The sequence below is a fragment of the Anolis carolinensis genome, chromosome 4 (assembly GCF_035594765.1).
Source record: "Anolis carolinensis isolate JA03-04 chromosome 4, rAnoCar3.1.pri, whole genome shotgun sequence".
Classification (NCBI taxonomy): Eukaryota; Metazoa; Chordata; class Lepidosauria; order Squamata; family Dactyloidae; genus Anolis; species Anolis carolinensis.
Genome location: NC_085844.1, coordinates 182,657,040 through 182,778,935, shown reverse-complemented (window position 1 = coordinate 182,778,935; position 121,896 = coordinate 182,657,040). Strand labels below are relative to the sequence as shown.

General features: G+C 41.5%; 2 protein-coding genes and 1 long non-coding RNA gene across 5 annotated transcripts; 2 read left to right on the top strand and 1 right to left on the bottom strand.

The window, feature by feature from the left end:
- Positions 1–746: 746 nt before the first annotated feature.
- On the bottom strand, positions 747–35,095 carry pomgnt1 (protein O-linked mannose N-acetylglucosaminyltransferase 1 (beta 1,2-)). The gene is made up of 22 exons (XM_003220271.4): positions 34,881–35,095; positions 31,395–31,594; positions 20,440–20,545; positions 19,571–19,686; positions 18,808–18,873; positions 18,234–18,347; positions 15,942–16,059; positions 14,847–14,945; positions 13,637–13,764; positions 12,639–12,709; positions 12,207–12,282; positions 11,287–11,370; positions 10,400–10,441; positions 9,964–10,022; positions 9,409–9,481; positions 9,099–9,227; positions 8,691–8,816; positions 7,546–7,610; positions 5,325–5,369; positions 5,006–5,141; positions 4,522–4,631; positions 747–3,650 (listed from the first exon to the last, which is right to left on the bottom strand). The coding sequence occupies exons 2-22, from the start codon at positions 31,506–31,508 to the stop codon at positions 3,554–3,556; spliced, it is 1,974 nt and encodes a 657-aa protein (XP_003220319.2). The 5' UTR covers positions 31,509–31,594; positions 34,881–35,095; the 3' UTR covers positions 747–3,553.
- A 112-nt stretch (positions 35,096–35,207) lies between these two features.
- LOC134298379 (uncharacterized) lies at positions 35,208–39,797 on the top strand. Of its 3 annotated transcripts, XR_010005427.1 has the most exons (4): positions 35,208–35,376; positions 35,928–36,023; positions 38,667–38,764; positions 38,925–39,797. It is a non-coding gene; the product is annotated as an uncharacterized LOC134298379 (long non-coding RNA). The 3 variants fall into 3 exon arrangements; XR_010005426.1 differs by lacking the exon at positions 38,667–38,764; XR_010005425.1 differs by having other exon boundaries at positions 38,667–39,797.
- A 24,983-nt stretch (positions 39,798–64,780) lies between these two features.
- On the top strand, positions 64,781–83,601 carry lurap1 (leucine rich adaptor protein 1). The gene is made up of 2 exons (XM_003220272.4): positions 64,781–65,373; positions 79,753–83,601. Exons 1-2 carry the CDS (start codon positions 65,167–65,169, stop codon positions 80,458–80,460), a joined length of 915 nt encoding a protein of 304 aa, XP_003220320.2. The 5' UTR covers positions 64,781–65,166; the 3' UTR covers positions 80,461–83,601.
- Positions 83,602–121,896: the final 38,295 nt, after the last annotated feature.

Here is a 121,896-nt window from a genome sequence, read left to right as displayed (position 1 = left end):
ATATTAAACAGGAAGAAATACCTTTTAGTCATTTTCCTATATTTATCCGACTGCTTGCAGAAGCAGCATTTCAAGTTTGATCATAGAATCATAGAATAGTAGAGTTGGAAGAGACCTCATGGGCCATCCAGTCCAACCCCCTGCAAGAAGCAGGAAATCGTATTCAAAGCACCCCCGACAGATGGCCATCCAGCCTCTGTTTAAAAGCCTCCAAAGAAGGAGCCTCCACCACAGTCTGGGGCAGAGAGTTCCACTGCCGAACAGCTCTCACAGTCAGGAAGTTTTTCCTGATGTTCAGGTGGAATCTCCTTTCCTGTAGTTTGAAGCCATTGTTCCGCGTCCTTTTATCCCATAGACAGGGTTCACAGGATCATTTGGCTCTAAATCACTTACCTGAAATGAGGTTGTAAGAAGGAAGAGTGCAAGGGACCAAAATGACTTCATGGCTATACCCACAGATGGTGAAATGCGTAACACAGTTAGGTAACAAAATATAATCATCCATTAAATACATAGACCTTTCCATCACATGAAGGACTGAGGACCTCTAGTGGAGCCAAGGAACTGGCACCTGATTTTTCTTGTCTACAGATGTTGCTTTCAAAGAATGGCTAAATAATGATGATGGGGGAGAAATCACACTTTTGCTTAATTTTCTTTGTGGCATTCTACTGTATAATCATGAAAAGGGTATCTTCTGTTTTAAATGCCATAAGAAAAAAAAAGCTTTGCATAAGAAAAGAAGATTTGCAAGAAATTCCACCACCTTTATTTGTGGCAAATACATATACACACAAATGGATTCCAAAAAACAGTCATCCCTACTCTCTTCCTAGCTACATGCAAGATGACCTTTCAGCTCAGGAAACTATGCTCTTCTTTCCCAATGTTTATAAAAAAATAAACCTACAGGAAGATATTTTTAAAAAGATAAGAACAGGCAGGGACCAGACGGCAACATGAATCTTAGAAGTCAGCTCCTAATTATGTCTTTTGAAAAGATGGCAGAGTTGGAAGAAGTCAGTCTTTTGGACATGTGGTCATGTTTTTTGGGGATTTTGTATACTGTAGTCCAAGATAACTCTTTGAAGCTCTTGAGAACTCACAACACTATAGACCTAATATGGGATCATATTCATCCTGATGTGCTCTACAATATACACTCTGGATAAAAGAAATGACAAAAAATTGAGTAAGATTATAAGAATTCCTCAAATGCAGGACATCTGTATGTCTGGAAAATGTTACCTGATCTGAGGCAGAACTTCTCAGAAACCATTTCTCTTTTTAAAAAAAAATGTAAAGCCAAATCCAATCTAGAACTGAATTGTTTTCAGATTAACCTTGTCCTTCTCAGAACCCGATTCAACATAATTGCATTGATGGAACAGACAAAGCAGAGCATCGAACATTTTGCTTCTAAGTGTAAGGACCCACAAAAGGTTTTTGCAAGGAAAGAGTGACAGTTGACCTTCTATCACGCATTATGGAGAAGAAATTACATCTTCTCCATAATGTGTGATAAAGTCAGTGGTGTGGCCTCTGGATTTATGTGTGAAGGATGATAAACCATCTCAAGTAAAGGGGATGACATTGTTTTTTGAGTTTACAGTTGCAATGGAAACACTGATTTTATTTTTGTTTGGTAGTACCCAATCCACTCTTCAGCATAATTTATTCATACGTAAAACATATCTAAACCCATAGCCTTGTTGCAACAACCTATGAACAGGATTGGATTAAAATCATTTCCTTATGACATCCAACACAAAGTACTGGGACTGAAGCATGGAGAAAAGTCTGATCAATGTGAAGTAAAACAATTCAAAAGGGATCTTTGCTTTGGAAGAGAGTTGGCTGACCTTGGTACCTTATTTATGAAGCCTTAGTAGCTCTGTGTTGATTGTATACCGTGTTGCTTACCCCTTTGCTATTGCTAACCCACTTGTGTTCTTAAGGAGTCTAGGACACCATCAATCAATTCTGTAGGTCTAATTAATCTGGAGTTGGAGTAGAGGTCAGGAAATACAAAGTCACAAAACCAACAAAAATTACCTAATCACTAAAAAGGGGGAAGAAGAAATTGTATCAATCTAGAATCTTACTGTCTCTTAGTGGGCAGTGTCCCCTTCCTTCATTGTTCACCAAATCATTCTATGGAAATTTACATTCCAAATCCAAGGACACTCCTCGTCTCATAAGGCACAGGAAGAGGAAACTACAATTCCCCCTTTATCCCTGAATTGCCATACTTCCATCCCTCTCCATTTTATCATTCTGGAACCCAGAAGAACCCTTTTCTTAGGAAGCCACCTGTTCCAATGTCCTCAAGGATACATCCATACCTCCAGATCTTCCTTCTGAACAACAAGATTTAGTAACCTGACCCTGTAAAGAAAAGGTCTGGCTTCAATTCAATTCAGAACAGGGTCTGAATTCTGTAAGCTTCACAGGAGATGGCAGGAGTAAGCTCCCTTGCTAGCCATGACCTGATTAGCAGTACGAACAATCAGCTGTGGGTGGCCACATGTGGAACAACTGTTTTTCCTGGTCTGGGTTTTCAAGCCCAGAGAAGCCAGGTCCCAAAGTACCAAGTTGGTCAGATTAGTTCATTTAAACCTTAATGGAGCTGACAAAGCTTCCTAGGCTAAAATTTGCTTGCTCAAGGCACTTTTTGTACTTCTGCCTAAACCCCCTCCTGGCTCTTCTGATGGACAACCTACAAGCCACGTTGCAGTTGCAGCAAAGCAGCACTACCAAGCCCCACATCCAAGCCTCTACATGTGCTGCTGTCAGCCTGGAGTGCAAGAGTTTCAGTAAGAGAAGATGTCTTGGTTGGAAGTCGGAGAACCCAAGAGAAACACAAAGGCTAGAAGTTTACTTTCTTGCATGACAATCCCTACCAACTGATGGATAATCCACAGTACTAATACATGATTCCTCTTCCCAATAACACATATCAGGACCAAGCCTCCACCTCTGGATCAAAATGATTCTTCAGGTTCAGATGATGTGTCCCTGGATCACAATTTTCTCAGTTTGAATGTTGTCTCCACAGGAGTTCAACGGCTTTGATTCCCATCATAATGCCACCTTGAAAACCACCAGAAATATCATGCTGGGCAGCATCCTTTAAGAGGATTCTGGCCAACACAGAGTTTATAAATAATAATAAAAATATCCTGAAATAGCAACATGGGAAGAGCTCCTAAAGGGAACCAATCCCTTGTAAATAGCTCCTCCTCTGGCCTAATCCCCAATTTGGGGAAAGGGTGGCCAAAATTAGTAAAGCATCAGTGTTAAAAATGAGACAATCAAGTTGGTGCAGCGGCATAGAAAAATACTGAAGGAGCCTGAGACAATCTTCCCAGGGCAGCTTATCAGCACCCAGCAGGCAGTTTCAGGGCAGAAAGAGAGGCCATGTTTGTCTTGCCCTTGGTTCTCAAGTCCATTAGTGAAAACAGCACACAGATCCCACAGAACAACGTGGCTTCCAGTGCCTCTCTTCCCAGCAGGCGGTGAAGGCATAATGGACAATGCTCTAGGCTTGGCTTCACGTTTGCTCTGCTCCTGCTGGTATGGCTCCCACTGCTTCATCTTTAGCTTGAGGCTCCAAGTAAATCGGAATTACTGTAGAAGGTTTCTTAAATCTATGAGAAAAGAGGTAAGCGGCAAATCAGGGGTCTGGGATAAGTGCAACTATGTAGTACACTAAATATTCAGTCGAGTGGCAGCTTTAACAGTGCATATTAAGTAACAATACAATCCTTGTACCCATGGGAAAAATTACTCCATACCTCCTCATGAGTAACCGAAACTATGGATAATAGCAAACCCTATTGGCGGTGATGAAAATGGCCTCATCACAAGAGGCTATTGGTCTGTACCAAAATAATTGCAGAAATAGTTGTGCTGGTATATAGCGTCTGATATTACACACGCTGGTGTATAGCAATGTCCCATAAACACATTTTCATAGAATCATAGAATCGTAGAGTTGGAAGAGACCTCACGGGCCATCCAGTCCAACCCCCTGCAAGAAGCAGGAAAATCTCATTCAAAGCACCCCCAACAGATGGACATCCAGCCTCTGCTTAAAAGCCTCCAAAGGAGGAGCCTCCACCACACTCCGAGGCAGAGAGTTCCACTGCCGAACAGCTCTCACAGTGAGAAAGTTCTAGAATTTTGAACTTTCTAGAATTTTGTCAAATCTTCCACAACATTTGATTTGTTGAAAAATGTATTAACTGGCAACAACAACAACGTATTAACTGGCACTGGGAAGCAACAGAGAACTGAAATAACAGATGAATGAAAAGGCTGAACTAGCTTGGTTTGTGGGCATTAAGCCATGCCCCTTCTAGACCAACCTCATTGATCCTACTCTACAGCCAACTGATGAAAAAACTGGAGTAATATCTGGAAAGAAGATACTGCCAAGCTAGGCAGCCCTGTAGTAACACAATTGATGGACATAAGCAAGTTATATACAGGGTAGATTTCCCACTAAAGGGCACTTACGAATACGGAGAGGCAGGAACTCCTACCACCAGGAAATGGTTCTTCTTTCGGAAGAGCCGCCACAGGCCTTTGTGATTCCCACGGACATCTAGATCCCAGATGTGGAGGCACTAGAATAAAGTGGAGAAACATGACAGCAAGAAAGAATCAACCGTGTGACTGAATGCCAAAACCGTAGCAGACCACATGTGCATCCATACTATACAACGGTAACATTTGGATGCAACTTTGATTGCCTTGGCATCAGTGCACAGCTTGAAGAGGTATTTAGAGTAATCTCCTAGGATGTACTAGGCAGAGAATATGAGCAGAAAGTTTTAGTACCACATCAAATGATAAAACCCCAGGACTCCATTAGGACTGACCCATGGCATCAAAATGCTGAACTGGTATTGTGTGGATATGCCTTTGGTTTTTCCACCTTAGAACTATTGCACTCCCCTTCCAACCTATGTTAGTAGCAGGAAGCCTCTTTGGAAGTTACCTTGGCAAGCTGAGTCCAGGTAGTGAAGTCTGCCTCCTGCTCCATTTTGATGTACATCACATAGATCTTTCCTTCAGTATCAGGTACAAAAGAATCTTCACAGGGGTTCTTGCTGTGATCCAAAACCTCTGCCTCACTGTTAGTGGTGGGCAATAAAAATATATCATGGATAGAGAAAGTAAACGAATGTATATATTTGGGCTTACTATGAGGGAGCAGAGCTTTGAACAGCCTTCCTTCTGCCCTACTCTCTCCATCCCTTTTTCCAAAACTTCACCCCTAATTACCAGGAGACTTTGATTTTGTTGGAGGGAGTTACCTGAGCAGCCGATGGATTTCAATTTCATATGCATCTTTCTTTAAGCTGTATGGAAGAGACAGAAAGTCAGAGATAGAAGATATGTATACACACATACACATAGATAGATAGATAGATAGATAGATAGATAGATAGATAGATAGATAGATAGATAGATACAGAGACAGACAGACAGACAGACACACACACACACACACACACCAGGGACAAGCAATATGTGGCCTTTCAAATAATGTTGGGTTGCAAATCTTGTAATCCTTCACTATTGAAATGTGGAAAATGTGGAAGCCTATAGGTTGACCATTTTTGTATTTTGCCTTCCTGGTAGTAGTTTTATACATGAACATTCATGTCCTTATCCATTTGCCACTGTCTTTATATTATAGCCACACAAGTCATCAGATTGTTGGTTTTTTTGGCCTTATTGAAAAACTGCAATGCTGGATAGAAAGAAACGTCTAATCAAGCTACTGAGTTATTTGTTTGTTTTCTCTATATTTTTGGATGTTACAGGGAGCAGAACAAGTACAGGGGATGAATGCTAGTTTTTCATCTACCATAACAGACTGGAAATTAAAGGCCTAGATATAGCTCAATGGTTGTTCAGTTGCAGAAAGTACTATTATCTAGTTCTCCCTGGTATATACCTTGAGCAATTTCTGCTATCTGGATTCGAGCGTGTGTGTGTGTCTGTTTTTGTGCTCCTCCTGAAAACGGGAGGGTGCCCGAATGGGTGTTTTCGGCCCACAGCTGGAAAATGTGGTTAGATCCGACCCATTGATGGCAATGGGGGGGGGGCTTCAAGGGCTCCTGTTGCCATCATTTTCAGGGCTATTGGGATGAAAATGGCCACACCTGGAGGACACATCTTCCACTGCTGACCCAGCAAGTTTTATAACGTTTGGGTCATCCTCTGATTTTTAGGAATTTGCTTTATTTCTAAAAATAAAATCTCCTTTAAAAATCCCAAAAAGGTATTTCCCACTGCTGCTCCTGGAGAAGGTAACTTCTCCAGGAGCAGCAGTAGGGCACCATTCCTTCCTACCAACTGTCAAAGATGCACTTCCACATCATGCAGCCCACCACCTATTACTTTCTTTACTAATAAAAAACAACAACAGCGACTTCTTCACAAGCTTTTGCATTTCTTCTTCTCACAACATACTGGAAGAGGCCAGCAGCCCATCACCCACAAGCAAGCAAACAAACAAGTTGTATGTCCACTTATTAGAAAAACACTCTTGTATGATCCAGAAATCATTAGGTATTGGTGGTAAGTTTAGCTAGCTAGGTAGGTTTTCTGAGAATGAGGCTTTACTGTTTGCTGGAATTCCTATAATTAACTATAAACTTTTAAAATTACTACTTTGATGAAAGAGAGGATGGAGGAGAGATAAAAGAAGCTAAATACTTTAATAGAGGCTAAAGGGTGACTCAAAGCTCAGAGCCACCCTAAAAGAAAAGTACACCTACCCATAAGTTCCCAAACGCTGCAAACACCCCCCCCCCCCCCCCCCGCACTTTCCAGCTTCCAGTCCCACTAAATAAACAATCTGGAAAATCAAGGAAAATTAAGAAGATTCAATGCTAGAAGCCAAGCCAAGCCAAAAGCTAAAGCTGAGAGGGAGCGCCAAGGCAATTGGACTGAAGCACATCTCTCTAGAGCCAGGATGCAACTGAGCAATGGAGGAGGCAGTCACCCCATTAAATAGACCCAGCTTGCGTAAGACATGTCACGGCTTTCTTCTATTCTGATTAACCCAGCAGGCAGGGCTCACAGGGAAACCCCGTGTGAGCACACTGTAGCCCCTGTGCGAGGTGCGTGCTCGTGAAGGAGTAGGAGCCACGACTGGCAACCACATGGTCCGACTCTATAGAAAAAACCATAGCAGCAGGACCCTTGCCGTTATGGCTGTCTGAAGAAGCCGAAGGAAAATGGCCAAAATGAAACCATGCACCATTCTAATACCAGCACAACTATTTATACAAAAGAATTCTGCCCCGAGAGAGTGAGGACAAACATCAAGAAATAGACATGAAAATTAAAGGTACTGTATCAGTTGTGGTGAAATACTCTATATTCACACAAGTGAGAAGTGAGAGATCAAGATCAAGAGTTTGAACAAATACATTAATATTCTATTTCCTATATGTGCCTGGCTATCAGTCACAAGCACAAACGTATTATTAGAGATGTACAACATTCGCATACTGTACTCACCTCTCCACATTTTTAAGCTGTACATTGGGAACAGTGTTGAACTTGTGCTTTTTGAAATAAGCTTCCTGGAAAAATATGAAAAAGAGGAAGAACATTTTTAGAAATCAGCATTCATCTCTGGCTACAATTAATCCAAGTTTCCCTCTGCTCTTGGAGCACAGTAAGGAGAAATCTTGGGCTTATATGTAAAGGCACATATGCTTAAAGGAACAAGGCTGTAGGAAAAATATTCTTGCCACATTGGACAACAGCAGCCAAACCATTTGTTTTTGTACATAGATATGCCCACCCAAGATACAGCTTCTGGAATGTAATCATTGCACCCACCATTACTTAGTGTGTAAACTACTATTGTATTGTTTATTAAAATATTAGACTAAAGAAGCAAACAAAAATTGGAAGTAGTGAACATGATCAACCTAAGAATATATGAATTGCCTTGATGTTTCAGAGCAAGGCTATACAAACCAAGCTATACTTGGTTTGTATAGCTTGCTTTTAATTATAATTCATTGTTGCGTTTTTATTGTTTATTTAATTTTGATTGATGTGTTTTATTTTAATCCTTATGTGTTGTTATTTTATGTAATTTTTGTTGTATTTTATATGTTCTGTGTTGCACTATTGTTGCCTTGTAAGCCTCCCTGAGTCCCTTTAGGGAGATGGGGTGGGATATAAAGATGTTGTTGTTGTTGTTGTTGTTGTTGTTGTTGTTAAGCCTTGGTTCTGCTTTCTAAAGTGACTATGAGGATGCCTTTGGGTTCTCATAAACCTGCCTGTGTTCTATCTCCACAAAGCAATCTTCTAGGATATACTTTGCTTACACTGAGATTCCATTGACTTATAGGGCTTACTAATGCTCTTCTAGTTTCATGGGGAGCCGCTATGCAAAGAACATTAAAGTTTTCCTCCAGAATTAAACTGTATTTTGGGAAATATGGGGTTTGCTGAAGAGGAAGAAGAACTGAACTGAATTCTCCCACAAATGCAGTTTAGGATCTCCATGAGTAAAAATTACCCCCACCAAAGGATGTTAAAATACAAGGATTAACAAATGGAGAAAAAAGAAAGAAGGTAGTTGTGGATTCTAGGCAGAAGGGAATGTGCTGGAATCCTCTTTATTCAGACTTAGTTGCACTACTCACGTGGAAATAACCATTCATGTTGAGGCCAACAATGCCAAAGTGGTACGAACGAGATACATCTGGGATGAGGCACTCACGGCCTTTTCGTTGCTCTGGCATTCGCATCCACATGTCCCAGTCCCAGAGCTAAGGGAAAAAGAACAAACCAGAATGCAATGTATGAAGCACTTGCCCAAGAGTAAGTTGTTTCAGTCCAGTTGCTAGGGCTGCCAGCATGAAACTAACTCCCAGCATGAAACATTTGAAGTGATGGATGTATAGGGGAAAGTCAGTCTATACTTTCCCCAATCCTGTTAAAACCATGATGCCAGAAGGGATAACATGGAAGTCACTGAATGACCCACTGTTGACAGGCTGCTCCAACATTTGGCAACAGAAACATGAGAGAGAAACTGAGAGGACACTGACCTTCTCTGGTGTTGGCCATTTGGGTTCCAACTCATCTTTGTAGAGGGTCTTTCTCAGCACCCAACCTAAGCCTGGCATGGTCTCCACACGATACAAGAGTGAAGGGTCCTCAGCTGTGTGCTCATAACCCTAATTTGTACCAAAGAGAAACATTTAAGAAATCTTCCTCAAAGGAAAGCTTGCCATTAAGCCCTTCATCCTAATTTTAAGTGGCAGAGGCAGAGGGGAAACCAATCTGCTGAGTATAGAATGAGAAGGGATGAAGGGAAAGAGGGAGCTTGAGGTGAAGGCAAAGGTCATGCACACCAACCTGGTCATTCCAGGCAGAGATGCAGTACAAGCTCTCATCTTCCTCCAGCAAATAGACAGATTGGCTTAGGAAGCTAAAAGGGGAAAAAAAGAAGTAAGCCACAGAAACCTGTTCAGGCCAGCCTTCAACAAAATAGCAGAAGTGGTTCATGATTAGTGCCGTATTATGAAAAAGTAAAACACATGGAGCAAAGCCCAGTATCCACATTAATCCTAAAGAAAGCTAGGCGTATGGTCAAAAGAACATTTTATATGACCTGTGCAAATGCTTGCTTGGGTCTAAGTTTGAATAAATGCATAGTTTCTCTTTCAGAAAATATTGGTTGACTGGTTTGTTTCCTGTCCTTTAAAATTCCTTTCAACAGACTTGCCTAAGGGTACTCTTCATCACACAGTCATATTTCTTCCAATAGTCTTAACTTCTTATATCCAACTGCAGCATGTTGACCAGTTTGATCGAACAAATCAGACAGTAGAACCTGGCTAGACATTTTTGTTGGTCAGGCAAAACATGACCAGACAAAGGTTGGGTTTAAAATATGGGCTCAGCCAATACCTGAAGAAGTCAATGGAGATGTCCAGGTCTTCTTCCAATACAACAGCAAGTGTGGCATCCTACAAAAGGGTGAAGAAAAGGAGAAGAAAAGAGACCAGTGAAATTAATGAGCTCTCAGGTTTAGAGCGAGACTTTTCATGGAAACTTTAAGAATCAGATGAAATAGCTGTATTTCAGTTCAGAACTCTTATTGTCTTCAACATACATGGGAACTTCATCCCCCATACTTTCCAACATTTCTTAACTGCATTTTAAAACAGACAGGACATCACTGCACATGTTTCTTCTTGGTCCTGAACCACTATTCATCCAGCATTTTTCCTCTAGTTAAAATAGTACCAAAGGAATAACATAAAAGACCAACATCAAACTCAAGTTCTCAGAGCCTGAGAGAAAGCTGTACTGAGAATCGGGAATAAAAAAGAGCATTGCATACCGGATGCAAGTTGAATGTTGCAGTCAAACTCGCCTTGTAGTGCTGTAAGAATGGAAAATGTCATCCATTACAAAATTATTTCTCATAACGAGTTCTCATTTCTACCACGTTGGTGAGTAAGTGTTGCTACTGAATGGTTGGTTTATGTGCAAGTGTCTGTTTCCCACCTGTTTGTTCTGGCTCATGCAGAAGGGGTATAACAGTTAGATTTTGTTCCTCTTGCATTTACAATGAATCAGTGATCCTCCAGATATTGTTGGACTAGAAACCATATGAACCCGAGCAAGGACAACCAATGGCAAGGGATTATGGGAAGTGAGATGTGGACCGTAAGTTGTCCCCTTTGGAACTAAACCCACATTGGGTTAAAAGGATAAAAAGAAAACTTTATGTTTGGGTCAGAGGTTACACATAGTGGAACTGCTTCACTGTTCCTGAACATGGTTCTTTAAGGGAACTTTTATTTTTAATGGGCTCGTAGTTAAATAGTATATGGAACCCTGCATTGTGACCATTACAATATACTGACATAACGAGCTAGAAACAAAAAGTCTAAATTAATTACGTAAGGCGAGCAATACTGCTCTGCAATAGAAGCTCTTATACCAGTTATGTACTTCTACAAATGGCCAAAAAAGATAATTTCATTTGAATTTGGCATTCGTTTGCTACATGTGTGTGTATGAGTCATCCCACTTCGGTCCTCCTGAAACCTAAACACAGTTCAGATTTTTTTAAACCAGTTTCGTCATTTGAAGCTTGATGCTATAAGACTTTCAATTTTCACACTTACTGTAACAGCTTATTGTTTTTGTTCGTCTACCAACGGCTTTCAATTACATTTTAAAAGAAAGATAATGACAGATTTCCAGGAAACGTCCTCTCACCTGTGAAACTCTGGCATTTTTAATGCTGATGGGAGTATGCTGGATTCCCTTCAGGCCAAATAATTCAACCACATCCATTGGCTCCTGGAAACGACAGACAGTACTTAAGATCAATACATACATATTAGGTTGCCTTCAAAGGAGAGCATTAATAATGGACTTCAGATAGCATTAAAATAAGTGCTATCACAATGAACCCAAGGTACACCTGCTCACGGCCACTGAGAAAAAGTTCAAGTGATGACTTAAAGCAGTGGTTCTCAACCTGTGGGTTCCCAGGTATTTTGGCCTACAACTCCCAGAAATCCCAGCCAGTTTACCAACTGTTAGGATTTCTGGGAGTTGAAGGCCAAAACATCTGGGGACCCACAGGTTGAGACCCAATAGCTTAAAATGAAAGATAATTTTCTGATATTTCACATGATTGTACTTAAATGGGGGAGCAACTGAGGGGCTATACTTTTTGCCTCATGATGAGAGACATTTAATCTATTGTTAGGAACCTGGAAGATATAGAGCAAGTAACCGTCAGGGTTAGTTTAAGGTAACACTGAATCTGTTGAAGGCTGTATGTCATTAGACTGTCTCACTGGATTTGTGTTAAGGAATCTACTAGACAGAACTTAAGAGACGGTTAGTATGAGATGGAAATAAACCACAGAGTTGCAATGAAGCATGCCCATTTGGTCATCTGTCTTTCTTTGGAAGATTGGAGTCTATTTGAACTGTAGTTATGTAGTTACGAAATGTGTACTTTCTACACATTTTGTAACTAGATTAATTTTAAATGTTTTAAGTTACTCCACAGTTTTTCAGACACAAAGATGCCTGATTTTGCAGATCATAAAATTTCTACCCCTCTGAGAATAAAGGAAATTTATGAAGCACAGAAAGAGTTATCCTCCATCCTTGTGTCTTACCTCATAATATCCATCAATAAAGACAGTTATCATCTGAGGATTGACTCCTTGTGCTGAAAGAAGAGAGCGTAGCATTCTACAAGTGACAAAAGATCAACAGAATTGCTGTGAGTCACAACGCATCTAGCAACCATCTAGATTTATTAGTGTCACCATTACCAACACTCCTCTTTTTTTTTCTAAAGGGCCATCTTTAGCAAATATTTTGGCCCCCTAGCCAAACTCTCACATATATAGGGTCCCGTGAGACAATGGGCTGTCAAACTATCAAAAGTTTGGAGGTTTTTCTTGATAAAAATTATGGTTTTCCCAGAGTAATACATGGACTCTTCTTCCAAGAAAAGGTGGTCATTTCTAGTCATTTTAATTTTTTTGATGCAGGAAACATTTAACTTAGTCATGCCAATAAAGAAGACCCCTCCAAGCACTGACCTGTACAAATAGTTCGGTCTATTTCCCGCAATGACAGCAACAGGCACATCAAGAACCTTGTTGTCTTTGAGCTAAAAGTGAAAGGAAGCTCATAAGCCATTACATTCAAACCAATTTTCTATCCTTTTCTCATGTGCCTATAGTATTACTAATTTCCCATGCTTTGGAACATTCATAGGAAGAATAAAAGGAACAACTATGACCAAAAATTACCAGTACTTTTAAGCATTTTATTTATTCAGTTACACTTATATTCTCCTTTCTTACCTGCCCATCTACTCTCTATTTTATGTATCCTCTTTAACATCCCTGGGATGCAGAGGGAGGGGCTAATGGCCTAAAAATATCTTAATTTCATTTTTAATTACATGTCAGTTTTTGTCTCTCATATTTGAGGTTCTTGTAGGCTAAGTAAACAGAGAATGTGAAAGGAAGTAAGGATTATCACTCTGAAGTATAGAAATAAAGCAGGTAAGCACAAAGAAAGGCTGGACATGATGGAGGTATGCTGAGAACTGCTAGAAACTACAGTACCCAGATAAACATACAAGATATTTCCTCCCAAAATACAGGGTGCTAATGACATATTTTGGCAGTGTTGACAGGAGACATTACACTGCCTGACACAGAACAGAGAATGTCCCTTTCATCACATATTCTGGGCTAAGTTAACATAAACAGTACCCACATCAATTCTGCACATGATGCAGAAAATCCCACAAGTATCTCAATCCCATGGCAGTTAAAAGAAAAGAAGCCACGTGTTTCACATTGCAATTTGCTGCCCTTACTTGACCCCCACAAATCCACTGACTAATATAGCAGTCTAACTGTAGAGCTGGCCCTATATTTTTATAAACTTCCAAGAAAGGCTGAGATAATTCAGAGTAAAGTCGGGGTTCATCATACATTGTCCAACGGATTGAGAAATTGATAAAAGGCTTTGGGCATTCTCATCAATGGCCAACCCAGGGAAGAAGGGGGTTAAATTTACTCACTGGCTCAGGGTTGAACTCTATAGGTGTGGGGTCCTTACAGCTACAGACACTGCCATAGCCTTCCACCTTGCTACAGAACTGTTTCCTTCGTCGATTCAATTCTGTATCTGGCCAGTGGCATTCTGCATCTGTGAGTACAATTGGGAGTGAGTCATCTTGAGATATGAATGCACTTTGAAATTGATAGTCCTCTACCGCCCACATTCATACCAATGACAGGTTGTAGTGAGAAACAGACTCCCTTTATTGAACAAAGTGCCAAAGAATGGGACAGAGCAGTGAGTTTACCTATTTCATTTTGCAATACTTCCCTCAAGGTGAGAGGGAAACCGCAAACAACATTGCTATGAGGCACTGGGAAGTCTGAATGAAGAAAGCTACAGTCATAAAGGCTCTACTGAATGTGCCCCTATTCTAGACCCAACAATTTTTTGTAGCAAGCCCATCTCCGAGAACAAGACTATCTCAAATTATTTCTATTAGCCCTCATTACAAATGAAGACTTTTTGTTCTTCCTACTCCAAGCATAGAATCACAGAATTGGAAGAGACCACAAGGGCCATCCAGTCCAACCCCATTCTGCCATATAGGAACACCCAATCAAAGCATTCCGGACAGGTAGCCATTCAGTCTTTGCTTAAAAACTTCCAGAGAAGGAGACTCCATTGGAATTCTACTGCTGAACAGCTCTTACCGTCAGGAAGCTCTTCCTAATGTTTTGGTGGAATCTCTTTTTCTGTAATTTGAATCTATTGCTCTAGAGCAATAGAAAACAATCTAGCCCCCTCCTCAATGTGACATCCTTTCAGGTTCCCCAAACTCTGATACAATTGATCCTTTTTACTCAGGTTATTATGATACTCTGGTAATTACGATTAATAAATGGGTTCTAGAGCAAATCAAGCCTGGACTCTCCCTAGAAGCCACGATGACTAAATCAAGATGACTTGGTTTAAGGTGTACTTTGGTCACATCTTGCAAACTCATAATGCATTACAAAAGATAATGTTTGGGAAGATAGAAGGAAAAGCGGAAGAGCTCATTCCAGATGGATAGATTCAGTCAAGGCAACTATAGTCTTGACTCTGCAAAACCTGTACAATACTGTTGATGACAGACTTGAAGATCATGGCGTCAACTTAAGTCAAAGTTGACTTGTCAACAATTCCCAGATGTCAAGATCTCCTGGGAAGAACCAAGTATACCATACCTTCTACTGAGGTTAACTGGACTTCTGTTTTCAACAAAACTGGCTCTCCCCACGAGGAAAGCATTGGGGACTTGGCGTGTTTTTCACCAAATACTTCACCTGCAAGAGAAGATACTGCAGTTAAGGCCAAGAGACAGCTGATTACCACTCAGTATTTGTTATTGTTGTGCCCATCTCCCTAGTGATATCAGATCACCCCCCTCCCTCCTAGCCTTTATAAAGAGAGTAAAAACATGGCTGTGGGAGCAGGCCTTTGATAAATAGCGCAGTGCAATAATTCTATCTGGAAATCGTGCAATGGATAATGGAACGGCTTTAGATCTTGTCTTTGGATGACATGTCTCATATTGGAATGCATTTTAATTATGTTTTTATGTCTGTTTTAATTTTAATAATTTAATTCATTTATATGTTTTATGCCCAAGACACTGCACAGGTGCCGTTTGTAAGCCACCTTGAGTCCCTCTCGGGATAGAGAAAGGCAGGATATAAATTTTGTAAATAAATAAATAAATCAGGCAAAGTGTTACTACATGAATCCTGCTGGAGCAATCACACTCAACAATGAAGTTGAGCAGACGTTAGTATTTTCCCTCCTGGGCACCCTGCATGTCATCTTTGTGGGGCACAAATAGTATCAACAAAGCACCTCCCAAGAGTACCCAAATGCCATAGAGCAGTGGTTCTCAACCTGTGGTTCCCCAGATGTTTTGGCCTTCAACTCCCAGTAATCCTAACACTTAATCAACTGACTGGGATTTCTGGGAGTTGTAGGCAGCTGGGAACCCACAGGTTGAGAACCACTGCCATAGAATATCAGGAAAAGAAATGTATAGTAGAAGGGGAATGTTTGCAGGCATGACTTTTCTCTCTCCTGTTTTCTTTCTATTATTAACAATAGTAGAGTCCTATCTTCTGTACCCCATGTTATGCTTAAGCATACTAAAAAGGTCTGGATATTATACTATATGGAAGTGAAGACAGAGAACCCAGTGCAGAAATAAGTTTGCCTTATCATCCTTGTGTGTTTCCCATTTTAAAAGGCACCCTTCCCTGTAGCTCCCCTGGAGACTTATGCCAAGACTGAGTTCTGACCTCCTTTCTTCCCCACAAATGTCCACATGTCCCTCCAGCTGAGGGAAGCAGCATCCTGACTCCCTAGGCTCTTCAGAAGACTCTTTGCTGTGTCTTTAAGGTGGAAGGAGCCCTCATCCTGGAAAAGGAAGGAAAATAAATGCTATTACATGTTCAGGGTCACCCTTCTAGTTTTTGCAATCATCTTTTACTACATTGAGGAGCAGAAACAGCCTAAGAGAATCCTTTATTTTTGAACTCGCAACAAAGATAACAATTAAACAGCATGCAATGTTTCATTTATTAGTTCAAACAACTATATTGGATAAGATTCCAGAATTTTACAGCCTAAAAAACACATTATAGTAGCATGTCATCCACTCCAGAGTACTTAATACAGTCAGTCGGTCACTTACTGTAGTTGGCTAAAGAGCATTACAAAGTCTATACTATCTTATAATATGTAATACACTAGGACTGGGATGGGGAACTTCTGGGTCAAACAACAAATGTGCCCCTGGCCTAATTTTTATACAAGTGAAGAGGGAAAACACACAGAGAGAAATAGGGATGGGGGAACAAAGAAAGAAGTCAAGGAGAGACAGAGTAATTGAAGGAAAATGAGAAAAGCTCTTTCAAAATGCTTTGTTCAGCTTCCTAGCAAGAGTCATCCATTTCTCTGCCAGCAGCTTATAAGCAAGAGAGTGAGAGAGAAGAAAAAGGAAAGAAATGCACAAAGGGGGGTTGGGGAAAAAAGAGAAATATAATTTTCCTTGTACACTTTTGTTCCTACTCAATAAAGGCACACTGTTCCTAGCAGACTATGCTGAAAGCCTTTGTCACTGGAAAAAAAGGTTTCTCCATCTTTACATCAGAAAGTTAGTAAGGATAATTCTGCTATTAGAATCAGTTGAACTTGTTTAGATTGTAATTCCCATTGGCCTTAACCAGCAGATCCACTGCTGAGAAATTATTTATGAATTACTATATTTCTAACTAATCTACACTGAAGATGTCTAGGTAAGAGTATACATAAAATCAATATGGCCAGATTAAAACAATTCAAAACAATAAAATATTAAACTAATAGATTAAAACAGATTTAAGAGATGAGAGCAGTTTTGAAAACCCTGGACATCTCAACTGAAATAAATCAGTGAAGAACAAAGACTTTAATACATAGTCATGACTTTACTTGGCATCTAAATGAAACCAGTGTTGGCACCAAGAAGGTCTCCAAGGATAGAGCTTTCCACAATTAGGGTCACATGGCTGAGAAGACCCACACCCACATATTCACATAGTGCATCTACCTCACAAGTGAGATGCAGAGGTCCCTCCCTCCTCACTCAACAGACCTCAATCCTTGGACAGATAGGAAGCAGCAGAATGGGAGCAGCAGTCTAATAACAACGAAAGGGCCACAGGTCCCCCCGTTACTGAACTAGAGCAAGCCTTCAATGTCACTTCCTTTTTCTTCTGCTGCTGCTGCTCTAGTCTAACACTGACCCAGACAGCTATAGCAGTCAGTTGCATCCCACTGTTCATAAACATGCTTTCTTATTTGAGAAACCAAGAATTTTGGCCTGAATTCAACTGCTTTTCTCAAATACAATAGACTCATTGAATCAACTGCTGAATATGTCCACACATACAGTAGAGTCTCACTTATCCAAGCCTCGATTATCCAAGTTTCTGGATTATCCAAGCCATTTTTGTAGTCAATGTTTTCACTATATCGTGATATTTTGGTGCTAAATTCGTAACTACAGTAATTACTACACAGCATTACTGCGTATTGAATTACTTTTTCTGTCAAATTAGTTGTAAAACATGTTGTTTTGGTGCTTAATTTGTAAAATCATAACCTAATTTGATGTTTAATAGACTTTTCCTTAATCCCTCCTTATTATCCAAGATATTCGTTTATCCAAGCTTCTGCCGGCCCGTTTAGCTTGGATAAGTGAGACTCTACTGTATGTTACTTGCTCTGATTAAATGAGTCCACTTTTGCTAAGACGAGCAGCTGGATTCAGGCCTATTTTTTCCTGCTTAAGAACTTCATGAAGGGGCTTGACATTGTGATCTTTTAAAATGAAGGCTTTATATAAAATGCATAGGAAATTTGTGTCCTTAATGTAAAATGGCAAAATCATTGGGAGTATTTTATTTTTATTTATATATATATATATATATATATATATATTTTCAAACCATGGATGACTGAATTCATGGATATGGAGGGCCAACTGTATATTGCACAAGTCTTTATGAGAAAAGATAGAAGACTTAGGATTCCTGACTTCCACCTACCTTAATTGTGAAAATAAGGATTCGGCCTCTGGCTATCATGTTGAGGAAAAGGACCATGGCTTCATCCTCATGCGGTGAGTAGGTGTCAAAAACCCGCTTTGCCATCACATGGCCCTATTGAGTATTCATTCAGAGAGAGGAAAACTGCATTAGCTGTGGGTGAGCCCAGCTCGGATTCTGGAATATGTTAAAAGTAATGCAGGGGGAGTATTAAAACACACCCCAATCTAACATGATAAAAATAAACACAGAAATTAGTAAACGTAAAACGTGTATGTACGTAGCTTATGTGTGATAGAAAATCTAAGCATTTTAATGTCATTTACTTTGTTGTCTGCATGGGTAGTTGGTATCAATACTGTTTAAAACTTGCTATACTGTTACCATCATTTGTTTAGATAAGATTTGTTAAAATGTTTATTACTGGAAATGCATGCAGTAGATTATCATAACCTGGAAGATCACTGGTAACTCTAGGTATGTTAGTTCATTCCCAGCTTCTGAAGATGGAGAAGCAGAATGATTTCTTTCAGCACATAAACACTGAGGCTGCTTTCTAGTTCCAATCACTTACTGTAGCCTGATTCAACACAATCACATGGATGCCTCTGCCTTGCTCTCGTGCTTCATCTTCTAAAACCTGTAAAATGACAAAAGGGACTGCAATATTACTCAATCTCTTTAGCAATCACTATGCCTTCCAGGAACTTTCCTTCTTAGGTACCAAAGTTCTATAACCCCAAATACATTTAAAACCACATTCACAACAATCTGGTACCACTCTAAACTGCTATGGCTCAATCCTCCCGCATCCTGGGATTTTAAGGCTGGAGAGATACTGAGTATTTTATCCTAGTAGACAGCTCTAAGCATGCCTCTAAACTACAGTGCTACCAAACTACAAATTTCAGGATTCTGGAAGATGCTGTCATAACGGTTAAAGTGCCACCACACTGCTATAACTGTGCAGAGCAGATATACTCCATCCAATGGCCACATAACATTTTACCACTATCTACTTTGCTTATGGCAATAATTCAGCATGTAGCTGATACTTGCAGTTTACTTCTACTTCTTCCTCAAACACATTGGAGGCAGAGATGCAGGAACACCAAGTTAATTAAAAAACAGCTAAATGCAACTATACAACAAAAACATTTTAGGTGGAGCAGACCACACTGAACATAGTAGATTAGCATCTAAGTATACACACAGATTTACAGAGCACAAACAATCTCTTAATATCAAAAGAGTGTTTTGCTGTAGAGCAAAATGTGAGAATTTACTGTTGCCCTGCTTCTTCTATTTTTCCTTTTAACTGTAGCATATGTCCTCACCGTTGTGCCATCCACTGCCACGTAGACCTTGGAGCGGCTTGAATACACCTCTATATCCAGAACTTTCCTGTTATTAATAGGCCGGCGTGGGATCTCTGGGTTCTGCAGGCCTTCATCTGGGGTGATAGAGACAACATCATGCACTTTGACTTCTTACCAACCACCTCCAATATGAGCCTGTCTGCAAAAATTAATATTTGTGTCTCACTACTAAAGATATCACAAGATAAGGCCGTTTTTACGCCAAAATCTTGACTATGAAATTCTCTTCAGAGAGATATTAGACTGGCATTATAATTGATGATTTTTAGGTGGACAGGAAAAAAATCTATTTGATTTCTAATGATCTATAACACAAAACTAACAAGCTTTTAGTTACACTGTTTTTAGTTTTACACCTCCAGCTTTAATGGGGTTTAGTGTTTAAACTTTATTGTGTCTACCTCATTGGAAGACCTTGGTGGCCTCCAAAAGTAGGATTATGTGAGTTTTAGTCCAGTGCACATGCAGGATAACAAATTTGGAACAGTGGTCTTAATGTATGCTGCTTAAATTAGGGGAGATAATGGCTGGACATTACACCACCATAATCATTAGCAAAATCAGCATTCTAAACATAATTGTAGCAGTATGCAAACATGTGGGACCCTTTCACGCCAACAATGGCAGAATAATTTCACTTTAAGTGCCATAATTCCATCCTATGGAATCCTGGTCTGCAGAATAGGGAGGAAGATTTAGATTTCTCTCTTGTACATTAACCAAATTACAAATGACAGAATTCCATTGGCTGCAGCCAGGGCAGTTAAAGTGGAGTCACAGAGTTATAGTTATGAAACATTCTCAGTCACAGTTCTTCAGACCCTCACCATAATCCTGAGCAGACTCCTCCTCTTCATTGGCTGCTCTTCTAGTGTCCAAGATCAGCTTTATGTTCACTATGACGGTCACCAGTAAAAAGACCACAGCTCCCATCTGTAAGGAAAATATTTTCACACTGTTACACAAAAACAACGCCTTGTTAATCCCATATTCCAAGTTCTGATGTTTTGGAAGGGTGCTGCATTACATTACCAGGCAAAGATGTAGCACTGACTAAGCACCAGAACAAAACATTTCTACTATATCTGCCGCTCAGCTCCTCACAGGTGAAATGTGTTGTGTCCACTACCCTGGTTCACATCCCATTCTGGGGTGAACAATATGCAACCCTCTAGATTAGTGGTGTCCAACCTTTGGTACTTCAGGTGTTTTGGACTTCAGCTCCCAGAATTCCTCACCATTGCACAAGCTGGCCAGGGCTTCTGGGAGTTGGACTTCCAAACACCTGGAGGGCCAAAGGTTTGATGCCACTGCTCTAGATGTCACTGGACTACCACTCCCACCAATGTTAGCAGAGCCTGGAGTTAAGGAAAATGGGAGTAGGATTCCAAAAAATCTACAGAGCTACATGCTCCTCACCCCTGTCACAAATAAAGGTAGGAAGTGATAGCCCAATACATTTTGATGCCTGAAGTAAAGGACAAAATAGAACTGTTATCATTCCATGTAGAGAAGCTGATTGGATTGAGAGTTAAATCTGACTTCAACAATAGCAAGGAAAAAACAATAGCAGGAAAACATATTTGTACTGACTATAACTGTCATATCCAATTCTCTGTCACAAGTAACCAAAGCTTTTTTATATATATTCCTTAGAAATTAAGTGTTGGGATTTAGAGAGGGTTATCAGATCAGAGTCAAGTTAAAAAAGACAAGGCATTCCTTCCACTATTCCATTATGTTACTATTAACAAGCAGGCATGCAATTCCAGGGCTTAGAAATATTCATTTATTTGACTCTACCCATAGCTCCCACACTGAAATCCTTCAGTTATTTATTTCGTGTCAAAAGCACTGCATAATAAATAAGTTTAAAAGTGATAAAATAAAGGAATCACAAACAGCTAAATAGTTTTGGACCAAAAGCGGGCAACAGCGACCACATTGTCCGTAGCTTTAAACAACTCCTCCTCCGTGCATGAGGCAGGGCATTGTGGGCAAGCATACATATGAGGAGTTGTTTGTTCAGCTCCACAGTCACACAAGATGGAGGATTCTTCCAGGTAGTTCCATTTTGCCAGGTTGTCTTTTGATCTGCCCATTCCACTTCTCAGTCTATTTAGGGACTTCCAAGTTGCCCATTTGTGGTTTGGCCCTGGAGGAAGGCCCTCATGGGGGGCCATCCAGTTGGGATTGCCTGGTTTAGCTGCCCAGGGGGATGCCCTTGCTGTTGCTGGGGGAACATCAAGAGGCGTGGTGGTTCTCATGAAGCCCTTCCTTGATTTGAGTCTGGTGGGAGGAGGCTGATAGTCATGCAGTGGGTGGCTTTCACAATGTTCGACCTTATTTCTCTCACAGTTAGCAGCAACTTCCTGTCGCACGTCAGGAAGCTAGCTTATAGAGTTTATCAACAGGTGTAGGTTTAAGGCATCCTGTGATTATTCTACATGTTTCGTTCAGTGCTATGTCCACCTGCTTCGCATGGGCAGACTTGTGCCAAACAGGACAGTCATGCTCTGCAGTTGAGAAAGACAAGGACAGGGCTGATGTTCTTATTACTTGTGGGTCTGCACCCCATGCACTGCCAGTCAGTTTCCGCAGGATGTTATTGCGTGCAGGTACTTTGTGCTTGGTGTTCATGCAGTGTTTCCTATATTAGTAATCTTTCAGTTAACTTGGCTGGAGTTATTCTGTGAACTGTAGTCTTAAATAATAGTATTTTTCCAGACTCAGCACAAAAATGAACCAAGATTAGGATAACAGAGGCCTGTCACAAAGAGGCCACAAAATGGTAGCTTAAAAAAGTCAGGACACAAAGCCTGCTTATGACATTCATTGGCCTGGTTTTCCAGATGGAAGTTTCTTCAATGAATGCCAAACTGCTATGCTCCAGTCAATATATATATAAATCAGACAAATATGTCTGATAAATACATGGAGAATTTTAAACAATCACAACAGTACATCTTTGACACCACTGTTCACGTGACTACAGCCAAATTAGGCAGCGTAAAATGCAGTGTTCTGGGAAAAGATGTAGCAACATCGTACTATAGAGATCTGTGTATAGTATCAGTTGTCATTTTATAATACAACATCAGTCTGCGGCTGACATGACTTTTGGCTGGCATAAACTACAAGCTGATTTCAGGTCAGTGAAAACCAGCTGCTTGATAAAAATCTTCAGTCTCTTGTGTCTGCACAGACTGCAGTAAAATTACTTCAGGTGAAATGAGACGGTACATTTTATTACCTATGGAACAATTGTTTATATAACTCGGAGAGCAGATTTATGCATTCTAAGAAACTGCTAACATTTATACCATTTTTCTCTTCAGAAATAAAACCTTGTAAGAAGTCTCTTGAGGAACGGCATAGTGGCTTGAGTCCTGGACTAAGACTTTTGAGATCAGGGTCCGAATCCTTGATTGGCCATGGAAACCCCCTAGGTGACCTTGGACAAACCCCTTCTCAACAGACCTTGCAAAGAAAACTCCATGGTAAATTCATCTTAATGCCACCACATATTGAAAACAACATGAAGGCGCACAGTAAGAATACGTCCCTTGCTTTTACACTAACTGACTCCTTGTGGTTGTGCCAGCAATGCTAAGACTATGTTCTCTCCTCTACACCCCCCCCCCCCCCGAAAAAAACTCTCTAGGGAGAGGAGCAGTGTTTTGTTATGTTTTTGGACCACCACTTTGGGCTGTGCTAGGCCCAGGAGAGGCTTTTAAAAAATAGAAAATAATCAGAATTGATTTCCTGTTCTGAAAATGCCATCTAAGACCTTAAAATGGTGGGGAGATGTGGTCAAAATATTCTCAACACCCCAACTCCATACCTCTGCTCACTCCTGACCTAAGCACTGTTTCTCAAACTGTAGGTTAATGTTGAGGCCCTAAAATATCTGGCAAAAGTAAAGGTTTTCTGAATGTCATCTAGTGGCTGTTTTAGACATTTATATGAATCTACTGTGCAGTGTTTACAGTGGATTCTGAAAAAGATGCTTCAGCTGAACGTCATTAAAAGAACATCAGCCTGTTTAGGAAGCCTTGCAAATATTGGTTTCTTATCTGTAAATGCTTGATTTTTACACATATTTTATATACCTATATACCTGGGTTTGTTAAAAAAATTCTTGGGCAAAAAGAAGTCACAAGTGGAAAAAGTTTAAGAAGCCCTGATCGAGAACATGAGAAAACAGCTCTTCCTTTCTGAAAAAAATAAATCTTGAGGCTATTTTAATTGAAAAACAAAGCACATTGCAGCCTATATTGTTTACCTCCAACCATATATAGAAGGATGGACTTTTTTAGGTTTATGAGAAAAGAGACAGATTACTAAGGTCTTATCTCTCCATGACTCCCAGGCTGCTTTATCTTTTACAACATATCAAAGCAAACAAAAACTATTACAGGTAATAAAACTAGCAGCCACTGATAGCCTTTTCCCCTCATGGATTATCCAATACATTAATTGTCTGCAACTAGCAGGCCCAAGGATATTGTATAATGAAAATATTTGAGGGAATAGAGAAAAAGGAAGAAGTGTTACTATTAGTAATAGTATCATATAACTCCAGTTGCGAGTAAAAAACCCTAGCTGTTTTCTGAGTAACAGAACATAATTTGAAAGTGTAGAGTAACAGCTTGGGCTAGAAAAGCTTTCAGAGCTAAGCAGTATTTGTTAAACATCATTAAGTTTAAGTGGAATCTATTTGTAAAATGAATGTGCCTCGATTATGTACCACACCAGGCTGTTTCCCCATAGTAACTCAGTTCCTTGCAAATACCTAAAAGTAACTGCTTTCAACAAAACATCAGGCCTTGTATTTCAAGAGGCTAGCTAATGCAACAAAGCCAAGGCAACAATAAAACAAATAGACCAAGAAGACTTGAAACTTATTAGAGATGTGTTATTACATGCCTTCAAGTTGACCGTGATTAGTAGCAGCTCTATCCTAAGATACACTTGGCAAGAATTATTCCAAGCAGGTTTGCCATTGCTGTCCACTGAGGATGAGAGCCTGAGACTTGCCCAGTGTCACCAAATGGGTTTCCATGGCAGAGCAGGACTTCAACTCTAGTCTCTTGGAAGTCTAGTCTAAAACTCAAGCCACTGAATCACACTGGCTCTTACATTAAAGATTAACAACTATAATAAATAAATAAATAAATAAATAAATAAATAAATAAATGTGACATAAGCTTTTATCCATTGGTAGTAAGTACTATAAGATTCAGGTCCAGGTTATTTGGCAGAGACCAGAATGTGGCCCGATTGTTGTCTTTTTGGTGGCAGGCTACCTTTTATTCAAGCAGGCTTTTAAAACAATTTCTAAAACACACATCAGTGGAGCTACATGGTGTTAGTCAATTGCTCTTGACAGCTATTGATTTATTTTTAACAATATTATAACTGAATTGTTTTATACTTACATACCATTTTAATTCTATTTTAGCATTAATCTTTTGTATGCTTTTTACTACATAGTTTTCACTGTTGTGAGCTACTCTGGGTTGCAATCTTGAGAAAAAAACAGAATGCAAACTTAAGTTTTGGTGCTCTAGAAATCAGAGCATATTTAGACTATACAGAGAAGCCACTGAAATCCACAAGCATGTGGACAATTTCAACAGAAAAGACAAAACCATGAAAATAAACAAAATCTGGCTACCAGTATTTTAAAAACTCTAAAATCAGGACAGTAAATAAAGAGCAACACTAAAAAAAACATAGGAATTCCAGACAAGAAACAATCAGGGCCAGCTAACACCTCCCAACAAAGGATCCCCCCAGACAGGAAGCAGACTTTGAAGCTGAAAGGTCATTCAATGTGAATCAAGGTGGCCAATTTGCAACATTCACACTTGTCTTAGACAGACAAGAGTTCTTTAGCCCATCCTAGACATTCCAGATATATAAACCTCACTTGTCTAGTTTCCAACAGACCTTCCAACCTCTGAGGATGGCTGCCATAGATGTGGGTGAAACGTCAAGAGAATGTTTCTGGAACATGGCCATACAGCCCAGAAAACTCACAGCAACCCAGTGATTCTGGCCATGAAAGCTTTCGAAAACGCATCTTTAGTTGTCTTCCATTCAGACTAACAAAACCCACACTAACTATATGATGTATAATTCAAACACTTACGTAGTTTCCAGTTGGTTAGACCCTAGAAAATAAAAACTTTGACAAAAATATTTTAAATGATTTTTGTTCTTTCTATTGTACTTTAACATTAAGAAAGGTTTAAAGTATAATACAAACAATAAAAATCATTTAAAGTATTTTGTCAAAGTTCAAGCAACTCATGAAGTTCACTTTATTTTTTTACATTGAGTCAACAAATACTCTGTTATAGCTTTCCAGATTTCACCAAACTGCTTTATCTATTCTTCTTTCTAATATGTGGATAACTTGTCAAATGCTACAAAATATATTTTTAAAATGACACTCAGATTTCTGAGATAGAAGGGACATGCCCTTCGTTTCAGTTATCTTAGTGGGAGAAGCACTATTCCCAACCATTGTTTCTGTTACTTTATTATATTTGCAGGGAATGTCATATTGCCCTATTGTGTAAGATGGTGCTTTAATGATCAATCCTCCTAGGATATAGGAATATAGGACAATATGTGTTTCTATGGGAACCTGAACATGAAGAGCCTTGTCTGTGTGCAATTAAAGTGTCAGCTTTCCTCACAACATTGACAGCTTTGTATTAAACTTGCTATTCTGAGATATAGGATCCACATAAGATATTGAAATCTATTTGTCATGTCTTGGTATTGTATTCCAATGTCAAGTATTTTTGCAGGGAGGGAGCAGCCGCTTCTATTCTTTTCTTTTGTGAGATTCTGAATCTAAAATGCTTGAGAAATTCATGATTAGTCTCTGAGGTCATTATGTAATTTACAAACAAAATACAATTTAGAAGTTTAGGTTTGGAAAGGCATTTCTGATTCCATTCTCTTCTACAGTCTTGTTAATATATTGGACATGGGAGACTTTTAAAAGTTTGAGCAAAGTTTTTAAGAGATTAGTTACAAGGAAGGTATGGGTGGGGAAGAGGGTCTTCCCTTCCCTATGAATCAAGGAGTCAATTCAGAACCAGCCTGAGATACATGAAGATGGGATAAGGAGCATCATTTTACTTTCAGGAAAAATGCCAATTTGCTATTTTACTCCAGGTCCATAGACTCAGGCCCCTTCCACACAGATGAATAAAATCCCACATTTTCTGCTTTGAACTGGAACATATGGCAGTGTGGACTCAAATAACCTAGTTCAAAGCAGATATTGTGAGATTTTCTGCCTTGATATTCTGGGTTATATGACTGTGTGGAAGGGCCCTATTGATGCATCTACAATGTGGAATAAATGCAGTTTGACACCGCTTTAACTGTCATGGCTCATTTCTACAGAATCCTGGGAGTTGTAACTTTTCAAAGTTTTCTCTGCCAAAGAGCATTGATGCCTCACCAAACTACAGATCCTAGGATTCCACAGCATCGAGTTAAAAGTAGTGTCAAACTCCATTCATTCTACAGTGAAGAGGCACTCTGAGGTTCCACACATTGACTGGACAGCTCAAGCAAAATTGATTAAGTAGTAGTACAAAGTTCGATCAGGAGACGAGGGAGTTAAGGGTACAATTTGTCCTCTATCCCTGCTTCTGCCAGCCAGTGGATGTTACTAGCCATGCTCTGCAGATATGTACTTAGTTGGATTGATGACCCAATATTCCTCCAATAAACTCTTGATAGGAGCCCCGGTGGCAGAGTGTGTTAAAGCACTGAGCTGGAGACCGAAAGGTCCCAGGTTCAAACCCCGGAAGCAGCGTGAGCGGCCGCTGTTAGCTCCAGCTCCTGCCAACCTAGCAGTTCGAAAACATGCCAATGTGAGTAGATCAATAGGTACGGCTCTGGCGGGAAGGTAACGGCGCTCCATGCAGTCATGCCGGCCACATGACCTTGGAGGTGTCTACGGACAACGCCAGCTCTTCGGCTTAGTAATGGAGATAAGCACCAACCCCCAGAGTCAGACATGACTGGACTTAACGTCAGGGGAAAACCTTTACCTTTACCTTTTAGTGTAAAGAAATATCCTCTTTCTTATTTAATCCTCACAACAACCCTGTGAGACAGGCCAGGCAGGGGGAAAGAGGCCCAAGGTCACCCAATGAGCTTCGTGGCTCTTTGTGGGTTTCAGTCCATTTTTTTTTTTTTTGGTGTAGTTTCTTCACTACTCTTTATCATTCCCAGCCACATGCAGGCATGGACTCCTGCTTGCTTTTTTCCTTTCTCCACCTTTACTGCAGTCATTATATTATATCACCTCCAGTATCTAAGCAAGAAATTACATGAATGTGAACAGTGCTTTTCTTCCTGGAAGTGTTCATTTGTTTTCATTTCTGTCGTAATCTCCTGTTGCATAAACAGAGCTCTCCTACAAGCCATGCTACAGGGAACAGTGAGCCAATTAGTGCAGCTAAAATATATGGGGGAAATAATTAAATAGAAACATTGCAAAGAAACAGGAGGAGAATTTGTTTCAAAGAAGGCACATTCCCTTCCTTTTCCCTTTTTGTTCCACCTTGCATTTGAAACCCTTTCGAAAATATAGGCAAAAGGAGAAACTGACAGGTGGAAAGAAAATATAGACCATGTTGCAAATCCTCAAGGTTTTTTTGGTATTTGTTTTGAAAGGCATGTGCACTGTCACAGTTGATAACAGATTACTTCAATAGGCTTCACAATGTACCGTCTCTATCATAAGCACTTCTCTTCTGTTGAACATCAAGACTGAATGACTAGAAAAAGATACATTTCAGTTGAATGAGCTGCATTCATTTGCGTGGTAGTGGTGGATCAGCTATGAGATGTCTTCCCAAAGGTGGTATAATAGCTTTGCTGATTTTAGACACCAAGCAAAAATGTTTTCAATTGCAATTTTGAAATATTTTAACAAATAATAAGTATACTTCTATTTCTTAGCTGAGACTCATTCACACTACAGAACTATGGCACTTTAATTATCATGATTCCATACAACAGATTGCTGGGAACTATAGTTTAAAAGGGACACTTCAAATTCGCACCCAGAGTGCTCAAAATGTCTCGCCAGACTACAAACACCGTGATTCCAAAAGATGAAACTATAGCAATGTGTTGTTGAAGGCCTGTGTTGTCGATGGCCATACAGTCCGGAAAACTCACAGCAACCCAGAAACTACAGCAGTTAAAATAGAATCACAGAACTGCAATTGTGGAGGATGAATGAATCCCTGTTCCATGGCTATTTTTAGCTAGTTTTAACAAACTCAAAATCATGAGGACAAAAGTGCCACACCTAAGGAAACTAAGGAGAGGCTGCATTCATCCTGACAGATTGAACCTGGCAATGAAGCAAATGCAGTTGGCCCTCCACATTTGAGAATTTGACTATTGTGTATTTGATTAAAATGTTCTTCCTAAAAAATCTCTAGATTTTCCAGTGCATCTTTCTCTGGAAGTTAACTATAGACTTATACTGGAGGACCTAGAGATTTCTAGTGAGAACACCTCTCTGGATATCTCGAGGTCATCTAGTGAGAGCCTATGTTCAGCTTTCACCAGTAGTTGACCATAACATTATGATGGAAGTATCTCCAGGGACAACTGACACAAGCGCTGCAAAACTGGGGAGGAAGCGCAAACCCTACCATAAGAAGAGAAAGTATGAGTTGGGGCGACCCCCTGCCAATACCAAAATTGGCCCCCGGAGGATTCACACAGTAAGGGTATGTGGTAGAAATAAAAAATACCGTGCTCTGCATCTGGATGTTGGAAACTTCTCTTGGGGATCTGAATGCTGCACCCGTAAAACTAGAATCATTGATGTAGTGTACAATGCCTCCAACAATGAGCTGGTGCGCACAAAGACCCTGGTCAAAAACTGCATTGTTCTCATTGACAGCACACCATACCGTCAGTGGTATGAAGCCCACTATGCATTACCCCTTGGCCGCAAAAAGGGCGCCAAGCTGACATGAGGAGAAAGAAATCCTAAACAAAAAGTGTTCAAAGAAAATTCAGAAGTATGATGAGCGGAAAAAGAATGCTAAGATCAGTAGTCTTCTGGAAGAGCAGTTCCAGCAAGGAAAACTGCTTGCTTGCATTGCCTCCAGGCCTGGACAATGTGGTGGAGCAGATGGCTGCCTCCCAGAAGGCAAAGAACTCGAATTCTATCTGAGGAAGATCAAGGCCAGGAGAGGCAAATGAATGGCCACTGAAATTAATGGGCTAAATAAATATCCCAGTCTTGTTATAAAAAAAACAAACAAAAAAACAACAACAAAAACACACATTATGACAGAAGTCCAAGAAATTCCTAGATAATTCCTTATAAGTAAAAATAAATAAATAAAATAATTTCTTCACTCACAATCTTTCACTTTCATAGGTGTTCTATACCCCTAACACAGTGAATGCGGAAGGCTGACTGTACTAGCTTGCAAAGTATTTGAAATCAGGGGAAAAATAAGTTAAGATCTACAGTGTTGAGCAAGTAGGAATGCCATTTGTCCTGGAAAAATCACGATGGAAGGGAGCCAAAAATAAATCCCAGTGAGTCTAGGCAGTACAATGCAGCTTTGCTTCCAAGCAGCCCCAAGCTCAAATCCCATTTTAATCAGGACTGTTTAGCATCGATGGATAAATCTCTTGGGGCTGCAACCCTACACTCACTCACTTGAGAATAAATCCTACTGAACAAGACTTACTTCCAAGAAGACATTTACAAGGGTTGCATTATCAGTCCCCACTCACTCATCAAACATATAGACGTCTATGAGATGAAATAGGTAAGGCCCATGAAAGCGTACAAAGTCCACGGATTGGAAGTGCAGAATAGCCCTTTGTTAAATGCCTCCTCTGAAGTGCATGCAACTGGCTTGCAGTCAAGGAAACTGAGCTAAATGGACAAAACCCCTGAAACACTAGATAAATGATTCATAGATACCCATTTAGAAGAGTTGATGCATTTGTCCATGGCAGCAAAGAGATAAAAATATCCCATGGCATTTTGCTGACCCATACTTAGCATAACATGAGCTTTCATACACATGCACCCTTGTGTGAACAAAAGTTCAAGCTACAATAAATTAGCTAGCTGGCAAAGTAAAACAGGATTTCTTTTTTTAAAGAGAAACAATACAAATCATATTTGGTCCTGTAGGTCAATTACCCAACAATCATGTTTTATCTTCACCTCCTGTTCATGCTACCAGTAGATATTTTCAGTTCCTTGAGTTCAAAGGAGCCATAATTTGGTTCACAGATTCTGATCCACTTCACCAGAGCTAATGAAGGGGGTTTGACAAAGTCTCTAAAAGCTTACGGCAAATAGAAATTGTTAGCTTTTAAGAAACCATAGGATCTTTTGTTATTACTGCAAAAGGCTAATATGGCTCCTCCTCACACTGAATAACGCAGCATTGAATCCTACAGTCTTCTCTAATTCCAAACAATCATTATACTTGTGGCCCATTCACACTATTGAATAATTGTGCTATCATTCCACTTTAACTGCATTGGTGACAGTTTGTAGCTTGATGAGGCTCTATAGAGCTCTGGCTTAGAATTCTGGATACCTCTCCTAAACTGAAAGTCCTAGGACTCCATGGTTTGGAGACAATGCAGTTCAAGTGGGATAATAAAGCTATAATTTCATAGCGTAATTGAGGCCCTGGTATCATCCTGGTAACTTGAAAAGGTGGACGGGATCTGTTCTCACCTGACATAGCCTCCTAAGTGCCCTCTGGTTTGTCAGTTTGTACTTCCAGGCCAGGAACCAACTGCGCTTCTTCCATGGCTTGGCTGGTGGGTTGGGTTTCCATTCATCCATCATAATAGGCCAAAACGGACGGAAGCGGACAGCTGCAAGAACTTGCTCTCAGCATCTGTTCTTCTCTAGTTGCACACTACAAATATAACCTGGGAAGGGACAGAAAGTAGAAGGCACTGAGCTGCTGAAAGGCAGAGCTGCTCAAGACCTGTGCAAATTGCAGACGAAAAAATACAAGTGTGCACAAATACTGATATAATTTATTCTGGTTGCTGTATGTCTAAGTTAGCAAGTTGTGGTAGTCTAGAAAGAGCAGAGTGGAAAGCATTTGCAGATTCAGAGAAATGATGGAACATGGCAATGGAGGCAACTAGAGAGCCAAGGATTCTATTAATGCCCAAGGCCTACTTCGATGGTGTCCACCATACTGGCCTCTAATGTGCAAAAAAACAAGAGGTCCATGATATGGAACATCTGGTGTAGATGCTAAAGATTCTGACAACAGAACTAAGGCTATATCTGGGGATGGAGTTGTGAAATAGTCATTAAGATAAGTTTATCTTGCCTTTCTCCTCAGAAAGGTTAGCAGTAGATTAGGCCTTTGTTAAGATCTGTCAGTCATGCCCTAGTCCTCCAATTTCCTTTGAAAATTGTACTTAAGTGCATTTCTCAGAGGGGAGCCATAGCCTTTTCCACGCTCCTCAAAGCAATTTAATCCATAATAGGTTAAGAACCATTGCACAGAAAAAGAAATATGCATCATGAAAAAATGTTATGCAGTATACCCAACCTAAGAAGACTAGCCAGCCCAGTAAAGAGGCCTAAACTATCCAATTGTAAATTTCTCAGCCTGGATGATCACCTCAACAATTCAATTGGAAAGAGAATTTGTGCCAAAATTTCCCTCATTACTGCTATAAACCAGTGTTACACTCTGGCTGCCCATATGTTAACTATTATTATTACTATTATTATTAACTGGAGTTCCATCCCACCTTTCTCCCCATTGGGATTCAAGGCAGCTCACAATAGTATGACACAACCTTTAAACACAGCAAATACAAAAATGAAAAACCAATTAAATATTGTGGACATGTTTTGGACTTCATCTCCCAGAAGTCCCAACCAACTTGGCCAGGGATGAAAGCTTCTAGGAACTAAACCACACAAAAGACCAAAGTCTGAGGATCACCAATGTAGATCAGTGCTCTTCAAAGTGGTGCTTCTTAAATGATGCCAGTCTCTAGGCCATTATCTGTTGCTTCTGGAGGAGTTTTTAGGACAGAAATATGAGGCCAGTTCCTGGGGGATAAAAATAATAATTGCCTTCCTCCACATCAGATGTCCTGAGAATTGCTAGATCTAGAAAGGTGAGTGATCTGAGTCAGTATAAGGAAGTACGAGCAGATGGAAGCCACATGTGTTTGCTAGCACATAAGTCGATATAATCATCTTATCCCAAGAAGACATTTGCTGCTGTTGTTGTGCGCCTTCAAGTCATTTCAGACTTACGGCAACCCTAAGGTAATGCTATCACAGGGTTGTCTTAGCAGAATTTGCTCAGAGGAGGGTTGTCTTTGCCTTCCTCTGAGAGTTTGTGCCTTGCCCAAGGTCACCCAGTGGGTTATGAAGCCGAGGTAGCGCAATGGGTTGAACCTTTGCGCCGGCTGAACTGCTGTCCTGAAAGTTGGCAGTTTGAATAAGAGAGACAGGTTGAGCTCCTGTCTGTCAGCTCTAGCTTGCAGGGATATGAGAGAAGCCTCCCAGTGGGATGGTAACACATCTGGGCGTCCCCTGGGCAACATCTCCGTAGACAGCCAATTCTCTCACAACAGAAGCAACTTGCAGTATGTTCTCAAAACAATTCTGACATGATAAAAAAAAACCTCAGTGGGTTTCCATGTCTGAACAAGGATTTGAAGCCTGGTCTTCCTTGGTCAAAGGGTGCATCGACACTGCAGATTGAATGCAATGTATTAAAAACTCTTAACATCAGGACAATAAATAAAGAACAACACTCTCAAAACAGGGGAATTCAAAACATGAACCAATCAGGGCCAGCTAACATCTCCCAACAAATGATTCCCCCAGGCAGGAATCAGGCAGGCCTTGAAGCTGCATGGCTTTTCAATGCTAATCAAGATGATTAATTTGAACATTCACACTGACCTCCAACAGACAAGAGTTCCTTCTCCCACCCTGGATGTTATTCCACTGATATATAAACCCCACTTGCCTAGTTTCCAATAGACCTCACAAACCCCACTTGCCTAGTTTCCAATAGACCTCACAAAGATGCGTGCCATAGATGTGGGTAAAACGTCAAGCGAGAATACTCTGGAACATGGCCATACAGCCCAAAAAAATCAAAGCAACCCACTGAGTGCAATGTGTCGCCCACTTTGACTGCCATGGCTCAATGCTATGGAATCCTTGGATTTATAGAGAGGCACCAACACTCTTTTGGCAGAGACCTAAAGACCTTGTAATACTATAACTCCCATGATGCTATAGCACAGAGCCATGGCAGTTAAAGTGGCATCAAACTGCACTGATTCGACAGCATATCCCCACCCATAGTCCAACAGTGAAACCACGACTCCAGGTATTTTTCTACCCATATCTTTAAACTGGAATGGGAACCAGAAGCAATTCTGTCCTAAGCTTGTTGCTTAAGCCTATTTGGCTGGCCATATGTCCTGCATAAAGCAAAGCTTATTAAGCAAGGACTGGAATACAAATGGAAAGTGCCGAGAGTATTTGTGTCCCATCATCACCCATTTCCAGCTGCCTCCACAAGCCTCAAGGGAGAGCAACAGTATTACCTTCCTGGAACTAAATATAATTCAGGACATTTATGGGGAGGGACCCTGAGAAAGACGGAAGACTTAAATATAAATCAGGGGCAGCAAACGTGGGAATAAGATGCATCTACACCAGGCATGGGCAACCTTGGGCCCTCTGGGTGTTTTGGACTTCAACTCCCACAATTCCTAACAGCCGGCTGTTAGGAATTGTGGGAGTTGAAGTCCAAAACACCCAGAGGGCCCAAGTTTGCCCATGCCTGGTCTATACTGTAGAATTAATGCAGTTCGACACCACTTCAACTGCCAAGGCTCAATGCTACAGAATCCTGGGAGCTGTAGCTTCAGCAGCTCTTTAGCCTTCTCTGCCAAAGAGTGTTGGTGGTTCCCTACATACACAGCAACTCGCAGGATTCCAGGTAGTTAAAGCGGCGTGGAACTGCATTAATTCCACAGTGTGGAGATGGCACCTCAAACCAAACGGAAGGGAAGAGGTTAGAACTGTGACGATGCAGAGCGGACCATAGAGTCTGGAAAGGAGGGATCAAGGAGAGCTCTCCCGGCGGATTCCCTGCGGCTATCGGCTGCCTCGGCCAAAGGGAGGGAGGGAGGGAGACCCCGGTCTACTCACTGCCTGGCCAAGCGGAGAGCCCGGCTCCGTCCCGGCATCTCCTCCAAACAAGCGCCTTGATCTCTCTCTGTCCGTCTCCTTCTCCAGCCCGCAACAGGGGGGACCTTTCCTACCAGGCTGAAATTGACGTCCCTGCCTGCTTCCGGCGCGGGGAATGGAGCTAGAAGACGCCTCTTAAAGGAGACGGTCGCTCAGAAGAAGGCGCCCCGCCATTGAGAAAGAAAGGAAGGCAGGGGCAGGCATACTAGGAGCGTGATTGGCTACCCAGAATGTCAGTTGCCGCTGTGGTCCCGCCCCCTCCAGTACATCAAATCAGGAGCTCCAGAGGCAGGATCAAGGCTTTCACTTCCATAGCTCAGTGCTATGGGATGCCTGGGAGTTTTAATTTGGGGGAAGCGCTAGTACTCTTTGATAGGAAATGCTAAGGACCTTGGCTCATCTATACAGCCATTTATTCAACTCATTTATTCAGACAGTAAGAAGTTACTGGGTTGATGTGAGTTTTCCGTACTGTATGGCCATGCTCTAGAAGCATTCTAATAATATTACAATACAGTAGAGTCTCACTTATCCAACATAAACGGGCCGGCAGAACGTTGGATAAGCGAATATGTTGGGTAATAAGGAGGGATTATGGAAAAGCCTATTAAACATAAAATTAGGTTATGATTTTACAAATTAAGCACCAAAACATCATTTTATACAACAAAATTGGCAGAAAAAGTAGTTCAATATGCAGTAATGCTATGTAGTAATTACTGTATTTATGAATTTAGGACCAAAATATCACGATGTATTGAAAACATTGACTACAAAAATGCGTTGGATAATCCAGAATGTTGAATAAGTGAGACTCTACTGTATATTGATACAGTATAATATAGTAATTTATTACCAGTATTGTACTATGCTAATAATATAATATTGCATGTAAATTTAATTTGTAAGCCGCTCTGAGTCCCCTTCGGGGTAAGAAGGGCGGCATATAAATGTAGAAAATAAATAATAATAAATTCTCTCCTGACCCTTCGTTCACAACTGTGACAGGCATCCTCAGAGGTTGTGAGATATGTTGGAAACTAGGCAAGGGAGGTTAATGTCTGTGGAAGGTCCAGGGTGAGAGAAAACCCTTGTCTTCATGAGGTAAGTGTGAATGTTGAAATTGCACAGCTTGATTCACATTATAGCCTTGCAGCTTCAAAGCCTGGCAGCTTCGTGCCTGGGGGGGGGGGGTGTCTTTTGTTGGGAAATGTTAGCTGGCCCTGATTGTTTCCTGTCTGGAATTCCCCAGTTTTCAGAATGTTGTTCTTTATTTTCTGTTCTGATTTAAAATACTGGATCCAGATTTTGTTCATTTTCATGGTTTCTTCCTTTCTGTTGAAATTGTCCACATGTTTGTGAATTTCAGTGGTTTCTCTGTGTAGTCTGACATGGTGGTTGCGAGAGTGGTCCAGCATTTCTTTGTTCTCAAATAATATGCTGTGTCCAGGTTGGTTCATCAAGTGCTCTGCTATGGCTGACTTCTCTGGTTGAGTTAGGCTGCAGAGTCTTTCATGTTCCTTGATTTGTGTTTGGGCAATGCTGCATCTGGTGGTCCCTATGCAGACTTGTCCACAGCATATTATTTGAGAACACAGAAATGCTGGGCCACTCTAACAACTACCATGTCAGACTACACAGAGAAGCAATTGAAATCCACAAGCATGTGGACAATTTCAACAGAATGGAGGAAAACATGAAAATGAACAAAATCTGGCTACCAGTATTTTTTTTTTTTTTAAAAAAAACCCTCTAAAATCAGAACAGTAAATAAAGAACAACATTCTGAAAACTGAGAAATTCCAGACATGAAACAATCAGGGCCAGCTAATACCTCCAAACAGGATTCTCCCAGACAGGAAGAAGCCAGGTCTTGAGGCCACAGGGCCATTCAATGCTATTCAAGGTGATTAATTACAACATCCACACCTGCCTCCAACACACAAGAGTTCTTTTCCCCAACCTGGACCTCCCTTGCTTAGTTTCCACAACCTCTGAGGATGCCTGCTATAGATGTGGGCGAAACGTCTGGAGAGAACGCTTCTGGAACATGGCCATACAGCCCAAAAGGCTCACATCAATTGATTCACAGTGATTCCGGCCATGAAAGCCTCTGACAATACATTGTGAGGTCTGTTGGAAACTAGGCAAGGGAAATGTATGTGTCTGTGGAAGGTCCAGGATGGGAGAAAACTCTTGTCTTCATGAGGCAAGTGTGAATGTTGCAATTGGTCAGCTTGATTCTCATTGAATAGCCTTGCAGTTTCAAAGCCTGGCTGCTTCCTGCCTGGGGGGAATCCTTTGTTGAGAGGTATTAGCTGGCCCTGATTGTTTCATGTCTGGATTTCCCCTGTTTTTGAGTACTTTTCTTTATTTATTGTTCTGATTTTAAGAGTTTTTAAAAATACTGGTAGCCCGATTTTTTTCATTTTCATGGTTTCCTCCTTTCTGTTGAAATTGTCGACATGCTTGTGGATTTCAATGGTTTCTCTGTGCAGCCTGACATGGTGGTTGTTAGAGTGGTCCAGCATTTCTGTGTTCTCAAATAATATGCTATCTCCTGGTTGGTTTATCAAGTGCTCTGCTTGAAGACGTTAATTACCGTAATAAGGCAGTGTGTCCTATTAAATAGTCGCTAGTGGTCTATAGGTGTCCTGTTCTACAAACTAACATTTGAAAACAACCACAGCATACTATGACGAGCAATAAAAGCTGGTATTTTCAAAACATCTTTCTTAATTTGATTAATTTAAGATTATATGGCAGTGTAGATGGGGGCCCATGTACAACTACAACACCCATCATTCCGTACCATTGAGCCATAGCATAGGGGTGTCAAAGCCATGAGACTTTGAAACTTTATGCTTTCCACTTTGCATTTTAAGATATGAAATAAAATAAAACTACTGCCTAATTTGCTTTGCAACCTTGAGCAGAAATATAGGACCCTTCCAGACAGGTCTATATCCCATGATCTGATCCCAGGTTTTCTGTTTAACCTAGATTATCTGGCAGTGTGGACTCATACAATCCAGTTTAAAGCAGAAAACCTGGGATCAGATCCTGGGATATAGGGGCTGTCTGGAAAGGCCCATAGACTTGCCAAAGAGGTAGGGAAATAATTTTTGTCATGTCAGAAGCAAATTGAGGGTACATTTATAAAGTATTTAAAAACACAAAGTTTAAAAACTTGGCATTATACTAAATGTCCTTTGTCCGATAGCTGGCCACTTGCAGTGCCTCTGGTGTCTCTGTAAAAAGGTCCTCCATTGTGCATGTGGCAGGGCTCAGACTGTATTGTAACGGGTGGTCTGTGGTTTGCTCTTCTCCACTCTTGCATGTCATGACCCCTTCCACACAGCTGAATAAAATCCCACATTATCTGCTTTGAACTGGAATATATGGCAGTGTGGACTCGGAAAACCCAGTTCAAAGCAGATATGGTGGGGTTTTCTGCCTTGATATTCTGAATTATATGGCTATCTAGAAGGGCCCCTGCACTCCACTTTGTAGCCCCATTTCTGAAGATTGGCTCTGCCCCTCATGGTGCCTTATGGTGCCAGAGCACAGTCTGTTCAGCACTTTTCAAGTCACCCAGTCTTCTATGTGCCCAGGAGGGAGTCTCTCATTTGGTATCAGCCATGGGTTGAGGTTCTGGGTTTTAGCCTGCCACTTTTGGACTCTTGCTTGCTGAGATATTCCTGCGAGTATCTCTGTAGACCTCAGAAAGCTATTTCTTGATTTAAGGGGTTGGCCTGCTGGCTGATAACTGAACAGAGGATGGGCCGGAGATGTCAAAGCCTTGGTCCTTTCATTATTGGCTACTACTTTCTGATGGATGTCAGGTAGTGTAATACCGGCTAAATAGTTTTTTTAAAGCCCCAGACACCTTACATTATGGCAGCTTCCCTATGCGGCCAATAGTCCCCATGATGGATGGTAATAACACTTTTCCCCTGGGTGAATCTTTGTCTTTACTCTCGTGGCTTGTTCTTGGTCTTGCAGCTCTTCTGATGTCTTTGGTGGAGTATCCATTGGCTTGTAGAGCTGAGTTTAGGTGGTTCAGTTCACCTTGGAGTGATGACCGTCACCCCAGCTTTCAAATTGATTTAAAAACGCAGCGGAGAGTTCCACCGGTCACCCACCAAAAGAACGGAGCGGGACCGCAACAGACTATTATTAAAAGACCTTTTTTTCTTCATTTTCCTCTTCCCTGAACTATGTAACAAATCCCCCCAATAAAAGTAACATTTATTTTAACAATAACACTCTCTATCTGGTTATTTTGTATCTCCCTCTGACTCCTTCCTTTGCATGCAGTTTCTCTCCCTCCCGTCCTTTTAAACTCCGGTTGAGGTTTCTCTGCCATAGATTAACATGGCGGACGATACAAATTGGCTCATATCTCTATCAAAATTACCCCTAGAACGCTCCTCTTTTACTCCTAACCCTTTCTAAGGCTCCTGACTCGAAGACAACCAGCAGAACCGGAATCGGTCCAGTTTTCAGCACCTCAACAGCTGACTGTCAAACGAGATCGACGGCTCCTTTCAAGCCAAGTTACTGCCTTATCCCGGACTTTTTAAGAGATCCCTAGCCCCTTTCTGTGAATTGGGGATGGGGGGGATCGCTCTCTCGCTGGGGAGACATAGTTCTCCAAGGACCCTCGCCCTCTGCAGCTGCCAAGGGGTGCCCGGGCGGGTGCCCTCCACGTTTCATTCATACTTTTCATGATTTTATGAAGGAGAAGAACACTCTTCCCCAGACCTACCCCTGGACTTATGAAATCTTATACTTCCAAAGACTACAACCCACATGTGCCCCTTCCCATGCCATCTCTATGAATTCCTTATGAACTCTTTTTCCTCATGTATTTGTGAATTTCCATATTCTATGTACACTGTTGTATGAATTTCCATATCGGGTTCCCCAGATGTTGTGAACTTCGTCCTTATCAAATGTTTTCTATTGCTTATATCATTCATGATTCCCCTTTATGCAATGTCACCCACCTTTATGGATTCTCCTTTATTTCCTTGAAATCTATCTATCTGCCTATATGTATTTATACTCTTTGGGATCCCCGGAAAGTATGTATTCTTCCCAGCAGGGTTTATGTTCCAACTTTATTTTAATTTTCATTTTATCCCATATAATTGTCAGATCATGAAATCAAATGGGAAATATTATGACCCCAACATGAACTCTAGCCCTATGACCCAGACCTCCCTTCCCAAAAACAAAAGGATAATCTGCCACAGTTTAATCCAATCTCATTCCGATCGCATGGACAATATAGGGCGAGCCACCAAATTCCTAAAGGTGACTCGCCCCCAAGGCAAACATTATCATATCCCAGGCCAGGACGCCGCAGGAAGGCACCCTGCGGGGCCGTCAATGACGGCTCATCACCACCCATCACCACTTCCCGTCTGACACCCCAGAGACATATCTAAAATCTGTGAACGTGACAGGACCCCGGACATCCTTGATGGGTGTCATAAATTCCTTTAGAAATTGGCTGGGCCAGAATTAATCTGATATTTCCTGTCCGGTCACCTCATTGTCTCAATAGCTCCCGCCTCCTCCTCTCTGATTGGCCCGAATAGGGACAAAAAGCGGCTCCCCATTGGGCCAGCAGAGCAAGGCAGGAAACGAAAGCCCGCCTCGTTCAACCTCTCAGCCTATCCGCGATCAGATGGGCGGGGAAGCGGGGCGGGAAGTTCAAAGGGCTGTCAGACCGAAACATTGTATAAATATGGCTTTATTTGAAACATATGTTACGCTAGTAGATAGAATGATCGCTATTAGCGTCCTTTTCAGCTGAATTGCTCAATAAAAACTCCTTGGCGGATTTTCCTTCAACTTGGCGGACCTTCTTCATTTCAGGCTTCAGGTTGTATTGCGGCTTATATTCTTCTTTTGGCTTCGCCAAGGTCCGTTCCCTCAGGACCGGATCGGCTTCCTTCTAAAGGGGCCCGATCCCCCAAACGCGGTCGATAACATAATTTGGCTTTACCACGAAGGGACTTGCTTGGAAGTTCCAAAGATCAATTTCTAGGCTAAAATTCCAAGCGGCGACCTTGGTCCAGATATTCTGGAACAGGTTGGGGAGAGAAACGGCTGCAAGGAGGGCCCTCCGACCAACAATTTGACCTCATTTCACACCCAAATTTCTCTGGCAGTCCCTTTCTCTCTCTAGATCTGATTCAGGGTACTGAACAAAGGAGCCAGATAGGAGGAAGCAGATTTTTAGCTCCTCGAAGGAAAGGCGCCAACGTGAAACAGGGGACGCCCTGTAAAAATAAAAGGGAACCGGCCCCGTTGTTGAGACCCAGGTGGGCGGAGCCCTGGAGGTATTGCACTTCGGATCAGGGCTCGGTAACAAATTCCTGGTGAAACACGGGAAGATCTGGCACCCGGGGGGCGTGTGAGAACAGTCTGGCTTGTAAGATTACAGGTTCAAGGATCGCAGGGTAGGGGGACGGTTGTGTTCCCGGGGCACCTGCGGATCCCACGGACGCCAGCCATTCAGTCTTGGTGGAGGGAACTCTCGGTAGGACGAGCGGCACCTAGCCGGTTGGGTGAGTCGTTACTCCGTTAACTGTCAGGTACTGGGCAGGGGCTGAGCCAAGAATGGGTGTTTGTTCAGCACGTCTAGGGTGTCCCACCCCAGCAGACATCCCCAGGGATTCTCCATTGGGTAAGATCCTGGCCAATTGGGGTGGGCTTTGCATCGAAAAACATGGTGCAGGCCAGGTTGGGCTAACTCAGAGCACATAAGTGGCCCCTTGTGGCCCTTGAAGGGGGGACAGCTTGCCCCCCCCCCGCTTGAGTCACCGAATTCGGAGTGTTGACCTAAGGTGACTCACCATGGGGAGGGCAGGTGGTTCCAGCTTGCTTATGTTGCAATGTTCATGGCCTTAAGCCAGAGGGAGAGTGGAAGGGGAAGAGGGGGTCCAAGTCTTCCCATGCAGGGACGTGGGCTCAAAACCTACCCTCCTCAGAAGCTCCCCTCTAGACCTACTTCCCCTCCCGCCTCCACCAGAAGAGGAACTTCTGGAGACATTTGCTTACCCCCCACCTTACCAAACCCGACCCCCATCCCTTGCCTCACCTCATCCCCCGTTTTCTCCCCTGATCTGAGTCTTGCACCGACCCAGAACCCCCAAATCGACCCTTCAAGGGAACCTCTGCTTCCCGGGATCCCACTCTCCCAGACACACTCTCCCAACTCCCTGCCATTTCCCCCCCGTCTCCCCTCCGTTTCCCAGCCCTCTATTCTCTCTCAGCCCCATCTCCCCTCCGTTTCCCAACCTCCTATTCCCTCTCCACCCCTCCCCAACCGAATCCCTCTAAGCCTTTTTCCCTTCCACCCCAAAGACTTCTTCCCCCTTGCAGCCCCCCTCCCTTAATCTCTCCCTCTCTTCCTCTCGCTCGTCCTTTTTGGCCAGAGGAACAGGGGGAAAGGAGGGGCGGGGGGGGATGAGGACCCTCAGAGGAAGGAGGAATTGACTGTTCAGAGACCAAAGAACATCCATTGCCATCCTCTGTTTTATCTAAAACCTGAATATTGGGTCAATAGTTCTCCAAAGAATTATTTTCCCCTCTCTCCCTCCTTCTCAAAGCAATCTGCTTCTGAATTTCTGAGTCACAGTTCAATCCCCCTTTTTTTTTCCCCTCTTCTTTTCTGTCTGCTTTCAAAACTTTACCCAAAATCTCTAGAAACTCCCCAAAGATCCCAGAGGAACATAAATTTTTAGACTGTAAATTTGCATTTTTGTTGGTTACAATTTGCAAGTGGGACCTTTGATCTGGCATTCTTTCCAAAGCATCAGGTCACACCTTGAAATTTGCTCAAACCAAAGGATCCTGTGTCCTCAAAGACTCCTTTCCCTTTTTCTTTTTTCTTCACCCAATCCCTTTGGGCAACCCTGCAAAACCCCTCCCCTTTTTGAATCTCCCTCTCAGCCCCCCCCTTCTCTCTGGGGGATATTGTGTATCTTTGGAAAACCTTCCATCTTCAGAGACTGGCTGAGTCCTGCCTGGGGCTTCCCTGTTCTCTGAGTAGTATTCTTTGTTTGTTGCCCTGACTTTGGAGCTTTGTAAATGTGGGGAACCAAGCTTTGTTCCTCTTCCTCATGGTTTTCTTCCTTGAGCTATCCTTTCTGTTCTTTTCTCTCTCTCTCTCTTGTTTGCTATTTCTTGAATGACTGTGTATACAATGGGTTAGGGATTTTACTAACACTCTCTCAGCATAAAAGGGACCGTTGGGAATTGTAGAATGGGGATCCTGGCACCCCACATGGAAGGCACCCCACTCCGACCTGGACTACCAGGACCATCATCCGCTCCTGTGGCTATAAAGGGACTCTGAGAAACCCAGCTCAGATAAGGCGAGAGCAACCAGTGGGGTGCCATCACGGTGATGAGGCCCCCACCCACAAGCTGGCTCCAACCCCTGGCAGGGGTCGTAAGGCTGACCCTGAGCAGAAGAACATCCCCCTTCTAATGCAGGGAGGAGAGGGCGCCCCCACGAGACCAGGAGAAGGCTGGCAGGTAAGGGCGACCCCCCTCACCTGAGAAGAGGTGGCAGAGGCTAAAAGTGTGTCCCCATGGAGCCACGAACAGGACCCCCGCTGTTGGTCGCTGGGTCAGGCGCGAGTGGGGAGCCCTAACATGGCTGCAAGGGTGCCAGAGGAACCTTCAGTATTGAAAACGTCCCAAAAGGTATGAATGATTTATTTCCATTTTTTACTCCTTTTTTCTTCCTTATAAAACTAACCCTCCACACTTAGGGTCTTGGGGGAAGGGGAGTGGGGATGGGACACGTGATCTCTTTTCTTTGCTGTCTTGAGGCATTCTCTATCCCTTGGACCTCCTCCCGGGTGGAGGTGCTGGACCTGGCTGTGGACACTAGGAGGCGCCTGGTGAAGATGGCATCCCGACCTCCTCGGAGCCCTCCTGACCTCCTACACCGCTTGCAAGGTGCTGGAATCCGTGCCAGGATCCATCAAGAGTGCCCCTGAACCAGAACCAGCCCCCACCATCGGTGAGGAAGACAAAGACCTGTGGATTGCTGAGCTGGGAGACGACCTGAAGGTGTTGTTCCGGAAAACACCTCCTCAGGGCCCGCCGCCCGCAAGCTGTCCTGACCCACACCCTCCCGAGGTCCGGAGAAAGACCAAACGCCAGAGACGGAAGCACAAGACCCCCTCCGAGGACCCCTCCAAATCCCATCCCTCTAGCACCACGGGAACACCCCCATTTGGACCTACAAACATTTGACAGCTCACTTTGACAGCTGTCAAATCGGCCCTCACTTCAACCCCCCGCCCGGAAGAACTAACACCACGATTCCCCGCTGGGGAGCTGTCCAGCATGCTGAATCAGGAGCCGTGAGTTCTAATTTTCTCTCTATTTTTCTCCTTGGGAGCTGTCCAGGGTACTAACCCTAACCCTAATCCTCATTTCTTCTCTAACCCTCCCTGTCAATTCTAGCCCGGTTTTGCAAAGGTTTTCTCCTCTTTCTAGCTGTAATCCTTTTCCTTCTAATAATAAGCTGCTGCTGGTCACATTTGCCCGCTCTGTCCCAAATTTGTCGCAAAAAGAACCATTCGAACCCCTCTCAGCAGATGGCCAGGCTGCCGCTGAGAGGTTATAATGTTTATGCGGTAGGGCAGGGGCGAAATAGGCTCCGCCCATCTCGCCCCGCCCTTACCGAGTGGGGAATATGATGACCGTCACCCCAGCTTTCAAATTGATTTAAAAACGCAGCGGAGAGTTCCACCGGTCACCCACCAAAAGAACGGAGCGGGACCGCAACAGACTATTATTAAAAGACCTTTTTTTCTTCATTTTCCTCTTCCCTGAACTATGTAACAAATCCCCCCAATAAAAGTAACATTTATTTTAACAATAACACTCTCTATCTGGTTATTTTGTATCTCCCTCTGACTCCTTCCTTTGCATGCAGTTTCTCTCCCTCCCGTCCTTTTAAACTCCGGTTGAGGTTTCTCCGCCATAGATTAACATGGCGGACGATACAAATTGGCTCATATCTCTATCAAAATTACCCCTAGAACGCTCCTCTTTTAGTCCTAACCCTTTCTAAGGCTCCTGACTCGAAGACAACCAGCAGAACCGGAATCGGTCCAGTTTTCAGCACCTCAACAGCTGACTGTCAAACGAGATCGACGGCTCCTTTCAAGCCAAGTTACTGCCTTATCCCGGACTTTTAAGAGATCCCTAGCCCCTTTCTGTGAATTGGGGATGGGGGGGATCGCTCTCTCGCTGGGGAGACATAGTTCTCCAAGGACCCTCGCCCTCTGCAGCTGCCAAGGGGTGCCCGGACGGGTGCCCTCCACGTTTCATTCATACTTTTCATGATTTTATGAAGGAGAAGAACACTCTTCCCCAGACCTACCCCTGGACTTATGAAATCTTATACTTCCAAAGACTACAACCCACATGTGCCCCTTCCCATGCCATCTCTATGAATTCCTTATGAACTCTTTTTCCTCATGTATTTGTGAATTTCCATATTCTATGTACTTGGACACTCTCATGACTCACTGTTGTATGAATTTCCATATCGGGTTCCCCAGATGTTGTGAACTTCGTCCTTATCAAATGTTTTCTATTGCTTATATCATTCATGATTCCCCTTTATGCAATGTCACCCACCTTTATGGATTCTCCTTTATTTCCTTGAAATCTATCTATCTGCCTATATGTATTTATACTCTTTGGGATCCCCGGAAAGTATGTATTCTTCCCAGCAGGGTTTATGTTCCAACTTTATTTTAATTTTCATTTTATCCCATATAATTGTCAGATCATGAAATCAAATGGGAAATATTATGACCCCAACATGAACTCTAGCCCTATGACCCAGACCTCCCTTCCCAAAAACAAAAGGATAATCTGCCACAGTTTAATCCAATCTCATTCCGATCGCATGGACAATATAGGGCGAGCCACCAAATTCCTAAAGGTGACTCGCCCCCAAGGCAAACATTATCATATCCCAGGCCAGGACGCCGCAGGAAGGCACCCTGCGGGGCCGTCAATGACGGCTCATCACCACCCATCACCACTTCCCGTCTGACACCCCAGAGACATATCTAAAATCTGTGAACGTGACAGGACCCCGGACATCCTTGATGGGTGTCATAAATTCCTTTAGAAATTGGCTGGGCCAGAATTAATCTGATATTTCCTGTCCGGTCACCTCATTGTCTCAATAGCTCCCGCCTCCTCCTCTCTGATTGGCCCGAATAGGGACAAAAAGCGGCTCCCCATTGGGCCAGCAGAGCAAGGCGGGAAACGAAAGCCCGCCTCGTTCAACCTCTCAGCCTATCCGCGATCAGATGGGCGGGGAAGCGGGGCGGGAAGTTCAAAGGGCTGTCAGACCGAAACATTGTATAAATATGGCTTTATTTGAAACATATGTTACGCTAGTAGATAGAATGATCGCTATTAGCGTCCTTTTCAGCTGAATTGCTCAATAAAAACTCCTTGGCGGATTTTCCTTCAACTTGGCGGACCTTCTTCATTTCAGGCTTCAGGTTGTATTGCGGCTTATATTCTTCTTTTGGCTTCGCCAAGGTCCGTTCCCTCAGGACCGGATCGGCTTCCTTCTAAAGGGGCCCGATCCCCCAAACGCGGTCGATAACAGGAGGAAGTGCTTCTTTTTTGACCTGGGTGATGGTTGGAGTTTTTATATAGGTATCTATCCACGTGTGTAGGTTTTGAAAAACGAGCCCTGGAAACAGCAACAAAAAAGCCCACTATATGGTTCAGATTTGTGGATGACACCTTCACCATTTAGAGACATGGAGAAGAACTCAACAAGTTCCTGGACTACCTCAACAGCATCCACCTAAACATCCAATTCACCATGGAATAAGAAAATGAAGGAAAACTGCCATTTCTCGATGCCTTAGTCATCCGCAATCCAAATCGACAATTGGGCCACAGAGTTTACAAAAACCTACACACACACACACAGATAGATATCTACATAAAAACTCCAACCATTACCCAGGTCAAAAAAGAAGCACAATTAAAGCCCTGGCAGACCGTGCAAAAAGAATATGCAAACCCCACCTCCTCCAAGGTAAACTGAACCACCTACTAGCATTTAAAAACTCTAGAATCAGGAAAGTAAATAAAGAACAACATTCAGAAAACAGGGAATTCCAGACAGGAAACATTCAGGGACAGTGAACACATCCCAACAAAGGATTCCCCCAGACAGGAAGCAGCCAGGTTTTGAAGCTGCAAGGCTATTCAATGCGAATCAAGCTGGCAAATTGCACCATTCATACTTGCCTCAAGCAGACAAGAGTTCCTTCTCCCACCCTGGACATTCCACACATATATAAACCCCACTTTAGATATTTCCAACGGCCTTCACAACCTCTGAGGATGCCTGCCATAGATGTGGGTGAAACGTCAGGAGAGAATGCTTCTGGAACATAGCCATATAGCATGGAAAACTCACAGCAACCCAATATAACAAACAATTACATAAAATCAAGAGTCGGAATTATGTGAGCCTTGAAATGTTGTTGAACTAGAATTCCCAACAGTCCTAGACAACATAATCATTAGTCAAGACTGAACCATGCTGGAAACTGAAATCCAGCACCGTATAGAATACTGTTCTTGTCTGAATTGACCATGTACTGTTTGCTACTACATGCATTGCCTTTAAAACAGGTCTTGTTTTGGCATTGATTGTTGCCACTATGCGTAACCAGTAATGATTTTAAAATAATCGTTGCCTGGACAGAACCATTAGCTGTATGTGATTATGTTCCTAAAACACATACCAAATGCAGTATATTAAATTAAGAGACTCTGTAGCCCTCCAGAATGTTGTTGCATTATAATTTCCATTAGACCTACCCAGTCGTAGCAAGGGATGATGGGACTTACAGCCCAGTAATATCTGTTGGGCCACACTTTCCTCACCTCTATCGCAGACACCAGGCCATTTAAATCAAAGTATTTGCTTGTCTCTCTCTCTCTCTCTCTCTCTCTCTCTCTCTCTCTCTCTCTCTCTCTCTCTCTCTCTCCCCCCCCCCCCCCCCAATTACATTTCTTTAGCAGGGCCTGGAATGAATGAGCTAGAAATAACAATTTGATATGAATTATTTTCCCAGTTAACCTCTTGTAGCTAATTGCAATTTTATGAGAGTAAATATAATCTCTTTTGTACTATAACTTTTAATTGATAGTTATGAGACTATGGCCTCAATAAATTGTAGAGGAGGAATATTGCATGGTTTGGGGGCTGTCTTTTTATTGTGTTTTGAGCAAAAGCCTTATACACGCAGTGGACAGGAGGAGAATATATTTTGTATAAGAGCATCCAGTAGTTTCTAGCATTAACTATCTTGAAAAGAAGTAACAAGAAGTCGTTGTTTTGGTAACCTTTACGTAACAGGAATGGAAAATGTTGCTTTTTTCCATAATGAATCACAACTGTAACTATAATCAACTAAATAGGCAAAGGAATATTCTATGGTGCAGCTACACTGTAGAATTAATGCAGTTTGACACCCTTTGAACTGACATGGCTCAATACTATGGAATCATGGGAGCTGTAGTTTGGTGAGAGACAAATGTACCTTCACTTAGAGAAAAGTTGGCATCATAAACTTCATAGACTTAAGTCTATTTCAGCAAATGCATGGAGTTAGGCAAGAAATACACAGAGGTGGCTTTGAGCAATGAAATATAATGTATAACATCTGGTATTCATGGTGACCTCTAATCAGTACTGTCCCCCATGTTGTTCAACATATACATGAAGCCGCTGGGAGAGATCATCCGGAGTTTCGGGGTGCGGTGTCATCTGTACGCAGATGATGTCCAGCTCTGTCACTCCTTCCCACCTGTCACTAAGGAGGCTGTTCAGGTCCTGAACTGGTGTCTGGCCGCTGTGTCGGACTGGATGAGGGCGAACAAATTGAAATTGAATCCAGACAAGACGGAGGTCCTCTTGGTCAGTCGTAAGGCTGAACAGGGAATAGGGTTACAGCCTGTGTTGGACGGGGTCACACTCCCCCTGAAGATGCAGGTTCGCAGTCTGGGTGTGATCCTGGACTCATCGCTGAGCCTGGAGCCCCAGGTCTCGGCGGTGGCCAGGGGAGCATTTGCACAACTAAGACTTGTGCGCCAGTTGCGCCCGTTCCTTGGGAGGTCTGACTTGGCCACGATGGTCCACACTCTGGTTACATCCCATTTGGATTACTGCAACGCGCTCTACGTGGGGCTGCCTTTGAAGACGGCCCGGAAGCTCTAACTAGTACAACGGGCGGCAGCCAGATTAATAACTGGGGCGGCATACAGGGAGCCTTAAATACTTAAATTTAATTGCATCATTTTACCACTGGGAGGCAGCATGGTTGCATAGACGGGGTGACCCTGGTTCTTCAAGAAATCCACGCATCCTTCTTAAGCAAGGACAAAGGGCCCTTCCACACAGCTATATAATCCAGAATATCAAGGCAGATAATCCACAATATCCACTTTGAACTGGATTAACTGAATCCACACTGCCAGATAATCCGGTTCAAAGTAGATTTTATACAGCTGTGTGGAAGGCGCCAATGTTAAACAGCATTTTTTCCCAGTCCGGTCCCGTATGGCCCACCACAAAGGTGAGAAGAGTTTTCCTTTCCCTTTGGAAAATTTGCGCATACTCTTTTCCCTCCCAAACATCAAAATGACAGGGCTTAAAACCGATCTGAAATAAGGTGATCTCAAGTCATGCTATGTGGGAATTGTTCTTCCTTCACATGCTGTTGAACAAAGGAATTTGATATCTCCTTTTCTTTCCCTCATTATTGTGGATGATGTTCACACAAGTACGATTAAATGTCATATTGAAAAAAGAAAGGCAATTTAAATTTGATCAAACCAGCTGGTAATGAGATAGTGGAAGTAGACCTGAATATCATCCTCTTCTTACCGCTTTCTCTCTCTCTAAGGATGAACTTTTCTGTCTGTTTTGGAGGGGAAGGTTTGTATCTCTTTCATTTCACTGATTGCTAATTTACTTGTGTAGTTGTTGGTGGTGGTTTCACTTTTTGAAACCATTCTGAAAACCTTTAGATGGTTTAAATCCAACTATTTCTCTGTTTAACCACCCTCATGACAGAGTGTCCTGGTTTGGTAAATAACTTTGAGACACAGTAAGTACAGAAAATGCCCTCTCAGGTGGATTAAAGAGTTCCCATTTTTGCTCCTCTTAGCTGTTTCCCCAAGGAACACTGTAAATGCAGGTTGTCAATTATAAATAATAATAATAATAATAATAATAATAATAATAATAATAATATGGCTAACAACTGGGAGAACATATCTGATACAAAAGGATCCAGCAAAAGGAGCAACACCAGGAAACTACAGGCCAATAACGTGTCTGCCCACTCTGTTTAAACTACTGACTGGCATCATAGCTGACAGAATTCAAGACTATCTTGAAGAAAAGGAAAAAAAACATCTTGCCAGATGAACAGAAGGGCAACAAACGGAAAAGCAGGGGCACAAAAGACCAGTTATTAATTGACAAAATGATTCTGGAGAACTGTAAAAGCTGAAAAGCAAATCTTCACACGACGTGGATTGACTACAAAAAGGCTTTTGACTCACTCCTACATAGCTGGATCATCAAGTGCCTGGACACCATCGGGATTAGTAAAAACGTTGGCACCTTTATTGAAAACATGATGGAGCACTGGAAAACTGAACTGTTTGTTGGAAATGAAAGCTATGGACTTGTCAACATCAGAAGAGGAATTTTCCAGGGAGACTCCTTGTCCCCTCTGCTTTTCATTATTGCCATGATCCCTCTGTCAACAATCTTAAAAAAAAAACAAATCTCGGCTATCAAACATCTAAGAAATCTCACAAAATTTCTCATCTGATGTACATGGATGACCTGAAGCTGAAATCCAAACTCTGACACTGTCCAAATTTTTAGCACTGATATCAGCATGGAGTTTGGTTTGGACAAATGTTCGACAGTGGCACTGAAGAAGGGAAAATCATTGAAAGTGAGGGCATAAATATGCCTAATGGCCAAATAAAAGTGTCACCAGCCAGAGGCCTATAAATATCTGGGCATATTACAGCTGGACAACATCAAGCATGAACATGTGAAAACTGTGGTCAGCAAAGAATACACACAACAAGTCAGAAAAATTCTCAAAAGCAAGCTCAATGGAGGCAACACAATCAGGGCCATAAACACTTGGGCCATACCTGTCATGAGATATACTACTGGCATCATAAACTGGACACAGGCAGAACTGGATAATTTGGACAGAAAAAAAAAAGAAAACTCATGACCATTCATTATTCACTGCACCCTTGCAGTGATGTTGACTGGCTACATCTGCCTAGAAGATCTGGTGGAAGAGGACTCTTTCAAGTAAAACAAGCAGTCAAAGAAGAAGAACATATAGCAGACCTGAAAATGTGGGCAATATTTAAAAACATTTTTTAAAATGTTATCTACTTCAGTTGCTTTTTGACTTTAGCAGTTTATGGGTGTCATGCCTGGTTTTGGCCCTAAACTGTGGTTCCAGACACCTCCAAGAGCAGAACCAAAAAAAACCTTTCCCCATCCCCATGAAAACCCATCATGTGGAGTATTGTGGCTCACAAAACAGCCTTGACACAGGGACAGGTCTGCCTTGGCCAAGGCAAGGTGCTTGATAGGACTTCGCTATCCTTAATAGTAGTATAGCAGAAAATACAGTTTGAGTTTATGTTGGTGAATAAGAGTCCTCCTGTATTTGTTGTTTTGTTTTGTTATTATGTGCCATCAAGTTGGCTCTGATTTAGGATACTCTATGAGTGGGAGACCTTTAAGAAATTGGGATAGTTCTACATTGTATAATTAATGCAGTTTGACATCACTTTAACTGCCATGGCTCAATGAATTAAAATTGAGCCATGAATTATGTGCAATAAACTAAGTTATGATTTTGGTTAATGGGAGTGATAGCTCAGTGAAACATTAGCACTCTGGCAAAAAGAAGTTGTAAAACTACAAATTCCATAATTTCATAGCACTGAGCCATAGTAGTTAAAATGATGTCAAACTGCATTAATTTGATAGTATAGCTGGCTGCACCAATGGCCATAAACAACCTTGCTCAGGTCTTGCAAATTGAGGGCTACGGTGGCTTTTTTGATTGAGTGAATCTGCTTGTAATGTGGCTTCCCCTTTTCCCATTGCCTTCCTCTTTACTGGCCCCCTTCCCCAATTGTCCTGTTTTCTCACAAAGCCTGCAGTTTAGTCATTTCAGATTCAAGTGGATTCAGGCTTCATTTGCCCCCAAATGAATAAAACGTATTTACTTGTCTCCAGCAGCCTATTACAAATGAGTTGATTTTCTTCCTGTTGGCTCTCTTGACTATCTAACTTTCATTACCAGACAGAGAAATTAGGAATGCAGTGGCATGGGTGATTCTGACTTAGATATTTAATTATATTGGAGGACTTCATTACTTCATTTAGTTTCTTCATAGCTTCCCTTTCTGATGTCTTGACTACAGTTTCCATTTTGATTTATAACTGAGCCAAGATAGAGAGAATCTTTAACTACTTTGATGTCTTTATCTTCTTCCACTTTTAAGTTATGGAAATCTTCTGTGGCTGTTAAAGCCAGCTGGGAACTCTGTTTTCTTTTCCATTTCTTCTGTTCTCCTTGCCTACTCTCACCCCCATGTGTGCCTGGGTGGGCTGAAATCTCACTGGGCTTCTTGAAGCAGATTAACAATGAAATGGTTGGCTGGCTCCTCTGCCCATTGACTTGTGGTTTCTGGCTGCATTATGCAGGCTGATGTCATCGTGCAGCCAGAAGGGCAGCCCTGATGTGTTAATGGCAAGCCATTCAGAGGCCTGTAAGTGTCAAACAGAAAAGGGAGGTGGGGGCATTTAAACAGGAAGTTCCTCCATCACAAAGTATTAACAGGCTTACTGGGTCAGGCAAACAGTCGATTCAATTCACTATCTAGTCTTGACAAGAGCTAAATCTGGAAGATGTTTTTTACAAATAAATTTACCATGGACTTCCAAGGGTTCCATGCACGGACTCAGTGAACTAGGTCCCAAAATATGTTTTTCCTTCCTCCAATTTGTTATTTTGTTTTTTTCTGGTCACAGTGCATATTGAGTGAAAATTGTAGTCTTTTTTCATCTGCTCATTGTATAGACAATTTGACTATTTCTATAAAATACAATAAAACTGACATGTAAAATAATAGTGTGTATGTTTAATATTAATTATTCGGGGGGTATAATTTTTGTCAGACTCTCAAATGGGCCCATGACCCTCAAAAGGTTAAAGAACACTGTCTTGAGCAGTCCATTTATTTGGAGGCAACTCAGGGAGACTAGGGAAAGGAAATGATGTTGTCCTTGTCTTTGCAGCAATATGTGGACTAGAATGGATTTTCTTGAGAGGTCCTGCAAGATGTTTTTGTGTACCTTCAAGCTGTTTCCAGTTTATGGTACCCTTAAGGCAATCCTTAAATCCTTTTTTGCAAGGTTTGCCTTTGACTTCCTCTGAGGTGGAGAGAGTGTGATGTGGCCAAAGTTTCCTGGTGTGCTTCATTAGCTGAGTGAGGATTTGAAACTTGGTCACTATAGTCATAGTACTCAAACCACTACACAACTCTGGCTGTTACTCATGCAAAGCTTCTTAGTAATCCCATTTATTGTGCTCCAAAGTTGTAAGGAATTGCCCCTGTACCCAGTTCTGGTCCTTCACCATTGATCTGTGAGGAGTCCCTTACACTGAAAAAGCATGCAAGAGATATTATGTCGATTCCCTAAGCATCTACTATGATATGTGGAAAGTGTGGCTTGTGTGCTGGATGTCAGCTGCCAAATCCATCCCCCAAGTCCAATTTTTGTCCCCAAATGTCATCTGGTTTCACATGAACCCTGGCTGGTTTTAGGCTAAGAGATGCCCTTATTCCTAATAGGAGGTGATCTGGAAGTTGAAAAGTGTCTCTGTTAGAACTAAAAAGGCCAAGAAGAGGCAAAAGAAAGAAGAGTCCCCCAATTTTCCTAGGCACAGCTAGTGGAAACACAAGTCAGGGCCTTCCCGGTAGCTACACTCTGGAGCTCTCTGGAGCCAGAATGGCCCCCTCCTTGCTGACCTTCCAGCCACACACTTGGAACAATGGCAATGCTTCCCAAGGGATCCCGGGACTGGTAATCCAGAATGACATAATGTTTCAAAGGTCTGGTGTTTTCCCATGTTCAAATGAATGTTCTATTGCAAGTTGTTTGAAAGCAAGTTATGTCAGAATCCAGTATCAGTCTCATGTTTTCAGATCATTTATACTGAGTTGGATTTGATCATTTTGTTGCATTATATTTCACTTTTAGCCAGCTATAAAGTGACAGAGAAGTGTAATTAATAAATAAAATGAAATAGTTTAATCTCCAAGTTTATTCTCAGCCAAACAGATGACATTTTATCATTCTCGCTAGACCTGCAAGTTTTGTTCCTTGAGCAGTTAGAATATTTATGGACATTCAGTAGTATCTTGTTAACTCCATCAATTGATATTAAACATAATACTACCCGGTGGTGGGGAAGTTCCATCTCGTACTCTGAAGAAGATGGTGTCAGGTAAAGACCAGATGTTAAATGAAACAGCAGGTTTTGGTATGCCTGCTAAGCACTGGGAAGAATTTACTGAGGAAGAAATATTTCCAATTGTCATCTGGCCAGTTTTAAACTAGCTTGACTAATTTGTTGCCACCTGAATTCCTCCCCTGCTTGACTATAGCTCAGCTTTAGTGTTAATCCCTTCGGGAGGGAAGGGACCAAAGCTGGATGATGGAACACACACTTCGCATCCAGAAAGTCTTAGTTTAATCCTTGGTATCATTATATGAAGGGTTCATGTCAGAGGTGATGGTAAAAACAATTTTTCTGCTTGAAGTACTGGCAGAGCTGCAGCCAAGCATCCCAGATAGTCATTTTCTATAGAAACAAACCAGAGTCTTCTTGGATTACAAGTTTTAGAATCCCTTAGACAATATTATCAGTTGTTTTATTGTCTAGAGAATTCTCGGAGCTGTAATTCAAAAGTGACTTCTCTAAAATTTGAGACAAGCAAGTCTGTTATACATGTTAAACATTCCTTATCTGGAATTCTGAAATTCTGAATATTCTAAAATTGTCTGTACGGGTAACTGAGATAGTGATATTTTTGTTTTCTGTTGCTTCACTGTGCACACTCAAGCACACCTTATCAACAATATTGTGTATAAGACTAGCTTCAGGGTATGTATATGAGGTGTTTATGAAGCATGGATGGATTTCACTTTTAGATTTGGGTCCCATCTCCAAGATAGGTATGAATATGCAAATACAGAAATACCAAAAAAAAAAACCAAAAGATCCAAAACACTTTTACTACCATGCATTTTGGATCAGGGATACTCAGCCTGTATTAGATAGAGTCCTATGTGCCTAAATACATAAATTGGCATACCTTTCCTCCAGTAAGCAAAATTTGTTGTTAGTGGGTGCTTTTAGGACTTATGATGATGGTATTGGCTGCTTTTGTTGGCCAGATTTGTTTAGAGGTAACATCCCTTTGTTTACTTATTTATATTTATAACTTACTTTTCTCCCTGTGAGCTTCAGTTAGTGCACATGAGCCCAAAGTAATGTGCATGATACATCTCAGTTTATTTTCACAACAGCCTTCTGGGTTAGGCTGTGCTGTGACAGATTGATTGTCCATTTTATCCACTGACCTCCTTTGCTCTGTGGGAGACTTCACCATTTCCAAATTCCAGTCCTAACCAATATATCAGAAATAAATCAATAACCAATATGAAGAAATAAATCCTGTAGAACTTCCTCCTAGGCAAGCAAGAATATGATGGCTACTTTAATAGGCATTTGGAAAGGGCTATTTCTAATGGAGCCCCCGGTGGCGTAGTGGGTAAAGCCTTGCGACTTGAAGGTTGGGTTGCTGACCTGAAGGCTGCCAGGTTCGAATCCCACCCGGGGAGAGCGCAGATGAGCTCCCTCTATCAGCTCCAGCTCCATGTGGGGACATGAGAGAAGCCTCCCACAAGGATGGTAAAAACATGAAAAACATCCTGCCATCCCCTGGGCAACGTCCTTGCAGATGGCCAATTCTCTCACACCAGAAGTGACTCTGGTCGCTCTTGACACGAAAAAAAGAATTGGGATGACACTCTGAGATGAACACTGTCCATTGCCACTTGCTGTTTCTTCCCACAGGGATTACGTCAATGGCAGATTGCAGTCTGCGCTCACACACTGCAGCGCTTACTATGTGCCAGCTTCCTTCCTCTGAACACGACGCCACAAAGTTCAGTGGGCAGAAACAGACCCATTGTGAAAAAGCTGCCATTTAAAAAACATTTTCTGATTCTGGATATTGAGCCTTATGTTTTGAGGTCTGAGGATTATACCAAAGGAATGGCTTTTTTCCTCCATGTCCAGTTGATGGCTCAATCTGTTATGTCACTTGCCAAGGGAGTTGGCTTAAAACTGGTGAAATGTGACAGCTGATCCAGTTCATTGATCTGAAATCCCCTGTTGGTCTTCCTGAAGCAATTATACTGTAGACTTTGAGAAGGCTAAATTATTCAGATTCCTCAAAGAGAGACAGCAGTGTCTGAGGATAGAACCAAAGGAACGATTTCAAAGAAAGACAAAATATCAAATGACACAGAGCAAAGCTTGTTGAAAATATTCCAAGGAATGTATTGGAGCAATGTAAAACATGGGAACGGTTGTCAAAAGAACCAGCTGTTTCCACAACTGTGAGAGTGGTGCACTTGTATCCATTAATAAGGGACAAAAAGACATGTCAGTGGATTAGATTATCTGAACAAATGTAGCGTTTTTGTATCTCCTGAGATTTGTTGCAAGAAAATACATATACACTTGCAATGCTTACAGGACCTTCCAGAGAAATAAAGTTCACACACAAAGCAATATGTACAATTAAACCTCAACATTTATAAGTTTATCTTTTTCAGAGGTAGTTTTACATGGATTTGATTATATAACCTCTCTAAGTCATCTAGTGCGACTCTGTAGTTATATACAATTAACATGTGCACACTCGGTAGTCCAATGCACATATTTATGGTCACATTTCCCTAGTAGTTTGGCTTTCTGCTCAGTCCAGTGTGTCAGTCTGAAAATTATCCCCACCTCACAACTGTAGTCCTGTGTTTGTGGGCATAGAAGACATGTGGCAAGGTGCAGGTGAGATAGCTCAAGGTCAGGACCATGGAGAGCTTCCTATGGAGGAAGACTAAAAATAAGGCTGCATACCAGCCTTTGGAGGCAGCAGTGTACTACAAGCGCTGGTCTGGAGCTGACATCCTGCCAAGACTGTGGGGGAATTTCCTCTTTCCCAGAGGAAGCCTGTCTGGTAGTTCAAGGGATTGCATTCTGATTCAAGAGGCCGCCTTCTAAATCCCTGCTCTGGAACCAGGAGTGAAGATCTCACTGTCTGCTTGGTTTCTTCCTTCATGGGAGCCTTAAAACTCTTCTCTAACAGAAGAATGAAGGCCATCTAACATGATCAAGAACAAAGGAAGATTTTGGGTCTCGGCGGGGGTCATTCACCACACTAATAAAAAAAACCCCACACATTTGCAAGAAACAATCATATGCCTTGTTTCAAATAAAGTCAATGTTTACCAACCGAAAGGTTGGGTTGTCAGCTATTGGATCATTTCAGCAATCTGCAGAAACTTATCTGTGAGTGATGGGTGAACATGCAAAGCCTCTGAACATGCATGATTCAAGCAGCAGACTTTGTACTCCTTGTTTAGTTATTTGATTTATGTCTTGTCTTTATCCCTAATGGGACTCAAAATTACTTAGAACATAAGTTTATGGCAGAATAGCATCCGAACTGCTTGGCTTCACACCAGTCATCAAGCAAGCTGGCTATAGATTTTGGATTCTTCATCTGTTGAGAATTAACTGTATCTGTATGGATCTTATTGAACACTTATAACTGATCAAAAAACTGCAGAAGGGGAAGAGACATTTTGTGTTGATGACATTCATATCTTGAATTAGATATTTATGAGTGTCGATGATATTACCTGAAGTAGTTTGAAGACCTCTGACTTGGACAGCTTGGACAGAATACGAGTGGATATTGAACCAAACTTTTTCAAATACACCATACAAAGAGATTGAAGTCAATCTTAAATGCACATATATGTATAGGATTTTATTTTATTCTTACATGTATCCCCCCCCTTTTTTTAGGTTTATGTACGTGGTCCCCCCTCCTTTTTTTCCCCTCAGTCACACCCTATCCTTTTGTTGTTGCACTGGTCGATGACTATGTATATATGTATGTCTATCACAAGTCTGGCAAACACTTACAATAAAAATTATTTTTTAAAAACGACCTCTGACTTCAAGCTACTCACACTGGTCAAATAAAAATAGAGTAAAATAAATAGTCCTTCCTCCAGTGATGTAGATTCAATCTAATTTTAGATGTAGTGCCAGCTTGTGGCTTCCATAATTGTGGGATGGTGAATCTGTTCCAGGTTTTTAGACTGAGTTTTAAAGTTGCTATCAAAAGTGTTGAAATCTTTTCAAAAAATAGAAGTTCACATCCTGTTGATATGGAAACCACCAGTCACCCTGGTTTAGATGCATTTAAATCTCCAGCTGATCTGTAGCATATGACAGTTATCTCCTGCTTTTTCCAGAAGTCTGCCTATTGCATATATAAATTGGTGTATGAATAATACAGGCCTCCAAAATCTTTTATACTGTAAATTCCAGCACATTGACTATGTTGGCTTGGGCACCTGGGGAGAAGTACTCCAACTGCCTCTGAAGATCTACCTCTTATATAAATGAAAAGGTCACTATAGTAAAATTCCTATATTCACAGGAATACATTCCTGACTGGACTGTGGTTACCTGGAATTGTGGATATGGTTGAACACCATTAAACCAATGTCTTCTGATCCCAGCATGCAATAAAGTTGCACTAGAGTACCTAGTGAAGGAATTCCTCTAGAAATTTTCTAGGGTCTTCAACATGACTCACTCGTAACTGCAATATTGGAGAACCTAGAAAATTTGTAGACTGCAGAAGAAGCATTTTTCTGAAGGTGCAGGTAGGTGAAACCCTAGATATGGATTCCATGGTTAACAGAGACTTACTGTGTGTACTGGTGGGCTATGGATAAAGAATCTCCAGTCCAGACCATGTAATGCCCATTCCAGACATCCTAAGGTTACATTTAATTTCAGCAATATCTGTGTTAATGGAGCTGGCAGAGGCTGGGATTTTCCAGCAAAGTATAATTGATCTGCTATACTGTGATGACCAGATGTTTTGAGGCAATATCCCCAGCAGTCCAATGATAGTAGTAGCTGGCTGGCAACATCTGGAGGAACAAGTGGCTCATCCTCAGGCTAGAGGTTGACTCCTATCCCAAGAGAAGACAGTGATAAGTAATTCCATTTCTTTAAAAAGGGTAGAAGGTGGAACTGTTTTAAAATTATTTTTCTTCTGGAGGGAGTAGAGTTGAGTTTCTATAAGAACATTTCTTACCTTAGTTCATGAGCTTTTGCCACCTATGAAGATACCCACAACTATAATAGCATAAACACCTTCTGTTAATAATAACCTATATGTGAGAAAGCTTGTGTTGTGGTTATCTTACCTTTAGAAAAAGGACTTTCAAAGCCCACTGATATTAAACAGCATTTTCACATAAAATGAACAGTTAGCAGTCCAATGTTTGCAGGTTGAAATGTTGCTGATTGGATTATTTGAAGATTTGATTAATATGGTCTTTTCAGAAAACTGTAGTTTTCCAGTGTAATTCTATGGTCAGTTTCCATAATTGATCATATAGTTGTGTTGCAGGAGCTAGAGCAGGCATCCTGAAACTGTGGCTCCCCTGCTGTTTGGGCCTTCAACTCCCAGAATTCCTGACCGTTGAACAAGCAGGCTAGGGTTTCTGGGAGTTGAAAGCCCAATCAGCTGAAGAACTGCAGTTTGAGGGTGCCTGATCTAGAGATTTCCAGAGAGAACACTGCTCTAGGCATTCTTAGGTCCTCCAGTGTGGTTTCATGGTCAGCTTCTGGCAAATGTTGATTGTAGAGCCACACTGGAGGACCTAGAGATTCCAAGAGAGTAGTTCTCTCAGGTTTAAAAAGGAGTTTTTTTATTTGTGGTTTTTTTACTTTCATGGAGTTCTGCACTCCGAAACCCACTGAATGTGGAGGACCAACTATAGTATAAATTTCCAATATTATGACTGCTGCCTTTGTTTTTTTTTTAAATTTTAGGCACCTGTATCTGTAACAGCTTCATAGTATCCAGCAATTCAGCAAGTGCAGGTTTTTCTTGCTAACGATGAGGTGAAGTAAGGTCAGTAACTGAATTTCAGATTGACCATGCTGTTGGTCAAAGCAGAGGGTCTGTTGGACAAAGGTAATAAGCTAACAGCAAATTTGTTGAAAAGTTAACAGCAGCTGGGGAATGATTAACTTAAGTAGTTTAGTCCTTAAGGGAGGCTGGATATGAGAAATGAATTAAATCCTTGCCTTAAACCCAGTGGCTTGTGAAAGTTTCCAGGAGGACCATTATCTGAACTGAGGTTTCCTGGTAGTGTAGTAAAAGGCCTCTTTATTCTGGAGTCTAGATGAAATTTTAATACCTGGTTAGACTATTCAGTAGAGAATTTTGAATTGGAGGGCTTCATAAGAAAATTCTTTGTAACAATGGTCCCATGAAGGCTGTCAAAGTGCAAGCTGCAGTATTAATCTATCTACAGTAATTTCTTGCTGTTTTAATCTGTACCAGGATAAGGGTTTTTAAAAATCCATTCCTATATCTTGAAGCAAATACAGGACTTGGTCCATCTGCATGTAAGGTGACCAACTTGCTGAAGCTAAGCAGGTTAGGGTTTGATCAATGCCAGGAAAAATAAATGCCCTGTTGACCCCATGTACTCCAGGTGGAGTTCAGTTGTGGTTAAGGGGAAGAATGCAAATGGAAGAATAAAATAAATGTAAACAACTGATAGTATGGAAAGGAGGGAAACAACCAACATATATGGGAATGTGTGACTTTCCAGCTTGGACTGAAACTTCTGTCAGCCATAGTCAGCATAACCAATCATGAGGAACTGTGGGATTTGCAGTCTAGAAAATCTGGAAGATCACACCTTCTCTGTATCACACTTTCAAGTTCATCTTTCCTGGTGCCTTTTCACATTACGCAGTTATAGCACTATGATTCCATTTTAACTGCCTTGGCTCCATCCTATGGAAACCATTCCAATCAGGGGCTTCCTGTCAGTGACTGCTGGTAACTTTCATATCATTGAAGAAGGGAATCTACACTAGGTTTTAGACCAAATATTCTAGTGCTACACCCATATTTGTCTGGTGCTATTTTTGCCACCAGTGTTTTACTTAACCCCACAACCCTGATCAAACAAGTAAGCATTTATAATCAAAGCTATTTTACTGTCTTACATTTGTGGAAAGGTGAACAATTGTTTTCATGATTTCAGAAGTTCTATTATAACAGTCTTTGCAGAACCTTAATTGGCAGGCTCAAGATCTGTGGGCACTTTCACATCGCACAATCATAACACTATTATTTTATTTTTACTGCCATAGTCTACTCTATTCTGTGGAATCCTGGGAGTGATAGTTTTGTTGCTGTCAATGACGGTCAAGTCAACTTTGACTTATGGCAGACCCAAGAATGAGAGACCTCAAGTCACCATTATCCAAGAAGGATGTTGACAAGTTGGAAGGAGTCCAGAAAAAGACAACCAAAATGATCCAATTTTCTTGAAGCCAAGCCCAGTAAGGAATTACTTTGGGAGCCGGACATATTTAACTCTGAGGAAAGATGGCTGAGAGGGAACATGATAGTAATTGTTTACATATTTGAAAGGATGTCATAATGATCAGGGGGCAAGCTTGTTTTCTGTTGCTCTAGAGACTGGGATATGGAACAATGGATTTAAATGGAAGGAAAAGAGATTTCACTGGAATATTAGGAAGAACTTCCTGACCACAGTAGAATATGCTGCTTCGGAATGTGGTGGAATCCCTGAATCAAGTCTTGCAGATTCAGGGCCGTAGTTTCTTTGAATGACTCCATGCATCTAGATTATGGTCTTCTTCTTTTCCTACTGCCTTTGAATTTACCAAGCTTTATTGTTTTCTCTACTGCATCTGGCAATTTAAGGAGTGGCATTTAGCATTTTCAGGCACAGAGCTCACCAGAGTTTTTTAAAAAAATGCCTGGGTTCTACAGCAGTGAAAGGGGACAGTGCTATCATGTAGACTTAATCCAGACAAGACAGAAGTCCTCCTGATCAGTTGAGTGGCCGATTGGGGTATTACAATCCCCCTGAGGACACAGGTCTGCAGTCTGGGGGTTCTCCTGGACTCATTGCTGATGCTTGAGGCTCAGGTGTCGACAGTGGCCAGGAAGGCCTTTACACAGTTAAAACTTGTACACCAACTGTGACCTGACTCGAAAAGCCTGACTTGTCTACGGTGGTCCGTGTCTTAGTTACATCCAGAATGGACTACTGTAGTGCACTTTACCTGGGGCTGCCTTTGAAGATGGTTTGGAAACTGCAGTTAGTGCAAAGGTCAGCTGCCAGATTACTAACTGGGGCTAGCTATAATGACCTACCAGACTGCTATTAAAGCAGCTCCACTGGCTTCCAACAAGTTTCCAGGCTCAATTCAAGGTGCATGTTATTACCTATAAAACTTTATATGCTTTGGGTCCAACCTATCTTCAAGACTGCATCTCTTTCTATGAACTGGCGCAGGGCTTCGAGATCGGCAGGGGAGGTCCTTCTCCCGGTCCCACCACCATCTCAAACACTATTGATGGGGACAAGAGAGGAGGCCTTCTTTGTGGTGGCTCCCCGGCTCTGGAATACCTCCCAAAGGAGATTAGATTAGCCTCCACCCTTCAATCCTTCTGATCCATCCTAAAAACATGGATGCTTAAACAGGCTTTTGACCTCGAGTAGGCTGAAATGGGCCATATGCGGTTGACACTCTGGCACTTTAGTTGTGAAGTGATGGCAGCTAGTTCTATCTATGGATATTCTCTGTTTTTAAAATTGTGCTATTTTGATTTTATTAAGTATGTTGATAGGGGCTGTTTAATTTTATAATTTTATATGATATCATTTTATACTCATGTACCGCCTTATATTGTATGCTGCACCCTGGAGTGCCTTTGTGCCTGAGTTCCTTAGGGGAGATGGTGGCTGGATAGAAATAAAGTTGTTTATTATTATTATTATTGACACAACAATGTTGTATGACACAGCAAACAAGACAGACATGCTGGATTTCGTTTCACAAAACCACAAGTCGAACACTTCCCAAGTGTCTAGGACTGTGTGATGTATTTTCAGATGATGCGTGCAGATCCCAGCAGGGTGGCCTTTTGCAGTTGGCAGATCGTAATTTTGTCAATGTCTATTGTTTCCAAATGCCGGCTGAGATCTTTTGGCACAGCACCCAGTGTGCCCATCACCACCGGGCCCACCTGCACTGGTTTCTGCCAGAGTCTTTGCAGTTCAATCTTGAGGTCCTGATAGCGGCTGAGTTTTTCCTGTTGTTTTTCGTCAATGCGACTGTCACCTGGGATGGCAACATCAATTATCCAAACCTTATTCTTTTCCACAACTGTGATGTCTGGTGTGTTGTGTTCCAGAACTTTGTCAGTCTGGATTCGGAAGTCCCACAGTATCTTTGCGTGTTCATTTTCCACGATCTTTGCTGGTTTGTGATCCCACCAGTTCTTTGCTGCTGGCAGGTGGTACTTGAGGCATAAGTTCCAATGGATCATTTGGGCCACACAGTTGTGCCTCTGTTTGTAGTCTGTCTGTGCAATTTTCTTACAGCAGCTGAGGATATGATCAATGGTTTCATCGGTTTCCTTGCACAGTCTGCATTTTGGGTCATCAGCTGATTTTTCGATCTTGGCCTTAATTGCGTTTGTTCTTATGGCTTGCTCCTGGGCTGCAAGGATCAGGCCTTCTGTCTCCTTCTTCAGGGTCCCATTCGTGAGCCAGAGCCAGGTCTTCTCCTTATCAGCTTTTCCTTCAATTTTGTCAAGGCGGCGAGTACAATGAAAACACCGCGCCCAGGGCCATAGCCAGAAAAAAATGGGGGGGGGGGGAAGGGAATTGAAACTTTCTTAGCGAATCATGAAGTGTAGTTCCATAACGCAAAATAATTTAGAAATCAGGCTCCATGGATAAACTTCAGTGGATACTCAAGAAGACAGATAAACTTCAGTGGACACTCATGGGGATTTGGTTAATCCGTTAAAATTCATGAGTGAACCATTAAAAAAAAACCCTGAAAATTTATTGGGGGGGTCGAACCCCTACCCGTCCCCCGCCCCGCCCCGCCCCCGCTACAGCCCTAACCGCGCCCAATAGGGCTCTGACGTCCTGATCTGCCTGCGCTGTGGAAATACGGTAGGAGAAGCGTGCGCTTCTTGGCGGAACCTTACGGGCGCTGGGCCGCTGTCGGCGTGGCTCTTCCCTCTGCAGTGGGCGCTTCCCTGTCCCGGGCAGGTGTCGGCAGAGGCTGGAGCTGGAGCTGCGGCTGCGGCTGGGGCGGGTCTCTAGGGCCTCAGGGCGAGAGGGGAAGAGAGGACAGCCTCACACCTCCGGCTGCATTCGCCCTGCGTCGTCTTCTCCCTGGGAAGAAGAGAATCTCGCCGTGTCGCGGGTGGAGTTTCCCTCAGTGGCTGACAACCCACGCGGGTCGTGCTACCGGCCTCAAGAAGAAGGGAAAGGAGGAAGGAGAGAGACACCAAGGGCGGCTCCGAAGAGGAAAGGGGACTTTGGTAGTCGGAAATCGCCCATGAATGGCCGCGTCGGGGGCCTCGGAAGGATGGGCGAGAGAGCAAAGGAGTGACCCCCGCTTTGCCGAGGCCCAGCAGCACAGATCGCTGGACCTGAGGCTGGGGGCGCTGGGCTTTGGGGGCGCTGCCTCCTGAATTGGGGTGCGTTTCCTCTTGACGCGGGAGCCACTGGACTTTGAAGGGCAGCAAGGGTTTTCCCCTCGAGGCAGACGCCCGATTTCTTCTTCATCTTCTTTTCGTCCTCCTCCCGAGTCCTGTCTTCGTCCCACAGCTGGCGATGGAGGTCCCGGCGCCGGTGGGCTGCACGGAGGTCCCTCTGCCCCCCGACCTGAAGGAGCTGGAGAGCAAAGTGGGGCAGAGGCCCCCCGAAGGGCTGCTGCGCTGGCTGCGGGAGGACCCCACGGCGCACTTGCTCCGGAGCAGCCCCGGCCGGGGGTTGCGCCACGGCTTGGGCGAGAAGATCAAGGCTCTGAAGCTTGAGCTGGTGAGTGACACCCGGCAGGTCCCACCCTCTCCCCCCCCCCCCCCAACCCTAAGAGACCCGCTCTGGCATTTCATTCCCTCGGGAGCAGGCATGGGCAAACTTGGGCCTTCCAGGGGTTTGGACATCCTCTTTCCCAGAGGAAACCTGTCTGGTAGTTAAAGCAGGCATGGCAAACTTGGGCCTTCCAGGAGTTTTGGACTTCAACTCTCACAATTCCTAACAGCCGGTAGGCTGTTAGGAATTGTGGCAGTTGAAGTCCAAAACCCCTGGAGGCCCCAAGTTTGCCCATGCCTGAGTTCAAGGGATTGCACTCTGATTCAAGAGGCCACCTCCTAAATCCCTGCTCTGGAACCAGGAGTGAAGATCTCACTGTCTGCTTAGTTTCCTCCTTCATAGGAGCCTTAAAACTCTTCTCTAACAGAAGTATGAAGGCCATCTAACATGATCAAGAACAAATGAAGGTTTTGTGTCTGGACAGGGGTCATTCACCACACTAATAAAAAAACCCCACACACATTTGCAAGGAACAGTCATAAGCCTTGTTTCAAATAAAGACGATGTTGACCAACTAAAAGGTTGGGTTGTCAAGTATTGGATCATTTCAGCAATTTGCAGAAAGTTATCTGTGAGTGACAAGTGAACATGCAAAATCTCTTCACATGCATGATTCAAGCAGCAGACTCTGTACTAAAACACCCAGAGGGCCAAAGTTTGCCCATGCCTGCTCTGGAGTGTGGAAGGGAGAGATTCCCCTCCAAAGCACCTCCCCCCCCCCCCCCACACACACACACATTTTTCTTATTGCTAGGGTTAAATGGGTCCCACTTGACTACTTCCAGTTAGAGAACTCTAGAACTGGGAGGGTTCCCAAGAGATAATTTAGTCCAACCAACTGCTAGTGCTTCTGATTCTAGAATTCTAGAAGTGGGAATTGGGAGGATTCCCAGGAAAACATCTAGCCCAACCCCTGCTGGTGTTGCAATCTGCATCATAATGTCCTAGAACTGCAGCTGTAGAAAGAACCCCCTGAAGGATTGATACCGTTTGACACCAGTGTCAATGATGCGGAAGCATGGGAATTGTAGTTTGGTGAAGTACCAGCATTCATTGGCAGAGAAGGCTAAAGGCCTTGTCAAACCCCAGGATTCCACAGCATTCGGCCATGGTAGTGAAAGTGGTATCGTAGGGCATTAATTCAACAGTTTATTTATTTACCATATTTATCTCCTGTCCTTCTCAACCTCGAAGGGGACTCAAGGCGGCTTTAGATTTAGGCAACTACTCAATGCCTTAAACATCATACATTTAAAATAAACAGTAAATTAAAATTAATACAAATTAAACATTTAAAAACATTACAATCACTATTAAAACTATGCCATCCACAATCGTAGTTTGAGCCACTCCAGTAGTCATTGCACATATTCCTTATCCATCAATTCATCTATTGCACTGCAGTTATTCTCAGAAAGCTTGATCCCAAATACACGTGTAGATGCATCCCCCATCTACAGGTAATTTGAGATTCTGGAGTTAAGGATCTTATTCCTTCTCCTTTGCTTAGGAAACATACTTGATTGTCTTTCAGCATGGCCAGCCAACCTTGCAGAAAAACCTTACATCTCTGTTCCAAAGTCCAAATGGACAGCACTTCTGTTTATTCCCTGGATACATGTTTTTCCAGCCCAGCTCAGGTCTTGTCCCTCTCTTGCTGGCCATTATTTGCCATTTCTGCTTTGTCTCTCTTCCATTAAACTCAAGGCTGCATGAAGTTTCTTTCCCTGTCACTGGAGATTGGTACTGTAGTTAGTTCTGATATCAGGGAGATGGTGAACTCATTGCTGGATTTAGTTTGAACTTTAGCCAAGATGCTGAATTCTACCTCCCAAACAGGGTTATTTAAAAGTGGATTCAACCCACCCCACCCCCCACCCCGCCCTCAACATCAGAACCATCAGCCTCCTTTATCTTCTCAACAGCCAGGGATGTATGTCATACATGAAAATGATGAATGGCCTATGATTGGCCAGTGAGTCTCATGGCTGAGTGGGGACTCAAACCAGGGTAGGAGACTGAAGTCAGTTCCTTCTTCCCAGTTACTTTGAATGAACATTTAAAACACAGCTCAATTGTTCATTTCAGCTTCATAACTGAAGTCCTGGTTCAACACTTTTAATACATCTTTTCTGCTTTATAGTTCTATTTCTGAGAAATTCTCTGTGTTTTTTTAAACTGCCATTTCCTCTAGCATCATCATTTTTTCTCTACTCTCCATGGGATAGCCTTATTCTCCAATTGGGTCTCCTTTTCACCAAACCATTCTATTTTGGGGGCTCAATCTCCCCCTTCTCCTGAATTTATTTTCAAACTCTTCCTCTACCCAAGGTGGGTTTATAAAGCAATATTTCTGATCCACAATAGAATAGGAAAACACACAAATGAATCATACTTTTTCTCTGAAGAAAGGAAGGAAAGTTCCCCCAGTTCCCCTCCTTACATTTTTCATTCTGATTAACTAAAGCTTGATCTTCTCTTGATTGTTGTTGTTGTGTTCCTTCAAGCCCCCAGCTTAGGGAATCATAAGGTGATCCTATCATAGGGTTTTCTGGCAAGATTTGTTCAGAAGGTGTCAGGGCCGTAGCCAGAAATTTTTTTTGGGGGGGGGGGTGAAAATTTTTGGGAGGGGGGTTGAATCCCTAACCCCCTGCCCCGGCTACAGGCCTGTCAATATCTGCTTGAGATAGTGCCTGGAGGAACTCTTAATTTTTTGTGTCTCATAGACTTAGCATGGGGATTTGGTTAACCAGTTAAAATTCATGAGTAAACCAGGGTTTTTTTTTAACCTTAACAAGACCCAAACCACTATACCACACTGACTCTTCTTCTTTCTACACATGCCATCCCATTTATGTGTGTGTCTTGCATTTTTTCAATTCATCCATATCTATCTTGCTCTCAGTTTTTGAAACTCAGGCCATAATAAACCCTTTCCTCAAAGGTGCACTGCTGTCTCTTGTAATAACTAACAGATTAGCACAGTGACCAGGCTGCAGTTTGCCCTCCTAGAGAGAGGTATGGCCACCCTGCCTGCTATTCAGTTTCTTCCTGCCATGAGAGATCAACTTTTGGCTCTCAGTTTCTGAAAGAAAGAAGACATTTTATCATCCAGGCTCAGTTTCAGAGGCTGAATATGAGCCCAGGGCATTTCAGGTCTGTGTATCCATTTCTCTGTATCAATTTCATCTGCACTGCATGGACTGACACTTGATTGGAATGGGACTATTAGAAAGATTTCCATAAAAGTGAACCACAGGATTATGTTGCCTTAACGTTATCCACTAGTGGTTTCCATGTCTGTGGCTTAGTGAAGCCACTTTGGGTTTTAATGTGAACTTGAAATGAGCTGCCTAGTGTGCTGGACCTTATGCCCAAATACCCTGATCAGCTCCTGTGGACGTTTTTACCAGAAACAGATACATATTGCTGTTGTGGGTGGGCGGGTGCCTTCAAGTTGCCTATCATCTTATAGTGACCCCAGGAATGTCATAGGGCTTTCTTAGACAAGTGATCCTAACAGATAGTTTGCCATTTCCCTGAAATATATCTTACAGTCTTCATTCCAAGTGTACTATCACCAGGGCTGACCCTGCATAGCTTCCAGGGTCACACAGGATCTGTTACATTTAGGACTTTTCAACCTGTTATTATTATAGAGAAAATAAAAGGTAAGGACAGGAGAATTTTTCTCAGAGCTAGGAAAAGTCACTATTTTGGATTTCCCGAAATTCAAAGACAGCACAGTCAGAGGCACAGTTAAGGGGCATGTTTGTTGAGAGATTCTGATCACCTACAAAGTCACTTTCCCAAGTTCTGGTTCTTAGTTTAATTTCAAGGAAAACATTCACTACCCCATTCCAAACCTATATGATTTGTCCCATTCAGACAGCCATTTTAGTGTAGAATGAAGATGGGTAGAGTGGATCCATAAAGAAGCCAGCTTTCTCTGGAGGAGTCACTAAATCACTTCAGTTTTTGTGCCCAGCATTTCTTTGGCAATTGTATGCTAAACCTGCATTGACTTGTCAATTGGCACAGAACCATTTTCCAAAATGCTTTCAGTAGTGCTATTTGTTTTCTGGATCAACTCTTAGGAAACTTGATTGGTAAGTTGGCCTTTAGCAAAAAGTGGGTGGAATAATTTTCAAAAAAAATGATAACATCTTCCCTTTCTTCCCGAAGATTGTTTCCACCTCCTCTTCCTTCATTTTCTTCTCTTTTTTTGAGATGTGAGATGGGATGAGATGGTGAACAATTGTTTAAGAATGAAGGTTGCAGTCCTGCTTATAACCACCATTGAACACTGTGGAATATACTTCTTAAGAACATGAATATGATTTCATTACACAATCACTTTATGCTCTGTGTGTGTAGAGACTGAAATATAGTGGACTTGTTAAGGTGGTGAGCAACATGTTGAATATCTCATAGCTCACCTCTTATCTCAGCCATGGACACAGAAGGTGGCCCTTGGCTAACCATGTACTCTCATTGTCAGGCCCTCCTCTGCAGTTGTGCCTATTCATATTGATCTCCCTTACAATGCTGTTGTAAGGCTTATCATGACGATTTATGGGGAAGTGCCATTGTTTTTGAGCATCATCTTAAATAAATGCTAAGTGTGGTTTGCAAACCCACAAAGCAATTTTGTACATTCTTTCTTAGAATTAAGGGCCATTATTTTCAATTAAGCTTACTTGCAGGTATATAACTCTCTAAATCTGCAGCATTTTGTGGCAGCTGGAAAGGCATTTTCCACAGATAAAATTAACATATGATTCTGCAGAGGAGGGGAGAAATGTTCTCATCTGTCTCTCATTTGTATTTGTTTTTGCAAATGCAAACTTCCTTCTTCAGCAGAGATCTCAGGCATAACATATGGTGTTCAGTGCTGTTCATTTTTTGTTGTACATTTAGCTGTCATCCAGATCTTTGACTTAGATTTCAGCCTCTATGGTAGCTGGTAGTTTCCATATCAATGGGGCAGTGAATCCAGATTTGAGCTCTGTATTTAAATAATATGTTATGATGCTGAACCAAATTTGCGCAAAGTGTTCAGCACCCTGGATAGCACATTTGAAGTATGAATGCAGACCCAGAATTGATAGACTGTCCCACTAATTTGAAAGCCTCCATGGGCAACTGAAGTCTATATGTACTTACTTGGGAATAAGACATTTTAGATTTAATGGAAACTTCCAAATGGATAATATTGTGCTGTTAAGCTCTTGGGAATACATGAAACAGAAAAAAATATTGCCTTCTATCTAGTCCTTCCAGGATTTTACAAGTACACAGTGAATCCTTAACTTGATGTCCTAGTATGGCAACCAGCAGCCTTCTTCAAAGGCAGTAATGCAGTAAACAACAGGAACACAAACACTGACTTCACCAAACAATTCAGCCAATAAAATCCTTTGTGACTTTGATTTGGAACTCAACATTGAAATGGCTCATTCCCAGAAATCAACCTCATATGGAGAACAGTGAGAAATCCAGGTTTATCTTTAGATTGTTTTCCCAGGAAGAAAATAAGACTGAACAATTTCTCATCATCCACACATTAACTGGCTCTTTGCCAAAGGGATACATCTGCTGCCCAGCCTTAGCAAATTACCATTAACTTCTCTGATCTTTCTGAATGACTGAATGGTTTCAAAGATTGCATTAGGTTTTATATGCCATAGGCTTAATTTCAAATAGCAATTTCTTTTATTTACAAAGATTTTGAACAATGTGGAAGAAGAACAGTTTGGGATACATTAGGTCACAAAATACTTCTTTTGGAGACTGGGTTTCCCAGTGGTGAGCCTTAGATTGCTCTGGGCATAGTCTTGCATGCTACTACAATAAACCAAAACAAAACAAAAATAGGGGTAATCCTCCCTCCCTCTCTCCCCACAACAAATTGCCAGTGGGCAGTGCCATTCTGATTTCTGAGGCTACTGACTGGCACAAATTAGAATGGGGTTAGAATGCCACCTGTGTGTCATCAAGTTGCCTGTCAATTTATGATTTCATACATTTGAAGGGGTTTTTTAAGGCAAGGACTATGGGAGGAAAATTTTTCAGTTTTCCTCTAAAATGAAGGCTGAAATAGTTGATATAATTTGGTAATCTCTCATCCAAGTACTACTAACCAGAGCGGACCATAGTAGCTTTCCAAATCAGATCTTTAGAGTATTTAGATTATTTAGGTTGGTTTGATGCCTCCCAAAACAAGAAGAAATGTTTTATCTAGACTCTGCCCTAAAGATAGATGATCCTCTTCATAAAAATGTTAATTCTTCACTCATAACACTTCTCCATTCAGTTTACCACACCTGGATAACCACGTAGATACAGTAGAGTCTCACTTATTCAACATAAATGGGCCGGCAGAATGTTGGATAAGCGAATATGTTGGATAATAAGGAGGGATTAAGGAAAAGCCTATTAAACATCAAATTAGGTTATGATTTTACAAATTAAGCACCAAAACATCATGTTATACAACAAATTTGACAGAAAAAGCACTTCAATACATGGTAATGCTATGTAGTAATTACTGTATTTACGAATTTAACACCAAAATATCATGATGTATTGAAAACATTGTCTACAAAAATGTGTTGGATAATCCAGAACACTGGATAAGAGAGTGTTGGATAAGTGAGACTCTACTGTATTGCCAAAGGGAGGAAATATTTTAAATAGCTGGGGTTGCTGTTTTCTCTTGTTGAGAGCTGGCTTGAGTTTTCTGAAAGAAAAGTGGGGTAAACAAGTTTTAAATAAAGCAATATGGAGCAATTTTAAATCCAAATATTCTATGTACTTGAATTTTTATTTGGTAGCGGTCTCCAAGAACTAATATGGCATGGGCAACAATAGAGGAACCAGTGCCATTCCCAACTCCTCACGCACATCTTTTGATGAGTCACACTTTTAGGTTTCAGTGCAATGGAAATGAGGCCGTGCCACTTGTGGTTGGTATTTCATTTCATTTTTATCTCAATTAGGAGGTCTCTAGGGTGTGAGGAAAATAAACATCCCAATCTATTTTGCTTTTAAGCTGATTTGGTTAGTGTTTGAGGGGGGAATCACCCCCCCCCCCAATCAGCATTACGTTTTAAAAGGATTTGAGGGTTATTGGGGCTTGCCCCGGATTTTTCAAGGACTGCAAAAGGGGCTCAGCCCCTCTGAAAAACCCTAACAACCTGTGGGCAACACATCGGTTACCCCAAACTCAAGGATTTATACTGTATTTACTACTTTTACTAGAAGCACATCTACTCAGGAAGATGTCATCTATCTTTAATACCTTGATAAGTTGAGATTTTGATAGAACAAGAAAGAAAATGCTGCTTTATCCACATTAATCACTTAATAATTATTAATGTTTGTGTGAATTATTAATCATTATAATTATTAATGAGCAACTATTGGTGAATGATTATCAGAAATTAATAATTAATGATAGTTTTCGTTAATAATGATATTGTTAATTGGTACTATTATTTACCAATATTTATTATTATTGAATTGATTAGTCACTGTTTAATTATAAATACCTTTGTTATATGGTCTCCATTAATCTTTTATTAATATTTGCTCCTTCCAAATGCTTTTAGTAAAAACGGTGTGCCAAAGCATTAGTGCTGAAGAGACACCAAATAAGGACACTAGCAAGTGATCTCTGCCCTGCTATTATTCCCAAACAACATTTATTTGATTTGTGTTTTAAATATCCTGGGCCAGATGCGTACAAGATGCAAAGCAAAGATCCATAAATCATTATATTATTTGCATGCTGGGATGTCCTCCTTGGCATTTTGCTTTTCAGTGGATAATGAGACAGATACAGTAGTTACTGTGAAGAACAGAAAATTTGGCAGGTGTGTGTTTGTGCATGAGAGGAATGCTTGCAAAGCCTTGATTTACAAGATTGAAAGTGTTACTAAACACTTAATTCTGTATTCCTTCCATTTATTCAAAGGCAAGTCTGCCAGGTGCACATTAAGCTTTGCAGACCTTTTTATATTAATAGAGAATAATTGTGTTTAATGGGAATGGTTCAGAATCATAGAACAGAGATGTGTTAAGGAACAGATGTACCAATAATATTGGATAGACGTATTCTGGAAGCTGTAATCCAAAAATAAACTAAATATGGATAAGAAAAGATACCGTGTAGCACTGGCAGGGCTGTGTCTGGGGTTTCTTGAAATTGTAGTCCAGAATTAAACGTTGACACATGTGGGATGGAACAGCTGTTCTCATGCATCTCTACCTATGTACTGGCTCAATAGTTCTGCCTCATAGTCCTTTCTTGCTTAGAAGTGTGGTGTACAGGCACCAAAGGACAGGGCTTTTTAAACTGTAGCACCATGATCCCTTTAGGGGCAGACCTATTTCAGGAAAGTGGCAATAGACTAATTATTTTATTAAGATGCCGTGTTGAAATATGTGTATGTGTGTATGCATATGCTATATATGTATAGTTTGTGCCATTTTGCTGTTCTGTATCATTTATTGCATTTTGTCTTATATTTCTATTCTTTGTGCTGTTTCTCAACCATCTTGTTATGATTTTTTCAAGAGCATAAGCTGTGAAGTCAGGTTAATGCTATTATTATTATCACACAGAGTGTCCTGAGATGTGGGAGAATCACTTTTCATTACCTACTGATCCAAAGAACTCAGACTGTCACTCTCTGCAAGCCTGACCTACATCACAGGGTTGCTGTGGGGATAAGGCACGAGGAAGTACTGAGCCAGGAGGATATAAATGAAACCAGTAGCTGCTGCTGTTATCACTACACCTTATCAAATTTGTATATGAGGTAGTTTGTACTATGGGATTCCTTAGGTTAAAAGTACAAAAGGTTTTTTTTATAGAATACATCTTGAATTCATCATTCAGTGAGAAACCACACACAGTAAAATACCTGTACTTATTTGTATTGTACTTAATACCAGTATGAAATATTTTATATGGTATTGTACTTTGCATTGTCTTAATAATCCTTATAGTAGGGTGAGAGTAATGTGACTTCTACATATTGTTAAATTGCCCTATTAGCATTAAGCAATATAGTCGGGGGGGGGGGGGTAAGAACTGAAATCTATCAACATCTGGAGGAATGGCACAAATCTTACATTAATCTTGTATTGCTGACCCCATACTGAATGCAGGCATGTAGCCTGGGGGGGGGCTTGAAGGGCTTCAGCCCCCCCCCCCCCCCCGAAATTCTCAGGGTGGCCCACGAGAAGGCCTTACATTTATTATTTAAACTGTTACGTTTATTCATATCATGATCTGATCACCATGCTCAATATATCCCATATGCATGGGGGTATTGGGATAACCATACAAAAGGTTTGCTAGAGTAGACCCTCTCCCGCTCAGACTCAGCCCCCTCCCCCGAATCAAAATCCTGGCTACGGCCCTGACTGAATGTATCGTTATTTGCTTATTTGATTTCCATCCTGCTTTTCTCCCAGAACAAGAGCAAGGAAGAAAGGCTATTTACGAGACAATTGGTTCTCAACTTGTGGGTCTCCTAACATCTGGTAAACTGGCTGGGATTTCTGGGAGTTGTAGACCAAAACCTCTGAGGACCCACAGGTTGAGAACCACTGAATTAACAGGTTGCAATTCTCCTGCACAATCAAAACAAGATAGTAAAAAAGGCAAAATGTGGAAGCTACTTTGTCTTTTGTCTGTCCTACTTTTGAACAGGGACCAGAGTGTTTGATTCTGGTCTTTTTCATCTTAGGCAGCCGTTCAGATTCTCAACCTTTCAATTAGTTGGTTCAGGGCCAGACTACACATTCTGGTAGGCATTGCTGACTCACATAATTCATCTTCCCCAAAAGCAATTGCTCTCCTTTGGATAATGATTTTGGTGTGAGATGCCAGTGCCAAATCATAGTTGTGGCATGATTGTTTGGTTCTTCTTTGTTGCTGGAGGTGGGGATGAGAAACAGTGGGGAGAGGCTATATTGGAGCATTAATATCTCCTTTCCCTGTGCACTGATCTAAATTGAGTGGAGGATAGGGGTTAGGATTAGGATAAGGGAAATCTTTGGACATTCAGTAAGAAAACTCTTGTATAACACTGGGTATAACACCTTTATGTGATTGCTGGCATTGGTCCCACACAACTATGGACAGTGTGGGTGCATCTACATTGTAGAGTGTATGCATTTTAACAGAACTTTAACTCTCCTGGCTCAGTGCTGTGGAATCATGGGAGTTGTAGTCTGGTGAAGCACCAGCACTCTTTTGCAGAGAAGGCAAAGACCTCATAACATCAAAACTCACATGATTCCACTGCATTGAGCCATGGCAGGTAATGTGGTGTCAAACTGCCTTCATTTTACAATATCAAGGCACTCTGTGTTTCACCTTTTCAGAAAATTGGCAATTGCACCCCCTCTAGTTATTTGCCAGAGAATGGGGGTGAGTTGAAGCTAGACTCCTTCTAAACTGCTGATCAGAGTAATGAACAATTTCCTTAAAAGCTATGCATTAATTCCTCTCTTTAAATCAGAGTAATGTCTTGGATTTAATAAGCCACCCTGGAAAGCATTTTTGTGAGTGGAGAGTGCAGTAAAATGCTTTAATTTGTGGCAAGGAATGCTTTACAACCTAGAGGCTGTGTTTTCTTCCTAAGAATTTTCCTGAGGTTTGAGAATGATCTTCCACTGGAAAAATGCAAGGGACAGAAGGCTAAAGTGGACAAGTCCTGCTCAATATGGTCTCTTTCACACACACATATTTGCATACATTCATAACACACTCATTCTCTCTCTCTCTCTCTCTCTCTCTCTCTCTCTCTCTCTCTCACACACACACACACACACACACACACACACACACACACACACTTCCATTGGATGGAGCCATGTCAATTAAAGTGGGACCAAAGTGTTATTATTGTGTTATACAAACTCTTTCTGCAATGTAGTTTTTTGACACTTATAACAATGAAGCTGTTATAATAGCATGTTTGAGAAAGGACTACAAACAGTGGAAGCAGAAGCTCTAGAAAACAATACGGAAAGCAGTCCTCACCCTTTGCACTAAACTAGCCACCCAAGTCCAGCTGGAACATATTCATGCCATTGGCATTGGCACTACAAAGTAGACACAGTTCTTTCAAGCACACCTGCTGCTGTTTATTTGCTTTTCTTCAAAAATAGAACTATAGCTGCATGAAATAGGATCCACGTCCTGTAGACTGGCTATTTGTTCTCTGGTCTTTTCCTGATATTTAAAAAAGTCTTCCTGGACAAGTATTTCCTTAGTTCCTCCATCTGTTCATTCAGACTTCCCTTTTCTCAGATCAAGAAATCCAATTGCAACTGAAGCACAAACTGATTGGTATGTGAATGTTTGTCTGCCACTGAGCCCTTGTGTAAAAGCTTGAATTCTGCAATCTCACACCGATTGTAGAGAATTATCAACGTGTGTGTGCAAAGTTATTCTTTTCAATTCCTGTTAAGTGAGCATTCAGGTATTATGACCAGCTTTCTGTTCTAAAATCAGAATTAGATAGAGTTTTGTAATGTTATGTATATAATTTATACAAGAAACATGATTTGGCACTAAATATTTTCAACAGAATACTTTGGGGTTTATCACCTTAACATACTCAGTTTTGGTTCCCTATTGGCAGTGTGTATACAGGTCTTCCTTCAAGTTCCTTGTTGATTTAAAGCATCCCCAAGGATTTTATAGGATTTTCTTAGGCAGAGAACTCAGAGGTTGTTTTGCCAGTCCCTATCTCTGAAATATAGCCTGCTGCACCTGATATCCATTGACTGTCTCTCATTCAAGTAGGCTGACCCTAATGAACTTTCAAAATAAGATGGGATATGATTTGTTGATATGGTTCACTTTGAGATATAGATATAGATATAGATGTAGATGTAGATGTAGATGTAGATATTTATATATGCAAATTAAAGAGTAACTCTTTATGTCGCAGCTGTTGCAGGAGAAACTAGTACTACATTGGAATTTTGTATTGGAGTTCCAATTCCAATTGGAGTTTGAGCAGGGTAGTCAGACATGCATATGTGCACAGATTTTTTCCAGATGTAGATCCACAGTTTTCCCATTATTCTGAGAATCACTGGTGTTGTTTGCCACAATTATAATAAATGAAGTTGTCTTAGCTGATGGCTTTCAATTTCTCCACTTTCTAGGGATTAGTCTTCATAGGAGTGCTTTCTCTCTAAGGAAGTCATTCCCCCAGATTACCGGTCATTTTTTTACTCTGCCCTGTCTGGACTGCTTCCCTCTGTCCATGGTGCTCATATGCCTCAACAAATAGTTCATTGACATCTTGTACGTCTGGAATCATTTACCTAATTCCACAATCTTTGAATCAAGGGTGATAAATCAAACTCCTCTATAAACATTTCCCAGCTCAGATGTTCTACAAAAGGAAACCTTGGAGCTGATACATTTATACGCATAGCTGTTTGAGAACCAAAGAATTGTAAAATATGTGTTTCTTCAAAACTTTTTGCCTCGGTACACAGAAACATCTTAACTCTGCTATGCCAGTGCATGGAATTAAAAATGGTGGTGAAAGTTGCATAGTTGCAAATGATGAGCAGCAATATGCAAACAGCTCTCACGTAGAGTAGCTCTAATCGTAATTTGGAAATTGTACTGTTGGAGGCTACAGCTCTCAGATTCTGTCCCAGGTAGCACATCAAAAGAATGGTGAGTTGCTTCCTGCATAAGAGTTATATCTTCATAGGTTGACTTATGTATCTAGGAATTAGCATCTGATATTTCCATAATGTCTGTATCCAAAAGAGAACTGCTTTATGGAGGGGAGCTGGGACCAATGGATCGCTGCACAATGGGACCAAGGTACATCAGTACTTATGCACATTGTTTTTGTTGTCCATCAAGACACTGGCTAAAGCAGTGGTTCTCAACCTGAGGGTCCCCAGATGTTTTGACCTTCAACTCCCAGAAATCCTAACAGCTGGTAAACTGGCAGGGATTTCTGGGACTTGTAAGACAAAACACCTGGGGGCTCACAGGTTGAGAACCACTGGGCTAAGGGGTGCTGATGTGCATTGGTATAGCCCTGTTATGCTTCTGTGCAATTCACGAACAGTTTTCCTTAGCTCCTTTGCTATGTAGCTAATTATATATAAAGTTACATTGCAGTTGATATGGGCTTTCAGCTAACGTTTCCAACTCTGACCTCTCTGTGGTTTGGATTTACCATTATCTGGCTGCTACTAATGAATTTGCCTGCAGAGATAAAACTGCAGGATTTAATTGCAACACTTATACTCAAGATATAACCTGACTGAAAGGAAATACTTTATTCCCATTGATGCATTGATTCCTCATTACATTTTGTCTACTTTTCCCTGCCTACTAAATTGATTCATAGAAGGTCTATATAGTCCACCTTCTTAATTTCATTTGAATTCTGGAATAATTAATTGAAATAAAACCTGTTTAAAAATTCAGATGAGAAATGAAGTTACTTCTCTGTTGCGGTTGATAACTATAACTAGCAAATCTAACTTGCCAAAAAGGCAGGCAGTAGTACAACTGGGAACTGTAGAAGGGAGGGAGAGCGGGAAGAAGGGAAGGAGAAACAAAGGAACTGGGGAGTTTTGATGAATATAAAGATTTAGGTACCAAGAAGGAAAGTAGCCAAATAGTACAGAACAGTGTGACCCTAGCAAAATGAGAGCAGGGTCTTTGTGGTAATCTCAGATTGTATGTAATTTACTGGTATCCAAGAAGGCAGGGAGAGGCCATCTTATGATCAACACTTCTGTGTTTTGGAATGTTAACCACAGAAAATGAATAAAATGAGAATGTAGAAAGTGACTTCTGATTCCTTACTGTTTTCTTTGGGATGAGGTAGTGGCGGAAATAGTTCTCTACTCACATACTTGATAGTCATACCTTTCTTTTCCTTTCCATTATCTAATTTTTCCTTCTTCCCTATTTTTTCCGTGCTCCATTAAAATGTTCATCACTTTTAACTATGACAATCTGAAAGTCACTGACATCTACCAACTTGAAGGAATACTTCTTGTGAGTTGAATGATTTGATAACATTATAAATGTTTGGAAGAGATGAAAATGCACCTGGCTCTCATTGAGGGTTATCCAATGCCGGAAATCACCTCAGTCAGTCGATTTTATTACTATTATTGCTTAGTTCCATGTGGACTGTTTTGCTCAGTGTTCTGGGGAAAAAGATTCATACCAGTTTATCTCCCAGAAGGTTGTCCATTCAGTAGTTCCTGACACCTGTGTTGTTTCTCTTTCTTCTTTTTCTATAGGCCTGCCTCAGAGCAATTGATATCAAGATCCTGCAGCAACTGTTAGCAGTGAATGAGGGCATAGAGGCAGTGAAGTGGCTACTAGAGGAGAGAGGGATGCTGACCAGCCGTTGCAGCAGTCTCACCAGCAGCCAGTACAGCTTAGTAGAGAGTCAAGAGACATCTCGGCGGGGCAGTTGGAACAGCCTTCAGGATCCTAATGACAAGTTGGACAGTATATCTATTGGCAGCTATTTGGATACCCTGGCTGATGATATGGATGAATATGGACAAGGACCTTCCATAGAACCAGTCATGTCATCCACCCCAGGCAGGCCACTGGCTAGAGCTGAACTGGAAAGTTCAAAGGCTGACTTAGACAGAACTCTTCCTGCCAAGAAAGACAAAGAACAAGAGAAAAACAAACCCTACCTTGAGAGGGTCCCTAGTTTGGTTAAAAGCCAAAGTGAGCCAAAGAGACCCACTGTGCAATCGCCACCAATGGCTAATGGGCTTCAGAGTAGACAAGTTCCAGGACTGGAGCAGAGCACTGAGGCTAAATTGCCTTCATCAGCTGCAGAGCAGTCAAGCAAAGGCAGCCCAGCAGGAAAATTTTATAGGAATAGCAAAGCTGACTTGGAGAACTGCATGATCAACAGCAGGAGGCACTTGGAGTATGATGCCCACTGGCAGTGGGTTCAGTCTCAAGATGATGTGACGTTCTTGTAGCATCCAAGGCCAAGAGGTCTAGGTCAACAATGGCAAGCTGAAGGCCTCAAGGCACTAGTTGTGAGCACTGTTGGCTGTAAGCTATATGTTTCTTGCCAAAATGGTTGCCTTTGATGGCGAATACACTGGTGGACAAAAGATATGTCTACTACACAGATTGCATCAGTCCTTTTTTATATTCATCCTCCACCCAACAGCAGTCTTGTTTCAGATGAAACCCCTATTTTGGATGAACTAGTGGTCTGCTATCACTACATTTGCCAGTCTTATGCAATTTGATTAACTTCCAAATGTTCTGTGGATGCTGTGTTGTGATCATACACTGTTCACCTACATGAGAGTTGTAGGCTGCCTTGGGCATGATTACCTTAATAGCAACTGATCACAATAATAGTCATTATTGTAATCAGTGCTTCCAGAAGGAGAATGTGTTTGCCTATTCCTGTTCATATCACATGTTATTCATGACTTTGGTTTGGATGAAGGATTACTTTTTTGACACTGTGCCCCTTTTCATCAGTCCCATTATTATTCAGGATTTATATCCCTTTACTTCTGATTTCAGTCCTGGGTTTAAAGAAAGGGTGGATTACAATTAATCCAACAATGAAATATGCAAATTCAGTTGACACTGTACTCACCATGGAAAACATATTTTCAGTGGCAAGCAGACTGAGTTCCTAAGTTTGGAATTGAGGGCAGCTGGGTGAACGTGAAAGTATATGTGTGCATATGGTTATCATAGTGGCCAGAATCATATTGGTGTCTCAAGAATGTGCAAATTTCCCTATGAAAAGCAGAATTTTTATACCACTGACATGTTTAAGAATGTATCAACCAAGATGGGACTTTACCTTTTACTCATGCTTTGCACTTCCTTACTGAATGAACATGAAAATGAGAATGTTGTCCTTTAATTGTAACTTGGTCATTCTGTGGTTTATGGTCTAGAGCAGGGCTTCTTAAACTTTTTTACTTGTCATCCCTTTCTGATTGAGAAATGTTTATGCAAACCCAGCTATATAGGTGTATAAAATAGCTATAAAAATGAACATTTACCAATAACAAATCAGCATTTTTATGAAGTACAGCTGAAGCATCTTCTCCAGAGTCCACTGTAAATACTGTACAACAGATTCATGTAAATGTCTAAAAAAACCGTTAGATAATGTTCAGAATTTTTTTTACTGTTGTCAAATTTTCCAAAACCCTAACATTGCATTAAGGGAACCTCATTTGAGATCAGGGCTGACAGTTTAAGAAGCCGTGGACTAGAGCAGGAAAACTATCAGATATTTATTACAATTTATTACAATATTTATATCCCGCCCTTCTCACCCAACAGGGGACTCAGGGTGGCTTACAGATACAGATAGAGATACTCACGTTTAAATTAAGCTGTAACAAATTCTGTCAACTCATCTGAGTTTAGGAAAGAGGAATAACACACATAAAAAACAGAATTCTAGGAAAAGTGTTTTTATATATATAGTACAACCCCCTTATTGGCAAACTCAAAATCCATTGTTACATATACCCATACTCTAAAAAAAAAAAAAAAACCTTCCCGAAAGTATTTGTGGATTTCTCTAAATCCTTTAGTGTGATTCTATGGTATGCTTCCAACCCAAGTACAGTTCAAATATAGAATTTACTATTGTCTGCAATTTCAGGTATCCACAGTGTGTGTGTATGTGTGTTGAAACATACAGGACAGTATTGTCCATATAGATGAGCTATTAAGAAAGCATTTTGATTTCATGTGTTGTTCCAGGTGACCAAACCAGAGATCATATTAATTGCCTGGCTGCAATTGATGTGGTCAGTTTTAGCAGTGAACTGAGAAATCATGACTGCAGTAGGCAGAAGGAGGGAGATTTCCTTTTTTCTCATGCTATGGTCCTGAACCATCCTAGCCCCAGCTATTTCCTTCCTGGAGGAGGGATGAGTTTTACTATGAATGTGGCACATTCCTTGCAAAGCCTGACTTTCCCCTGCCACGGCTGCTGCTTGAATAATTAATCTTTAAAATTAGTCAGGTTAATTTCAATTTCTGACACATCCACTGTGGCCTTGTGTTTTCTTTTCCTGAATGTTACTTTTGTGGCCTGTTATGGTTTGCCATAATTTGTGATATGAACAATGTAATTTACCTGAAGAATGAACTTCAAAAAGTGACTTCTTTTTTTTGCAATGGTGGCTGCACTCTTTGACTCATGTCACTTTACATTTCAGTGTTGTACCAATCCTTACATCTTCTTTTATCTATGCTAACATACTGGCATGTGAGTTTTGGAGGACAAACAGTTTGCTTGTAGCAATGGTATGGGCCAGTGTGACTCATGCAAAGAGTATGTGATGTCACAAGCAATGTGACAAAGAACCAAGCTGTGCACCACATGGACGGCAAACATAACCATCTGTGTTCGCTTCCTATTGTCTCTCTGGAGATGTTCCTTGGTAGGTCTCACTATCAGGGCTATTTTTCTTCCACTGAATTGGCATCACAGCCTCAGTATTTTATTGCCAGACTTCTCCTCCTTTCCATGCACTTCATGCTTACAGTGATGGTGAATCCATTCTGAGCTTTAATCCAAACTTTAAGAAAGCTATTCCAGGTCCTAAACCTATGTTATTACATTTTCTGTTTAGCAGGAGTAGGCATGGAGACAGCACCCAGGAAATGATAGGGACAAATGAGAGGGTGCTTTGGTGGGAGGAGCAGGGAGACACCACACTCTCTAATGAGCTGGTCTTGTTGACAGAATTGTAGGTATTAGGAATAAATAGAACTTGGAAAATTGCTTTTGGAAACTATGATTTCTATAGTTCCCCTCACACTAATTAAAATGTAGTTATTTCCAAGCTCTGGGAATGGTTGGGAAATGTGAGAATTAGTACTGCATCTTTCAAGCAGAGGGATCAAATGGACATACAATACATACAATATACATAAAGCTTGTAACTAATATAGATTGTTCCTAAAGAGCCTGTCGTGATTGCCACTCCTTTTTTTGGTAGAGTTGTTCTCTTGAGACCGGTTCTTTTAAAATAACAAGTAACATGTCTCTTTAAAATACAAGATGTTCCGAGGGATAATGAGAATCATATTATGAAATAAACATTTCCAGTTGTAACTTCCATGGCATATGCTCGCTTTCCTATAGATGCATGATCATTTACAGATGGATTCTGGGATGCTTAAGCCAATGATTTATCTGGGACTTCCTTTTCATTTCTGATTCAAAGATAGTCTCCATACAACCTAAAGTCATACTGTGCTGAAATTGCATGGTTAAATCTTCACAGTTTTCACCATTTTTTTTACAATCCGACCTTCCACTCTTGCATGAAGTTCTTGCATTATTTTGCAGTCATTGTTTCTACAGTTTATAGCTGTGTGTGTGTGTGTCAGAGAGAGAGAGAGAGAGAGAGAGAGAGAGAGAGAGAGAGAGAGAGAGACTGAACAAATTCCTGTTGTCCAAGCAACTTGACTCTCTCTTCCTACCTTCCCAAATTTTATTGGCCATTTCATTGCTCACAAGTTCTGCACAGCTTGATTTCAGTTGAAATGCACATTTGTAAGATTTGCTGCCACATCCTTGTCCTACTCCTCCTCTTCTTGCTTTTCAATCAATCAATCAATCACTTTATTTCAGTTCTCTCTTCTCCCAGAGAACAGAACTCAGAATGGCTTATGGAAAAAAATGAGATAGAAGTAAAACCACAAAGAGCTAAAGTTCATTAAAGTTAAATTAAAATAATAGTATATATTATTTTATATATTTATTATTTATAATCCATATAAAACATTAAAAGCATATATTAAAAATAATACAGCACTTAAGCAGAAAATCTGTTATATAGAGAACAATCAAGTCCCAAATGCATGCTGGAAAAGAAAAGACGTGATTGGATGGTGGCAAGGTAGGGGCAGCTTAGTCCCTCTAACAAAGGACATTCTGAGTGTCAGAACCACTAATGGTAAGACTCACTTCCACATTCCTCTCAAATATGCCTGTGCAAGTGGTGAGGCTGAGGGAAGTGCCCTCCCCAAAGATCCTAGAGCTTGGGCAGGCACCTATGGATGTCTTCGGATTAGCAGTTTTCTCTGCACTAAAGCTATTTTAGTTCTATTTCAAAAATAAGAATGATTTTTACACTGAATTATTTTTACTTATACACTGGCATGTGCAAAAACATTGCATTTCTATTGTCAAAGGCTTTCATGGCCAGAATCACTGGGTTGCTGTAAGTCTTTTGGGCTGTACGGCCATGTTCCAGAAGCTTTCTCTCTTGACATTTTGCCCATATCTGTGGCAGGCATCCTCAGAGGTTGTGAGGATGCCTGCCACAGATGTGGGCAAAAAGTCAGGAGAGAAAGCTTCTGGAACATGGCCATACAACCTGAAAGACTCACAGCAACCCATTGCACTTGTACATTGGCATGTGGATTTTTTTTTTTTGCAATTCACCATATCCTTTTGAGGAAATGTATACATTGACACCCTCTGCGTATGCATGTACTCCTTCAAATTACCTGTTGACTTGTGATGATCCTGTGAAGTTCATAGAGTTTTCTTAGGCAAGGAAAAAATATTCAAAGGTGGTTTTGCCAGTTCTTTCCTCTCAAATATAGCCTACAGCACCTGCTATTCATTGATGGTTCCCCATCCAGGTACTAATAAACATTGACCCTGCTTAGCTTCCAAGATCAGACATAGTATTGGTTGCCGTTAGGGCATTTAGGACACACACACTGACCATATGCAACTGTGAGAGTGGAATATAATAATCACACATTCTTGAGAATCCCATGGTCCTAACATGTCCACCTTAACAACAAGGCCTGACCAGGACTGAATGCCATCAGGGAGCCTGTGTCAGTCTTTATGAACCACATTCCTTGGCATCAGCTTTGTGGTTCCCCTTTCTTCAAAAGTAATAGGCATTGTTCCAAAAAGTCTATCCATTTTAAGCAGTCAGTTCCTTGATTTTCCCTTGCTTTCATCTCTTCTGTGCTAAAAATATTTCCACCCACACATCCTTAGGGAAAGAAAAATGCATTCCTAGTTAAGTGAATACTGAAGCAGTGTTGGATGTTTTTCTATATGGGATGGAGCAGGATATTCCTCCCAGGAAGTTCCTAAACATCGGGAGCCTAGAAACAGAAGAAAGAGCTTTCATGGCCTTGCTTGGGAGCAAGAACAAGGTCACATCCCTCTGTGGGTGTTATGATGGTCCCATGGATTGCTAATGGGAAGGCACAGCCCTTCCTTCCTACTTTCCAGTTTGTTAAGTTAGTGCTGCAGACAACATGGAATGAATGGACCTCAGTGTTTGTCCGTAATAGGTTGTCAGTCAAATAACTTGGAAAGAAGCAGCCAGATTTCTTCAACATACTGACATGTCAGACACTGGTAGAATATAATATTTAGCAGGCACAATATCAATGCCTGATATGTTCATGTATGGATATGTGTGTGCATGTTTCTTATTCATGCCAAAATAAAAGCAACCAATTTGTGAAACCATCTGGGTCAGAAATAACTGTTCAGAGGTAGTGGGAAATGTTTGAATTCCCACCCTCTTCTTCAATTAAGAGCTCTGTGGCTAGATGAAAGTTGGGCATTTTTCAGGGTGGCGTGATGGCACATTTGTCCTGCTTTTTGAAAGTTTATTTTTGATGGGAAACTGGGGATGAGCAAGAGGGAGAGAGAGCTCTATTTCATTTCTTAAACTGGCATTAGGGTACACTTACTTTTACAGTTAAAAACTGTCACCAAGCAGATGTCCAGGATGCACGTAATTATGCCATTCTTCAGATACAAAACAGACACACATTGGAAAAGCAACCATCACACATCTGCCTCCCTCTTCCATAAAATTACTGCTGTAGGCGTTGAGTGATTTCAGCTCCCCTGAATTGCATGGTTTGGAGCCCGGAGTGCTAAGCAGCCGGATGGTGCAATGAAGCACAAATGGGTTTGAAGGCAAGGCAAGAAGAAGTCTTTCTTCTCATTGGCCTCAGAGGACATCAGTAGAGCTAGTGCTCAAAGCAGTGCAAAATACAGAGCATTTTTTCTTCACTCTGAATGCTATCCAGAATATCTACGGTGGTTCCTGATTGGTTGAGAAGCCCATTGGCTGGAGACTCTGGAGTGATTTCTGTGGCTGATTCTTTGAGTGGCAGGAAAATTAATAAACTGTCATTCACTAATTCAAAGCATCAGTCCGTCTTTTAGTCTGCCTCCCGAGAGGGGTGTGGAAAGTGGGAAAGTGCTGTGGCAACATGCAAATAAGCCCTTGATAGATTTAATGGTCCAGTCTGGATAAACACAATGGGAAGCATCCTGTGTATACAGTGGGTATTTACAATTGTCTAAACAGCTTAATGGGTGAGGTTGTCCAAAACCTATGTGCTGAACCTCATAAGCACATATCTCCATCTTTATCAATGAAAGCAGCAAATCCATGAATGAACACATAGGATTTATGAATTAAGGCAAGGGATATGAGAAAGACACGAAAAGTCCATGAAAGGGGTGGGAAATCTATTAATGGCTTACATAGAGATACAGAAAGCTTTCATCAATAGGGAGTTGGGAGCTCTCTGCCATTACCTCTTGAGCTCCCTCAGGTGTTCCATGTCACTGTAAAGCAGGCACGGGCAAACCGGCCCTCCAGGTGTTTTGTACTTCGACTCCCACAATTCCTAACAGCCAGTAGACTGTTAGGAATTGTGGGAGCTGAAGTCCAAAACACCTGAAGAGCCGAAGTTTGCCCATGCCTGCTGTAACTGGATTATTTTAATTTGAGGCATAGTTTCTTTGAGTCCAAGGTGCTGTGACACAATATTCCAATGAAATCTATAGGGCAATTATAAACGATTATGTGGTTACATTTTTCAGTGGAGCAATATCTTGCAATTAATATTTTTTGTATCATTCATATTGTTGGGGGTCTAATTTCTCAATAACACAGGCAGAAGTTTTTCAGAGTCAATGCTCTTATCATCTTGCCCTTCTTGTCATGTGGGTAGGATTGGAGTGTGCAGCAAAGCAAGGAAATGGAATGCGATTAAAGGCAAAGCAAGATCCCTAAGCTATCAATCACCAAGATGGAGGTGGGCAACTGCATGGAGGCCAGGGGCTATTTTCTAACACCCCCTGAATCACACATACCTTAAAGGTAAAGGTTTTCCCCTGACATTAATTATAGTCATATCCAACTCTGGGGGTTGGTTCTCATCTTCATTTCTAAGCTGAAGAGCTGGCGTTGTCTGTAGACACCTCCAAGGTCATGTGGCCAGCATAATAATAATAATAATAATAATAATAATAATAATAATAATAATAATAATAATAATAATAATAATAATAATAATTTTATTTTTATACCCCGCCCCATCTCCCCAAGGGGACTCGAGGCGGCTTACATGGGGCCAAGCCCAGGCAAAACAGACAATATAAAACACAACAATAAAACAAATCAATCAACAATAAAGCAAGTCATAAAACAAATAAGATCATATAAAACAAACATGCTTGATAAAATCCTGGGTTGGCTCCTAAAAAGAACTGGGCCATAAAAGTGCTAGTAGTATCAGATACAGTCGGCGAGAGGACGATACAAAACCATTATCCCATTAAAATGCTGGGGAAGGCATAAACAAAGGAGACTATGGCTGGCTAAAGGAATAAAGCATGACTTCATGGAGTGTCGTAACCTTCCTGCTGGAATGGTACCTATCATGATCTAGTCACATTTGCATGTTTTTGAACTGCCAGGTTGGCAGAAGCTGGGGCTAACAGTGAGAGCTCACCCCACTCTCCGGATCCAAACCTTAAACCTTTCTGTCAGCAAGTTCAGCATCTCAGTGGTTTAATCTGCTGCACCACCGGGGGCTCCTCACACACCCTAGTAAGCTAAAATATGTTTGTTTTTGTCTTCAGCATCTCTCAAAATGGCAACAGATCTCATAGGACCAGTAAAAGGCATGATAGACTCTCAGTCAACTGGAATTCTGACAACCAGAACCCTCTAGGAACTGACAAAACATCAAAAAAATAATACTTCAGTAAAACAGAAATACTATATTATATTAATTAAAGTCTGTTCTTTATTTGGAAGATAGATGCTTTTGAACTTTGGTGCTGAAGGAAAATCCTGAGAGTGCCTTAGACCGTAAGAAGATCCAACCAGTCCATACTCTAGGAAATAATGCCCAGCTGCTCACTCGAGGGAAGGATATTAGAGGCAAAAATGAAGTATCGGGGCAGTTTAGGGATTCTGCTAGTGTACCGACCACCCCGCTGCACTACAGTCTCCCTGCCTGAGCTAGCCGGGGTGGTCTCGGGCCTGGCTTTGGAGTCCCAACGGCTCATTGTGCTGGGGGACTTCAATGTCCATGCCGAGGCCACTCCCTCCGGTGCGGCTCAGGACTTCATGGCCGCCATGGCAACCATGGGGCTGTCCCAACTAGTATCTGGCCCTACCCACAGAGCGGGGCACACACTTGACTTGGTTTTCTGCCAGGGATGGGAGGAAGGTGGCGGTGTGGAGGAGCTCACCATCACTCAGTTGCCATGGACCGACCATCACCTGATCAGGTTTAGACTCACTGCACCCCCCAACCTCCGCAGGGGTGGAGGACCTAAAATGGTCCGCCCCAGGAGGCTTATGGATCCGGATGGCACGGCTGGTGGGGACGAGAGACAGGGCCTTCTCGGTCGTGGCTCCCCGGCTGTGGAACACCCTCCCCAGAGAAATACGACACGCCCCAACCCTTTTAGAAAAGCCCTGAAAACATGGTTATGTGCCCAGGCTTTCGAAGATTAAATGGTAAAGACGACCCCGGACTGATTTACGGCTACAGCACAAGGATTTTGGAGGAATGGATTTTAATCATATGTTTTATATTTTTATATTGTTTTAATTGTTTTATTGGATTTTCATTGCTGTTTTAATTATGTGTAGGCATTGAATTGTTGCCAATTTGTACACCACCCTGAGTCCCTTCGGGTGAGAAGGGCGGGATATAAATGTTGTAAATAAATAAATAAATAAATAAATAAATAAGTATTTTGGCCACATCATGAGAAGACAGGAAAGCTTGGAAAATATCATAATGCTGGGGAAAATGGAAGGAAAAGGGAAGAGAGGCCGACCAAGGGTGAGATGGATGGATGGTATCCTTGAAGTGACTGGCTTGACCTTGAAGGAACTGGGAGTGGCGACGGCCGACAGGAAGCTCTGGCGTGGACTGGTCCATGAGGTCACGAAGAGTTGGAAACTGTGATGACTCATGGGTCATGTAGTCCCATTCCTAGTGCTGTTGTGACTGACGAAGAGGAGAACTTGGGTTTTCCTCCATTTCAGCCAGAAAGGGAACCATTTCAGCCAGAAATTGAGCCTTTGCACCTGCAGGAGGCTTGTCTTCCAGAAATCTCCCAAACAAGCCCGGAGTCGAGTTCTCCCCCTTTTTCTCCCCCTTTTTCGCGCCGTAATTACATTCTCCAGCAGAAAGGAGTGCAACAGGCTAATCGCAGGAGTTTGAGAATAGCAGCAAAGCATTCAGATGATTAAAGCCTGTTCCCATGAGAAATTTTAGGGAGTCATACATCTGGACACAGAGATTGACTTTCGTTTCTGGTTCCCCAGAGAAGTGTTCTCTGGTGGGGAAAACAAGGCCTATTTAGGTTCCTTGCTCCCGGAGGGATCTTGCGGAGTCAATTTCGTCAGCAACTGGAGTAGTGTGTGTGGACAGCTACTCCGCTTCCAAGCCTTTGTTCCTGATTCAAGCCTTCGTTTTCCAGCCTTGTTCCTCCACGGATTTTGCCTTGCTTTCCAAGACCCAGCCTTGCCTTGTTTCCCGGATTTTGCCAAGTAAATACCACGGATCTTGTCCTTGCTCCTCGTTCCTTGCTGCCTTGTATCCAAGCCTTGTTTTTCCAAGAATCAAGTTACTTCCTAGCCTCGTTCAAGTTCATGGACTAAAAGACCTTGTCATCTCCCCTCACTTTGCCTGGCAAAGTGAGTGTTTCGGTTATTGGATTACAACTTTGGACCTTAATATTTCATATTGGACATTGCTTCTTTGGACTAATTTTGACCTTTCCTGAAAGGTCTACTCCTGGACTAATTCATACGCTTGCTTTTATTAACTTTACATATTTCTTTAATAAAGATATTAGATAGATTCTGGCCTCTGTGCATGGTTATTGGTGCTCTGCTGCCTGGGTCCTGACAGAAACGACTGTGTGAATGAAGAAGAAGAAGTTCTTTATTTGTCTTTATTTGTTTTTAATTACTGTATTTCAATATTAGTATATATCAAGTCAATACTGAATTTAGAATATGGTATAATATGTGTATAGTTTTAGGTCTATTTTTAATACTGACTCTCAGACAACCGGAAACTATATCTATCCAGCATCTATCAATCCCCATGGATGCTTATTAACTAAGAGTCTACTATATTTTCATTACATGGACTGGTTACACCCTGAGTAAGTCCACATCTATTATTATCTGAAAGCCTATCTGTTTCAGAGGAAATGTAAAGGGATTGTTACTTGGCTTAAGAAAATGGATTATACAAGGCATAACTGGATCAGACATTCTTCCATCAGGGTTTCTCTGAGACAAAGTCCCATTTGCATGACTGGACCCAAAGCCAGTGCCAGGGTATTTTTTTAAAGAACAATTATCTAGATTATTAATGGAGGGGCACATTAGGGAGCATGTCTTTCCAAAATACACTGCCAGTGGAGGCAATAGTCTAGCTAGCTGCTGTACAGAAGCCCCTTGTCTCTGGCTAATTGGATGAAAAGGAAGTGAAAGAACTCTTTTCAGCCAAAGAAAAGCAAAGGCTGGCATACTAAACACATCTATACAGCCCTCTCCAGCCCCATTTCCACTGTATTACACCAAATTTTACACCCCCTCCACCACCACTCCCCATTCAGATTTCAATCCCCCACTCTTTTTGCTTGGGATTGTCCAAGTGCCGTTTGACCAAAGCTAAGTGCTTCCGTACTTTACATTTTACATGCCCACCAACACACCCATGGATCTGTGCCACCTCTGTCTCGCCACCTGTCTCATGATTTAACTAGCAGAAGAAAAGAGGACAATTGTTTCGGCTTTGAATACATCCATTCCCTGCTTGGCTGTGTTCCTAGGGCTTAGGTCAGTGGAGCAAGTGTGCATCTATAAACAGTGCCCTGATAGAGGAAAGCTTACCAACATCACCCTTGAAACAAACAACGGCTTGGGTGCAAACAACGTATGCAGAGAGAGAGAGACATCTTCAACAGCTGCCCTACAACTGTGAATCTCCTTTTCCTGAAGAAAGGAAGACTCTATGCAGTGTGAACTTCTGGAGTGTAACTATGGGGTATGTGCATGTGTCAAAATGAGTTCACTGACCTCCACAAATAAAAATTCTGGCCCCAAATTCCAAATGCTGCAGAGAGTGAGACACATATGCCTCTTGTGTAGAACTCTTACATTTGCTGTGTTCATTTTTCTTTGGCAATTTTGTCTCCCCCTTCTCTTCAGATACCTAAACTGTTATTTCTAATTACACAACTGAAGTTTTAAATGATGGTGATGCTAGGAGTTTGGTAAATGAAGGTTTTATTTGGAGAGGGGGGACAATGTCCTCTCCTTTTCCACAGCTACTTCCTAGTGATTTTGCTTCTCCCTGCCTAGAAAAGGGGTGGAGGATGATAAGCTAATAGTCTACATTAACTATGTATAGTTGCTCCATTTGGTATTGTTCCATTTTCCAGGAGAAGACCAAAAGGGGGTACTAGACCGAGAAGGATGGTTTATTTTACAGGGGAGGGAGGTTGAAGGAGTAAAACTATTTCCCTCTGTTTTCCTGTTATATGTTTCCACTTATGTTGCCATCGTGGAAATAATTCTCATTTATGACATGGGGGAGGGAGGTAAAAGATAAAGGCTTTCCCCTGACTTTAAGTCTAATCGTGTTTGACTCTGGGGGGTTGATGCTAATCTCCATTTCTAAGCTGAAGAGCTGGCATTGTTTGTAGATACTGTAGCTCCAAGGTGATGTGGCCGGCATGACTGCATGGAGCGTGGTTACCTTCCTACTGGAGCAGTACCTATTGATCTAATCATGTTTGCATATTTTCAAACTGCAAGGTTGGCGGAAGCTCGGCCTAACAACAGGAACTCACCAGCTGCCCGGATTTGAACTGCCAACCTTTCGGTCAGCAAGTTCAGCAGCTCAGCAGTTTAACCCTCTGTGCCGCCGGGAGCTCCTTTAGGGGGAGGGATTAAGCAGTAAAAATGGGGAAAATGGTTTTCTTCCTTAAACTCCCCCCCCCCCTCCGAAATGGACTATCCTTCTCTGTCCAGCACTCCCTTTTGGCTTCCACCCAGATAATGGAACTGTACCCTCCATTTTTGCCCTAAATTGCACCACCAAATATTATGAGCTGCCATCATCTACTGTGTAATAAAACAATAAGAGCTTTGAATGCCAACAAAGAAGAAAAATAAGACAAGTGCAAAGAAGCCAGAATGGATGTCCAAAGAACTTCTAACTGAGCTAAAGCTCAAAAGTGACATGCACAAGAAGTGGAAAAGGGGAGAAATCACCAAAGAAGAATTCAAACGTATAGCCAACACCTGTAGGGAAAAGGTTCGCAAGGCTAAAGCGCAAAATGAGCTCAGGCTTGCCAGGGACATAAAAAACAACAAAAAAGGCTTTTTTGCTTACGTTGGTAGAAAAAGGAAGAAAAAGGAGGTGATAGGGCCACTGCAAGGAGAAGATGGGGTGATGGCGACAGGGGATAGGGAAAAGGCAGAACTGCTTAATGCCTTCTTTGCCTCGGTCTTCTCACAAAAAGAAAGCCATCTTCAACCTCAGCAACATGGAATGGACGAAGGATTGGGGGAAATCCATCCCCAAATAGGGAAAGAAGTTGTCCAGGAACACCTGGCCACTCTAAACGAATTCAAGTCCCCAGGCCAGATCAGCTACATCCAAGAGTATTGAAGGAACTAGCGGAAGTTATTTCAGAACCACTGGCAATTATCTTTGAGAGTTCTTGGAGAACGGGAGAAGTCCCAGCAGATTGGAGGAGGGCGAATGTGGTCCCTATCTTCAAGAAGGGAAAAAAGAACGACCCAGACAATTACCGTCCGGTCAGCCTCACATCAATACCAGGCAAGATTCTGGAAAAGATCATTAAGGAAGTGGTCTGCGAACACTTAGAAACAAATGCGGTCATTGCTAATAGTCAACACGGATTTACCAAAAACAAGTCATGCCAGACTAATCTGATCTCTTTTTTCGATAGAGTTACGAGTTGGGGCGATACAGGGAACGCTGTGGATGTAGCCTACCTGGATTTCAGTAAGGCCTTCGACAAATTCCCCCACAACCTTCTGGCAAACAAACTAGTAAAATGTGGGCTAGACAAAACTACGGTTAGGTGGATCTGTAATTGGCTAAGCGAACGAACTCAAAGGGTGCTCACCAATGCATCGTCTTCATCATGGAAAGAAGTGACAAGTGGAGTGCCGCAGGGCTCCGTCCTGGGCCCGGTTCTGTTCAACATCTTTATTAACGACTTAGACGAAGGGTTAGAAGGCACGATCATCAAGTTTGCAGACGACACAAAACTGGGAGGGATAGCTAACACTCCAGAAGACGAGCAGAATTCAAAACGATCTTGACAGACTAGAGAGATGGGCCAAAACTAACAAAATGAAGTTCAACAGGGACAAATGCAAGATACTTCACTTTGGCAGAAAAAATGGAAATCAAAGATACAGAATGGGGGACGCCTGGCTTGACAGCAGTGTGTGCGAAAAAGACCTTGGAGTCGTAGTGGACAAGTTAAACATGAGCCAACAATGTGATGCGGCAGCTAAAAAAGCCAACGGGATTCTGGCCTGCATCAATAGGGGTATAGCGTCTAGATCCAGGGAAGTCCTGCTCCCCCTCTATTCTGCCTTGGTCAGACCACACCTGGAATACTGTGTCCAATTTTGGGCACCGCAGTTGAAGGGAGATGTTGACAAGCTGGAAAGCATCCAGAGGAGGGCGACTAAAATGATTAAGGGTCTGGAGAACAAGCCCTATGAGGAGCGGCTTAAAGAGCTGGGCATGTTTAGCCTGCAGAAGAGAAGGCTGAGAGGAGACATGATAGCCATGTACAAATACGTGAAGGGAAGTCATAGGGAGGAGGGAGCAAGCTTGTTTTCTGCTGCCCTGCAGACTAGGACCCGGAACAATGGCTTCTAACTACAAGAAAGGAGATTCCACCTGAACATCAGGAAGAACTTCCTCACTGTGAGAGCTGTTCGACAGTGGAACTCTCTGCCCCGGGCCGTGGTGGAGGCTCCTTCTTTGGAGGCTTTTAAGCAAAGGCTGGATGGCCATCTGTCGGGGGTGCTTTGAATGTGATTTCCTGCTTCTTAGCAGGGGGTTGGACTGGATGGCCCATGAGGTCTCTTCCAACTCTACTATTCTATGATTCTATGATTCTATGAAATACTCTTGAACTGTACCTATTCGGCAAAAAGTGGTTGTCCCACTTTTTCAGTTGCTTTAAAAAGTCCCAGTCTTTTGCTCTGACTTTCTCTCTTTGTCTTTGACTTGCCTTGAATACTTTAGGCTGGGTTCAAAATGCAAAAGGAGGTTATGAAATCTTTCCTTTCCCAATGGGGTCTTTTTCAAGTTTTCTCTTTCATTTGGCTTTCCTAAACTGAAATTGAGGACCTTATCACATGGATGAGGTCCCGCGGGGTGATTTGCCACCCTCTATGGCAATTTGGCAGGGTTGCGGGGCATTCCCAAGCTCTGCCTCAATTACAGCAATACTTCCCCATCCCATGTGGGGAAGCATAGCCACACAGCTTTCCCCTGCACTGTCAGGATGCTTCCTCCATGGAGCCCTACCAGAAGTTGCAATTCATTGTGTGATGGCGTCTGGCGGGCACTGAGGAGGAAGCATCCTGGTAGCATGCTAGGATGCTAAATTCACCCCATGTGATGAGGCAGTCACTAACCAGCAGTTTCCACTTTTGCTTTAGAACTGGGATGAGAAGTGTGTTATGTACACAGCCCTAATACAACATGTTCTGCCCTATAACTGTTCTTGCAGAAAAAGAACTACAAATGAGCAAATGCTTCATCCAGGAGGCACCATTGACCATTCCAATACTATTTCATACATTTTTAGAACTTGAAATAAAAAGTATACCCCAATTAACAAAACCTCTGACAAAGAAGCTCCTTTTCACAAAATGTTTTAGTCTGCCAATTTCCCTTTTCCTCTGCTTTTTTACAAAATCCTTTTCTGGCCCCTTCTACACTGTCCTTATATCCCAGGATCTGATCCCAGATTATCTGTTTATCCCAAATTATATGGCTGTGGAGACTCATATAAGCCAGTTCAAAGATGATAACCTGGGATCAGGTCCTGGAATATAAAGACAATGTAGAAGGGGCCTCTATCTGCCACTTTCCCTTTCTTCTGTCAACTGTAAAGCTTTTCAGCAGCCTTAATGGCATTTAAAAGATGGAGGAGCACTGGTGTTGGGTTGCAGCAACATTCCTTCAGTAATCAATGAAGCAGCTTGAGCTGGGAAACGATTAGATTCTTCTCTAGCCAATCCCACTATAAACAATGTGTGCCTCCATATAACAGTCAAAGTAAACTGCAGCTGCCTCCAAATTCTTTTACTAAGAATATGCTCAGTAAGAAAAGGGGAGACCAGATATTCCTACCTCACCAGTTTCACTTAGCATGTTAAAAAATGTTGATCTACACATTTGACCATCAAAATTAAAATTATAAGAAGATGCTAGGGTGCTTCTATGCTGTAGAATTAATGCAGTTTGATATAATTTTATCTGTCATGATTCAGTGTTATGAAATCATGCGAGCTGTAATATTACAGTGTCCTCAACCTTCTCTGCCAAAGTGCTGGTGCTTCACTTAACTACATTTACCGTGATTCCATAGACACTGAACCATGGCAGTTATAGAGGTGTCAAACTGTATTAATTCTACAGTGTAGGTACAGCCTAGTGAATTGAAGATAAAATCCCTTGCTCCATTTTGGGGGAAAAATCCTTCAAAGTGGTATTTAAGAAGGTTCAAAATGTATTTGTTTATTTATCTGATTTGGTGTTTTATTTTATATGTGGATACTGTTAATTTTCTGTAAAAAAAATGTTGTGAAATATGCTGAACTCCTTTTTTGTGGTGCAGGAATCTATCCCTATTCTTTCATAGTTATTTGCCTCTGGTACAACATTTTCTGCTAATGAAGTGATGCCCAGGAGCACTTCTTCCTCATTAACTCCATTATTTCTGCAGATATTTTTCAAACCAGAAGTGACCTAGTTCAATGTGACCACCAAAATGAATAAGGAGCAATAGTGTCAGTGGTACAAAATGGGGTGGGCACAGTCCCTGGAATTTGTAGAGTCTTGGGTTGGGGTGAAACCAAGTTAGGCAGTGATATAACAGAGTATATTTTTGTTCCCAAAAAAGAAGGAAGATAAGGGACTAAATGAAACAAAGATCAAGCAATCGTGACATTCTGGAGACTGGGGAAGGAGGCAAGCATTCAGGCAGATGAGAAGATGAGTGGAGAAAAAAGATAAAATATTAGACCTTAAAATAATATGCAATTTTTGCCATTTAGTTTGCTGCATCCTTAATTCTCCATGACAGTGTGTGCTTTTTGCAATTAGGCAGTGGGTTATGCTGGTATGTGAATGGAATTTCAACTTCTGGTATGACCTATTTAAAGCCAATATCAATTTGCATATTTTCAGTTTGATATGCTGGCAATTGCAGTAAAAAGTTGGGGAAGTTGGGAATTCATTATCAGTGGTGTGTATCTCATATATAGGAAGTATAGGTCTGACTGGTTGTGTATGCATATGTGTCTTCAAGGCTTCCATTGACTTATGGTGATCCTATTAATTTCATAGGATTTTCTTAGGCAAGGAAAGCTCAGAGGTGGCTTTGGTAGTTTAGTTTCTACAACATCAAGTATTTGTTGGCCTGTATAATTCCTCATTTCCAATAACTCTTTAAGAATGATGTCTAACATGATCAAGATCTGTATATTATATGGTGACATTGGCTATGATTTATTACGCTACTGAGAATACTGAGTCTAATTCCAAACAACATCAAAAAGCCATGCACTCCCATTTGGTGCACAAGTCTGGGAATTAACTGCAAAAATAAGTAGGCCAGCTTTGTTTTAGGATATTGCATATACAGTAGAGTCTCTCTTATCCAACACTCACTTATCCAATGTTCTGGATTATCCAACGCAGTTTTGTAGTCAATGTTTTCAATACATCGTGATATTTTGGTGCTAAATTCGTAAATACAGTAATTACTACATAGCATTACTGTGTATTGAACTTCCTTTTCTGTCAAATTGGTTGTATAACATGATTTTTTGATGCTTAATTTGTAAAATCATAAACTAATTTGATGTTTAATAGGCTTTTCCTTAATGCCTCCTTATTATCCAACATATTCACTTATCCAACATTCTGCCGGCCCGTTTATGTTAGATAAGTGAGACTCTACTGTATTTGTATAAATCATTGCAAGAAGACATCACAATGTTCCTGAGATAGTCTCTCTGTAAGTATGTGTGTTAATATTTGAGCAGTGAATATATTGGATCACTCCAATATATTCACTGCCACAGATGTTTTTGGCCTTCAACTTCTAGTAATTCTAACATCTGGTAAACTGGCTAGGATTTCTGGGAGTTGTAGGCCAAAAACATCTGTGGATCCCAGGTTGAGAACCATTGATTTAGAGGTATTCCTTCACTCGTACATTGTTATGAACAAAAAAGGACTTTTTCAATGTAAATGAACATATGTAGATTAGAGATGTAATTTTCCAGCTCTAGTCCATATAGATTCAATATCTACAGGGAACAATTCACTTAAATTTCGGGGGAGTTTCGGGGTCCGGTGTCATCTGTACGCAGATGATGTCCAGGTCTGTCACTCCTTCCCACCTGTCACTAAGGAGGCTGTTCAGGTCCTGAACCGGTGCTTGGCCGCTGTTTCGGACTGGATGAGGGCCAACAAATTGAAATTGAATCCAGACAAGACAGAGGTCCTCCTGGTCAGTTGGAAGGCCGAACAGGGTATAGGGTTACAGCCTGTGCTGGATGGGGTCACACTCCCCCTGAAGGCGCAGGTACGCAGTCTGGGGGTGATCCTAGACTCATTGTTGAGCCTGGAGCCCCAGGTCTCAGCGGTGGCTAGGGGAGCCTTCGCACAGTTAAAACTTGTGCGCCAGCTGCGACCGTACCTTGGGAAGCCGGACTTGGCCACGGTGGTCCACACTCTCGTTACATCCCGTTTAGACTACTGCAACGTTGCCTACGTGGGGCTGCCTTTGAAGACTGTTCGGAAGCTTCAATTAGTCCAACGGGAGGCTGCCAGGTGAATAACTGGGGTGGCGTACAGGGAGCGTACCACTCCTCTGTTATGTCAGCTCCACTGGCTGCCGATTAGCTACCGAGCACAATTCAGGGTGCTGGCTTTAGCCTATAAAGCTCTAAACGGTTCCGGCCCAGCTTATCTGTCCGAACGTGTCTCCCGCTATGACCCAGCTTGAAGCTTAAGATCATCAGATGAGGCCCTGCTCACGGTCCCGTTAGCCTCACAGGTGCGGCTGGTGGGGACGAGAGACAGGGCCTTTTCAGTGGTGGCTCCCCGCCTATGGAACGCCCTCCCCATTGAAGTCAGGCAGGCTCCCTCCCTCCTATCCTTCCGTAGGAAGGTTAAAACTTGGTTATGGGGCCAGGCTTTTGAATAATAATTGGCAGCGTTAATTATTATCATGTACGTTGAACTCAATCGACAGACCCAGTTTTTTTTTGAACTGAACACGCCTACCTGTATTTTATAATGTGTTTTATGAATACTGATGTAAGTTAATAATTTTAACTGATTTATGTTGCACTGTATAATTTTTATATATGCGTTTTATTGTAAGCCGCCCTGAGTCCCCTGTTGGGTGAGAAGGGCGGGATATAAATATTGTAATAAATAAATAATAATAATAAATAAAATCAGTGATTAGCACATGAGTGATTGTCTCAGTTTAAGGGTCTGCCCATAGCTTATGGTCTTCAATCAACTAAGATAGGTCCTTAATTTCTGCTATTACAATGAAGTTTCAAAAGATGTATTCATATTTATAGAAAAAATAGTAAAGCATAATTTTGCACTGGTCCCACTGAAACCAGATAATTTATACAGAACCCTGCCTCCCAGTACAACCTCAGAAACTAAAATTCCATTAATATATAGATTCTGCTTGCTTCCATATAAACATATGGTATATAGCATTGTACTGAAAAGTGTGAGCTTAAGGTGGGCGAAGTGTAGCCCTCCAAATGTGATTGGACTTCAACTTCCAGCATCCCTCACCATTGGCTAGGCTGGCTAGGGCTGATGGGAGTTGCAGCTCAACAATATCTGGAGGGCCAAACATTAGCGAATCCTTAATAAAAGCAACTACATATCAGGAAGGTCACTTCTCACCACAGCTCCACCTTTCTTAGGTAGCTTTAGGGAGGCTGCTGTTTCTCAGTGACAGCCCTTTATGTGACAAGGGATTGTTAGAAGGATTACAAACAAGAATTTGAAGACATGAACTGTGTTCTACCAATGCTGAGTCCTGCCAGCAAAGTAGTTCCTTGAAATTTGCTCTGTGTTTTTTTTAAAAAAACCAATTAACCATCTGGATCTTATCTTCAGCCACTTCATCCAGCTTCATTATGTGCACATGAACTTTGTCAGCAATGGGGGAAGTGAGATATTTTCAGTCTCTGGACTTGAATTCCCTCTCAATGAATCTAGAGCTGCCTGCTCCATAATCTCTGACCCATATAGATACTGTCCCTTCTTACTATGATGGGTTTACATGAGGCCATCATTGACACTGAAGAATCCAGTGACTCAAAAACAAACAGGCTGCCTGGTTCTCTGTGGACAAAGGCAGGAGATAATTCAAACTGCAAAGTATGGTCCCTTCCACATAGCCATATAACCCAGAATATCAAGGCAGATAATCCACAATATTTGCTTTGAACTGGGTTAGCTGAGTCGACACTGCCATATACTCCAGTTCTATGTAGATTTTATACAGATGTGTGGAAGGGGACTATATGGAGGGAACTAGCCATCCATGCTGAATCATTAAGCTAAGACATTTTTGCACATGTGGGCATCCAAAATATCTCAACTTCTAAATAATCAATTCTTGCCCTTGTATCCATATTTTATTCATTCAAATACAGAGAACATGAACATCACTTACAAATATTGAAGCTGAGGTAGAAAAGGGCAAATGATTACTCTAATATCTATGTTTATGTTGCATTATATTAAATGCAGTATGTAGCCATACAATATGAGCCCTGCAATTTCACCTTCATTTCTGATAAAATAAGTCATTGGGAGTAATTTCCTAGGTCCTCTGGGCAATTCTATAGTATGCTACATCTTCTAAAATCTCATGCCATCTTGCAGAATGGTGTTTCATTTCTGAAGAAGGAATTAACTGGTGCAGGAAAGGATAGTGTGTGCCATGTCAAAATGTAGACAGGTTTGTTTTCTCTTGCAATTGACCTCATATTAATATAGAACTACTGTATTGTTAACAAGGTGCAAAGGCCATCACTTTAAACCAGTGGTTCCCAACCTTTTTTGACCAGGGACCACTCTGACCAGGGACCACTCTCCAACATTATTACCAAAAGGGTTACAAATCAGTTTTTGGTCAACTTTAGATTTGGTTTGGTTATTTAGGGTGGTGATTCAGAAAATTGCATTGGATAGACCACATCAGCTCTAGTTTCTGATACAGAACATATGCCATCCAATAGTCTCCATCTGCTCGCCCACAGAAAACCATATTTAATAATCTAGAGCTGATGTGGTCTATCCAATGAAATTTTCTGAATCACCACCCCAAATAACCCCAGAAACAGGCTTAGGATTTCACATTTAGTACCATTAGCAGGGCTCACCTCCTGTGGCACCCCTGACACCAATTTCCCCCGCATGTCTCACAGACATTATTTTAGGTCTTGCAGCCCACAGGTTGGGAACTACTGCTTTAAACCAAGTATTAGACCACTTAAAATACTCCCACTTGAATCCCCTCCAGACCCCTGGAAGAAACGTTAGTTGTAGGCAGGGATTAGGCTCGCAGATCCTCTTTCTCTGTGCATGACCAGGCCTCCCATCACACTATACCATTATAGCCATATGATTTCACTTTGAACTGCCATGACAACATCCTATGGAATGTGCTAGACCACAAATGACAGGATTCCACAGGATGCAGATATGATAGTTAAAGTAGAGCCATAATGCTGCAACTGTGTAATATAAAATGGATCTAGAGGCTAAGCTTATCCCATGAGGCCATAATGGTGGCTTCATTTGGGTTTCAAAGTCATATCCTGTGGTCTATATGACCAGTTGTTACCACATGCAGATGTCCCCAAGCCTCAAAAACCTGTAAAATATGGAAAGACAGTGACACAGACACACAATCAATGAGATGTGGTATTTAACAGCACACCAACAGTACTACATGCTTCTTTCTTATGTTGTGTTGGTCATTCATTCATCCCTCCTGCCCTTATCTGTGAGGAAACAGGTAAAGGCTATGGCCTCTCTTAAGAGATACTTTGTGCTTTTGAGGCCCCTTGGATTTCAGAAACATTTATTGAGGCTGATTAAGAATCTATCTTTTGATCACTTATTTTTCTAGTTTCTTGCTATCACCTAAGTTGCCCACAGAAAATATGACATGTCAAGATTTAGAGTAAGAATAGAATAGAGAACTGGAATGTCCAATTTTGACAAATCAATGGTCAACAGGTTAAACATCTATGATTACTAGATCTCTGATTCCATCTTACACACAAAAACACTTGAGCCCAGGCTCATCCTCTTGGGATCTGAATCAGGTTGAGGTCTGACCTGCTTTGCACCTGATCTGAATCAGTCAGGTTCAAATGGATTTGTTTCAGAATTCAGGGATTTGCTGCAAGCAGTTGCAAACCCTTCGCACGGAATGTCAGAGCAGCTCAACTGTTGATTAAGCAGCTGTGGAGAATTAGTTCTCTCTCTTCCTCTCCTCTGTTTGTGAAATCTCATAGGAATTATAACTATCATGCAAGACTGGCATGAAGATTAACTGAATATGATAAGTGCAAAGTACTTTGCAAAATAAGATGTGCCTAGCAAATGATAAAGAATCATGGTGTTGCCAGGTGAATTCTGTAGAAGCAAGAAAAGGGAATGAAAGCTATGCTACATACATAAATTGCCAGTTGTATTTCTCATGCTGAAATTCAGTACAGTGATAAAAAATTTAGTTTTAATGGCCAGACATCCATCTTGAATGGTTCTAGCTCTCTGCCTTCCCCTCAATTATTAAATCAAAACGGACCTTCAAATCTTGTCTTTGTGAGTTTCCTAGAGACAAGAAGATAATCTATTTGAGCCCCTCACTCTTTTTAGTTCTCCAAAGGGGTCAATAAGATAAATGCCTCAGCTAGCAATGCCTATATTTCTTCCCCAAAAAATGCATTACCCATAATCTCCCAGGTATTAATTAAGACTGGCTAGATTTCTTTTACTTGCTTTGCCTCTTTTCAGCATGTTAAGAATTTACTTGGTAATCCTTTGCAGAATTGTAAGAAGAACAAGGACAAACTCTGCCTGAGGTTTTATACCAGTGGTTCTCAACCTGTGGGTCCCCAGATGTTTTGGCCTTAACTCTCAGAAATCCTGACAGCTGGTAAAGTGGATAAGATTTCTGGGAGTCAAACACCTGGGGACTCAAAAGTTGAGAACCACCCCATTATACCTTCATGAGGAGACAGCTGTAGAAGACAGGCACCCAGAATGTAAATGCAATTCCTGTTTAATGTATCTGAGTGATGCCAATACTGACTTTTATTTAAAGTATATAAAGAATGGAAAGAAGTTAATTTGTACTTCTTCATCTGGGAAGAACAGCAGCTGTCCCCTTCTTGGCTTTCTAGAAAGTAAGCTGCTCTTTTCTCCTAACTGTCCCACAATGTCAGCTGTGAACCCATATACACTGACATACAATGCAGTTTCAGAATGTAGTTTAACTGCATTGAACTGGATTAGATGGGTCTATACTGCCATATAATGCAATTCAATGAAGTTCAACTTCATTCCAATATTGCATTATACATCAGTGTAGATGTGACCTACAAAAAGGCCAAGGAAATGCAGCTGGTGGGGATGGGGGGAAGCACGTGAAAATCCATAACTTTTCTGGTCATAAGAATTTGAAAAAAGGCTACTCAACCTGTATATCTGCTTGTCCTTAATCGCCTGTAAAACTACTGTTTTTAATACACAGTTTAAGATGGTTCTGGTGAAACAGGGATTTGTTGCTATGTGTAATTGTGCTTCTTGGTATTTGTTTTCCAAGGAGACCTTATGTTTATTTTCAGCTATGTTAACATATACATGAGTGATGCTGAGGGCAAAGCAAGAAATAGATTCCCTTTGGGATCCTTGGCCTTATCTGATCTCAAGGGGTTTTCCCCTTTCTCTTTCTTTACTGCACTGTTGGTGAAGTTGTTGCCTGCCCAACTTGGCACAGCCCCCAGAGCCATTGGCAAAGGAGCAGACAGCTGCTGAAGAAGGCAGCAAAGGCGGCTCAAAATCAACTCATTAGTCAATGGGTTTGCCATGTTTATAACATTCCCAACTCTTGCAAATACTTTGCTGTTTCCTCTGCCAAACCTTCAGGGCACAGTCTGGAAGAATGTTGGGTTGGGCCAAGAAAAAGAGAGGGTGGCAGGCAGGGGAACTAAGGAACATATATATGTTGTTGTTGTTTATTCGTTCAGTTACTTCAGACTCTTTGTGACCTCATGGACCAACACATATATAGTTATCATAAATTGCTGTCAGTGCAGTGTTCAGTTTAGGAGGGTGGGCAGTTTTTCTTACAACATGATTGGTATTGGAGCTGTTTTCATCCTCCTCTTTGAGTTTTTGCTCAAGTGCTTGCCCCACACATGAGTTTTTGTCCAGTGGAGGCAAGTAGACCAGAGGTTTTGGTCCAAAGTTCCAAAGTTTAAAAGCAGTGCTTGCCTGTCTTGCAGATAAAAATTAATACTTTGGATAATGCTTTTTAACATCTGCATTTAAACCCAGAAAACCCATTCTCACTGGATAGAGAGAAGAAGACTACTGAACTGGGCTTAGACTGATTCACTCTAGTAAATGTCATATCCAAAGCTTGTTTTGGAATTGGAGACACTGAAAGCCTTAGCCAACTTCTAATAGCTCTAATCCCAAAGCAAATTTAGGGATTAGATTATGGTAATCCAAAAAAGTAACTCTTGGCATATTTAAGGAACTTTGCCTGCTGATCAATTCTATGGAGAGTCTTACTGTTCAGTCTGAGCAAGGTTGGGGTTTTTTCTTGTTGTTGAGATAAACATCTCCCTGTTCAACATAAATGAGCCAGTGACCTTTTACATAATACATATTCTTATAAGAGTCTGTTTGCAAGCAAATGCACATATATATTGTCAGTTGTGGGAAACGAGGTTGATAGAAAAAGAGCCATTTTCAGTTTTACTTGTAATACCCATTTCGAGATGCATGGGGAGCTCCCAAGGAAAACTTCTCATGATTTGGTGTCCTTCTTTTATATTTTGCTTTATAAGAAACAAAAACTTGGCACTGCTACAGCAAGAAGCAGGAAGTGTTTCTAACAGTAAATGGTCTCCAGCAGAAAGGAGGTGGGTTCCTTACAGACGGACAGCAGGTGATATATAGTTTATATGGAATCCATTTTCCAACTCTCTTGTCAGAAGAAGAAATTTTAAATATTTTGGCCTAGTTCTGTTTGGAAACTTCGAGAGTCCTGTTGTCCAGTACTCTTCAGAATATCTCAGGTTCACTGGTAGTGTTCCGCCCTATTTTTTCCGTCATCTGAAGCACCAAGCAAGGATGTAGTCCCAACACACACTGAGTTTTTCTTCATTTTGTTTTTCCTCCAACTTGCTCCTATATTGTTATTGTATGCCTTCAAGTCATTTCCAAAATATGGCAACCCTGAGGTGGACCTATGATTGTTTGAAGTTTTTTTTTGGGGGGGGGTGTCAAAATTTGTTTAGAAGAGGCTTGCCATTGCTTTCCTCTTATGCCAAGAAAGTGTGACTTGTCCAAGATCAGTAGGTTTCATGGCTAAGCAGGGATTCAAACTCTGGTCTCTATTGTAATAATTCAGTGCTGAAACCACTACATCACATTGGGTCTTCTGTCTCCCAGGCCTGCTTTAAAGTAAAATTAGAGGCATGCTGGCTACAGGAGATGGCAAGAGAGTGGAGGAAAGGACTGGCTGAGGAATGAGGCAAATGATTCAAGAAGGTAGTTATTTCTTTTTATTCCGAAACCAGTCTTAATCTGGTGTCCTCCATATGTGTCAGACTGGGATCCCCGTAATTCAGGTCAACATAGGTATGCTGACCGGGGATGATGGACACTTTGGTTCAATGTATCTCAACAATGAAGAGATTTCCTCCATCATGGAGGAAAGAGAATTCAATAAAAAAAATAGTACAGCTCTTGTTTTGGTTGTGCAAATGTATTTTTGGACTTTCAGACAGTGGGAAGATCCTTGTGATTGTCATTACTGGTCTTTTAACAAGCATTCATGGCATGAAACAGATGGAGTCGTACTTTTCTTCCAATATTTTGATTTCTGCTCATAGACTGCATAGGGACACAAGTATATAAATATGGCAGAGAGGTTCAAACAAAGGAGGCAAGATGAAAAACACAAAAGAGCCCTTCAACCATTGCATAAAAGAAGGAATTTCAGCAAGCGCAGCTTGTCAAGCAGGTAACTAATTCCCTCTGAAATTTCTTCTTTTACACAGCTACTACTGTTGCATGTCTTACTACATCAAGAAAATGTGGTGAATTCATGAAACAGGGGTTTCTCAGTAGCAGCATAATGTTGAACATTTCACAGATGAAAATTGGAATATGTGTGGCCAAGCAGCATCAAAGTGTGGTCAACATGGCAAAAGTTATTAATGAGGAAGAACACAGACAAATTGGGAAAGGCTTCAACAGGTATTAGAGAGCAGCAAATACTGTACTATTTGGTCCTTAAAACTGGCTTTTAAAATGGGTTCACTGTGTTTTAAGGATTGTTAGCTTTTAAAATACTGTAGAGAATTTAAAATTGTGTGTGTATTTAAAGACTGGTTTTATCTTCTTGGTGTGCACTGCACAGAGAAGTAATAAATGAACTAATATTTGAGTTAAAGGTTCAAGGGCTCTCTTCTCTTTTGCCTCTGGCTTCTTGATTTCCGGCTATTGTACTTTTCTTTTCTCTCCACTGTACAGATATTATTCTACTTCACATGCCAGTAACTTGATGCTGCAGTAATCCCAGATTGTGGAAATAAAATTATAAGATTAGTTTGCTAAACCAGGATGTTTTAAGTAGATGAACAGCAGGGACCCAGGAAAACACGTTAACAAGATGGTAAAACCAAAAATGAACAATGCCTCATTCATGCTTGTCTCATACAGCATACATATGCCACACTGTTTCTTATATCCACACATCTAAGGACATCTTTCAACATCTACTTATGACCGTAGAACTATTTGCTTGGAGCTCTATAATGTGAAGGTTAATTACCTGTGCAAAGATAACAGGATTTCAATTAGACATGTTTTTCAAAACATAGGTATGGATGGATAGTGATAGATATACAAAGGCAGTGAAAAATCAGTTGTTACCATTTAATGAAAGCATAACCTACAAAATATAAAAAAATTAATTAGAGTACGACTACAAAAAGTGAAGTTATTTCTCATAATATAATTGTTTGTTATTAGGCAAAGAAAACAATTTCAAACAAATGTTAAATTAAATAATTTCTTCAGAGAATGGTGAGGAATGGATTTGAAGAGACTGAGGTGTAGGTTAGGAGAGGTAAGGAGTGGCAGCTGTATGCAAAGTAAGACAGAAGTCCTGTGCCTTTCATGGCTCAGAGAAGAGAGAATTTCAGCAAATGTGGCTTGCGTGACCTGATGAGATACCCTCTTGTCTTTTGCACGACCCCTGTGTTCTTTTGGAATTAGGGATGCATCTAATTAATGTAGTTTGACACCACTTTAATTGTCATGGTTCAATGCTATGGAATCACAAGAGTTGTAGGTTTACAAGGCGGCTAACCTTTTTGGCCAGAGTGCTGACACTTCACTAAACTACAACTCCCAGGATTTGTATTCAATAGCATTGAGCCATGGCAATTAAAGTGATGTCAAACTGCATTAATTCTACAGTGCACATGTAGTATTGCTATTCTTTTTAACTACTCTACTGGGAAGATTGCTGTGTAGTCAGGATGGGAGACCAGAAGTTGGTTTTATAATTAGGTCCCACTGTATGGTTTTTGACCCCAACACTGTACAGTTCATTTTCTCAACCTAGTATTTTAATTTTCACTGGCATTATGTCTTGATTATCAGTGATACATTATGGTTAGCATGTTTGTCATTCAATCTAAGGCAATGTAACAGTCCAGTAAGACAGTAGGATACTTTAAGGTATCCTTAAATCTGCAGCATGTCAGGGAGATTTTCCCCTTTAAGGCCAACAATGGTGCAGGTCTCTGAATACAATCTGGATGCAGAATCTTCCCATAACTCTGAGTTTTGAGGCCATTGGGTTTTAAGTATTTTAAAAAATAACTCAATTCAAAAGGTTCTGGTTTTTGAAATAATAATACTAATTTTTAAAGAGTGAAAGGGCACATGTGATACTTACAAGTCACTAAATGGTGCTGTAATCTTCAGCACTGAGTTTATCCATTCTGTTTTTAAGCCATGCACCAACACCTCATCATTAAATGCTCTACCCTGGGAAGATTTCCACTAGCTTTTTTGTCCATCTGGCAAAGTTTTCATTGTTTCAGTTTATCATGCAGCTGTGAAAAGCACAGGAGCTTCCACTCAGAAATGTTGGCTTTTTCATTGCCATCGGGATGTGAATGGCACCAGATGCCCTGAGGGTAATTTCAAAGCTACTGAGAAACACTTTCTAGGAACTGATTGAAAATAGCAGGTAGTTTGCCCTTAAGACAGATTCAGAAGAAAGCAAACCTAGCAGGGATTCTGCAAACAAGCAACATAAGGAACAATAGATTGCCTCCTCCATCTCTCTCTCATCATGATCAGTTAGCTATCCTCATTTTTAGGTCAATCCAAGGCAGCTGGAATTGTTTAAACACATCTGATAGTAATATCAGCAACATTTATGTGTTATTTTCTTTTGTAGAAGGTAATTAAAATGATTTATGGGGAGAGTAAAGTTTAAACCTTCTGTCCTTGTCCTTCTAAAAGATTTCATACAATCCCAGCTTTGGCCAGGAAAAGAAAAGCTGTGCTAGAGAAACTGGAAAGGCTACAAAATGTTTAACTTATATGCCCACTTTAAACGTTTGGCAGAATCCTAAGTGATGAAAGAAGATCCAGCTGCTCCTAAAGCAGTGTTTCTCAGGCTATATGATGTGGATAACTTGCATTGTTTCCTAAAGCCAAGAGTGCCTAAACACCCTTAAATAATGGTTCTCAACCTGTGGGTTCCCAGGTGTTTTGGCCTACAACTCCCAGAAAAACCCAGCTGTTAGGATTTCTGGGAGTTGAAGGCCAAAATATCTGGGGACCCACAGGTTGAGAACCACTGCCCTAAAAGTACCAGATTACATCTGATCACGTAAACTAAGAACACCATTTTACTGTGCTATTGTATATAATGGGACTTGAGCATCCATGGATTTTGATATCCACAGAGAGCTCTGGAATCAATTCTAGATGTATACAAAAGGCCCTCTGTATCTTGCCTTTTTGTGGGATTTCAGAGAGGCAACAAATCATGTGAAGCAATCAAAATGACAAATAGTTTCAATAGAATAAAAATACACTGAACATGACAACAAGTTAAAACAGCTTTAAAAACGACAACAATTAAACCCATGCACATGTACATTTAAAGTAACTTAAGCCCCAAAGCACCAGAAAGAAAGAAAGTTTAGCCCTCTAAGGGAATGGCTGTCCCAAATTGGATCCTGTAGCAAACCATGGGAACATTTTTTGGATTTTGCTATAGTGTGCCTTGAGGTTGTTTCTGACTTATGGTGACCCTTAGCTGATTCTATCATGGTAGTTTTTGGGGGGCTGAAACTTTGTGACCCACCCAAGGTTATCCAGCTTAGTTTTAATAGAAACTAATGCAAGGAACTAAAAGCCTGGTCTCCAGAGTTGTAGTCCAACACTCAAAATCATAGAATCATAGAGTTGGAAGAGATGTCATGGGCCATCCAGTCCAACCCCCTGCCAAGAAGCAGGAAATTGCACTCAAAGCACCCCTGACAGATGGCCATCTGGCCTCTGCTTAAAAGCCTCCAAAGAAGGAGGCTCCATCACACTCTGGAGCAGAGTTCCACTGCTGAACAGCTCTCATGGTTAGGAAGTTCTTCCTAATGTTCAGGTGGAATCTCCTTTCCTGTAGTTTGAAGCCATTGTTCCGTGTCCTAGTCTCCAGGGCAGCAGAAAGCAAGCTTACTCTCTCTTCCCTATGACTTCCTCTCACATATTTATACATGGCTATCATGTCTCCTCTCAGCCTTCTCTTCTGCAAGCTAAACATGCCCAGTTCTTTAAGCTGCTCCTCATATGACTTGTTCTCCAGACCCCTGATCATTTTGGTTGCCCTCCTCTGGACACATTCCAGCTTGTTAACATCTCCCTTAAATTGAGGTGCCCAGAATTAGACACAGTGTGATTCCAGGTGTGGTCTGACCAAGGCAGAATAGAGGGGGAGCATGACTTCCCTGGATCTAGACACTAGATTCCTATTTATGCAGGCCAAAATCCCATTCACTTTTTTAGCTGCCGCATCTCATTGCTGGCTCATGTTTAACTTGTTGTTCATGTACTGCTGTTGAACCAGGTGTCCCCCATTTTTTCTGCCTAAGTGGAGTATCTTGCATTTGTCCCTGTTGATCTTCATTTTGTTAGTTTCGGCCCATCTCTCTAATCAGTTAAGATCGTTTTGAATTCTGCTCTTGCCTTCTGGAGTATTAGCTATTCCTCCCAGTTTGGTGTCATCTGCAAACTTGAGGATTATGCCTTTTAACCCTTCATCTTCTAGATCATCAATAAAAATGTTGAACAGAACCGGGCCCAGGACAGAACTTTGCAGCACTCCACTCGTCGCTTCTTTCCAGGATGAAGACAACTCATTGGTGAGCACCCTTTGGGTTCGTTCACTTAACCAATTACAGATCCACCTAACCGTAGTTTTGCCTAGCCCCCATTTGACTAATTTGTTTGCCAGAAGGTCATGGGGGACTTTGTCAAAGGCCTTACTGATATGCTACATCCATAGCATTCCCTGCATTGACCCAGTACTCTATTGAAAAACAAGATCAGAGTACTAAACCAGGTTGATTTTTGCTACTCCCAAAGTCCCCCTATCATTAAGCTCTGCAATGTATAATGTGCAGATGAGCACATCATGGAGGAGATAGTACAGAGTGGAGAGAAGATGTGGAAGAAGTTGAAACTGAATTCCCTGATGAGCCTATGTAAATTCTCCCACACAAAATGGCATTTATAGGGAGCTTGGCCTCTCACTTCCTCAGGCCCCTAATGCAAACAACCCAATAACACTGCTGAAACAAACCCAAGCTTCCTTGTCTTCTTGGTCTTGAAGTGTGTGTGTGTGTGTGGGGGGGGTACTTTCTCCCTTCACTTGGATGAAAAGCTCCCTGTTTATCTGTCACAGGCAGCTCAGTCCCTTGTGGGATTTGGAAGCAAGCAGAAAAGAGAGCAGTGAATCTCTGGATTAGGCTGTTAAAAATAACCTTGTGTTTCTCCTACCGCATTCTTGTAAGATGCTTAGGACAGGAAAGGGCGACTTAGAAACCAATCTCTTGTATTTAATAGCTCTAGTGTTGGAGAAGGAGGGGTGATGATGGATGATTTACAGCTTGGTGGTTGGATAACCTGATTCCCCTTGGCCTTGGTTCCCAGGAACCTTTGTGAGCTTTGCTTCTTTGTCCCTGTAACCTCAGTTAGATTGTGGACTGTGGAAATGTCACTGGGCTCTTGGGACGGGCAGTGGGAAGAAGTTTTATAACTTCCGAGTGTTTCCCTTGCGATCAGGACAGAGCTGGGAAATAAGGGTCCTGCATTCAACTTCTGTTGAAAATAACTCCATTTGAAAATGGCTTTTCTGGTTTTGTCATTGCCTACTTTGATCTCTAGGGCTGCTGCGAAGGTTACCACTGGGTCTTGAAGATATTTTGTACATGCTTTTATGGGCTAAATATCATTATTTTGCTTTTAAAAATACTATGCATGTGTGGTGGAGTTAAATATTTTCTCTCTGACTTTTATATTAATGTTATATTTTAAAAGTATATATATAAACAAAATGGGGAAAGACAGAAGTAAAATAGAAGGAAGGGTGGAGTACATATGATATGAACATGGGCTAGGAAATAGGCATATATGTTAACAAAATTTAGCATATATGCATATGCTTTCTGGAAGCTGAAGTCTGTAAAAATATAAATTGGTGCATAGCTAAAGCAGTACAATCTGAATGCTGAAGTTTTATCTTTCCAGTTTTGGAATATAACCTTGACAAGATTAAAAGGATGCAGGATCTAGTCATGTTGAACAATGGTTAGATTCCAAATCACCAGAATATAATTTACAAAGTAAGGTTGCCCATGTTAATGGGTTGCCACAGAAATAAGCAAGAAATAACCTTCAAAGCTATTATTATTTGGCACATGGATGCAGTGAAAATACACTGCTTTCCATGACTTTATTACTTTGCCTCCCTCTTTCACAAACTACAGCAAGGATGAGAAGCTAATTTGGCTGCTTTATCACTCCCCTGACCCCATAGCACAGTGGTTCTCATCTGTGGGTCCCCAGGTGTTTTGGCCTACAACTCCCAGAAATCCCAGCCAGTTTACCAGCTGTTAGGATTTCTGGGAGTTGAAGGCCAAAACATCTGGGAACCCACAGATTGAGAACCACTGCCATAGCAGTAAACTCATAGGGAGGGTATTGATGTAGCACAAAGGTCTAAACAATAGTATCTTGCATCCCATTCAAAACAGTACCTCACAAGATCATATGCACCTGTCACTCACACGATTTTGCCCTCATCAACTGTCATATTATCCTTGAATTTGTTTCATTTCTTGTTGCTGGTCTATGATCATAACAAAGATTTGTTTCATTTCTTTTATAGGACAGGATGGGAAACATGTTGCTTTCCAGATCTAGTTGGATTGCAGGTCCCAGCAACCCAAGTCAATATAGCTGATTGTGGGGGATGGCAGAAAATATAGTCCAATCTCTGGAGGGTCACATTCTCCCCTCTGCTTCAAGGCCAAACGAGTTGTTGGTTAAAAGCACATCTCTTCCCAAGTATGCATTGTGTTTGAAGTATTTGGTAATTGTACATTCCAGAGCAATTTGACCTTTTTTTGTAGTTCCCAGGCTCATTCGTAGATTATTTTTGCATTTCCGGAATGTTTGGAAATGCTTCTCATTTTGAAATGAAAGTGATCCCGTTGTAAAACGGTATTGCTGTGATTCCAACTTAACTGTAGCACTATAATTGTGTAGTGGTCCCAGTATCAAATAACACTTGAAAATTCAAATTCTAAGAGAGAACACCTTTAAATAAATACTGAGTGAAAAAAGCCATCCTTGCATATCAGTATTTCAATGGAATTTTAAATATAGTTAGATTCATGTTGATATGGGAAGAATGAGTTTACGAACGTGACATGAATGTGGAATTGACTAGTTCATCCCATTCCTAGCAAGAGGATTTTAAAGGAAGTTTTGCATCCCTGGCGCTCTATTTCTTTAGTAGAATACAGAAATAGGGATTTTTTTTTACAGAAGAGGAAGGTCTATTTTTTGCACAAGTCTGCCCTCTCCTGGCAATTGCAAAGACATTTGTCACACTTATCCATCAAATCCTGTCAGTTTGTCCCTACTCTCAACTATACTTCACTTTTGGGAAATATATGTATCTCTACGTCAGTATAACTGATATGAGCACCCATATGGCACTACAGTATGCAAACATCTTCATGGCTGACCTAGAACAACATTTTCTCAATATAGGCACCCAGAAATCTTTCCTTTAGCTATGATACCTTGATGACATCTTTATCGTCAATAATAATTTGATTAGTTCCACCAAGATTTCAACAGACCAATCTCAGGCCTAGAATAATCTACATAACAAATTCATTAAAAAAAACCCAACCCATTGTGTAACCACATTGCCAAATCTATTGTTTACAGCCAAGCCACCCAATACAACTGCATTTGCTTAGACTTACAAAACAGAAACTCCAAACTCTTGGATTTACAACAGACATTTCTCAAACTGCAATATTCACCAAAAGTGAAGAAGCTAGTCAGTAAAACACGATTCATTCCCAGATACAATATACAACAGTAGGTTGTTATGAGTTTTTTGGATTATATGGCCATGTTCCATAAGCATTCTCTCCTGACGTTTCACCCACATCTATGGCAGGCATCCTCAGAGGTTGTGAGGTATGCTTGCCATAGATGTAGGCGAAACGTCAGGAGAGAATGCTTTTGGAACATGGGCATAAAGCCCGAAAAACTCACAACAACCCAGTGATTCCGGCCATGAAATCCTTCGACAACACAATCTATAACAGTACAGACAATAACAGTACAGTACAGACAATTGAAACTGAATCCAGACAAGGCAGAGGTCCTCCTGGTCAGTCGTAGGGCTGAACAGGGTATAGAGTTACAGCCTGTGTTGGATGGGGTCACACTCCCCCTGAAGAAACAGGTTTGCAGTCTGGGTGTTCTCCTGGACTCATCATTGAGCCTGGAACCCCAGGTCTTGGTGGTGGCCAGGGGAGCATTTGCACAACTAAGACTTGTGCTCCAGCTGCGCCCGTACCTTGGGAGGTCTGACTTGGCCACGGTGGTCTACGCTCTGGTTACATCCCGTTTGGACTACTGCAACGCTCTCTACGTGGGGTTGCCTTTGAAGATGGCCCGGAAGCTCCAATTAGTACAACGGGCAGCAGCCAGATTAATAACTGGGGCAGCTTACAGGGAGCGTACCACCCCCCCTGCTAAGCCAGCTCCACTGGCTGCTGATATGCTACCGAGCCCAATTCAAAGTGTTGGTTTTGACCTATAAAGCCTTAAACGGTTCTGGCCCAATCTACATGTCCGAACATATCTCCTCCTATGAGCCAGCAAGATCCCTAAGGTCATCTGGAGAGGCCTCACAAGTGCGGCTGGTGGGAACGAGGGACAGGGCCTTCTCGGTGGTGGCTCCCCAGCTGTGGAAAACCCTCCCCAGAGATATTCAACAAGCTCCAACACTATTGGGCTTTAGAACAGCCCAAAAACATGGTTATGTGCTCAGGCTTTTAATGAATAATGGCAAAGACGACACGGACTGACTTATGGCTAAAGCATGAGGTTTTTTGGATGAATGGATCTGACTATATGTTTTAAAAATTTGTATTTAATAGTTTTAATTGATTTTATGTACTGTGTGATTTTGATTTTGTGTAGGCATCGAATTACTGCCATTGTTGTAAGCCACCCTGAGTCCCTCCGGGTGAGAAGGGCGGGATATAAATGTTGGAAATAAATAAATAAATAAAAATGAAAATGAAAATGAAAATGACAGAAGACCCATAGTTGTCACCTACAGTCCCTGCTGAAAGAACTCAAATGCATTAGCATGGGCTGCAACCAGTTTTGGAGAATAGCACAGCCCTCTTACATGCTCTGGAGGACAGGTATTTATTGGCCTACAGATAGCTTCCAAATCTTAATCAACTATTTACTTACAACAGGACACATAATATGGATACGTATCCTGGTACAACACCCTGCCATAAATCCAAATGCCAACTCTGTTTCCACATCTGCTCTGGGAATGATAGTATGGAAGCCAATAATATCACCCTCAAGTATAGAATAAGTACATTCACTTATTCTTTCTCCAGTGTGATATGAGCCTTCTTATATCAACAATGCCTCTCTATACTCTGTTTTGGCCAATTTTTGAACATCTTAAAACTTTCTTTTCATCCATAGACCATTCTATTGGTGGCTTACTTTATAAAGAAAGGAAAATCCATTTTGCTCCATGAAGGTTATTGGAGGTTCAGGAAGCAATGGATTTCACAAAGGCAATATATGACTGTGCTTTCCACCCTTTGGTTCTTGTTATGTATTGTAAGTGATCAAGAAAACAACTTCATTCATCTTCTGACCTAGGGTGTTCCTTCACAAAAGAAGGTAGATAGTTTTTCTAAGCACTGCAAAATGCAAGATTATCTAGATGTGACTCTGCAGTCCAATATTTCAGCTTTACTGATGTGTCTCTTCTTTATTTCTAACTTATGGCAACCCTAAGGTGAAACTATGACAGGGATGTCTGTAGCCAAGCCTGTGTGACTCACTCAAGGTCACCCAGTGAGTTTCCAGGGACAAGTAAGTAATCAAAGCTTCCAGAACGATAGTCCAATGCTTAAAACACTATACCATGCCGGGCAGCTACTATGCAGACATTCACAAGTGATGTAATCCACACTTAGGGCTGAAAAATCTTTGCTATGTAAACTATTTCAATTATGCAAATTGCTTAATGTACTCTGCTTTTATATACACAGTTTTCCTTCTGCTTGTCCTGAGAAGGGGCAGAGATGTATGAAGAACACCGATGCTGCCCTCCTATTTTGAGTTACAGTCCAGCTTATATATGTGCTGCATGTATTTTGGCATCATGATTGATTTAGCTGTTCTCTAAGCAGTGCTCATATATTGCTCATACTTTAAAGTCTTAAGGTATTTCTATACCTGGATTCTCAGGATATGGAATATTGAAACTGAATAACAATTTCTGCACTTGTGTAATGTGATTACAAGAATTTGGAATATACAGTTATTCCAGAGAACATTTTCTGTCATCAGTGAGGAATTGACACAGCTTCTCTCTTCCCCCTGTACATCGCTTTTCAATGTCATAGCTGTCAGAGTGCTTACCAGGAAAGACTATTCAGGGCTGCTGAGTGCTACACAGTGAATGGTGCTATGATTCACACTATGCAGGTATAGTGCGGTGATTCCACATTAAGTACTACAATTCTATCTATGGAATCTTGGGACTTGCAGTTTAGGGATGACTTAAAATCTTCACCCAAAACGCTCTAGTGCCACATCAAACTACAAACGGTTTAGGTCCATCTACCTAGGGATAGGCATTGTGATGCTCCCTGGCTGTGGAACACCCTCCCCAGAGATATACGGCAAGCCCCAACCCTTTTGAGTTTTAGAAAAGCCTTAAAAACATGGCTATGTGCCCAGGCTTTTAACGAATAAATGATAAAGACGACCCAGACTGTTATATGGATAAAGTTGGAGGATATTGGACAAACGGATTTTAAGCATATGTTTATGTTTTATATTTTATACTGTATTTAATTGGTTGTAATATATTTTTATATGTTGTTGTTTTTAATGATGCCTCACATTGTTTTTTATGATGTATCGGCATCGAATTGTTGCCAATTGTACGCCGCCCTGAGTCCCTTCGGGTGAGAAGGGCGGGATAGAAATATTGGAAATAAATAAATAAATAAATAAATAAATAAATAAATGCTTGCCCCATAGAACATGATTTTCAGTCAACTACCCCCGCCCCCCTCCAGCCAACTATGCAGAATCCGCCAATGCATAAACATTTGTAAAATAGTGCATTCTTCATACAGACTACTCAGAAGCCTGTACTACCTTGACTTTCACTTCTTGACATCATTTTGAGAAAGACTACAGAAGAAAAGGGAAGAACTTTGCCTTGCTTTGTGTGTGTATTGTGTGAACCTGAAGGGGATCTGGGGAAAATCTCGCCTGAGCCCCACTTACACAGTTCCTCATCCTGATACTGCTCAAGGCATAACTCTTCAAATCCCTATTTCTGGTACTGATTTTAGTTGTTGCTTCTTTTTTTCCTGACCGCATCCTTGCAGGAAAGCACAGTAATATATAGATCTTTCTGTGCTAATATTGTTGCTCCATTGAGTGCCAAAGGACGAGAGTTTCTTTACAGTTCTTTTAAAAAAGGAAACCAACACATAAACATTTCATCACATCTGAGAATTTGAAATTTTAAAAATTAATATTCAGGAATAATAAAAAGAGTGAGATTCCTCAACCGAGTATTGTTTCTATCTTTGACACGATGTACCAGATACAGCCCCAACCACCTTGATGCTTTGCGTCTGATCTTTTCCAGCAGCAAAAGGGACAGATTCATTTAATGCTTTGGCAATGAAAAACTGCAGTTTCCATCCATACAGATATACTTCTCTCTTGTCATATTTTAAACAAAAACACAGAAAAGTCTCCCTCCACCCACCAAGTGTTATGAAACACTAGATCACAGAAGCTGAAGAAGACAGAAACCGTGTTGTCGAAGGCTTTCATGGCCGGGATCACAGGGTTGTTGTATGTATTTCGGGCTGTGTGGCCATGTTCCAGAAGTATTCTCTCCTGACGTTTCGCCCACATCTATGGCAGGCATCCTCAGAGGTTGTGAGGTATGGATAAACTAAGTAAGGAAAGGAAAGACAGAAACCCTTCACTATAAACATCAATAGATGGAGAAGGCTTACAACCTCTTTAGTGACTGCCTCGTTTCCACTGGTTGCAGGACTTTCTGTACATTTGTGATGACTCATGGGCCATGTAGTCCCGTTCCTAGTACTATTGTGGCAGATGAAGAGGAAAACTTGGGTTTCCCACCGTTTCTGCCAGATTTGGAGCCCTTGCACCTGCAAGATGTTTGCCCACAAGAAGTCAGCCAAACAAGCCTTGAGCAGAAATCTCCCCCATTTTCTCGCCGGGATTATTATAATCAAGATAGAGGCGCTCGGGAGGCGACTCGCCGGAGCGCCAGGATAGCTGCCAGACAATTAGCTGATTAAGTCTTTTTCCCTTGGGAAACTTTAAGGAGTCATGCATCTGGACACAGTATAGGTTTCGTTTCTTGTTCCCCAGAGAAAGTGTTCCTTGGCGGGAAAACAAGATCCTATATAGGTGTTTGGCCGCAAAGAATTCCTTGCGGAGTCAATTCGTCGGCTTGAGGAGTGAGATCGTGTGTAGACTTCGTACTCCAGTTCCCAGTTCCCGGATCAAGTTTCCTGCCCAGCCTTGTACCATGGACTTCTATGGACTCAGTTCTTGATTCATGTTTGCCTTGTTTTCAGTTTGATCTTGCCAAGTTTCAAGTCTTGCCTTGCCTTGCGTTTTAAACCACGGACCATGCTTCTCAGTTTCAAACCTTGTTTTCCAGTTTCCTTTGGATTTACCTTAAGCCTCAAAGACTGTGGACAGTTCCCCACACTATTGATTGCCAAATAGTGTGTGTTTCGGTGAAGTGGATTATAACTTTGGTCTTTAATATCACATATTGGACATTGTTTTCCTGGACTATATTTGACCTTTTCTGGAAGGTCTACTTCTGAACTATATTCTTCACTTGTTTTTACTGACTTTATATATTCCTTTAATAAAGATATTAGATAGATTCTGGCCTCTGCGCATGGTTATTGGTGCTCTGCAGCCTGGGTCCTGACAACATTAGTGATGTACATTAAGCTAATTTTCGAGGCATGAAGTCCCAGAAATGCTGAAACTGATAACTTGTAGTCATTTGATTAGAACTCAAGCTGTGGATGGTTTGTGCTGGCATACCCCATAGTTACAATTGTGTAAATACTTTTAAATGCAAATAATTTTTAGAAAATGTGGAAGGAGGTTTCTTCCTTGAAAATATTCCTGGCTTCAATCTATACTTTTTCTGGCTCCTGGTCAATTAAGCTTACTAATGTAGATCTCTTGTTTAAATTATCTTTAAATGCTTTTTTTGTGTCAAGAGTGACTTGAGAAACTGCAAGTCCCTTCTAGTGTGAGAGAATTGGCCGTTTGCAAGGATGTTGCCCAGGGGATGCCTGGATGTTTTACCATCCTGTGGGAGGCTTCTCTTATGTCCACACATGAGAAACTGGATCTGACAGACAGGAGCTCACCCCATTCCCCGGATTCAAACCGCGGATCATTTAACCCATTGTGCCACCAGGGGCAGGAATGTTTTTCAGATTGTATTTTGGCATAATAATTTATTTACTCTAGTTTTTGATATTAGCAGTTCATGGTCTGTCCTGCAATCTGTTTAAGGTTTTTTTTATGAGAGAGTGGAGCTTCTCTACTTTCTGCTACCAATTATTTAGTCTATCTTTGGTTTGCAGCTCAGTAATCTTTCCCACACACAAATAAACATAAATTCCGTAGTTCTTTGTATGCATAGTGGGAAAAGGTCTAAGGTAGTCATCATCACATCTGTCCCCATCTACTTTGCTTTGACTCTGCTCTAAGCCTTGTCTGCTAGTGCCTCAGGCTCCTTGGCAATCTCTTCAAATCACAATCCAGTTGCTGGGCTGAAAGCAATTCATCATCCTTTTGCACACACAATTAATTTGGTGCCAATGGGAAGCATTTTCATGCTATGAAATGGAACATTTACCAAAAGGTTTAAGGTGTTTAGTTGTCTCAGTGCCATGAAAAAATATACCACTTTTTTTCCTCTGAAGTTTCAACACAGTTACCTGATTTTTGCCTCTCAAAATCCACAAACTTTGCAGCACTGTGATTAATATGTCATGCTTAAGCTTCAATAGTGTTGCTTCCCAGACATGTTTGAAAGTAATTCCAAGACTAAAGCTTGGTTCTGCTGCAGCAGGCTAACCTGATTTACATATTATTACCCAGCATCCACAGGGTTTTGCATCTCATCTTTGCAGTAATTATGAGAGGATCAATTCCTGAGAACAGCTTTTTCTAAGTTATACTTTCACTGTTGTGGTTGAGCAACTCAGAAATGTATTTGGGAGCCGTTTCCATTTGAAGCAGATTTGGCTCAATATTTGTCTGCTTTTTTATTAGAACAGCAGAGTGAAGGTAATACAGAACTCAGTCAACAACAATTAAAACACATATATGCTCTCTGTAAAATTTCATTATTCAAGTATGAAGACGAGAGGATGACAATTCAGTGCCAATGTGCCCTCTGCTGTATTGCTATTGTCACTGAGAGAGAAGGATTTAGATATAGCCATTAGGTCAAGAGGAAATAGTCACAGGGGCCATTTTATTTAACCACAATGAAGTCCATAAACTGCATGTCAACTTTGAAGGATTCCAAGAAAAAAAGCATGAACAAATTATGCCAGACAGATTGGCACATCCTGCTCAAAATAATATTTGTCTGAGCTGAAAAGAAACAAGTTTTGACAAATGCAGTTTGGAATTATTGCTTGCTTGTTATTAATTTGTCTTAGTCTTTTGACTGATTAATTGTTGTTACCATTTAAATTTGGACGAAAGCTACACTAGCTTTGTTAACTGCCTGCTTGCTGGTCATGCTGCCACCTTGCAGTTACATTGCAACACAATATCTGTGTTGCTTCAACTGGCTAATCATAAAGCAATATTTCCTATACACCACTCTATACACAGCCAACACTGGGATAGATGTCGTTTCCATGAGCTAAAATGTATTTCTCCAGACACACATCAACAACCCAGGCATACGACAATAACAACATGACCAAAATAACCTAAAGGCACCAGATCATGTCTGAGCTTCAAAGCTAAACAAGGGCAGCCCTGATTTATGCTTGGATGGGAGACTGCCAGTGAATACTCGAGGAGAGAAGCGGTTTTTTGCAAAATTGTACCCAGGGCAGACCCTGCTTAACCTCCAAGATTAGATGGGATCTGCTGCCTTCAGGGTATTTACTGTTAGAAAATCCAGCTTCCTAACTGAGCCGACCCAGTGGAGTTTGTGGTGGCTCTTTGCCTCTTTGCCAGCTTGGCGCATGCTGCTCTGCTAGCATCTGTAAACTGTGAAGAGCAGCAATTTCCTGATGGGTTGGAAATTACTATTAATATATAGGAAGGTTTGTGAGCATAAAGCCTTTTGCTACTAGCTCAATTTCAAAGCTCTTAGCTACAGCAAGAAACCATTCTCATTTTCTTGAGCATGGAAGGCTATTTAAAAAATAGCTAGCTAGTTAGTGGCTACCATTGTGGGTTTTCCCCTCCATTAAAACGATTGAAGTTACTTTTACCTATTTTTAAAATCAGAATATGATATGTTAGTGGCTTGT

Bases quoted from the DNA above. Each gene is read 5' to 3' on its own strand.
- pomgnt1 (XM_003220271.4), bottom strand. From the start codon at position 31,508: ATGATGGATGAATGGAAACCCAACCCACCAGCCAAGCCATGGAAGAAG. The intron at 12,283-12,638 runs GTCAGTGCTTGG...TGTCACTTGTAG, and splicing joins AGACCGAACTATTTGTACAG to AATGCTACGCTCTCTTCTTT. The intron at 7,611-8,690 runs GTGAGTAGTGCA...ATATTTTTCCAG, and splicing joins ACATGAATGGTTATTTCCAC to GAAGCTTATTTCAAAAAGCA.
- lurap1 (XM_003220272.4), top strand. From the start codon at position 65,167: ATGGAGGTCCCGGCGCCGGTGGGCTGCACGGAGGTCCCTCTGCCCCCC. The intron at 65,374-79,752 runs GTGAGTGACACC...CTTTTTCTATAG, and splicing joins AGGCTCTGAAGCTTGAGCTG to GCCTGCCTCAGAGCAATTGA.